Source organism: Podarcis tiliguerta (assembly GCF_965153285.1).
Source record: "Podarcis tiliguerta genome assembly, chromosome: 8".
NCBI lineage: Eukaryota > Metazoa > Chordata > Lepidosauria > Squamata > Lacertidae > Podarcis > Podarcis tiliguerta.
In genome coordinates this window covers 15,504,779-15,624,245 of record NC_139541.1, presented here as the reverse complement: position 1 = coordinate 15,624,245, position 119,467 = coordinate 15,504,779, and the positions used below count along the sequence as shown (strand labels likewise).

Here is a 119,467-nt window from a genome sequence, read left to right as displayed (position 1 = left end):
CAGAGTTATTTTAGGCAAAAAAGAACATAAAAAGCCACAAATGCTCCTCTCTCTGGTGATAAAAATACAACCATAATAAATTAAATAAGACAGCCTCCCTGGCCATGTCAGCGCTGGGCAGCTGGAACATGACAAGCTTCCATTTTAATTTCCCACAATGCTCCAGGCAGTTGCCTCAAGCAGCTACAGTGCTACAGCTCACCAGAGGGCATATTACCAATGACGTCTCAAGGGAAAGGTTGAAGCTCAGTGGTAGAGCATCTGCTTTGCATGCAGAAGGTCCCAGGTTCAATCCTCAGCATCTCCAAGTAGGGCTAGGAATGTATCCTATCTGAAATGCTGGAGAGCTTTAGCAAGTCAGGGTCAAGAATAGACGACCAAGAAGATGCTGTGAAGAAAGCAAGACTCACTTCTGTGCCTAGAAGAACTTGAAATTGTTTGAACTGGCCCAGCTTTTTCGTTCTGGCGTAATGGCTGCAGAATTGCTCCAGGTATGTGATTTCTTTTACTGAGATGAAACCTGTTTGGGGAATCTGGGAGAATTCCAGGAGGTTTTCAGTTAAGCTACCAAGAGAGGAGTTAGGCCAGACCTCTGCATTGGGAGCCTAGTTTCTGGTACTGCCCACCCCATGCGGTCACCAAAGTCCATCCAAGCTAAAAAGTGGAGGGTTGTGTGTGTGTTTGTGTGTGTAGTGTTAGAGGAAGAGGTGGAGGGAATTCCCACTTTCTTAAAAGCAAAGGAATGCAGGCATGGAAAATCCCTCTAACGGCAACAAATTGGAGCTGAAACCACATGAAAAGAAAACAGTTTGTGCTGTTTTAGTAGGCTGCACAGGTTGGAAAATATACATTAAAAAGTTATTCTTGGAGAACTGGTTCCCAGTGGTTGTTCAGCTAGTAGTAGCAAATCCACTCCCGAGGGCCCCAGGACTCAGGAGGGGCCTCTCACTAGTCAAACCTGCCACCCACTCTCATACCCTCCAACATTTCTCCGATGAAAATAGGGACGTCCCATTCTATAATGATAATTTTTCTGGCCAGCTTCCAACTTAATAAAAACATAAAACATTTTAAAAAAACGTCCGTATACAGGATTGCCTTCAGACAGCTCGGGGGGGGAGGGGTCAGATAACTCCATACCCTCCAACATTTCTCCAATGAAAATAGGGACATCCTAAGGAAAAGTGGAACATTGCAGGATCATATCAGAAATTGGGAAAATCAAATCCCTGGAAACTAGGGACCCTTGGAGGGTCTGTACTCTCCACTGGGCCATTCTGAAGCAAGGGTGGGAAGCATGTGGCCCTCCAGATGTCAGTGATCTACAAGCCCCCATAATCTCTGCCAAACATGGCAGATGGTCATTGAAGATGGGAGAAGTATTTCAGTAACATCTGGAGGGCAGGAGCTTCCGTACTCCTTCTGGTCCCCATATAAGAACTTAAGAAAAAAAAGCAGAGCTTGCAGGATCAGGCCAATGGCCCACCTAGACCAGCATCCTTTTCCTCACAGATGCCTGTGGCAGACCCGCAAGCAGGACCCAAGCACAAGAGCACTCTCTTGTCCTGTGGCTTCCAGCAACTGGTATTCAGAAGCAGAGAAGAGGCCATCATTGACAGCCTTATCCTTCATGAGTTTGTCCAAGCCATCTAAGTTGGTGGCCATATAATCCTATCAGCCAACGGTCCCTAGCAGAGAGGGAGTTTTCTGCCTCCCCTACTTCCTGCCTCCACCTTCTCTGCTTCTTTGCTTTCCTGGCCTCTTCTTTCCTTCCTCCAACCTACCCAACTTCCTCCATTTTGCAGATCTCTGCCTCCTCCTCCTCCAACAGCCTCCCCGTGTTGAGAGACCATGGAGGCGTCATTTCGCAGACACGTCGGAGCAAGCTTTGCAGGCTTCCTGTGAAAGGCACGGACAGACGTCTTTGTGGCCCATTGTCACAAAGCCGAGGCAGACGGTGGCTTTGCCGGCAGTGTTGCCCAGATGGTTTTGTGGAGACAGCACAGCTGGCCGCAGTTAATCAGGACCACACTGCAGGTAGATGAAAACCAGAGGAAGCTTTGTCAGGCTCGGCTCTGTCACGAGTCCTGCGGAGACATTGTGGAGAGCGTGTTTGGAGGAGGAGTTGGAAGAAACACGGGAGCTGGAGGAGTCTGATAAGGGGAAGGTCCTAGCGGGCTGAGGTATGATGATCCGGGACCCTGGGAGGAGTCTGGCAAAAACACTTAAGGGAGCTGCAAAGGATGGCGGTGAGGGGTTTGGCTAATGGGGAGGGTGTGATCTGAGGAGAGTAGTGAAAGCCACATAGAGAGGCCTACGTCTGGCCCTCGGACTTGACAGTCTCTGTCCCTAGAGTGCAGTGGCGTAGCGTGGGTTGTCAGCACCCGAGGCAAGGCAAGTAATTTGCACCCCCTAACCCGTGGATTTGCGCCCCCTAACCTGTGGATTTGCGCCCCCGAACCCTAACCCCCAGGTGTTGCGCCCGGTGCTGCCGCCCCCCCCCCCGCACCCCCCACGCTACGCCACTTCTAGAGTGGACAATACTGGCCTAGGTGGACAAACTGACTGACTCACTCAATATAGGATAACTGCATATGTTCCTAAGGAGGGAAAGCTTTTCCTCACTTCCCTTCTATTCCCCCACACTAAAACACACACACACAAAATTTCTCAAGAGGAAAAAAGCTCCCCATCTCCTATAATGTTCCACTTTGCCTCCCTTCCTTCCACCCCTCTAAAATTGCCGCCGGTCTCTTCCCACTTGACTTAGAAGCCACTAGGCCCAATGTGCCTAGGAGTTGCTATGCAACCCCCATGTGCTCTGGCTTCTTGGCACAGGACAAGGCCCTGACCTGTGTTGTTTAAGCAAGGCTCTCTGTGCATGGGAATGGGAGCTGCCCGAGCCAGCCAGAGTCATTTGCCAGATTTATGACACCTTTGCAAAGAGCTTGTACAATCCTGGCATGAAGCGGGGTGGGGAGCAGGCTCGGTGCTGAGGGGCTGGTGTCCATTCCTGGCACTTCCCTCAGGCGTGTCTGGATTTGCTGCTTCCCGACAAGGGCAAAGGGACTTGTTAATTGCTACAGGCACTGATAGCGATCACACTGTACTCATTGCAGCCTACTGGTCTGGCGCTTTCCCCGGTGGCTGATCTCACGGCCTGGTTTGTAGGACAAGGAAGGAGCACTTCAGAGAAGGAAGGAATTTTCTGGAGCCTGAAGTGTCTGAGTGCTTTCCTCCCCCTTCCTTTGAACTCTGCCACTGGCTTTCTGTAAGACCTTGGGCTGGGTGCTATATTTCTATCTAATGATTCTAATCTAAGCTGTTCTATAACAAAAATTTATTTTGTGGAATGTAGGGATGAGCAAATTGGTCCACCTTTTCATGCCTAAGTTCCGTTCCCCACATTTCCATATCAGTTTGCAATTGTTCAATTTATTAGATTGTTTTCAAGGATAATGTGCATTTTTATGCACACTTTACCCTAGTATGTACATTTTTGTGCACATTACTTGGCTGCAGAACTGCACTGCAGAATTCAGAGAAGCACGCATTTCTAAGGAGGGCTGTGTTTCAGTTCAGTCTCTGGTTTTAAGGTTGCAGGATCAATCTGTGGCATCTCCAGGCAGAGCTGGGAAACACTCGCTATCTCTGAAAGTCTGGCGAGCCTCTGCCAGTCGGTGTAGACAATACTGAACTAGATGGGCCAAGAGCCTAGCTTGGTATAGGGCAGTTTCCTACCTTTGTCTATCTGAAGGGAAGGGCTGTATCTCATTGCAAGGGCATCTTCGTTGCCTGCTGAAGGTCTCAGCTTCAATGCCCAGCATCTCCAGGCACTACTGGGAGTGTCCCCTGTCTGAATCTCTGGAGAGCTGCTGCCAGTCAGTGCAGATAGCACTGAACAATTGTGGCAACAGGAAAAGAAAAGAAAATAGTGTGTGGTCATATGTGCGTGCTCTGCCTCCACAACTGGTGGCAGTAATGCTTCTGAATACCAGATGCAGAAAACATGGGAGGGGAGAGTGCTATTGTGTTTGGATTCTGCATGAGGGATTCCCACTGAGACATCTGATTGTCCACTGTGAGAACAGGATGCTGGACTAGGTGAGTCATTGTTATGTTCTTATGCTCTTAAGCACCCTAATAATAATCATAAATAATAAATTTTATTTATACCCCACCCTCCCCAGCCAAGGCCGGGCTCAGGGCGGCTAACCACCAATAATAAAAACAAGTTGAATGAATACAACTTAAAAACAAGATTAAAATACAACATTAAAACATTAAAATGCAGCTTCATCACAGGAGGAGAAAGGAAACTGAGCCTTTTAACTGTGCAAACTTTAATTTCCAGTATGTGCTTTAAACCCTCCCACAAAATAGTTGCAGTATGGATGCACCCTGCTGTATGGGGAGCTGGCTTCAGGCACCAGGCCCATTGGCAGACCAACTCTGTGATACAAAGATGTCTGCAAATGTGACATGAAAGCTGACAACATTAACCCCCACTCTGTGGGAATCCCTTGCCTGGAGACAGACAGACAGGACGTTTAACCATAACAGTGATCAGAGGAAGAAGGACCACAGAAATAAGAAATGGCATAGTACACCTGCATCAGCACAACAGGACACCTTCATCTGCCCTGCCTGCAACAAAACATATCTCCCCTGTATCAGTGTCTATAGCCACAGCAGGCGCTGTAACTCTCCAATGGTTTGACTTCACCCCCTCTAGGTCTACTCCTCCATTGTCTCCCGAGACAGATGGATGCCAACCAGGATGCACCCCAAAATCCTTTAAAAAACCCAGACCCTGGAAATGTTGGGGATCAAACCTAGGACACTTCCTGTATACAAAGGATATTCTCTGCCACTGAGTTGTGGATCCTTCCTGCAAAACACTTAAGTATCAGCCGAGTCAATTAGCCACAAATTGGCCATCATTTCCAGTAAATGCAACCTCAGCGTCTCACACGTTGACTCCGAGACAGACAGACTGACTAACCCAGCCCAACCACAAGCTGCAGCAGCTGTGTGGCAGGCTCTGAAAGGGAAGAAAGAACATCTGCCCTTGGTTTTCTTTGGGGTGGTTGTGTGTGTGTGTGTTTCTCCTGGCTTTTTTCCGCATGTGTGTGCATGTGGTTTCAGCAGAATGGTGCAGGCAGATGGGGCTGGAAGCCTCCTGCCCACAAAGTGACGAGGAAGATGGCTGGCTGCCAAGGTCAACACAACCTGACTCTGACAATGTCATTCTTTAGACTGACTGATGACATTACAAGCACATTATCTTGGGTCAGATTACCAGAGATCTATCTCAGCTTCTCTCCCGTAACCTGGTGCTCTCCAGATGTTTTGGACTACAACTCCCCTCATGCAGTAGTGGTTGGTGCTTGTTGGGAATGGTAGGGCGGAAGGCAGAGAGCCCAAAGACAGGCAAAGCCAGTGACAGGTAGAGGCAACTAAGGGTGTATATGGGGAATATGGCATCAGTTTTCCTGATTATAATGCTGTTGGTTCAGTTAACATCAGTGCACACTATGGCAAATCTTGGCCAGTGAACCAGCATTCATTGAACCTCAGCAAAATTGAACCTTGACTGCGGTCCAATTAATTGGCCGGGATTTGCCACAGTTTGCGCTGACCATGTTGATTGGATCAATAGATTAACAAATGCTAGCCCTTCTGTTCCTTTCATTGTGGAATTATGGAACTGTGGCTTTTTGACCAATATGCTGGCATGTCACCCTAAATTTCATTCACACCAGTGGTTTTGGTGTGGCACAACAATGACCATCACTGAGCAATGTCGCTACCTCCTCCCCCTGCTTTACATGTAGAAGGTTCCAGGTCCTATTTCCGGCATCTCCAGGTTGGGCTGGCTGTGGCCCCTGTCTGATTACCCAGGGAGCTGCTGCCAGTCAGTGTAGACAATATTGAGCTAGATGGACCAATGCCATTTCCTATGTAGCAGTAAGGGAGGACTGTTGCCTTCATGCCCTGCCTGTTGGACACCTGACTGACCACTGTGGGAAACAGGATGCTTGATTAGAGAGACCTTTGGCTTGATCTTGCAGGACTCTTCATGATGTTCTGTCTCCCCTTCTTCTCAGGGTTGTCCCTTCAGTCACAAGCACCAGATAGTCTCCTCTTGTGCTTCCTATGGAATCCTGCCGGACCACTGCAAGAGAAGAAGGGGTCTGGCCTAGGCCATCACCTGGCAGATGTTTGCATTTCTGGACTCAAGGTACAGAGGAAAAGGGTTGCTGAGGAAGGAGGTGGGAAGGGGAAGAGGGCCGCGGAAGAGACGAGAGCCGGGAGGACTTTCGTTTCCTGACTGGAGAACTTTGGCTGACACACCAGCTGTGAGTAACACACACAGACTCAGTGACACCGGCCTGGTGGCCTATTTATAGCTTGCCGGCAAATGATCCCCCTGTTTAATCGCCTAGCGAGCAAGGCTATGGTCAATGTCGCTGGAGCAGACAGGAAAAGAAGGCCTTCCAAGAAGCTGTCCTTTGTTCGCTTAAGGCAAGGCCATCTGACCAGGATCCTTGTTAGAGTGGGGGTGGCCCTCAGCGGGTGAAGAGCACCTGATTTGTAAAATGAGACATGCCAGATGCCCTTGAAAGATCAACCTTGTCTCTTATCCCCACCCCTCAATGAACGAAAGCTTGGTGGGACGCGAAATGTTCTTTGCACGTGCTCAGAGGTAACAGTGGCACCTTTGTAGAATGAGAGGGGTTGAATTGCTCTCCAAGCTAGGATGCCCTTGAAAGTTCATCTCTTATTTCTATCCCCCCAATGCACAAGAGCAGCTCACAGGTACCTTGGTGATATGGGAAATGTTTTTTGCACATGACCAGAGACACAAGGTCTTCATTTGTAAAATAATAGACCTTGGGTTGTTCTCCAAATGAGACATACTGAGATGCTGTTGAAGGATCATCTCTCATTCCTATTTCTCCCGCAGTGTACAAGAACTATTAGAAGAGAGTTGGTAATATGGGGAAATGTCCTTTGCACATGCTCAGAGGCACTAGCAGTGCCCCATTTGTAAAATAGGAGGTGTTGTGCCATTGTTCTCCGGCTTGCCATTTAGGCTGGGGTTGATCCAGGTATGAAGGAAAGGCTCTCTGCACATCCCAGCTCATTCTTCTTGCTGAGATGCTGAGATGGACTCAGATATGTGTTGGGAAGGTTATGCCTCAGAACAAGTAAATTAATTCTGAACCCAGGCAATCAAAATTCTGCAACCTGAAGGTAGAGAAAAAATATTCTGCAACTGTATACATTTTTGCAAAACTGAACTGAGGTAGTATGCATTAGTTATTCTGCAGAGTTTTACTATTCTGCACCCAGTTTCCAGTAATGAAGGATATGGTGGTAGACTCCCTATCACTCACCTGATTTCACAATGCCACCCTTTTTTAAAAAAACAACAACAACCACAGCACTATGCACGAAACCCTGACAATGGTGACTTGCAAAGTGAGTTACAGGCAACATGAAAAGAGGTGCATAAAATTATGCATGGCCTAGAGAAAGTGGAAATAAGTTTTTTTTCCACTCCCTCTCTCATATAGCACTAAAACTTGGGGCTGACGAATGAACCTCCATGTTGGGAGTTTCAGGACAGACGAAAGGAAGGAGTTTTTCACACAGCTGCCTAGCTGAACCTCACTTCCACAAGAGGTAGTGATGGCCACCAACACGGATGGCTCTAAAAGAGGATTAGACAAATTCTTGAAGGCTAAAGCTGTCAATAGCTGCTAACTCGGATTGCGGGGCTCTTCCTCCACAATCAGAGGCTGTATTCTCCTGAATACCAGTTGCTATAAACTTCAAGAGCAGAGAGTGCTCTTGTGCTCAGGTCCTGCTTGCTGATTCCCCATTGGGGGATCTGGTTGGCCCCTGTGAGAACAGGCTGCTGGACTGGGTCTGGTGCAGCAGACTCTTCTCATGTCCTCATGCTTAGGAAGTGAATCCAGAAAGTCAGATTTTCTACAATGCCCAATCCCTTCCTGAGGACTTGCTCAGCTGGCAAGGATGTCAGAGAGTGGCAACTGAGCAGCCTTCCCCAACCTGGGGCCCTCCAGTTGTTTTGGACTACAGCTCCCATCAGCCCTTCCCCTAACTATGCTGGCTGGGACTGGTGGGAATTGTGGTCCAAAACATCTGGAGGGCACCAGGTTGACTAAGGATGGGAAATGAAGCATCCAAGCAGGTGTCTGTTACTCAGGGTTTCCGGAGAAAAGCTTGTGGACTTGAATGCCCAAGTCATAGGGGAAAGAGGATAGACTGGAGCCAACTGTCTGGATGGAAATTTTTGAATAATCAGCACCTGGAGTTTGGCTAGTTCAGCTTTTCCCATCCTCTTCTGTCTGCGTTCCTTAACCCTGTGCAGGCCAAGTCCTTCCTTCAGATGTCTGCCTCCTATAATACAAAGGTCAGGCTATGCCACAAGAGAAGAATTAAACAAACTCACAAGCAACAGGAGGGCAGTGATGGCCACCAGTTTGGATGGCTTTCAAAGAGGACTGACAAATTCATGGAGGATAAAGCTATCAATGGCTACCAGCTATGCTGACACTGCTCTGCCTCCACAGGCAGAGGCAGTAGTGCTTCTGAATACAGTGGTACCTCAGGTTAAGAACTTAATTCGTTCTGGAGGTCTGTTCTTAATCTGAAACTGTTCTTAACCTGAAGCACCACTTTAGCTAATGGGGCCTCCCGCTGCTGCTGCACCACCGCCGCACAATTTCTGTTCTTATCCTGAAGGAAAGTTCTTAACCCGAGGTACTATTTCTGGGTTAGCGGAGTCTGTAACCTGAAGCATATGTAACCTGAAGCGTATGTAACCAGAGGTACCACTGTACCAGTTTCTTTAAGCCACAGGAAAGGAGAGTGCTCTTGTGCTTGGGTCCTGCTTATGGGTTTCCCACAGGCATCTGGTTAGCCACTGTGAGAACAGGATGCTGGATCAGACGGGCCATTGGCCTGATCCAGCAAGCTCTTCATATGTTCACATGAGAGCAGCTGCCAGTCAGTGGATAGTGTACTGAACTAGGCAGACCAATTGTCTGATTCAGAGTACAGTGATAACTCGGTTTAAGAACAGTCCAGTTTAAGAACGGCTTGGTTCACAAACTCCACAAAACCGGAAATAGTGTTCCGGTTTGAGAACTTTACCTCAGTCTAAGAATGGAATAAGGGACGCGGGTGGCGCTGTGGGTAAAAGCCTCAGAGCCTAGGGCTTGCCGATCGAAAGGTCGGCGGTTCGAATCCCCACGGCGGGGTGCGCTCCCGTTGTTCGGTCCCAGCGCCTGCCAACCTAGCAGTTCGAAAGCACCTCCGGGTGCAAGTAGATAAATAGGTACCACTTTATAGCGGGAAGGTAAACGGCGTTTCTGTGTGCAGCTCTGGCTCGCCAGAGCAGCGATGTCACACTGGCCATGTGACCCGGAAGTGTCTCTGGACAGCGCTGGCCCCCGCTTCTTGAGTGAGATGGGCACACAACCCTAGAGTCTGTCAAGACTGGCCCGTACGGGCAGGGGTACCTTTACCTTTTTAAGAATGGAATCTGAACAGTGGAAGGGCACCGGCGGCGGGAGGCCTCATTATGGAAAGCATGCCTCGGTTTAAGAACAGTTTTGGTTTAAGAATGGACTTCCGGAACGGATTAAGTTCGTAAACCGAGGTGCCACTGTATAGGAAGCTACTATATATTCAATGTTCCTGTTTAGTTAACTTTAGATGTCTAACGATATCTAAAAGATCCTTTCAACCCTTATGTCAGAGCTTCCCAAAGTGTGTGTATCGCGACATGTTAGTGTGTCGGCTACAGTGCATAGGACTCCCTGCTCTCCTCCCGGGGCTGGAAAGGGGTTAGTTTAAACTCTGGTTTGCTAGTAAAACTGAATTACTGTGCCGCAAAATGATGCGTGTCTAAAAAGTGTGTCACCAACATGAAAAGTCTGGAAAGCTGTGCCTTATATATTCAGCCGAGGAGGAGGAAGGGAGAGCACACACACACAGAATTTGGGTGGAGTAGGCGGGCGAAAGTTTTGTGTCAAAACCAGGTGTGCATGAAGGAAATGGGTGTGTACCCCTCTTCAAACAGACCTGCCTAAAATGTTATTAATTCTTTACATTAATATCCTATCTTCCCACCAAGTTGCTCAAAGTGTTGCACTTGTTTCTTCTTCCTTCCCATTGTATCCTCCCAGCAACGCTGTGAGGGCTGGTTCAGCTGAGAGTGAGCAACTGGCCCAATGTAAGCTTCTCTTGACTGAATGGGGATTTGAAACCTGGTCTCCCAGGTCTTAGTCAACACTCAACCAAACAGGCTTTGTTTTATGCATGGTTTTATCATTGACATTTCTATTGTTAAATTGCTTGAAGATGCTTCCTAGGAAGCATCAAGAATTCCTAGGAATTCATCAAGAAAATAAACAGACTTTTTTTTGCCGGCGGGGGGAGGCAAAATTATTTGCTTTCCGTTCTTTCTTTGAGTTGTCATGTTTTTGGGAATTGGTGAAAGCAAGATCAAGTAATTTAGGACAATGCCAGGGAATGGTGACTCTGTCAATATTAGTCATTTTTTCAACTTTAAGTTCAGTTCTCCACATTATCACATTGGGTGTTTTGTTTTGTTATTAAAAAATCAAAACATCCTCATCAGCATTTTAGTGCAAATTTCTCCAAATATACTCATTTCTGTATGCAATATATTCCCCTAATAATAATGCATTTTTGTAGGATATTTTCACAAGTATTTTCGGATTTATGCACACCTTAATATAATGCATTTTTATACACATCTCTTGGTTCTTGGAGAACCAAAATGCAAAATTAAGAGAAGTATGTATTTCAGATGATGGCTGTGTTTCACTTTGTGTATTCTTTAAAAAGGTAAACATTAGGTTTGCCTTTCAATGCAAACTGAATCAAATTTTGTCCGCATCCCTAGCTCTCCCTGCCCACTGCTCCTTTTGCTGGTTGGCCCCTGTGAGAACAGGATGCTGGATAAGATGGCCCATAGGCCTGATCCAGCAGGCTCTTCTTATGTTCTTACACACACTGACCAGGATCAAGTGCAACGATTTGTGGAGATACCAGCCCAATCCAGGGTGCAAAGGGAGGCTGAACAGAAAGCAGCACTTCTGTGTCGAAGACACAGGCGAGCAAGGGAGAAATTCCAGAGATTTTTCACGTGCAAACGGATACTTCCTTTGAGAGTCTCTAGACTAAATAACGCTTCTTGTGTCTGGAACTGACGGCTTCTCCTCTCACTAATAAACTCCTACAGCTGTGTGAAGAAGGCAGTAAAAAGAAAAAAGAAAGACAGAGGATGGTGCCTGGGAATGTTGCAGTATCTTCTGTCTCGTCCCAGGCCCATGAATATGAGGGAAGGGTCCTAGCTCAGCGGCAGAACATCTGCCCTTCGCATGCAGAAGATTGCGGAATCTCCAAGTAGGGCTGGGAGACACCACTTTCTGAAACTCTGGAGAACTGCTGCCAGTTAGTGTAGACAATACTGAACCAGATGGACCAATGGTATAACTCGTGGTCTATGTCTTAAAGGAAAGGCTGTAGCTCAGTGGTAAAGCACCTGGTTGGCATGCAGAAGGCCCCAGGTTCCACCCTCAGCATCTCCAGGTAGGACTGTGAGAGAGAGAGATTCCTTTCTGAAACTCTGGAGAGCTGCTGCCAGTCATTGCAGACAATACTGAGCTAAATGGCCAATGGTCTGACTTACTATAAGGCGACTTCCTATGCCTCTCTGAACTTCAACATTTATTGAATGTTAGTATTAGGTGCTGGACATAGTAAGTTGTATTCAACTAAGCCCTGCTTGGAGGACAGCCCTTGAAGTGAACAGATCTAAGTTAATCATGCCCATTCATTTTAGTTGGTCTGCTCTGATTACAACCAATGCTGGATGCAACCTAGTCTCATGCTTTGTATTTAACAGTCCGTCAAAGCAAAGTGAGGTGGCAGATGCGGGGTTCTATTAAGAGTGGCAAAGTTGGGCCACAATCCCCTGGGAATGTTTCTAGCCTTGCTGTTTTCCAGCATCTGTGTTTTGAAGCTAGACTGCTTTTGCAAATGCAGGTTCCACTGAGCGATTGTGGCACCTGGTAGCCATTGATTTACACATATATACAACCTGATACACTGCAAGAAGATCAAACCTATCCATTCTTAAGGAAATCAGCCCTGAGTGCTCACTGGAAGGACAGATCCTGAAGCTGAGGCTCCAATACTTTGGCCACCTCATGAGAAGAGAAGATTCCCTGGAAAAGACCCTGATGTTAGGAAAGATTGAGGGCACAAGCAGAAGGGGACGACAGAGGACGAGATGGTTGGATAGTGTTCTCGAAGCTACAAACATGAGTCTGACCAAACTGCGGGAGGCAGTGGAAGACAGGAGTGCCTGGCGTGCTCTGGACCATGGGGTCACGAAGAGTCGGACAAGACTAAACGACTAAACAACAACAACACAACCTAACACAGTGGTACCTCGGGTTACAGACGCTTCAGGTGACAGACTCCGCTAACCCAGAAATAGTACCTCGGGTTAAGACCTTTGCTTCAGGATGAGAACAGAAATCACGCGGCGGTGGCACGGTGGCAGCAGGAGGCCCCATTAGCTAAAGTGGTACCTCAGGTTAAGAACAGTTTCAGGTTAAGAACGGACCTCCGGAACGAATTAAGTTCTTAACCCAAGGTACCATTGTATATGGGTGAGAGTGGAAGTGTTCTGGAACAAACCCCAAATGGTCAGCAGAGCCATGAAACCTCGTGTCCAATTTCCCTCCCATGATGCTTGTTCCCATCATTAAAAAAAATTTCACCGAGCGTTGCTTCCTGTGTTTGATCTCTACCAGGCACCTAAAAGCAGTGGTGACTGGTGCCCATTGAGACTGTTAGAGCAGAAGGCAGAGAGCCCAAAGCCAATGAGTGGCTGAGCCAGAGCCAATATTAGCCAAAGCCAACTAGTTCTAGTTTTGTCCCCACCCTCCTCTCTGCTGAGTTCTTTAGTGCAGCAGCACTAAGGAGGAGGAGGAGGAATCTGATATGGCCACTCTCTGGACTGGCTATCGATGAGATGGCAGGGCAACTGGAGGGCTGGCTGAGGGCACTAACTGAGGTTGGTGGGGCAGTGGCGCTTTTGCCCTAAGTGGACCAGCCTCCCTTGCCTAAAAGGTTGCTTATCAGCACATTGTAGAAACTCAAAATTTGTGAAGCACATTGCAAACTCTTATCTCATGAGGAGTTTTCCGCAAGTCATTGATCAGAGTGCCATTCTAGTAGCTGCCAACAGAGGGCAATGAATGGTGTGCACATGATACTGAGCATCCGAAGCTGTCACATGCTGAGTCAGGCCATTGGTCCTTCTGAGCCGACTCAGCGCTATCTCCCCTTCCCAGCAGCATCTCTCTTGACTCTCAGGCTCCCATCAGCCCCAGCCAGCATTGCAAATGATCTGGCACAATGGGAGTTGTAGTTCAGCTGTATCTGGAGGGCCACAGTTGTCTTCAATGGGGAATGTGTCCTTTCTGATAATGTTGGATTCTCCTCAACCCCCCCCCCCCCCATGGCCAGCGGTCAGGGAATATGGGAGTTGTTATTACCACAACACCTGGGGATGGGCACAGGTTTGCCACCCGAAATCTACATGCAAAACATGTGCTTTACCACTGAGCTGCAACACTTCCTTGAAATGGGTTGAAGGGGGGCTGGAGTTGTGGAACCGGGAGAGAGACATTTTAGGATTCAGATTTTGTGGCTCTGGGCTGATGCTGCTAGGAACATGGTGCTTGCTTCAGCATCCCCTGCCATATCTGCTTGACCTGGATCAGGGATACAGGGGAGCTCAGTTGCAGAGCACCAGCTTTTCAGGCAGAAGGTCCCAGGTTCAATCTCAGCATTGGGTAGTCTTCTTGTCTCTGAAGCACTGGAGAGCTTCCACCAGTCAGTGTAGACACCACTGAGCCAGGTGGACCAGTGGTCTTATTCAGTATAAGTCATGTTCCTATATACCTGTGCAAAGCCATCGTGCATCTCAAAAGAAAGCTCGCCCTGGAGACCACAAAGCAGCTGGTGGCAAGGATCCTCTGATGTGCAAAGCAAAACTGGAGACCACTAACCAGAGAGCTAGCATGAACAGGGTCTCTCCTTCAATGGAGCATTGAACACACTACAGGAAGGGATTTGGGGTAAGGCATTTCCTCCTGGGCAAGGCGCCTGGCTGCCTTTTGAGGGGCAGAGGATCTCCAGGGTCCCCTTAGCAAAGGATGCCAGTCTCTGTTTCGAAGGAAAAAGAGACATGGAGGGGGCAGAACAGGGGCTAGGTCAATTCTCTCGATCTCACACGTGTCCATAAAGAACCCCCCCCCTTTTTTTTTAGCTTCCTAGTATCAAAAGGTGTGACCATGGCCAAGTTTAGATGCAGTCTAGACACATTCAGTGTATTTATAACCTTGGTGCAAGGAGGGGGTGTGATATGGGAGGTGAATGGCCAGCATTCAGAAAAGGAGCTTTTTTTAGCTTTGGGGTGGTGAACTTAAAGGGTCTCGCTCAGAGTCTGCTGACTCCACTGGGAATCTCGGGAGCCAGCGGGAAGTGAAAGGAGTCCGCTGTTGTCCAGGAATGGCCTGTTATCACAAAAACAGAGGTTGTCTTAGTGCAGAACGTACGCATCTAGGGGAAGTCTGGCTAGCAGTTATTGATGTTGTCTAATGGCCTCCTAGCTGGGCTACTGCAGGGCATTATCCATGGGGCTGCCTTTGAAGGTGGACTCAAATTACATCTAGGAAAAAAATTATTTATTCCATTTCTATCCCACTTTTTCCTGCAATTTGCTCAACGTGGCATACATGGTTCTCCCCCTCCTCAGTCCTTACAACAACCCTGTGAGGTAGCTTAGCCTGAGAGGCAGTGACTGGCCTCTATATCACCCAGTGAGATTCACTGCTGAGTAGAGATTATATAACCTTGGCCTCCCAGGTTTTAGTCCATAGACATACCCATAAAACCCACTTTATAACTGCAATCCTGTACATTGCTTCCTGGCAGTAAGCTCTATCAAACTTGCTGCTCATACTTCCCGCTGCAATGGTTCAGCTTATAGAAGCATGCAGAGCTTTTTACAAAAGGCTTCGAGGCAACTGCAATGCAACCTGAAAGCTTTTTATTTAGAAATGTACCGTAAGTCACCTTGCAAAGGTTTAAACTGCAAGCAGGGACCCCTTCAAAGGACAGAGGATTAAAAAAGGATTATTCACATTCATGGAGGAGAGGGCTATTAGCCATTAGTGTGATGACTATTCTCTGCCTCCACAGTTGGAGGCAGCAATGCTTATGAATACTGGTAGCTGGAAACCACAGGAGAGGAGAGGGCTCTTGTGCTTGGATCCTGCTTGTGGGCTTCCCACAGGCATCTGCTTGGCCACTGTGAGAAGTGGATGCTGGACTAGAGGGGCCAACAGCTTGATTCAAGAGGCTCATTATGGTCTTACATTCAGATGCATCCAACCATTGCTTGATTATTTTCAAACGTAGGACAAGCATTGGTTACAGCTCATGGCTTTTCTGGACAGAGCTGAACTTTTCTGCAGCACAGGATCGGACAGCATGCTATGCCAAACCAAGTTGGACTCTACACACATATAAAAACATTTTGAAAAATATATTTAATTTGCCATAGCTCACCATCGCCATCTAGTGACACATTTGTATATTGCACTTTACAACACACTTAAAACGTTCTATTTGCAGCTGTATAGCTGAGTCCCAAGGCTCAGCCAAATGACTGAGAAGGAACAAAGTGGCCTCAGTCTCCTCTCTGGGAGCCTGTACCTTTGCTCTTCCACGCTAAGCCAGCATGGTTTGGGTTAGTATTACCAGTGGCTGGCCCAAAGTCATCTAGAGAGCTTTATGACACATTGGGGATTTGAACCCTGGTCCCAGGCCTCTGCACCACACCAGCTCTCACTGTGAGTGCGATGTAAGCTGTGCCCCACTGGCGAGTCTTTTGTGTATTCCTCTGGTCTTTTAAGCCAACGCAAGGTAGCAAGGAGTTTTAAGAATCTACCCTTTGCTCCAGTTGTTCAAAGCCAAACACATAACCAACTCAGCCACTGAACAATCTGCCCTTTCTATCTCCTGTTGACATTCTCTTGGACTCTGGAGTATTAGTCATAGCCTGATGAAAAAGCAAAACCAAACCACCACCTTTGTTTCCCCGACTAAAGGCTTGCATTTTGCAATTTTGGACATCCTTGCAAAGGGAGTGAGGCTGATAAATAGAGCTGTTGCAAGGCTGTCGGTAACTATGACCCCCACCTTTTGTAAAATGGCACATTGACTTGGGAGGTTGTAACTAAGTTGAGAATGCCGGAAGACCTGCCCCGTGCATTTTCTCGCTGCCAGGATCAGGCTCCTTGTGTACAGAACATTTGAGTTTCTAGGAAAATATTTATGGGTTTTTTGGGTACACAAAGCAACAACAACCACCCTACTCCATCTCATAAGAAATCCAAGGCAGAAAAAGGCTACATGCACACCATTCATTTAAAGCCATGGCTTTCCCAAAGAATCCAAGGAACTGTAGTTTGTTAAGCATGCTAGAAATTGTTGCTCTGGGAGGGGTAACCTAGAGTTTCCAGGATTCATTGGGGGAAGCCACACAGTGATGGGGGGAAGGTCCTGGCTCAGAAAAAGTGTTTTAAGTTGAGAAGGGACCTTGACGATCATCTAGTCAACCCCTGCTCATTGCAGGGACCTGCAGCTATGGCACCCCTGACCAAGGGTTGACCTTGGTAATATTCCACCCTGTGCGAGGCCAACATTTGATGTCCTCTTTCCAGCCCCTTGTGATGCCGGCCTAAGCACAGGATATGCATTTCCAGGCCTAGTGCCCCCATATCCGCTGCCCTATATCTGCCTGTGCCCTGACAGATGACTGCCCAGTCTCTGCTTCCAAATGCCCTTGGTGGAGGAGAGCACAGCCCCTCTACAGGCAGACAGTTCCACTGTCAAATTGCCTGCAAATTGCCACCCTTTGGTCCTGTCCTCTGGAGCAGCAGCGACCGCCTCTGTGCCAGCTTCTGTGCAAGAGCTCTTTAGATATTTTGCTGCCTGCCATGAGCAGGGCTTGCCTGCCCACAAGGCGGGCTGAAACGGCCACCACAGGTACGGAGGCCCAAGAGGCAAAACAACTTCAGACATCCCATCTGCCCTGCTGCCTCCATTACCAATGGTGAAGCAGCAGTGGTTTCTGGTGACACTCTATCAGACCTCGCTGGAACTCGCTGGATGCCAGTTCACAGGCACCGCCACACAATCCGGGTAAAAGAGGTTTCTGTTGGTGGCGCAGTTCAGTGGCAGCAGAGAGGGGTGACACCTTCCCATTTTGCCTCAGGTGGCAAAATGGGATGGGCTGCCCCTGGTCACGAGCCCCATGGGGACATCTTGGAGGAGCTGGTTGGATTCAGATGAGGGGAGGGAGGAGCTGGCGTCTGATGACTCCAGTGAGGGACCAGCAGGCTGTGTCAAGTGGTGTCTGGGCTTAAGGAACATATGACTAGTCCTGCTGGATCAGGTCAATGGCACATCTTGTCCAGCATCCTGGTCTTGTATTGGCCAACCAGATGTCCCAATGGGAAACCCGCAAGCAGGACCTGAGCATAAGAGAAAACTCCCCACCTGCAGTTTCTAGCAACTCGCATTCAAAAGCACTACTGCCTCCAGCTGTGGAGGCAGAGCAACATGGCTAGTAGCCATTGATAGCCCATGAATCTGCCCCATTCTCATTTAAAGCCATCCAGGCTGGTGGGCATCATTGCTTCCTGTGGGAGTGAGTTCCATAGTTTAACAATGCGCTGCACGAAGAAGGACTTTCTTTTATAGGACATGAATCGTCCAACATTCAGCTTCATTGGATGGCTATGAGTTCTAGTGTTACCAGAAACGAGAGACAGAGAGGTCTCTGAGTTGTCTGGCGATGATGCCACGGGTGCTGAGTCAGGTCCAGGGAAAGGGCCCAGCAGGGAGGGGCACAGTGGGCTGTTAGAGAAGGAGCCCATCCACCTGATGCCTGACACTCACATTCTGCCTCTTACACTCCAACTATCTCCATCGCCACTCACCCCTGTTGGCAAATCCCCAAACACACCCAGCCTCCACAAGGAGGACACATGAAACAAAGGTTTAGTTCTTTATTGGCAAAGCACTCAGATGCATCGGCTCCTAAGGTGCAAGAATCACTTGCACCCCTCCTGCTAAATAGCTAGCTGAGCATCTCCTCCTTCAGACTTGCGCTCTGTCCCAAATGTTGGAGCAACATTGTGCCAAACCTCCTCCAGCGCATTTGAGCCACCTCTTGCAACATGGTGCTCACAAGCAACTGGCAACGTCTACTGAACTGCATCTCCAGCTGCTCCTGTCGCTTTAAGTCGTTCTTTGTCCTTGGAGACAGTGGAGGAGGGCCAGACTCTCTCTCTGGGACTGTCTCTTCCGCCTCTGCACCTTCCTGAACCTCTTTATCCACCTCTGACTGCTCAGACTCTTGCTCTTCCCCCTCTCTCATGGGTGGCACAGAATCCCACAAATCATGGCCCCCTTCCCCTGAATCACCCTCCTGCCCCCTTGCCTCCTCTGCCCCCCCTCTGGAGTCTTGCCACTCCCTAACATCAGAGGCGCCTGAGGGCAACTCAACCCTGGAGTCTCCTCCATACACCCTAGAGGTGGCAGGTGCCAATTGGGACTGGTAGGGCAGAAGGCAGGGAGATCACCAGTAGGTGGCAGCAGCTGGTTCTGGTTTCATGTCCATCTTCCTCTTCCCAGCTGACTTCTACAAGGCGCAACACTGAGACTGAGGAAGGAGGAAGCTGACAGGCTGCGGCACCCCCTAGACTGCTTGTAAATAAGAAGGCAGGCAAGCGGAGGCTGGCCGAGGCTGGTGGGGCAGTGGCATGGTAGCAGGGTGGCCCATGGCTCCTTTGTGCACTTCAAACCCTCTGATGCCTCATGCCAAGCCTAAGGCCCAAACACAACTCTCCCTTTTTTGCAGGCCATGAGTTAAACATGCCACCCTGCTTCCCCGCAGCCCACAGCCCCTTCCATGGCCCCTGCTCAGGCATCTCGGGGTGTTAGCGGCAAGCTGACAGGAATCTGTTTCCTCAGCGCTTGGGCCTCCCCGGCCTGGTCCCAGCAGTCGCGTGAAGCCTTCATGAGGCCCAGGAGGCAAGGTGTGTTTGAGTGGTTGCCTGGGCAACAGCCAAACACTCCCTGCATAGCATAAATGGTGGGATAACTTTGCGCTGAGAGCAGGGGGGAGTGATGGTCGACAGTTGCCCATCGAGACTCAAAGTCCTGGGTTTAAAGCATGTTTTATCCCTTCAATCTATCCAGGGGCCGGCCTTTAAACTATGCCTGAAACCTTGGGCCTTCAGCTGCTGCCAGTCAGTGTAGAGACTACTGAGCTGCTGTGGCAGCAGAAAAAGAGGGGAAATGCTGTAAGGTCCTGACATGTGTGTTGCGGACACACTAAAGTCTGGTGCTGGCCCTGCATTGTGGCTGCGGAAACGGTTTCAGAATGCAAGGTTTTGTAAATATAGGCTGCCTTTAAACAATCAGTCAAGGAGGGGGCCAAGCTGTACAGTGGTACCTCTGGTTAAGAACTTAATTTGTTCCGGAGGTCTGTTCTTAACCTGAAACTGTTCTTAACCTGAGGTACCACTTTACCACTGCTGCCGCGCAGCCGGCACAGGATTTCTGTTCTCATCCTGAAGTAAAGTTCTTAACCCAAGGTACTATTTCTGGGTTAGCAGAGTCTGTAACCTGAAGCGTCTGTAACCTGAGGTACCACTGTATCTGGAAGGAACCTCCTCTGTCACTTCTATCACCCACCATATGTCTGCATCAGTATGAATTTTGGAATAAGCAGGCTCAAACTCTCACTGTGTGATGCTGCCTCAATGTGTGATGCTGCCTCTGAGGCGGAGGCTTTTCCTCATCATCTTGCTACCTAGCTGCTGCCCCAGACACCCTGTTTGTTGAGCATTCATCCTGATTTACTTGCACAAAGCTGACTATGGGCATTTGACTATGCCTTGTCTTTATCGATTGTTAATCAGAATATTTTACAGGGTAGTTATGCAACTATGAGCATTCACCCTGGTTTACTTGTAAGGTGTTTATACGTATTCCCGTTCATTCACCCCACACTTTTCAATGTATTTCTGCATCCTCTAACCCCCAGATATATGATAACCCTGCAATCAGGATGAATGCTCAATGAAGACTGGATAGTAATTACAGTGGTACAGTGGTACAGAGGGCCTTCTCGGTAGTGGCACCCGCCCTGTGGAACGCCCTCCCATCAGATGTCAAAGAGATAAACAATTACCTGACATTCAGAAAACATCTTAAGGCAGCCCTGTTCAGGGAAGTTTTTAACATGTAACGCTGTACTGTTTTTAACACTTGATTGGGAGCCGCCCAGAGTGGCTGGGGAAACTCAGCCAGATGGGTGGGGTATAAATAAATTATTATTATTATTATTATTATTATTATTAATATTATTATTATTATTATTACTACCTCGGGTTAAGAACTTAATTTGTTCCAGAGGTCTGTTCTTAACCTGAAACTGTTCTTAACCTGAAGCACCACTTTAGCTAATGGGCCCTCCCGCTGCTGCCGCGCCGCCGGAGCACGATTTCTGTTCTCATCCTGAAGCAAAGTTCTTAACCTGAGGTACTATTTCTGGTTAGCGGAGTCTGTAACCTGAAGCATCTGTAACCTGAAGCGTATGTAACCCGAGGTACCAGTGTATTTCCAAATCTGAGCTTATGCATATAAATTAGCATATGCCAATTTTATGCAAATCTGTGTCCTTTTTTTGTGTGTGGTGCATTTTACTCCCCCATTTTTTCCCCAGAAGCAGGCAGGCTAATCCCAATAACTGCCCAAACAGTTTTGATTGCTGATGACAGTCTAGGCAGTGGCGTAGCGTGGGTTGTCAGCACCCGGGGCAAGGCAAGTAATTTGCGCCCCCTAACCCGGGGCAAGGCAAGTATTTTGCGCCCCCCCCCCCCCCGCGCTGCACTGTCCCTCCCCCAGATAGTCCCTCGCTCTCTCTCCGCACCGCACCGCACCGCACGCCTGGCACCCTCCCCTCCACAGTGGGCGGCAACCCGGCAGCTCGGATCGGATTCGCACAGCCAGCACTGCAGTGAGAGAGAGTGAGTGAGCCAGGTAGGGGCAGAGAGCTGCGAGTGCGAGCGCCCCCCCCCCAGATGTTGTGCCCGGTGCGGCCGGCCCCCCCTGCACCCCCCACGCTACACCACTGAGTCCAGGGTACCATATACGGGAGGTTGAAAAGTAAGAGCTAGGTACTGTTTTTTTGCTCCGTGGGGCAGGCAGTGAGAATAATTGCTGCAGATCTCTGAATATCCCCACAGTCTATCTGCAAAATACTGGAGTTTATTGCTGTTAAAATGGATTTCAGAAAACCGTCCCTCCCAATCTGGGCCAGCTCAACAGTCCTGCTTGCCCCAGAAGGGTGTACTCCAGCCCTCCCGGCCCCTTGACATGCACACCCCGATCCCCTCCCTTTTTCGCTCCCCGTTTGCAAAATACTTCATCCAGAGCAGCACATTCCTGAATGAGTGCCATATCGCTGGCTCGTGGAGTAACTCTACATCACACCATGTTGCAGAGGGGAAAATACGCATTAGCCCCACAGATGGGTGTGCATGCAAGGGTGGGACTAGCAGCCCGAACTTTCCAAAGGCCTGCCTCCTCTCCCCCCACCCTTGACCACCAAGCCCCTCTTCGGCCCTGAAAAGTTTGTGTTGTGGACAGCACCAGTAGATACTGTACTATCTCTCCAAGGATGTGAAATCCGGCAGCAGACTGTAGGCTTTGGCTGCCCCCTGGTGGCTGCTGAAGTGTGAGCAATTTTTTGCCAACCTTCCAACCTCTACTTCCGGACCGACTGCTGCTCTTGTTACGCTGAACAGCACGACATGCACATTTGCCGCATATAAATCCAGCCTGCATTCTCCAAACATACGTGCATTCCAGGCAGCTGCTATAAATTGTTCCCAATCTGAAGCTGGTCTGCTCATGTGAAGGGAGAATCTTCACCACTCCTTGGTTTATAAGAGGGCCGCAGCTGTTATAACCAGTCAGGCCTGTGCGGAGCTTGTCTGAGGCCTGGGGCAGGATAGAATAAAGTCTTGTTAGAATAAAGTTATAAACTCAAACAATAAAACAGCTCTCTGAGATGCCCAGGGCAAGTGTACCCAGCTGCCCCCACACCTGCACAGGTCTGTTGTGGCTAACATGTGGAACTCACTGCCACAAGATGGCCACCAAGACAGATATCTTTAAAAAGGGATTAGTTAGATTCTTGGAGAATATCAGAGGCGGCTAGTCCTGATAAGACATGGAACTGTTTTATTGCACTTTTTAATTATGTATGGTTTTTGTAATTGATTTTATAGCTGTGACCTCTTAGAAGCCATTTGGACATGTACTGTATTTTTCACCCTATAGTACGCACTGGCCCATAGGACGCACCTCCTTTTTGGGGGGGAATGAATAAATAAAAATTATCCCCCCCCCCAGCTGCGGGGCGGGGGAAGCCCAAGCTTCCCCCGACCCCAGCCCTCAGAACAGGCTGCTATCCGCAACCCTTGCGAGCCCGCGGCAACTCCCGCCAGGCTCGCAAGGCGTGCGGACACCTGCGCGAAGCACAGGGCGCCCTCTGGAGGGCGCCCCGTGCTCCAGGCAGCAGGCTGCTATCCACAGCCTAGGGAGCCCTGCGGGAACTCCCACGGGCTCCCCAGGCTTGCTGATAGCTTCCTGACCCCTCTCGCTCTCCAAGCTTCAGCGAAAGCCTGCATTCGCCCCAAAGGACGCACACAGATTTCCCCTTCATTTTTGGAGGGGAAAAGGTGCGTCCTATGGGGCGAAAAATACGGTAAGTGGTAAATAATAATAATAATAATAATAATAATAATAATAATAATAATAATGTTATTCTACTGATTTATATCCTTTCTTTTCCCCCGATCCGGGATAGATAGATGCTCTCTGTGGCACAAATGGGTCAGGATTCCAGGGGGCCGTACTAGATGACCCTTGAGGGTGTCTTCTAACTCTACAATGCTATAATTCAATGTGGCTTACACAAATTAAAACAACACTGATAAAATGATGATGAGCCTGGCTGTTGGATCATTTTCTCTAGATCCCCAAACTCCACAAACTTAGTCAAGTGGAATCGTTCCAAGCATACATTTTGGAAGGGCCATGGTCCTCCGGGTGTTTTGGACTGGACCTCCTGTAGCTGCAGGTCAGTGCCAGGGCGTCTGCTTTGTATGCGAAGGTCCAAGACTCAGTCACAAAACACATGCACACACTTTAGCTGCAACGCAGCCTCTGAAAGAGGAAGGGGAATGATTAAATGCACCTCAGGGCTTTTCCCCTTCTTTACAGGAAGGGTCGTAGCTCATTGGGAGAGCATCTGCTTTGCAGGTAGAAGCCAGGTTCGATCCGCAGTGGCAACCTGGAAAGGTTGGGAATGTACCCTGCTTGAAAGCCTGGAGGGCACCTGCCAGTCCGTGTAAACAATACTGAGCTAGAGGGGCCAACGGTCTGACTCAATATAAGGCAGCAATCTGTTTCCGTTATATATAATGTATTGAACAGGGTGCATTGGCTGCAGATGCAGCTGGAGGCGATCTGGTTTCTTGGTCACTTGGAGCCACTTGCTGCCTGCCCTGGCTCCCGTTTCCCCCTCCCCTCCAGCAGCCTGAGATGGGTCATCATCCATTTGTCCTCATTCTTCTTTGGTCCGCTGGCTGCTTGCCTGCACGGTAGGATGAGTGTTGCCTGGTTACTGTGCGCCAGACCATGTCAAGAAGATTCTCACATTCAGACCATCGTGACTGCAATACCAAATCAGAAGCAGGCTTTAAAGTGGGTCAAGGAGATCCATTTGGGGGTTCCAAGTAATTGGCCTCGTATAGGGTGTCACATTATGAAAGATTACAAAAGTCCATCCCTGTCATGTGCTAGATGCGTCAATGGTCTCGCTCAATGTGCAGCACCCTCCTATATTCCTGTGCCTTAAGAGAATACGCAGGAGTTCCCAGGTTCAATCCTAAACATCTCCCGGAAGGGACAGGGAAAAGCCTTCCTGTCTGAGATCCTGGACAGCTGCTGCCAGTCAGTATTGACAATGCTGAGCTAGGAGGATCAATTATTTGACTCGGTGTAAGGCACTTCCTGCGTTCCTAATCAATTCCTGACAATGCGCAAACATGCAGAATTATCCTCCTGGGGTTCCTCCCCTCTCCCCCCCCCACCCACGCCCACATCCCCTTTTCTCCATTACATGCCTTTTGTGAATTCTAAGACCGCCCATCGATATGATGTTCCCTGGGGCATCTTACAGGCCCCCCACTTGGCCTCCTCCACCAAGTCACCTTCTCAGACTGAGCTGCAGCAGATCCAATTTCCCTTCTCCAACTTGTTAAAAGGTTATTTGGCAGGCCTGCGGGCTGAGCAAACCAGTTCTGTCCCCAGAGCTGCACGTCGGCTATAAATAATCCTTTGGCAATGTGACGTGCCAGTTGCTTAAGGCTTAGCATTTGCTCCTGATAGGACGTCCCCTTCCCCTGAGCTGATGGGGGAGGCCTGTAGGTGAAAGGAGGGAGACACAGAAAGCACTCTTGAACCACTTTGTACCACTCTACTCCCGAGGAATTCTGGAAACTCTATTTCATCAAGGGTGCTGGGAATTATAGCCCAACTTTCAGCACCTTAAACAAACTACAGTTCCCAGAAGTCTCTGGGGGAAGCCATGACTGTTAACATGGCATGTGTTGTAATATGGTTTTTTAGCCTATCGTCAATTTTAATTGTTTTCGGAATTATTAATATAAGCGTTTTGTTTATTGATAATGCCATTGTTCCCCCTCCCTCTCCAAATCAATTCTCTCTGGCTTCTGAAATTTCAGCAGGCACTACCAATCTGCTTTCAAGAAATCTTTTTCAGTTGTAAAGACTAGAAATTTGTTTAGTTTTGTTTTCAATGGGGATTCTAGGTAGTGGAATTCTGGGCTTTTTAATTTGCTCCAGGACAGGGATCTGTGGCAATTCAATAATTCAAAAGGATTGTTGCTGGAGTATAATAACATCTGATTGTACAAATCAAGTTCCACAGTTGGAGTTGTTGACTGTCACTTCACAGACCTGTTGGTGCTTTTTGTTTTTGGGTTTTTTTTGCCTTCAGTTCAGTATTAGATAATTTCCCGCTCTATTCATCCCACAATCTGATCTTTTTAACTTACTTATATCCTGCTATTCTAAGCAGAAAAACACCACTCAGAATGTCTTGTGATGAAGAACATTACAGTTTCATACAATGATCTGTACAGTTTTAATTTATACAGTTAAACAGGTATTACAGGCTGTAATGTCATTGAGTTCCCCCATTTCACTTCATTGGGCTGCTTCTTACGTGGGTGCGTAAAGCTTAGCGAGCAAAATGACATCATAGCATGTGAGTGGTATTTCTAGATCAGGGGAAATAGAACCTTTTGTCGGACATCCGTCAGCTCCAGCCAGCATGCCCAGTGGTCAGGGATGATGGCAGTTGTGGTCAAGTGATACCTGGAGGGTCACAGGTGCCCTGGCCCTGACCTAAACGAACCAGGTCCCCGCCTCTTACCTCCCGTGACACAACAAGAACTCACTGTCCAGGGAAATTTCTAAATTTGCAAATTAGGAATGCAAAAAATGTTGGGCATGCATTGCCTTGCGGGTAGAGTGTGAAGGCCTGGTATTGTGATACAGTAGTTTTAAACTCAAGGTTTGGGGGAAATGTGCTTGTTGGAACAGGGTTATTGACTTGTCTTTGTGTTTTGTGCATTTTGTGTTCTCATTTTGTATTTTTGTGTTGTGAACTGTTCTGTGATCTCTGGATGAAGGGCAGTGGTATACGAATTTAATAAATAAAATGATAAAGGAAAGATGTTGCAACAGGGAGAAAGGTAAAGGTTAATCACCAGGACAGGGGATTGTTTACCTTCTGCTGGGCCCTCAAAACCCATATAAATCACATGGTTGTTGGGCCACTATGACTGCAAACAAGACGGGGAATGTCTTATCAAGTGTAAACTCTGATGAACTTCCCAGGAGCAAAAGGTCAATACTGAAATTGCATGAAGCAACCAGTTTACACACAAGCACACATACACACACATGGAATAATTAACAGAAGCTATTATTTTAAGCAATATATACAGCAAACTGCTTTCTACCAACTCAGACCACCGACCCATCTCACTCAGTATTCCCTACACTGACTGGCAGTAACTCTCCAAGGTTTCAGAGACAGGGAGTCTTTCTCAGCCCTACCTGGAGATAGGGACCGAATCAGGGACCCTCTGCATGCCAGACACGTGCTCTTTCTTGGAGAGCTGCTACCACTAGGCCATTGAAAACAGCTAGATGGATCAATAATGCAGCCTTGTCCCAGTTCTGAGAGATTCCTGTTGTTTTTTTTTATAAGCAGGCTGCTGGCTGCTGCTGTTTTCTTATCGACCAATTTCCTAGTGCATCGCCTCACGACTTTTTCTTTGGATTGCAAAAGGTTGCAGGTCTTGTTTGTCTATGATCTGTCTCTTTCCATCTGCTGCTTTGAGGGTAAAGTTGAGCGGAAGGCTGGAGGGATGCGGACAATGAAATAAAACAAAGCAAACCAGGAAGGAAAGTCACGCGGCGTGCAGGGGTCATCCACGCCCACCCCCCCGCAGGCAGAAGAAGAAAGCTGTGTATATAATGATGGGTGTTATGGGGTGGGGTTAGATTCAGACAGTTCCCATTGCCTCCCCTGGGCTTGAAAAAGCATCTCATTCTTCTATGAATCAATCATTTCTATTGATTCCCCCCCATACCACTGTCGGATAGGAACATAGGAAGCTGCCTTAGAACAGAGTCAGGCCATTGGTCTATCTAGGTGAATACTATCTACTTACACTGACCAGCAGCAGCTCTCCAGGGTTTCAGAAAGGGGTCTCTCTCCCCCCCCCCCAAGATGCCAAGGAATTATGGGAAGAACACAGCTTACTTGTAGAGCATCTGCTTTGCATGCAGAAGGTCTCAGGTTCAATCCCCAATTGCATCTCCAGGTAGGTTTGGGAAGAAACTGCAGCTTGAAATCCTGCAGAGCTGCTGCCAGTCAGTGCCGGCCCATCTAGCTCAGTATTGTCTACACTGGCCGGCAGCAGCTCTCCAGGGTCTCAAGCAGGGGTTGTCTCTCCAAGCCCTCCCTGGACAGTCCCCTGGGGATTGAACCTAGGACCTTCTGCATGCAAAGCATCTAATGCATCTAATCCCTCAGACCACAGCCTTCTTTCTCCCTCAGCCTCTCGCTTTTCAAATGTAACCCCTTCCAAAATTATCCCAGCGTGTCCTGGGACTGACAGCTGCCTCTTCTGCAAGGCTCCTATGAGAAGGGTGCAAGGAGGGGGGTATGTTTGCTCAGCTTTTCACAAAACAGATCCAGCTTCAGAAGGCTGCCCTCTGGAATCAGAGTCCATGCGCTTGTTGCTTTTTGGAAATACACAGAGGGAGGTTGTGAAGGAGAGTTTCCCAGACAGCAGCAACAATTTAAAAAGTAGGGCTTTGTTCAGTACAGGGGTGGGGAAACTCTTCCAGCCAGAGCATTAACACTCCAGCAGACCTTGCTCTCCCATTAGATTTTTTTTTGGGGGGGGGGTATCACAGAAACATAGGAAGCTACCATATCCCAAGTCTTGGCTCAGTCTTGTCAACACTGGCTGGCAGCAGCTCTCTGCTTATAGGCAGGATCTTTTCCAAGCCCTACCTGGAGTTGCCAGAGACTGAAACTGGGAGCTTCTGCATGTGAAAGAGGTGCTCTACTACTGAGCTATGGCACTTCCCCCAAGTAAAACTCTCTCCAGTTGACCATGAGCCAAGATAAAACTGACCCCTGGGCTATTGCTCTCCTATGCCCACCAATCCTCGCCCCCCCCGTCTCGGGAGGGGGGCATTTCTATGGCAACGCACCTGTACTAAAGACTAACTCTTTAGTCATGCAGAGAGATGCTTAACAGACTTGGCTAGGGCCATGAACTGGACAAGGAGACTGGCTCCACCGCAGGCTTGGAGGAGGCCCAGAATAGCATCCAAAGCAATCTCTGCCCCAATTGTTATTGTTGCTGTTTGTTTTACAGAATTCTATCCCACCCACTTCTCCTGAGAGACTCAAAGTGGCTAACAAACAACAATAAAATGAAAGAAAACAACTGCAATGTCCTTAACTCTCCCTAGATGTACATTCAAATTTATCACTGCCTATTTTTGTCTAGTGCTCTCTTAAAGCCATCTAGGTTGGTAGCCAGCACGGCATCTTGTGGGAGCGAGTGCTGTAGTGTTGTATCTTTTCTTTTCCTCTTGTGCTCTTAAATTACATTGTTTTGATTCAGTGCTGTTTTTCAATAAAAGGTAAAGGTACCCCTGCCCGTACGGGCCAGTCTTGACAGACTCTGGGGTTGTGCGCTCATCTCACTCTATAGGCCGGGAGCCAGCGCTGTCCGCAGACACTTCCAGGTCACGTGGCCAGCGTGATGAAGCTGCTCTGGTGAGCCAGAGCCGCACACGGAACGCCGTTTACCTTCCCGCTAGTAAGCGGTCCCTATTTATCTACTTGCACCCGGAGGTGCTTTCAAACTGCTAGGTTGGCAGGCGCTGGGACCGAACGACGGGAGCACACCCCACCGCGGGGATTCGAACCGCCGACCATGCAATCGGCAAGTCCTAGGCGCTGAGGTTTAACCCACAGCGCCACCCGCGTCCCAATATGTTTTTCAATATGGTAACTTATTAATGAGATTTATAAATATGATTATAACTGATGTGCTTTTTAGCTGTATCAGTTTTTAATTTATGTTGTGAGGTGCCTTTGGAGAAGGGTGGAAAATAAATAATATTCTAAAAAATCGGTAATGCCCCGCCAAGTCCTGCTTAGAGTACATCCATTGAAGAGAATGAACCCTAAGTGAGTTATGACCATTAACTTCAGTGGGTCTACTCTAAATCAAACTAGCCATTGGCAATTAGATATCACTCAATGGGCCTGCATTTGAATAAAACTTAGTTGGAGACAACCCTTTGTTGTGTTTTTACGGCATCGGACTCTGCAGAGTCGCAGACAGATCCTGTGCTTAACCATGAGAGATGGAGGGTGCTTCTTACTCGCAAGTAAACACGCTTAGGACCACAACCTTCAAGCCTTTTACAAACCCCGTCATCGCCCCACCCACCCCTCTCAGAATGCGCCAATCCCCTGCGCCCCCTTCCCTCCGCGCTCCATTCATAAAATTAACATTGAAGCAAACCGTGCGCTGGCCCCACCTCCCTTTCTTAAGTCACCGTGGGCTGAACTCTATTGCGCCGGCCGCCGCGCCCCCTTGCCTGCGTCGCGGGGAGCCTATCGCCGCCTCCGGAACGGGACGACGTCAGAGCCGGCGCCACGCCTACTTTTTTTTTTTTAGTTTTAACCTCGCGGCCGGCCAGGCTGCCTCGCGGTTGGCTCGTTATGCACGTGGAGCTGGCTGCCGGCGTCGCGTGACCTGGCTGGCTGTGTTGGCGCAGGCCCAGTTCTGCCTGGCCGTCCTCGGCATTGGAAGCAGCAGTAGGAACTGCGGGGATTGTGGTGACCGGACGGGGCCGGGCAGGCAGGCAGGCAGTTAGGCAGGCATGGCCGGACCCACGCAGGAGAAGAGCACGCTGCTGCACCTCTTCGCTGGAGGGTGAGTCCTTCTCCCTCATTTCATTCATCCTTCTGGGCTCATCCTTAAAGCGTTTTCTCTCCCCATTCATCCTTCGCCCCCATCCTCATTCATTATCTCCCCTCCCACACTTTATTCATTAATCTCCCCCATCCATCCCCTTCTTCCTCCATTCATCAGTCTTTTGTAAACCGCTTTGAGTTCTATTGTTTTTTTACGATCAAGCGGTGTTTTAATTTTTATGAAATAAATAATAAATAAATTATTTCTCTCACATGCACCCCTTCTTTCCATCCATCTCTTCTTTCTTGATTTCTTCCCCTCCCTTTTGACCACTACCCTTCCTCTTCCTCTCTGAATTTACATTTATTTGTTGTCTCAAATCTTCCTTCTGTCTCTCTTTATATATTACCCTGCTGTTCTTTTATGTCATTATCCTCATCCTACCCATTTTCTCATCCTCCTTTTTCAAGAGGGGTGGGGTGGGGAGAAAATAACGATGTTGATGGCTATGCTGTGCTTCCATGGTCAGAGGCAGTAAAAAGCTAAAGCTTCTGAATATCACTTGCCAGAAACCACAAAAGGGTAGAGGGCTCTTGTGTTCCTGTTTGCAGGCTTCCCATAATGGGCACCTGATTAACCACTGTGAAAATAGGATGATGGACTAGATGGGCCACTGGCCTAATCCAGCAAGGCTTTTCTTATGTTTTCCTCTATTCACCCCTTTCCACATTCTCCTCTTCTTTCTTTCTTCCTACCTTCCCTCTTCTTTGCTTTTCTCTTCCGTGACTTCAAAATGCTACATCCATATACAGGCGCAGCCTACCTCTGAGGTCCTGAAAACGCTTGCTAAGGAGTGCCCAGCAGTGCACATTCTATCGGAAGCAAAATGCTTGGATAAATGAACCTTCCATCCAACCTAGTAGGCCTTGTTTATTTATAAGGAAACACAAACATACACATGTGCTCCCCACACACTTCATAACCCCTTGCTGGCATTCATATAGTGCTTTAGAATGTCAGTTGTGTTTGTACACATGTGGCATAGTGGTTAGGCCAAGGGTGCAGGAGCCTGCAGCCCTCCAGGTGTGTTTGGGTTCCATCTCCCATCATCCAGCACGTTCAGTAGTCAGGGGTCATCTGGAAGCCTGCAGGTTCCCCTTTCTTGGGTTTGAGTGTCAGACTGGAAGCAGGGAGATCTGGGTTTAAATCCCCCAATTGAACCATGAACCTCACCAGGTGCCCTTGAGCCAGTTTGCCCTCCATCAGCTTGATCTACCTCTCAGGATTATTGTAAGGGTAAAATATGCACATGTGTCAATGAGAATCAGCACTGTGTTAAGCTCCTTGAAGGAAAGACAGGCTGCAAATGTAATAAAAATAATAATGCACTTACAGCAGCCCTGTGAGGTAGGCCAGTTTACTTATTCCCTCATGGCTAGTGCCTTAAGTGGCTTTTCAGAAGGTTGGAAATAATTATGCAGGGTGTGCCATTTCATTGCTGTTTGTCATGAGCATCCATGTATAAATGCAGGAGTCTGTCCTTTTTGTGAGCTTTCCAGAAGGTTGTGATTGGACACTGGGTTAGATGGATCTCTGATCCAGCAAGGCCCTTTTAATTTTTTGTCCTTTACTTTCCCAGTGGAGCAAGATCAGACCTGTGCTCAGCCGTCAACTCATTGTGTAGCTTTGAGCAAGCTGCTGGCTCTCTCAGCCACCACCACCCCGTCTGTAAAATGGGACTAACATATCTCAGTGAACAGTAGAGCTTTTCAAGTGCTTTACAAATGAAATGTGGACATTACAAGAGCAATGGTCTAAAGTGGTTTGGGCTACACCTGCACCAGCAGCCACAGCTCACTGGTGGGGTGTCTGCTTTGCATGCAGAAGCCTCCTGGTTCAATCCCCAGTGGAGGTAAGACTGGGAAAGAATTTGTGCCTGAAACCCTGGAGAGCTGCTGCCAGTCAGTGCAGACAATTCAGCGCTAAATGGGACAGTTATATTACTCTGTATAAGGCAGCTTCCTATGGACTACAACTCCCAATGTAGTTGTAGTCTAAGACTTCTGTAGGGCGACACATTGGCAAAATCTGTTTGTTATTTCCCAAGACAGGTTTATTGCATGCATTGCAAGGTTGGGGCAGATCCGTTTCTCTTGCCATCCTGGGCCTAATGGATACCTGAACAGGCATGACCTGAATAGGCAGAAATCTGGGGAGATTTTAGAATGTGTCTGTGGTTTGTTTGGAAGTACCATAGCCTGTCTTTTTTAATTGTCTTGAAAGTGAAAATAAAAGCATTTCTATTATTATTATTTTAAGTCCTTGTTCTGTTCAGGAAGGACTTCCACATTCTGGGGATGTGGGTTTCCCCAGCTCGCTTTTTATAGACAACTAATCTGGGAGTGCAGAGACACTAAATTGTGTGCGATCCGTCCCTCCCTCCCTCCAAAGTCTGCTTCATGCATCTGCTTATTTGTGGTTAGCAAAGTGTAGGGAAATCCTGCTCTCCCCTCCACCACTACTCAAAAAACAAAAACAATACCCAGCTAGCTAGCTTACTCTTGGCTTTCGGCTCCCCCTTTTCTTTTCATTTGTCATGCTTTAGGCAAATACTGCATTATAAATTGTTGCTTCCTGGCTGCAAGTCTCACGCTGCCTTGTCTGCTCTGCACTGGTTCTTGGGCAAAGAGGGATGTTATACGGATATATCTGTCCAAGTGTTGCATCATACCAGGCCAGAGTAGAACTGAGGCAGATTTGTGTTTTGTAAGCAAGAGTGCTGTCTGGGTATCTTTTTTGCGCAGCACGCTGTGTGTGTGGTGTTTTGATCCATGGTGACGGAGGAAGGACCCTGGATCTCAGATCTAGGTCTCTTCTTACATGGGAAGTAAACTCAGCTTTTAAAAATAGAACCGACTTCTAAGTAAGCAGAGCACATTCCCATGCATGTTTTTGAGGAAGGGATGTAGCTCAGAAGGTCCCTGGTTTGATCCTCAGCATCTCCGGGTAGGGCTTGGAGATACCCTGCCTGAAACCCTGGAGAGTGGCTGCCTGTCAGTGTAGGCAGTACTGTACTGCGTTAGATGGGGCAATGGTCTGACTCTGAATAAGGGAACTTTCCTGTGTCTACACAGAAGGAAGTCTACTCTGGGATCATTAGTGCTTTCTCTCATATAGATGCACATAGGATTCCATGCCAGCCTCAATATCATTTGGGGATGGATCTGTGTTGTGTTTTTAGAAAATGTGCCCTCTACAGTGGTACCTCGGGTTAAGTACTTAATTCGTTCCGGAGGTCCGTTCTTAACCTGAAGCACCACTTTAGGTAATGGGGCCTCCCGCTGCTGCTGTGCCGCCGGAGCACGATTTCTGTTCTCATCCGGAAGCAAAGTTCTTAACCCGAGGTAATATTTCTGGGTTAGCGGAGTCTGTAACCTGAAGCGTATGTAACCTGAAGCGTATGTAACCCGAGGTACCACTGTATATGGGGAGGGAATTGCAGACTGATTTGTAATCCCTGAACACTCTCTCTCTCTCTCTCTCTCTCTCTCTGTGTGTAAATGCTTGTTTTCTCTTCTTGTGTGCAATGCCTGTTTTCTTAAAATGGTAACTTTCTTTGTTATTACATCAGTGCCTCAAGAGTTTCAGTGCTGTTACTTGCAGACTGCACCAAGACAGAGGATTATTTCCCTTGACTGGCTTTCTAATGACAGGTTATCTGTCTGTGTCATCAGAAACTGTTTTGTGAATTGCCAGCTTTCAGTACATTCCGTAATTAGCACTTTCAGTAACTTCCAGTGTTTCATCTCCCTCTGACTTCGCTTTTTACGCTCCTCCCACCTGACCAGGTATACACAGTCACATCCATACCATGCAGTCAAAGCTGTGACGTCAACGAACATGGCCTTCTGAAATTCATAGAATCGTAGATTTGTACAGGACCTCAAGGGTCATCTAGTCCAACCCCTTGCAATTCAGGAATCACAGCTAAAGGATTCCTTAGTCATGTTATTCTTTCATATACTGTGTGTGATGCTTTATGAAATGTGGAGCCAGTGCGGCATAGTGTTTAGTTTCTCAAACCTCATCCTCCCTTGCCATTGTTAGCTATGGATGATGGGAGTTGTAGTCCAACAACTTGGAAGCCCAAGTTTGAGAAACCCCGGAGAGTGTCATAGACTAAGACCTGGGGGAGACCAGGGTTCAAATCCCCACTTGGCCTTAGATGTAACCTTCTGCCAGTCACTGTCTCTCAGTCTAGCCTACCTCACAGGATTGTTGTGAGGATAAAATAAGAGGGAGAATTATGTACTTACCCTTGAGGTGGGATATAAATGTAATAAAATATACTGTTACTCAGAGGAGACCCACTGAATTGATGGACTTGTGCTAGCCATGTTCTTTAATTTCAGTGTGTCTACTCAGTGTAGGACGGACATTGGATGCAACCCCCAGAGGTTTGGATTTGGTTTCAGGGGACCCACAGGGACGAAGCCTTTGTCACAAAGACTCTTTTATTTTAGTTTAATCCAAGCCATCATTGCATCCAAGGAGGGTCCATTGAGTTGAGATTCCTGCATTGCAAGGACCCTCAGGTCCGTTCCAGCTGTGCAGTTCTATGATTCTGTGAGTTCGATACACCTTACTTCCTGAGAATTGTGTTTAGGATCACACTTTTGAAATACAGGAGGCACTTTTCTCAGTACTGTATCTGCATTCCTTTGCAAGCTTTTATTTTCCCACTCTCTCCCTCCTTTCCAAATCTGTATAAATAATTACTTAGGGCTTAGATTCTCTCCACCGCAAGATGATGGAATCCAGGATGAAAGGGACTTAATTAGCTTAAGGGCTTCCTGCCTACCTTTATATAAAGCTGTCCCTGCAAGGCGGAATGCCAGTATAGCAGCGCTTTCTCCCAGGTGTGGTCTTGGAAGAAGAAGAAGAAGAGTTTGGATTTGATATCCCGCTTTATCACTACCCGAAGGAGTCTCAAAGCGGCTAACATTCTCCTTTCCCTTCCTCCCCCACAACAAACACTCTGTGAGGTGACTGGGGCTGAGAGACTTCAGAGAAGTGTGACTAGCCCAAGGTCACCCAGCAGCTGCATGTGGAGGAGCAGGGAATCGAACCCGGTTCCCCAGATTACAAGACTACCGCTCTTAACCACTACACCACACTGGCTTGAGATTTGGACCTGCATGTGGAAACCCTTAATAGGGTGTGGTTGTTAAAACAATTAGATCCCCTCCCCATTTGCTATTTTGTAGAATTCTGCTTGCGTATATTTATAGATCTGTGTGTATACAGTATGTATCTTCAGAGCCAGCATTTGAGGGAGTTGTATTGGGTCTGGACCCTGCCCCCAAAATTAAGCATTAGCTCCCGAATATGCAGCTTGGCTCACTGGCTGGCGTGAGTTGCCAAGATCTATTTTGGAAGTGAATCACCCCACCTCAGCAAGGGTGCTGCTTAGTTTGAAAGGTTCGAAAAAGGGCAACCAGAATGATCGAGGCGGTGGAGAAACTCCCTTATGAGAGAAAAGGTTGCAGGATTTGGGGCTTTTTAGTCTAGAGAAAAGGCAAGGCAAGAGGTGACAGGTGTCTAAAGTGATACATGGTCTGGAGAACGTGGATAGAGGAAAAGGTTTTCTCCCTCTCTCATAACACTGGGACCCGTGGGAATCCCATGAAGCTGAATGTTGAACGATTCAGGACAGGTGAGAGAAAGTCTTTGTTCATGCACCACATAGTTAAACTATGGAACTCGCTCCTGCAGGACAAGCCAATGATGGCCACCAGCTTGGGTGGCTATAAAAGAGGATTAAACAAATCTGTGGAGGACATGGCTATCGACAGCTACTAGACATGGTGTCTCTATCCTCCCAGGGCTACAATTCTCAGAATGGTTGGACAATTGGTCCCTCTTCACATGGAAGACTGGGAGCCGCAGCTCTGAGAGCAGGCAGGGGTCTCCTAAGGTACTCCCAGCACCCTGAACAAACTACAGCTTCCATAAATTCTTTGTGGGGAAGCCCTGGCTGTTTAAAGTGGTGACACAGTGCTTTAAGTGTATGGCATGAATGTCACCCTGGTTTTTGTCTTTTGGGGTAGGCTTGGTCGTAATTGCCTCAGTGCAGGGCCTTTTGTTGTGGTGGCTCCTCCTCTCAGAGGTCTGCATCTTTCCTGCATCACCTCTCATTTGTGGGTGAAGACTGTTCCGTTCCATCAAAGCATTTGCAAACCCTCACCATCTTGATCTCTTTTGTGTTTGTTCAGTTATTTTGTGTGGACTTCATGCAGTGTTTTAAAAAATCAGACCATCATAATAATGCTTTCGTGTTGAAAGGCAGTTTCTTAATGTTCTAAATCAGGCATAGGCAAACTCGACCCTCCACATGTTTTGGGACTACAATTCCCATCATCCCTGACCACTGGTCCTGTTAGCTAGGGATGATGGGAGTTGTAGTCCCGAAACATCTGGCGAGTCAAGTTTGCCTATGCCTGTTCTAAATAAATGCTGGAAAGTGTGCCCCTTCCCTGAAGCGATTCCTTCCTTTCTTTAGCCATGGGAATCTGTTGAGGGAATAAAAAAAATAGTTCTCTAGGTGCCAACATTATTTTAAGATGTCTAGGCAACCAGGCACATGGGATTTTCTAGCTCTGCAGTATAGTCAATAATTGCTGTTCCAAGCTAAATGGTTTCTCCTTCACTTAAGCAGAGAAGATCCTTGGGGAAAGTTCCTTAAAGCAGTGTTTGGAACTCAGTTATATTAGCTAATCACCAAATGGCACCTTAAACCTAGGTTACAAGCACCGCAATAGAATGTCTAGGCACCATATTATTATAATTTTTTACAATGAGACTTATTATTCATTTCTATACCACTTTATGTTTTAAAGAAAAAAATTTCAAAGCAGTTGACAACACACTAAAGCATCAAATCAAACAATCCAGAATAAAACAAATTCAAACTTCAAGGAAAACATTTCAGGTCTTTCTCTAAGTGACATTTTGCTTTCCCTATACAGTATATATCTACTTAATTGACATAGTTCCTCCACAGCGGAAGTACTCTAGAAAGCCAGTGTGGTAGAATAGTTAAGAGTGTCAGACTAGGACCTAGGAGATCAGGGTTCAAATCTCCACTCAGTCATGAAGCTCATTGGGTGACCTTGGGCCAGTCACAGCCCCTTAACCTACCTCACAGGGTCGTTGTAGGGATTAACTGAGGAAGCGGGGTGAACCATGTACTCCTTGGAGGAAAAGGTGGTACATACATTCAATAAATAAGCTGTTCTGCTTACGAAAGCTGGAGGGGACAGCCAGATGGAGATGTGAGTTGCCAACCTGGCACCCAGAGACCTCCGCGTGGTTGCGATTGGATCCACACCTGTCACAAAATGCACCTGGCTAATTTCTGACTTTGCCTTAAAGATAGGGTCTATTAATGGTGGGTGGAGGGTATTGTTGTTCCGCCAATCTTTACACACACACACACACACACACACACACACACACCCAACCATCACTTGTACCTGGCCCTTGGGCTAAGCCAGGCTTCCTCTTTTCTCCAGCCCACCACCCTCTTGCCCAGCAGTGGCCCTTCTGATGCAAATGCTTCTTCCCTGCCATTTGTCCTTGGTGCCTAGCATTTAAAGGTAGACTGCCTCTGAGCCAGGGTGATCCATTCAGTTAGCATGACTGCTGATTGTTATGGTACCTCTCCCCTCTCAAAACGCTGTCAAAAGCCAGCAGTCATTTTGCAACACGTTCCATGAGCTGCTTGTGCATTATTTGTGCAAAAAGCTTTGGCTTGTGTCCTGCTAGGTTCTGCTCAGAGGTGGCCCACTGAAATGAACGGGTTAGTCCCACATGGGTGAACTTAGGCTCGCTAATTTCAGTTGGACTACTCGTGAGTAGGAGTAACGTTGGCTGCAGGCCATTGTCTTTGCTAAATTCCTGGCATTGCCTGCATTATAGTGCTGGAGGGAGCTGGTGCTAGCAGTTTCCCTTTGCCTTAATATATATCTGGCAGCAAACAAAGCAGCAGGGAAAAAGTCAGTGGTTTTCCCCCCTTCATGTTGAGCTTGTGGGGCAAGAGGGAGACCTGTCTGGGCCTCCTTTGGCCCAGCTTAAACATTAATCAACCTGAGTGGCAAAGAGTTTGTTTTATTTTACTCTTTATTGTTTTACTGAATGTTTAAAATGGGGGGGGGGTGTCAGCAGGCTCTTTTATCTTCTTGGGAGCCACATTCCTTCATGAGTGATGGACGGGGCCAGAATCATTGGCCCCCTTTTTCATTTCCTTGGGTCACCCCATGTCCTTAATTTTGCTCCCTCCTCTCTCTGGGTCACCCCCTTTTCTTTATCTCTGGCTCACCCCACTTCCTTTTTCTTTTTCCCATCCCACGCAGCAAGCCACTGGGGGCTCGGGAGATCATGGAATCATAGAATTGTAGAGCTGGAAGGCACAGTGAGGGTCATTTAGTCCTGTCTCCCTGCAATGTTGGAATCTCCACTAGTGCATCCATGACAGATGTCCATCCAACCTCTGCTCAAAAGCCTCCAATGAAGGAGAATCCAACACATCTCCTAGGAGACTGTTCCACTGTCAAACAGCTCTTGCTGTCAGAAAGCTCTTCCTGATGTTTAGTCGCAATCTCCTTTCTTGTAACTTGAATCCATTGGTTCCGGTCCTACCCTCTGGAGCAGGACAAAACAAGCTTGCTCCATCCTCCGTTTGATAGCCCTTTAGATATTTGAAGACGGCTGTCATACCTTATCTCTGCATCCTCTTTCCCAGGCTAAACATACCCAACTCCCTAAACCATCCCTCATAAGGCTGGGTCTCGAAACCAAGAGGTCAGAACTGATCGCTTGTGGGTGGCTTTTGAAAGGAGGCTGAGGCCCACAGGCTGCCCACCCTGGTAGTAAAGGCATCCATCCCCTCCAACAACACCTAGGACAAATGGGAACATAGAAAGCTGCCTTACAGCAAGGTGGACTATTGGTCCGTCTAGCTCAGCCTAGATGCCTACTGGTTGGCATCAGCTTTCCAGGGTTTCAGGCAGGGGACAATTCCCAGCCGTACCTAGGAATGGAACCTGGGATGTTTTGTGTGCAAAGCAGATGCTCTACCACTGAGCTACAGCTGTTCCCTTAAAGTATATGAACAAAGGAAGCTGCCTTATACTGATTAGGCCATTGGTCCATGTAGCTCAGTATTGCTTACAGAGATTGTCAGTGGCAAGAGATGTCAGCTTGTGATGGATGTTTCCCCGTACCTGCTGCAAAACTCCTCTTTTTGACACCCCCCCCCCCACTTTTTTGCTTTTCTGAAGTCCTCCTTTGTTCCTCTGCACATCTGAGATGTTTGCCTCTTCTTTGGAATGATGCAAAATGTTTCCCTTGGATCCACAGCAGGCTGCTTTTCAGTAGCTTTCCTGGTTTTGGGGGCAAGAATGTGGAAAAAGGAACAACCCCGCCCCCGGTGCCTGCAGAATGGGTTGCTGCAAAGGATAATTAATTATTCTGCAGAGCCGGTTTGCACCGGCTGTTCCAGGCCTCCAGAGTTGCTCAATGTGCTTTGTTGAAATCCACAGTGACATCTGTGAACCGTTCATGCTGACGATGCAGCTATTAATGCGGCGGCGCATGGGGTTGCAGGTGTACAGCAGAGGGAACGGCTTGTGCGCCCAGGAAAGCTCTTTGATTTAATACATTGGCTACTCCTTGGTTGAGTCAACGGTGTGAGTCTTGGTTGCCAAATTTGTTTGTTTTATTTTTTTAATGGTTCTATTGGGTAGCTCTTAGCTTAATCTAGAAGCATAGTAAGGTGCTTTATAGAGAGGAAAGCCATTGGGTCCATCTAACTGTATTCCCATCACTGCCTGGAGATGCATTTCGGGATTGAGGCTGTAAACTTTGGCGTGCAGAGCTGACACTCTGTTAACTGAGCTGTGGCTACGGGAGGTTTCGTCCAAAACATCTGGAGGGCACCAGGTTGTCAAGGACTGCTTCAAATTGGTCTTGTACTTCTCTTTTGCAAAGCACTTGAAAAGCTTTTGTGTGGTTGCTGAGGTCCACTTGCCCCATTTTACAGATGGGCTAAATTGAGACTGAAAGCCAGCAGCTTGCCCAAAGCCACAATGAGCCACAACCCTTCTTCCCACCTCCCACAGTATGGAAACAGATTTGAGTGCACGAAAAGGTACGCACGGTTTATTGAACTATACCCACGCTTCTTGGAACTTACGTACAGGGGATTGGATTACCCTTAGGACCCCTTCCAACTCTACAATTCTATGATTCTGCGACCAATTTTGCCCAGGATGCAAGCAGACCTCCGAGATGCTTGGGGGCTAAGTCTCTCCCAAACCCTACCACTTTTATCACCTCTACTTGTAGATGCTAGGGATCAAACCTGGCACCTTCTGAATGTACAGCTTATGCTGCTTCCGTTGAACTATGAGGCCATCCATCTGCAATGCTCCCTTTCAATAGATAAGCTAGGCATGGGGAGCAGTCTCTGTGGAGAAGGTTAAAAAGAGTTTGAGCCTGGCAGAAGAGGTAAACAGCTGGTGCTCTGAGGATGCCTGCCAAGTCTTGGAGAGAAGTCGGAATGTTTTGCAAAACATGTGATATCACTCGCAGGGGGCTCGTCGGAGGGCGTGTGGGTGTGCGTGCAATCAAAACATTCTTCGCACTAAATGGGGCGGCTGGAGGAGCATGCCATCATGCCTGGTAACCTTGCGCCTTACTTTTAGAAGGAAGCCCACAGGAGGCCAACTTACTGGTTGGCGCACCATGATACCGTCTCTGTGTGAGCGTGTGTGAATGAGCCGTTGCTGATTTTTGCTGGGGAAGGGTTTGACTTTCTTCCTCTATACATGAAAATGTAAGGCTGTCGTCACTCAGAGGATTTGCAGAGCCGTATCACAAACCGGGAATTGCATGAAGAACAATCCAAGAGGTCAAGAAAAGAAAGCTTAGTGTTTGCATGGGGTGAGCAGGGGACACTCTAGGGAGTGAAGGTTGGGGAATGGCAGTGGGGTTGGCAAATGGAGCAAGTTGGGGCACAGACCCTAGTATGGTGCATACAAATATAAGGCCACAATTTTACTCCTCCTCTGGTCATTTTCAGTTATGGAACTCGTCATCTGCTGTTGCTTCATCTGTCAAAGGTAGCCCTCACTTCCTTCTTGTTTAATATGCCTGATCTCATCTGCACTGGGATTTACCGTATCTGAGTGCTGTGCTTTTGATTGACAGTGTTTCTGCGGAAAGAGGAAGGAAAACGAGTAATGCAATACCTGGAAATATTAGTGTGGGTGTTTACAACAGATGGCTTGAATTGTACAGTAATCAGTGGGTGTTTTCAGTTTGTTTTGTTTTAAGTGCCATCTGATACGCTTGTGTCCTGTCATATGTTTCTGTGTACATAATACATACATACAAAAAACAAGCCATTATAGATCCTACATTGCGGAATTTCAGAATGCTGATTTTTTAAAATATCTATTAAGATGCAGTTCAGCTAGTTTGTGGAAGGTGGGAAGCTTAGCAGCAGGAGCTTATTTGAACAGCTTAGCTTCATGGAGCCTCCATTTACAGAGGAAGTCTATCTTTCAGGGTGCTTAGGATAAATAATGGGGAGACACCTGTTGCTTTCATGCCCTGTCTTGTGGGCTTTTGGGAGCCATCTGGCTTGCTGTCATTTGCTAACCTGCTGCTGGGCTCAGTTTGTTTTGCAATTTATTACTGCATTAATATATACTGTAATGGAAGGGAAGGCTCAGGACAGACAAAAGTTATAGCATTTCTGCAAAACGTCCGTTCAAACAATGGAATCCATTCCTACAAGAGGCATTGAGGGCCACCAGTTGGGATGGCTTTGTCAAAGAGGATTAGACAAGTTCATGGAAAAGCCTTTCAGTGACTACTAGCCACAATGACTATGTTCTGCCTCTATCCTCTGGTCAGCACTGTATGTTTCTGGACAATGCTAGAAACTCAGATATATAAGCTACATGCCAAATGGCTCCTTAAACCAGAGTTAGTCGCCAAAACAGAATGCCTAGCTGCCATTTTGGTGCCAGACAGCTCTAAAATTGTTTTTCAATAAAACTGTTTGGTCCCTGAAATTCATTCTGATTGTGCAGATAAAATATACGGGATAGAATTCTACAGGATGTTTTGCTGGTGTGTGAAAATAGTCAAGAGCCAAGGATCCCCAGGTATGCACCTCCAGGTGGTGGAGACGACAGGTGTCATCATCCTGGCTCCTGGGCATCCTCCCTTGGCTGCAAGTGGCTGATAGCCAGGTGCAAAATGCTAATTTTGAACACTGCTTCTGGATACCAGTTTCTTGGGATTGCTAATGGGGAGAGCAATGTTGCAAAGAGGTCCTGATTCTGAGCTTCCCATTGGGGCATCTGGGTGGCCACTGTGAGAACAGGATGTTGAACAAGATAGGCCTTTGGCCTGATTCAGCAGGGCTCTTTATGTTTTCTGCCTAACTGGAAACTTTTGTATGCAGTAAACCAGGTGTGGCGAACATGTGGCCCTCTGGATCTTGTGTTTATTATTTATTTAGACCAGCCTTTCTCAACCTTGGGTCCCCAGGTGCTGTTGGACTACAACTCCCATCATCCATAGCTACCAGGACCAGTGATCAGGAATGATGGGAGCTGTAGTCCAACAGCATCTGGGGACCCAAGGTTGAGAAAGGCTGATCTAGACCTTTTGCACCTTGCTCTTCAGCCGAAAAGGCTCCTAGCGGGGCTTACACACCATCAAAACAGTCTCTGTCCAGAGGCTTACAATCTTTTTTTTAAACAACCATGACATTTTCCAAGGGGAAAAGGACAGGGAGGGAAAAGTGGGGAAATCAAACTTGTGCACCAGTTGTTAAACTGTTGCTGAACTACAGCTCCTATCACCCCTCTCCATAGTTAAAATTCAGCAACATATGGAGATTCAAATGTTCCCCAGGCCTGCAATAAATGATTGGCAAGGGAGGGCAGGAACAAGAGCAAAGAGGGGTCTCAAAACCTTCACCTGCCAGTCAGTGACTTTGGGGGGGGGGGTTCATCTGGCTGTCAGTCCCCTTCTCTCCCTCTTGGCTTTTCCATATAATTTTCACATGACCCTCTCTTGGTCTCCTTTGGCAGCAGGCGTAGCTGCTAAGAAGCTCTATAAAAAGCCCGCGGAGAAGAAGCTTAGCCACCGATAGCATCTTTGTTCCTTTTCTAAAATTGTATAACTGGGGCACAGTGACGGCACCGTTGGAGGGAGTAGCCCATTTTATACACTGCCTTCATGTTACCTGCTTTTTTTTGAAGGTGCTCCTGTGCCCGCCCAGGACCCCATACCATGGCTTGACATCCATTGGATGCCAGCACCCAGTGATCACTGGATTAAATGGAGTGGCCAGGGGATCAGCCCACTCCTGTCACGCACACAAGGTTTTAATTGTCCTCCTCTGGATTTTTTTGCTGCCGCTTAGCCAAGGTTCTAGTCTCTTTGTTGCACAGAGATGCTTTAGAACACGCAAGCCATGCATAGTGTTATTTCAGTAACCAGCGTTCATTCCTAGGTGGAACATGTTTTCTGTGGGTGTTTGTTTTGTTTTGTTTGTTGCACCTAGTCCCTCCTTCCTTCAGCCAGATGTGTGCCCATCAGTTGCTTGCTGTAGGGCAGTGTTCCCCAACCTTGGGCCTCCAGCTGTTTTTGGACTACAACTCCCATCATCCCTCGCTAGCAAGACCAGTGGTCAAGGATGATGGGAATTGTAGTCCAAAAACAGCTGGAGGCCCAAGGTTGGGGAACACTGCTGTAGGGTATTTGCAAGGTAGTGGGGTGTATGTTGACCGCCAACCTTTGTTTGGGTTTTTGAGGTGCTCCATTTTTAAAATCTTGAAACTCTCGGAACACATTTAGGCTGGTTGCAGTGAACTGTCTCTCCCTCTCCTCATCTCCCCGTTCTGATCCTCTTTTAGGTTCCATGGACATGTGAACAGCACAGGGCTTGTGTACCATGAGGGAGAGGAATGCAACCTGATTGCGTTGGCCGTGGCTGTATTTGCAGAGCTTGAAAGCCAATGTCAAACCTCTGGTTCTGTACACAGAGCAGAGAGAAGCTCAGATAACAGCTGGTCTTCAAAGGCCCCTGCTGTCTGTCATTCAGTGGACTCTGCTCTCCGTCTCTCACACATAGACCTGGTGCCCAGGTTACAGGTGTGACACAGCAGCAGCCAGGGATTGGGAACCTTCAGCTCTCCAGATGTTTCATTATGAGTCCCATTATCCTTCACCATTGGCCATGCTGTCTGTGACTGATGTACGCTGTCGTCCACTTTTGCTGAACTACAACTCCCATCAGCCCCAGCAAGCATGACCAATGGCCAGGGATGGTGGGAGTTGTAGGCAAGGCCAAAGGCTTCCCACACCTGCTTTAGATGCAGGCCTTGCCCTCTCCATGCTTTTTGGAGGTTACCAAATCAGGTAGTTGATTTGTTCAAAATGGGGCTTCCCATTTGGGGCCTTGGCTCTGGGGAACATGCAACAAGTTCCTTTTGGAGCACAAAGGGCAAAATGTTCTTCCCCTCTTTTGTGACCCGACCTGCATGGCTCCTGTCTTGTTTATCTGGAAAGTGGCCCTTTTGATTGTGGAGTGATTTCTGAAGCTGCTTTGCCAGCGGTGGCTGAGTGCCATGGCTCAGAGCAGAGTCACAGGGGCAAGAAAAGCAAGTGATGCTCTAGTTTGGGAATGGGGAACCTGTTGAACTCCAGCTCCCAGCAGCCCCAGCCAACACAGTCAGCGATCAGGGATGATGGGAACTGCAGGCCATCAACATCTGGAGGGCCACAGGGTCCCCACTTGTGGCATAGACAGCACTGAGCTGGATGGACCAATGGTCTGGGTTGGTATACAAGGCAGCTTCCTAGGGCAAGTGGCTGTGATTTGTATTCAGCTGTATAAAGTGCAACTAAATAATTTCTTGCTCCTATCTTTTAAAGAGTTAGTTTAGAAGGGACAGTTTCTTTTTTTCTGTGTCAAGGCCATGGATAAGCAGCTTTTGTTTGATAGTGTAAGCATCAAAGGCTTATTATATGTATGTGGTTTTTTAAAATCTGGGTTTTCAAAAGTTCAGGGGACCTTTTTTCCCCACCCCTCACCAAGAGCGCATCCTCAAATCTATTGTGGAACCTCTTCTTCATTGCCAAGGATTCTGGAGGCACATTATTATTTATTTAACTGAATCTGTATACCACTTAATCGTAAAAACCTCTAACTGGTTTCTATAAAATTGAAAATTGGCAGTGTAATTATTTCATGGGAGTCGGAAGTTAAAAATAAGTTGGCCTACAAAAAAAAAAATCAGTATATAAAATAGAATTGACAGTTGGTAATGCACATTTAGAAAATAAAACTGTGTATTAAATTTTAGGTATCTGGATAGGCTAAACAAAAACGGTTCTTAGGAGGTGCAAAAAAGTGTACAGTGAAAGTGCCTACCTAACAGGCAGGGCGTTCCAGAGAGCAGTTGCTGCCACGCTGAAAGACTGACCGTTAATGCGGCACATGTAAGCATGCCACTGTGGTGGATCACATGCTCAGGACTGAGGTCCGTGTGGTTTCTTCCCTTTCATCTGATGTCTTCTACGTTGTTTTTTTCCAGGTGTGGTGGGACAGTGGGCGCCATCTTCACCTGTCCGCTGGAAGTCATCAAGACGAGGCTCCAGTCTTCGAAACTGGCCTTCCGCACAGTCTACTACCCGCAAGTCCAGCTGGGCACGATCAGTGGCGAAGGAGTGGTCCGTCAGACGTCTGTCTCCCCGGGCCTCATCCGGGTCCTGAAGTGAGTATAATGGGCTTGGCCATCTAGAAATGTTAAGCAGCTCCACACAGTGCTGAATGGGGTCCCCCTCCTTTCACTGCATCCTTGCTCTCTATTCTTAACCCCAGACTTTCCAGATATGTTTTGCTTCATCTTCTCTCCCTTCTCTCACCCCCCCCCCCCAAAACTGCAGATCCATTTTGGAAAAGGAGGGGCCACGGTCGCTGTTTCGTGGGCTGGGGCCCAACCTGGTTGGAGTTGCGCCATCAAGGTACGAATCTATTTATTTCATTCCTATCCTGCCATCTTTCCTGCAAGGAGCTCAAAGTGGCGCATATACTTCTCCTTTTTTTTAATTCTCACAACAACAACAACAACAACAACAACAACAACAACCCTGTGAGTTAGGTTAGGCTGAGTGAGTGACTGGCCCAAGGCTAAGTAGGGACTTGAACCCTGCTCTCCCAGGTCCTAGTCTGGCACTCAAGCCACAGCACCATACCGGTTCTCATCTTGCTTTTTAATCTTTCAGAAGCCTTTAATGTACTTGGCTTATAACTTTGGTCATATAACTCACCAGAGACTTACCTGGTAGCGGCAGCAGGCAACGGCTTCCATTTCCCACAGTCCTTCATAGCATCATTGGCCCAGGAGCACTGTGGGAGAAGTCAGCTTCTCAACAGTCCTGCCAGCAGGTAAATCTACTGCTGAGGATTCTGGGACAGGTGTTGGTAGACCCTGGCAGGGCACAGAGGGCACCTGCCCAAGGTTGCCAGGAGCCAAAACCAGGGCTTTTAAAAATATGCAGTGGATTATTTCATCTGCTCAGGCTTTGCGGGGGGTGTGTGTGTGTGTTGGAAATCGTATTCAAGACAGAGACGTAACCAACATTCACGTTGCTCAGAGAAGACCCATTGAAATTAAGGAAAATGACAAAGTTAGGTCTGTAAATTCTAAGGGGTCTACTGTGAGTAGGGTTAATGTCGGGCACAACCTCTGAAGTGGTATATGTGCACAACAGAGGGAATCTTGGAAAGATTCTGTGCATATTGAGGGCATAAATTTGGGAAAACCTTCTGAGTCCATGCCCTTTCCCAGGGTTTTATATTTATTTTCTTAGATGTATATCCTGCCTTCATTCCATCATGGAACCCCACCATTCATGGGGTTCCCAGGCACAAACCAGACCCAGACCAGTGATTAACACATGTCTCCAGATTGTGTTGATCCTAGATATGAAATTCAGTATCTGCATAGTCTCGGCTCTCTTAAAAAAATATATAAAGCAAGGTTTCTAGTCCTCAAGGTTGCCAAGATAGGCTTGAAAGTGTACATGGAATGTGTAGTGAACATCTCAGCCAGAAGGGAGTCCTGAACAGGATTATCAGCAGTCAGGGTTGGCTGGGGTACTGCTTTAGAATCCTGCATAGCTCCTGAAGCAGGCGAGATTTTGCATAATAGGTGTGCATTTTGCCATGGGTTCTCAGCGTCTTAAAAACGACTTCCCAGTTAATCGTTTTTCTCCTTCTTGTACATTCCCCACTCTGGCAACATCTTGCCGTTTTCCAGCTCACTGGACAAGCTTGCACGCTCTTTTATTCTCCAGTCTGGGGTAATGATTTAATTGGGAAAGGGAATTTCTCCCCTTCTGCTGCAAAGGCTGACGGCTTAGCCCTGGCCAAAGGAGCCTTTCTCCTTGACAACAATACTGAGATCCCAGCTGAAAGATACATTTGTAGGTTTTGTTTCGTTTTTTAAAAAAGCCTTTCGGACGAGAATAGCAGCCTTGTTCTAAAGCTGGAGCGCTTTGCTAATGGCTCTGGCTCTAGGATCCTTCTTTGGGGCCAGAACTGGGGAAAAAGGATAGGAGAGGTGGCTGTCCCTCCACAGAAATAAAACGCTGACCTCCTTCTGTTTGCTTGCAAGGCCCTAAGGCACTGCTGATAATCCAGTCACTATTTATCTAGGCCTAAACCACCTCCAGGCCCAGCCCACTCATGAGGTGGGGTGAAGCCATTGCCTCAGGCGGCAGAAGTCCTCAAGGCCAAGGTGTACCCACAGGCTCCCTGCTGCCTCCAGCGCCAACACTGAAATCTCGCGAGATCTTGAGAAGCATGCGGGATCTCACGAGATTTCTGCAACATCTTGCCAGAAATCGGCACCAGTTCCGACGCCACTTCTCCACCACCAGCGGGACGGGCGGCAGGGTAAGGCGGAACTTCCTGTTTCGCCCTAAGTGGTGAAATGGGACATTCCACCCCTGCCTACCTTGCAGGGTTGTTGTGAGCGCAAAATGGGATTGGAGGCTAAGAACTACCGTATTTTTCGCTCTATAGGACTCACTTTTTCCCCTCCAAAAATGAAGGGGAAATGTGTGTGCGTCCTATGGGGCGAATGCAGGCTTTGGCGGAAGCCTGGAGAGCGAGAGGCGTCGGTGCGCACCGACACCTCTTGATCTCCAGGCTCCAGGAAGCTATCCGCAAGCCTTGCGCACCCGGGGGAAGTCCCCCCGGGTGCGTAAGGCTTGCGGGCGGCAGCCTGCAGCGCGGAGCACGGGGCTTCGCGCAGGTGTCTGCAGCCTGCCGCCCGCCGTGTGGGGCGCCCTGAAGCAGAGCGCCCCTCGCGCCGGACAGACATCGGCCAGCCCCACAAGCTTGGGGGACAGCGGGGAGGCGCAGCGCCGCCATCCCACGGTTCCCCGACCTGGTTTTGGGGGGGAAATAAAGGGGGGGAAAATTTCCTTTATTTCCCCCCCCCCCAAAAAAAAAGTAAGTGCGTCCTATGGGACGGAGCGTCCTATGGAACGAAAAATACGGTATGTATGCTGCCCTAGAGCTCCTTGGAGGAAAAACGAGATGTTAATAAAATACATAAAGTATTAGCTTAGTTTGGATTATTCATGTGTGTGCTGTATAAGAAAAAAGTGGGAGGCATATATTGTCACCCTTTTTTTGGCTAAGAAGGGCACAACAAGTAATCAGAGCAGTGCAAGCCATCTTCCGGATCTGGCGAGTCCAGAACATCTCTGGCTGCGGGTGAAAAGCCTCTTTCCCCCACAATGTACAGCATTTCTCGAAGCTACAGCTGACTCGTTTTATTTTTCTGAGCTGTTGTGGAAAATGCATCCTGTGGGGCTGTTGGGAGTTGTAGTCCCAAACCACAAAGCGAAGTCTGTGCTCATATGATCAGACAAGTGGAAAGTGTTTGAATAATCATTGTTAAATGATCATTCTAACATTCTGCCTACTTTTGTTTGCCATATTATTATTACAGTGGTAGCTCAGGTTAAGAATTTAATTCGTTCTGGAGGTCTGTACCTAACCTAAAACTGTTCTTAATCTGAAGCAGCGCTTTAACTAATGGGGCCTCCTACTGCCGGTGCGCCGCCGGAGCACAATTTCTGTTCTCATCCTGAAACAAAGTTCTTAACCTGAAGCACTATTTCTGGGTTAGCAGGGTCTGTAACCTGAAGCGTGTGTAACCTGAAGCATAGGTAACCCGAGGTACCACTGCATTATTATTAAGACAGGCTGCACAAAGTTTTTGTTTTTAATGGGGTTTAAAAAGGTCAGAGGCCATCGCTTTACAAGGACACCCACTCTCAGTCAACCTGACTTTGCCTCTTCAATTCATGATTAGAACTCAGAGCCCTTTTCCCCACCCCTCCTCTTACCTCTCCCACAGGGCCGTCTATTTTGCCTGCTACTCCAAGGCCAAGCAGCAGTTCAATAACATCTTTGTGCCGAACAGCAACATCGTCCATGTCTGCTCAGCAGGTTCTGCAGGTTTGTAACCCTAATCGAAGGGGATGTGGTTTACCAGCCGGTGCTTTTTATGAAGATGCATTGAGCAAAAGCAACTGTGCCTCTATTGGGGCCAACCAGGCTAAGGGGTTGGCAGCCTGGCAGCCTCAGGGTGTGGGTGGGAAGACCTTTTTTGGCCCAACAGGCTGGATCTTTATCTCCTCCCCCTCCCCGCAACAGGCTAACTTTGACAGGCGGGTGGGACCATCCACCTTGAAATCATCTGACATCAGAATGCTAGCCGAGGCAGGTAGACTTGACTGGCAAGCAGCCTTGGCTGCAAGTCCATTATTATCATTAAATTTATTACTCACTCTTCACCAGCAGATCCCAGGGCAGGTTACACCGATTTAACATTTAAAACAGTTAAAATAGATGACAGTTCACCGGTAAAAGGTGGGCTCTGAAAACTCATGTCTCAGGTGTCAAAAGCCAGGGTAAAGAGGTAGATCTTCAGCATTCGTTGGACGCTGTACAGGAATGAAGCCAGGCACACCTTTAAACCAGGAGTGAATAAACCCAAAGCCAAATTCAAGATATAATTGTAGAGTTGGAAGGGACCACAAGGGTCATCTAGTCTATCCCACTACAATGCAGGAATCTTTTGACTAACATGGGGCTCGAACCCACAACCCTGAGATCAACACAAGTCTCACGCTCTGCCACGGAGCCATGAGATCACGCTTGGTGTTGGTGGGCTGTATATTTCATTTCTTAAATTTATATCCCACCCATCCTCCCAAAGGAGCCCAGGGCGGTAGACACTTGTGTAATGAAAAAATGCAATTAAAAATAAAAGTGTATTTTTTAAAAAGTTAAAACTTTTGAAGCAGATTTATGAACAGATGTAACCAAGTCATATGTCTGGATCGGCCTTTCCAAACAGGAAAGGCGTGCTGAAATGAATGAGGTTAATTTCCCTAGTTATCACATCCAGGTTTGTTTATTTAATGTTTTTAAATAAACTGCTTAAAAAAATAAATCTCTAAGCAGTGTACATTAAATATTGCACCAAGTTTGTCTTTGCCTACTTGAAGCCACATTTCCTAAATTTTGCCTGGTGTGAGAGTGACTTAAGAGAAGCGAAGTCTTGTTTGAACATTATATGTAACAAGTGAAGTCTTGTTTGAACATTTTATGTATGTTTGAACATTGAATGATCAGTCCAGTGGCCCATCTATTCCAGCATCCTGTTCCCAACTAGATGTCTGTGGGAAGCCAGGAAGCAACAGCAGGGTTCTCCCCACATGTGATTCCCAGCTACTGACTTCCTCTTTGCGAAAACAACAGTGTGTGAAAAAGGGAGCAACAAGAATCAAACAAGGAGGACTGCTCAGTTTCCTTCTGTCTCTCAAATAAGGGAGCTGCCTCCCTTCTGAGACCAACTCACCTGTGTGCATTTCCTTTCTTTCTGTCTCCCTTTTTATTTTTTGCATTGAAGTGCCGATCTCCAGGCACAGAGCAGCTGTGTGTGTATTGCAGCCGCTCTCCAGTTACACAAGCTGCTATCCAGCTCGAGCCAGAGCAGAGCTTGAAATAAACCAAGTGTTACATGGGCCGCTTACATAACTTTGGAGACATGTGCCTTTCTGCAGGAAGCTACCGGGAAATGTGGATATGCGTCTCCATTAATTTGATCCGGCCATTTTACCTGCTCAGTTGGTTTTTACATGTTTCTACCGTGTGTATGCAAATTTGCTGTGGCTGATGCAAATAATTGCCTGCCTTCCTGTTAACAGCTGAGGGCTGCGGCTCAGAGGGGGAGCACTTGTTGTACATGCAGGAGGTCCCAGGTTCAATCCCTGGCATCTCCAGGTCAGAAAGGACTTTTTACCTGCGACCCTGGAGAGCCACTGCCAGTCAGTGTAGACAACACTGAACTTTAGGGACCCAGTGGTCTGACTCTGTATAATGCAGCTTCCCATTCAAATCAGTCCTTTATGCAGAACCATGAGGACTAGAATCTTACTTTACTTTTTAGCAGGAGGGCCTTTAGCTCCACTGTGGAACACCTGCATTGCATGCAGAAGGTCCCATTTCCAACTCCCAGCATCTCCAGATAAAGGCTGGGGTACAAGTCCACAGAGCCACTGCCAGCCCGTGTAAAGAGTACTGAGCTAGATGGACTTAAGGGCCTGATTTGGTGTAAGGCACCTTCCTGTCAATCCCTGGGATCTGTCCCCCCCGCCAAAAAAAAAGAGATCAGGTAACAGATGATGGGAGAGATCACTTGTATGAGACTGCAGAAAAACACTAAAGTCGGAGTTGATAATGTTATACCAGGTGGGCCAATGGAGAGAGGTGATCTAAGGTAGTATCACCCACCTTTTTCTTCTGCCCCAAAGCCACCTCTGTTGATCACATCCAGAAGTGGACAGATGACTCAACAATGCCACCTAGAGCTCCTGCATAGCTGGTACACACACTTTCATGCATAGATGTTCTCTGAATTTGTAAGGGCAGCTTGAGATGCTCCACCTGTCCTGGACACAACTGAAACCTGCAGGAAATGCCAATGGGCTCTCTAAAAAAGTGGAAGGGTGGATTTAGATTTGTGTTTCGTGCTGAGCACACACGCACAAAGACATTTGGAGACCTACTTTTAGACTGGTTTTCAGAAACGCTTTTCAGTCAAACTGCCCCCAGCAGAGATGACAGAAACAACATTAAATAAACTATTTTCCATACGAGGACTGCAGGAGATTCTTTGTCTTTGAAAAATGGAAGCTGCTGTCAAGCTGTTGCTCCATCTAGCTCAGTGCTGTCTACACTGGCTTGCAGCACCTCTCCAGGGCTTCAGGCAGGGAGTCTTTCCGAGTCCTACCTGGAGATGTCAGGGATTGAACCTGGGATCTTTTTGCATGCAAAGCAGAGGCTCTGCCACTGAGCTACTGGTAAGTGATGTTCCCCTGGATGTGCAAGAGATGCTTCTCAGGTTTATAGCTGTATATTACCTACAATTTTATTCCGTGCACTGCGTAGAGTGCTTTGTGATTAAGCAGAATAAAAACCTTTCTAAATCTTTGTGGGAGTGGGGCTTATTGGTTTGTTTTGTTCTTACTATGTATTTTGTGTTTTTATCTTGTATTTTTATGCTGTGAACCACACTGAGATCTTTGGATGAAGGGCAGCATCCATATTTAATAAATACATGAAATACAGGAGGGGGATGCACACATCTTGAAAACCAAAACAACGATCTCTTTTCCTTGATGCTTCTTACCCATATGCAAACTTCTTGCAGGTTACAGTGGTGTTGTTAAGATTTGTATACCTCCCTTTATTTGTAGATAAAGCACACAAAATGCATAATAAAAATAAGAACAAAAACAAACCAATAATCCCTCCTCCCACGACACATTTAAAAGGGCATCAGATGTCAATCAGCCCAAGGTCTGATTAAAGAGGACTATTTTCAACTGGCACCTAAAGGACAGGGAGAGATCTTTCCACTTATTGCTAACCAATCTGCTTTAACTGACAATGTGCCCGGGACCTTCTGCAAGCGCCCAAATGTGCCCTGTCACCAGGCTGCCTTTTTCCCGGCTGTCCTTTCCTTTTCTCAGTGCTTTGACGAGCTAACCAATTTCCTTCTCCCTCATCTGTTTCGCAGCCTTTATCACAAACTCGCTGATGAACCCCATATGGATGGTGAAAACCAGGATGCAGCTGGAAAGGAGGTAATCCCAGAGGCTGAGCTGGTGAAACAGTACCTAAGGGAAAGGAAGGTGTCTTTGCAAAGGATGCTCTAGAGGGGGCTGTAACGGGGGCTCTTCCACTTGGGGGCTGCATCCTATTCTGGGCCACTATCTCCCTCAGCTGTGTCACCTCCACCAAGCTGTGTGCCACTCCAGCAGGAGAAGGCTTCTTTCATCACCTCCTTGCTTTGAATGGTCTAAGCTGGTCTTTATGGGAACAACTGTTTAGAACAGGCTTCCTCAAACTTGGCCTTCCAGATGTTGTTGGCCTACAACTCCCATGATCCCTAGCTAGCAGGACCAGTGGTCATGGGTGATGGGAATTGTAGTCTCAAAACATCTGGAGGGTCGAGTTTGAGGAAGCCTGGTTTAGAAAATGGTGTCTGAATTTTGATTTTCCTCTTCCCTCCCTGTCCACTCTCCCTTGTGTGTTGTGTGTGTTTGTCTGTTTTTTAAGATTGTAAGCCTGCAAGTAAGGGGACTGTCTTGTTTCGACGGTGCATCAGCCACCCTGGGAACCGTTTTGACCGAAGAGTAGAGTGCAAATCCTCTACATACATACATGCATAAATAAATAAATAATGCCTTTAAAAATTGGAATAAATTTATGGTTATTCATTTTTGGGTGGTGGGAGAAATTCTGCTAATGCTAGTTCTACAAGAGTAAATTCATGACTGGCTTCAGTAGGTCTCCTCCTGGAGTAGGAGTAGAACAGCATAAGACCACTGGTCATATATGTTGATTCAAGTAAGGTACTGATCACTGTCTCTCTCTACCCCCACCTGCCTTTTTGCATTCCAGAGTCAGGGGTTCAAAGCAAATGAACGCACTGCAATGCGCTCGCTATGTCTACCAGACAGAAGGAGTCCGCGGCTTCTATCGGGGCCTGACTGCCTCCTACGCTGGGATCTCTGAGACCATCATCTGCTTTGCTATTTATGAGAGCCTGAAGAAGCACGTGAGCGAGGTCCGGTTGGCCCCTTCTCCCGCTGGCGGGACAGAGCGGAACTCCACAAGTTTCTTCGGATTGATGGTCGCTGCTGCCATTTCTAAAGGCTGTGCGTCATGCATTGCTTACCCACATGGTACGTGAGCTGCACCCTTGGCTGGGCTGGCTTCCTTCAGTTCAGCTTCCTGAAATTCCCCTAGCTATTTATTTATTCTCATTCATTCATAATCAAGTTGCTAGCCCTCATGGTTGGTTGTACAACAGGGATGAGAAATCTGGTCCAGGCCTGGTGCCGGGGGTGGGGTGGGGTGTCCAAATCTGTCTGCAGGTCCATTTTCCCCAAACCACGCCCATCTGCCTGTCATCTGATGTCGCTCGTGACATCTGGCGGGTGGGAGGGCGGGCAGGGTTGAATCCTGCATTTGCTGTGAACACCCAGAGAGTGGGTGGGCTGGTATCCAAACTGAGCAGGATTTAACCCTACAATTTAAGCAGGATTTAAACCACAGCAGGGAACAGGGACGTGCTGACAAAACTGAGCGGGATTTAAGACCCCCCCACACACTTATTCACTGATTGGGGGGTGGGCCTTAAATCCTTTCTGGTTCGGCTGAATTTCTTGCAAACTCATCCTCATTTGGGAAGTGGCTTGCATGGAACCCCCTCCTAAAAGCAATGGCGGCCAACTCGGTTTTAGCATTGCCTTGAAAGATGCTTTGAAGACCCGTGTTCAGGACTTGAAAGCACCTTGCAGCTGATGTCATTGTGGAATTGCCAGTTTTGATAAGGATCTAGCCCACGGAGCTAAAATGGCTCCCAACCCCTGCTGGGAGGTACGCTTGAAAAGAGGATGGGTGATACCTGGTTGTTTGGCAGGTGTGCCCTTGTCCCCTCTTGCAAACCAAAATTCTGCAAAGCAGCCTATGCAAATGCAGAAAGTTCATATTGTAAAATTATTTCTTGCAAGCAAAACAGGAAATGGGCATTGCAGGGGTTTGGTCTAGATGACCCTAGAGGTCCCTTCCAACTCTACAAATCTATTATTCCAACACCTTTAATTTGTCTCTCTTTCCTACCCTAGAGGTTATACGGACAAGACTACGGGAGGAAGGCACCAAGTACAAGACGTTTGTCCAGACGGCGCGGCTGGTGTTTCGGGAAGAGGGCTACTTGGCCTTCTACAGAGGACTCTTTGCTCAGCTCATGCGGCAGATCCCAAACACGGCTATTGTCCTGTCTACCTACGAGTTAATAGTGTACCTGTTAGAAGACCGAGTTAAGTAGCCGACCAAGACTTGAATTAAAAAACGCACTCAGACAAACAAACAAAAAACTGTTAAAACTTCCACAGGCCAGTTTCTTCGCAAAGAGCCATTTCAAACAGTCGGACAGGACTGGAGAGTTGGAAAAATCATGGATCATGTTGCTTGATAACGTGCTCTCTTTTAAAAAGTTTATTTTCTGCTCTCTTTTTCTTTATTTTCTTCCTTAGGGGATTCATGCTTTCTGAAAGGTGTTGATGTTTAAATGTTAATAGTTAATTATTACCTTTTTTTAACTTAAAAGAGACGAGGTTCAGAAATTAAAAACGACAAAACTAAATTAAAAGCACTATTTAATTTACATAACACACCTTGGGTCTTTCATCTATTACCCCCAACCCAATGAAGCAAAAACCGTTGGATGGGATGTTTGGAAGAATAGTATTTTGTAATCTCAGAAGATAAGAGGCTTCACAAACATAGAAATTGGTGCCTAGTATGATTTCACACGGTGATTCTTGGTTTTGCTTTTTAAAAACAAAAATCAAGTCTCCAGACCCGATGATTAATAAAATTAGCTTTAAGCCAATATGGGGACCTTGGGGCCCTCCAGATATTGCTGGCCTAGACCAGGAACTCCAGGTCATCTCTGGCCATTGTAGTCCAACATTTTGAGCAGAGATGGGGAATCTGTGAGTGTTGCTCCAATACAATTCCCATCATCCCTGACCATTGGCTTTGCTATCTGAGGATTGATGGGATCTGGAATCCTAGAACATCTGGAGGGAACGTTTTATCACGCCATAAGTGTTTGTAATGGCTAGATGGAACCCTCCTACGTTCAGGGTTATTTTCATCATCACTCCCATCTAATAGCAAATTCAGCTGGACTGGATTATAGTCAAAACAGGGCTGGCTAGGAGACATTAGTTTGCAAAAGTCCAAAAAAAAATTGGGGGTGGAGGACTCAAAAGCGTAGAGAAATGGCTCACCGACGACTAAGCGAGCTCAGTGGCCCACCAATCACTTAACAGGTATAATAATATATACCTCTCTGGGTGTCGCAGAACTGAAAATCCCATCATCCTTGCTGGCCAGGGTTGATGGGAGTTGTCACTCAGCAACTCTGGAAGAGCCAAAGGTTCCCCGCACCTAACTTTTTATTCAGTTATTCCAAACTGCATGGAATACCGTATTTTTCGCTCTATAGGACACACTTTTCCCCCTCCAAAAATTAAGGGGAAATGTGTGTGCGTCCTATAGAGCGAATGCAGGCTCCTTGGCTTCAGCGATAGCAACGCGAAGCCTCCAAAACGCAGAGGGAGCGCTCCCTCCACGCTCCGGAGTCTACATGTTGCTTTCGCTGAAGCCTGGAGAGCGAGAGGGGTCGGTGAGCACCAACCCCTCTCGCTCTGCAGGCTTCAGCGAAAGCCACCTGAAGCCTTTGGAGCGCAGCGGGACCTCACGCTGCGCTCCAAAGGCTTCAGGCAGCTATCCCTGAAGCCTGCAGAGCGCAGCAGGAACTCGCGCTGCGCTCCAAAGGCTTCGCAACCTTGCTGCTTCCCCTGCCCCAACCCCGCGGCTAAAAATGAAGCCAAGACCGCGCGCAGCCTCTCCCGGCTGGAGATGTTGCGCGTGGCTAAAGAGGAAGCCAAGACAGCCAGCGGGATGGATCCCGTTCGCTGTCTTGGCTTCTTTGCTCTTTGGGGCTGGGGGGGAGGGGAATCAAGAAAAAAACTAGGTGCGCCTTATGGAGCGAAAAATACTGTATATATTCTGTTTGGGGTTGGGGAGAATGCATAAAATCTTGCCTAAGAGCTTACAGCAGACTGTTGCCTCCATCCCCTTCTTGTGGGTTTTCTAGATGCCTCCCTTGGACGGCTTTGAAAGAAGATTGAATGACTTCATATGGAGGATATCAATGGCTACTCACCCTGGTGGTTGCGTTTCACCTCCACTGCCAGAGGCAGTAAATGCTTCTGAATACCAGTTGAGAACCACAGGTGGGAAGAGTTGTTAGATGGGGTGAGGTCCTGCTTGCAGGGCTTCTCCCAGTGGCCACCCAGATGTGCCACTGGGAACAAGGTGCTAGACAAGGTGGGTCTCTGGGTGGGTGAACAGGTGTACACCCATAGAATCATTCTAGTCCAACCCCCTGCAATGCAGGAATCTCAACTAGATCATATATGACAGATGACCACCCAACCTCTGCTTAAGGAAGGAGAGTCCACCACATCTTGTGGCAGTCTGTTCCACTGTCAAACAGCTCTTACTGTCAGAAAGTTCTTTCTGATGTCCAGTCAGAATCTCTTTTCTTATTACTTGAATCCATTAGTCCAGGTCCTAGCCACACAATCTGAATGAATTACAGTGGTACCTTGGGTTAAGAACTTAATCCGTTCTGGGGGTCTGCTCTTAACCTGAAACAGTTCTTAACCTGAAGCACCACTTTAGTTAATGGGGCCTCCTGCTGCTGCGTACAATTTCTGTTCTCATCTTGAAGCAAAGTTCTTAACCCGAGGTACTATTTCTGGGTTAGCGGAGTCTGTAACCTGAAGCTTATGTAACATGAAGCATATGTAACCTGAGGTACCACTGTAGTCAATTGGGTGGGGGTCAGGTTGTGGCAAGGGCATCTAATTTTTCTTGACCCACCCACCCTCCTCTGTGCAGTTGCTCTACCTCATGCCTGGTGTGCCAGCCCTTGAAAGCTTCCCCATGCAGAAATGCAGCCCCGTTTCAGTTCATTATAAGCAGGAAATATAAAGTAAATATGTACAGTCATACCTCAGGTTGAATATGCTTCATGTTGAGCGCGTTCGAGTTGCGCTCCGTGGCAACCCGGAAGTAAAGGAGCATGTTACTTCCAGGTCTCACTGCTCGCGCATGCGCAGACGCTCAAAATGATGTCATGCGCAGAAGCGGCCAAAAGTGGCAAGCGCAGACGTGCCGTCGCTAGTTACATTTGCTTCTGGATGCGAACAGGGCTCTGGAACGGATCCCGTTCGTATCCAGAGGTACCACTGTATACAAAACGGCCCAGCTAACTTTATCTCAGGGTAGACCCAACGAAATTTGTGAATTTGACCGGTTAGTCCTGTCCTAGCAACCTTTCAGCGAAGCCTTATAAGCCAATGCTAGTCCTACTCAGAGTAGACCCACTAAGGTTAATGCACATGACTAACTTGGGTCCGTTCATTTCAATGGGTCCTCATCTGAGTAGGACTTAGATGGATGCAGCCCACAGCATTTCCGAACTCCTGAGTGTGCGGAGAGCCTACAACCCCTATGAGTCATTCCCACGATCTACTTTTTTCTCTCCTTCCCGGTTGCCTCGACTCCGCGTTACAGCGAGGGAGTCGTGGACTGAAAAGGTGGGAGACTGGTGTTCGTGCTCGCCGCCGCCGCCGCGTGAAAGGCCAGCATCGTGCCAGCCTGCGCGCGTGAATCAGCTTTTGAGAGGAGGGGAGTTTTCAGAGCACGAAAAGCCAGCTTTAAAAACGGGGTCTCGCTTCCTCCAAGGTCTTGCCACAAGCACGGATCAAGCATTTCAAAGGCGTGAGTCGTGACGGATATTTTCGATTTGCCAGCCGGGGGCGTGGAAGTCTCTTGCTTCCTTTTAAAATTTATTAGACTGAGCTGCTCACGCTTAAAAAAAAAAAAAAAAAAAAAAGGATAAAGGGTGATCTGCTTGATTTTTGACGCCACTCTGCGTGAACACACATAAAAGGTTTGCTTATTTTCGTCGTTATTCCACCATGGGGTGAGCAGTGCTTCGGTGTGCACGGCGCTCTGTACCCCGAATCGTTTGGGTGTGCGCGTGTGCAAAGCTCCCACTTCCACAGCCACGTGCTGCGTTCAGCAGCGCTTACTCCCAAAGGGGGAAAGCGTGCGTAAAAGGATCGCCGCCTCGGATTCCTTTTTCCTTCCCCGGGCCGCCTCCAGCCATGCTTACCCACGCCTCGTGCCGGTGATTGGAGGCGAGGCAGCCAGCGGCGGGTATATGCGAGAAGGGGGCGGATCGGTGCCTCCTGGAAGAGGAGGAGCGGCGGCGGCAGTGGAGGGAAGGTCATACCGCTTTATAGAAAGAGGGGAGGAGAAAAGGAACCGCTCCAATTGCCCGCTGTGTCTACTGAACCGCGCGGGGGGTAACGCTCTTGATCAACGCGTTCCGCCTTTGGCGCTTTTTCTGGATTTGCTCTGCCACGCGCGGGCGCGCTTTCTTCTAATTCTTCAAAGCGTTGGAACAGAGGGCGCCGCGGGGGGCGGGGGAGTGAGGCGTGGAGGTGAGAAAGGGAGCCGGGCGCGCGATTGGACACTCCGCGTTCTAAAGAGGCTGCTGGTTACTCAGCGTTCCGAAAGGCTCGGCCGAGCATTCCAATCCGCATCCGGCGCTTCTCTCCTCCTCCTCGCGCTCCGAAAGCTGCAACTGAACGTTCTAAGAACGCTCCCCCTCGACGCGTTCTGAGAGGAGGCGCCGTTCTTTCTTTGCTGAGCGCGCGGAGGAAACAGCCTTTTATTATTTTTTCCCCTCCTCCTCCTCCTTTCGCGACCGCCCCCTCGCACGAGGAATCCGAGCAGCGGTCGTTGCAATTCCGTTTACTCCCCCCCCCCTCCGGCTCCCTTTTCAGTTCCCCTTCCCTCCTCCTCCCTGAGCCTTTTCTCCCGCAGAGCCCAGCGGCCATGGAGGGAGTCGGCGCGCTGCTGGCCGGCTGCCCCACCGCCGGCCTGGCCGGGGGCCTGGGGGTGACTGTGTGCGCCGCTGCCGGCGGAGTCCTGCTGTACAAAATCGCCCGGAGGTAAGCCGTGCTTTATTTTAAATGCCTGCATGTCCCGTCGAATTGCGATCGAGGCAGTAATACAAATGATAATGTAATATAAAAGATCCGCCGCGCGGATTAAGCTGCCTCCAGGAGGCGAGCATGCTTTGGGAGGCCCAGCCAGGCAAGCTGGGCGGGGTTGCCGCCTTAAGCCTTCGGAAGGGGAGCGACCATGCTTGAGACTCGCCTCCCTTCGATTTGAACTGCCGGGATCTTCCTGCGGGAGGGCGAGTCTTTCCTCCCGCCCCTTTGCTTCTCTTGTTTCTTTTTGGCAGAGAGGAATATATTTTTAAATGTCCGGGTTTTTTTCGGGGAGGGGGAGGTGAAGTCCCGCCCCCTTCCGGAGTCACGAACCGCTTGTAGAGAAGCGTGCCATCCGAACGCGTTTCAATGAATACCGAGTTAGCTTTATTAAAAAATGACCACAAAAGTTTTACAGTGATGAAAGGCGAAAGCTGTCTTTTAATTGAGGCGGAACTGACAACCTACCTATCTCAGTGTTGTCAGCACGGACTGGCAGGTGTCTCTCTACGCCCTACCTGGAGAATCCGTTGGGGATTAAACGTGGGATCTTATGCGTGCAAGGCAGATACTCTTACCACTCCGCTCAAGGCCCTCCCCCCAAAACAGAGCAAGATTCTTCGTGGTGCTGCATAAAAGCTGCCTTGAGTCAGACCCTTTGTCCGTCTCGCTCAGTATTCTTCTACTGTGATTCCGAGCAGCTTTCTGGGGTTTCAGCCCTTCCTAGCCATACTGATTGTATATTGAAATTTGCACGGTCCTGTGTTGCTCAGTGGATTTGAACCCGGGTTGTGATCCTGCCCAAATATTGGTGGTTGTGCACAAGAAGTGACCTTACAGAATCCCTGTTCTCCCAGCTTTGTTCCATATCCAGTACAGTGTTAGAAACTCTCATATATAAGCTTGGCTGTGCATCTTGAAAGCCTGCTTAAAAGTTGGGTCTAAACCAGCCTTCTGTGGCCCTTGAGATGCTTGGGACTACAACTCACATCATCCCAGGCTGTTGGCGATGCTGGCTGAGGCTGGAAGCAGTCTTAGAAACTCAAATATATAAGCTAATCGCCAAATAGCACCTTAAACCTGGGTTGTGGTCACCACAATGGAATGTCTGGGCACCTTTTTCCAGTGAATTGTTGTTATTTATTAATTTCATTTCTATGCCGCTAAATCTTTAAAAAAAACAATCTCAAGGTGGTTTACAACACATTAAAACATGAAATCAAACAATCCAGACTAAAACAAATTCAAGCTTTAAAGAAAATATTTCAGATCTTTCTCTAGGTGACATTTTGCTTTCCCCATGTTTACTTACCTACGTAATTTATAGAGCTGTCGCATAGCAGCAGGGCTCTTGGAAGTCAGTGTGGTGTAGTGGTTAGAGTGTCAGAATAGGACCTGAGAGATCAGGTTCAAATCCCTCCTCAGTCATGAACCTCGCTGGGTGACCTTGGGCCACTCATAGCCTCTTAATCTACTTCACAGGGCTGATTTCTAACACTGGAGGGTATCGGGTTGGCGAAGGCCCGGCCCAACCGTTGGATGCTTTGGGTAACATTTTGCTTCTGTGGGTCACTGTGGACATAGGAAACTGCCCAGGTGGACACAAGCTTCCTGATCCCATAAGGACTGCGATTCTCAAACTGTGTGCCTTGAGGAAGAAGTTGATGAGTCTGAAATGAGTAATATGCCCTTGAAAGTTTCCTAAAGAACTTCACATTATGGGGTGACATACAAATGTTGTAAATAAGTAAAACAGTCTAGGGAGCAGCCTGCTTTGAACTCCAGTGAAAGCTGACTTGGTAATTCTGCTGTTTCTGAACTAGATAGGTTTCAGTCAGTCAGTCACTCCCAGTTGCAGAGCTATGGCAAAGTGTCCTTGCTCTCAAGGGTTGTGCTTCTGTATGAGTTGCTGTTCTGGGCTTGCCTCCTTCCAGTCCTAGAATCCCAAGGTGAGCAATGTATACAGATGCATGGGGTGGTAGGGGGAAAGTAGAACATTTTCTCTCACACATACATCCGTAAGTAAGATGTGGCGTAAGATTGAAATGTGCTTTCCAGGTGTAATAGTTCCTTTGCTGCCAGAGGTTTAGGAAGAGTAAGACATTCTCAGTGGAACCAAGTCAGGTTTTGTTTTTTATAGATTGTAGAGTTGGAAGGTGTACCCCAAGGTTCATCTAGGTCAGCCCCTTGCAATGCAGAAATCACAGCTAAAGAATCCATCCAACCTCTGTTTAAAAGCCTCCACTGAAGGAGAGTCCACCACCTTCCAAGGGAGTCTGTTCCACTGATTTGCATTCTCTCTGTGTAAAGGTAAAGGGACCCCTGACCATTTAGGTCTATTTGTGGCCGACACTGGGGTTGCCACGCTCATCTCTCTTTATTGGACAAGGGAGCCAGCATACAGCTTCTGGGTCATGTGGCCAGCATGACTAAACCGCTTCTGGCAAACCAGAGCAGCACACGAAAACGCAGTTTACCTTCCTGCCAGAGTGGTACCTATTTATCTACTTGCACTTTGACATGCTTTCAAATTTCTAGGTTGGCAGGAGCAGGGACCGAGCAACGGGAGCTCACCCGTTGCGGGGATTCGAACCACCAACCTTCTGATCGGCAAGTCCTAGGCTCTGTGGTTTAACCCACAGCGCCACCCGCGTCCCTTCTCTCTCTTTGTGGAAACACATTATTGAAAGCCACGTCCTCTGCTGTTGCATGTTTCTAATTGAATAAAGTGCCCCCTGAGAACAGTTTGGGTCTGTGCGTTTTAAAAATTTTATTGTTGCGAACCTGTGTTGGTTCTGGGCTAATTCAGCTGTCATTGCTTCCCGTGGTGGAGGTGTTGTACAGCCCTGTAAGGCGGGATGGTAGCCTAGGTAGGTTGGAAGCTGAAAGGGAGAGCAGTGACTTTGAATGAGGTTCTCCTTCCGTCTACTCAAAAGGAGGTCCGTTGATTGTTGGGCTGGGCTGTGCCTCCGCAGTCAGAGGTAGCAATGCTTCTGAATACCAGTTGCTGGAAACTTCAGGAGGGGAGAGGGCTCTTGTGCTAGGGTCCTGCTTTTGCTGTTTCTCACAGGCCGCCGTGAGAACATGATGCTGGACTGGCCACCAACCTGGGCTCTCAGAGGCTTGCATGGAAATCTCAAAAAATTCCAGCAAAGCAGAGCTTATTTTGTTTTCAGTCTGAAGCAGATGCTGCAGGTGAGCGTTGACATTCCTGTTGTTTGACTAGGGAGAATGATTAGAGGAGGCAGGCAAAATGAGTGAATAGGTTTTTTTCATCCATTGCAGGCAAAGGATCAGCCTTGAGAATGTCTCTCTGGTGGAATGTGAGGAATGCATTTCGTTTGGGGAGCCGCTTTTCTTCATCTTCCTCCTGGGGTCATGATGACCGGACACTGCCTGAGCAGAACTTGGGAAGAGCATTTTAAAATGTCCATTGCCCTTTTTTTTTGCAAGTTAATAACTGCTGTCTTGCATTGCAACAGTGGCCCCCAAAGTTTTAATCCTTAAAATGCACCTCATCCCCGATTTAAAAAAAACACCACACTTCTAGAATCATGTTACTCTTGCCTCTTAAATCTGGAAAAATATGTTTCTGTGTATTTCTCCATGAATTGTTATTTTGGACACGCAGAGGTGCAGTGGATACTCTTCTCTGAGTGTAGCTGATTCTGGCAAGGAAAGGTTACCCTCCCAACAGCCTTTTCAGGTAGGCTAAGTGACAGCCTGATTTGTCCAAGGACCCCCATTGAGCTTCATGGCTATGTTATTTCCCTTATCCAGGATACATCTGACCTTGTTATTCATCATCTACACCGCCTGCAAGTTTTCGTTGAACTTCTGTGTTCTGGCCCTTAAATTTTGGCTCCCTGCTTGAGCTTTGTGGCCCAGGAATCAGGCCCAGCCTTCGTAGTTTTGAGTAACTTTGGAATGCCGTTTGTGGGGCAAGCAGCTTTCCCCCAGATAAGAGTTTAATGTGTCTTTTATCAGCGCCTTTGCCTTTCTGCAGAGTGTCCTTGAATTGTGATAAAACTCATTGCTTTTCTGGTTATAAAAATGGGTGCGTGTGGCCCTCTGGCTTTTGCATGACTGGAATATAAGCTTACTTTGCAAAGGAAAGAGTCATATCCGTTAAGTGCTCACCTCTGCCTCTGGCATGTGGCCCCCAGAAGGTTACTAACAAGGGAATGTGGCCCTCAGGCTGGAAAAAAGTTTCCCCTTCCCTTCCTTGTTCTAAGATATGTGGTTTGCTGGTGTGTCATTTCATGGGCCAGAGGGGGGCTAACTTCAGCTTTAAAGGAAAAATAATGTGAAGCATCAGTCTATCAATGGCTATTGCTTATATTGATGAAATAGAACCTCCATATACAAAGGCAGCATACCTCAGAACCCCATGTGCTGGTAACAGATGGAGGAGTGTAGTAAACACTATGCAGTGCTCCTGAAATTCTTGCCCTCTCCTAGACACAATGCTTGAGCAGACAGATTTGCAGGGCCTGTGATTTGCCTGATAATCTCCATCTTGTTCAGACCAGCCACCCCCCTTCTGCATTTTCTTGATCTAAAACAGCATTGTTTTTGTCCTTAATGCGTCTGTGGCCCCAGACAGAGTAGGATCACGGAAATGGTGCCGCGAGATTATCGCTTCTTCGTCTGAGAAAGGCACAAGCGGAGAAAATCTTCACGCTGCTCTCAGTTTGTCTGAAACGAAAGGATTGCCATACACCCTTCATTTGAGGAAGCAGAAGGCACAAGAGAGCTCAGTAGGGGCCTCTGGAGCCAGAATGGCTGATAAGGCTTGACCTCGGTGGAAACTCTTGATTGGGCCTGTTTGTTGCTCTCTGCTGCTTGTGAGGAAGAAAAGCCATCTCTCGGACAGCTTTCATGTAGAATCCAGTAAGATTGGCTACCGCTGTCCTGGATTTTGCTGTTACGGTGCCTTCTAGATGTTGTCAGACTCCTTTGCATCAGCCCTGAGCAGTGTTAGAAACTCAGATATATAAGCTAGGCACCAAATGGCTTCTTAAACCAGGGTTACAGTCAACCAAAATGGAACGCCTAGTTGCCATTTTTGGGCCAGGGCTTGAAAGTCATTTTTCCCCCATGCGACTTTGGGGTTCCTGAAATTCATTCTGATTGTGCAGATAAAATGTAATGGATAGAATTCCACAGGATGTGTCTGAAAATGACCATTTTTCATGCTGGCTGGAGCTGATGAGTGTTGGAGTCCAGCAGTGTACAGTGGTACCTCGGGTTAAGAACTTAATTCGTTCTGGAGGTCTGTTCTTAACCTGAGGTACCACTTTAGCTAATGGGGCCTCCCACTGACGCCGCACGATTTCTGTTCTCATCTTGAAGCAAAGTTCTTAACCCGAGGTACTATTTCTGGGTTTGCAGAGTCTGTAACCTGAAGCGTCTGTAACCCGAGGTATCATGAATATATAATATTCATTAAGTGCCCTAAGGTCCCATTTTAAACACAGTGTTAAAAACAGTTAAAAACAACTAGCGATTGCAAAAATAAGGTGGGTCCTAAAAGTGGACATCACGAGTGTCAAAAGCTCAGGGTTAAGAGGTGTGAATATACACACACACACACATATATATATATATATATATATATATACACACATACACTGTTTAGCCTTTCTTAAAATAAGTTTTTTAAATAGTTCAGGTAAATTAAGTTGATTATTGTTACTGATTCTAAAAGGTGCCCTCTTCCGATAGATTTTAAAGAAAAGTCAGGAGACACACACACACACACACAGGTGTTCTCTCCTCTGAGTCTCAGGGAGAGGAGGAAGAATACCTCTTCTAAAACAATGCCTGCTGTGGCAAAAAGGGATCTGTTATTTGTGACTCCTGCATTGCTGGACTAGATGACCCTTGGGATCCCTCCCAACTCTACAATTCTGTGTGCCCTAATGAAAATAGTTTGTTAATTCATTCCAAGAAAGAAGGGTCTGTGACGCCCAAGCCTGCTGGTTGTGGACATGAGCCCAGGCAAGAGGTATTCTTGGCTTGCATTGCAGCAGATGGATGTCCCAAGCGTTCCTTTGGCCCCTGTTTGCATCAGCTGGGCCTTTGTGCTCTGTGGTGCTTCCGACAGCTGTAGTTCAAAGGAGCCCTTGTGCTGAAGTCATGTGGAAACAGATGGCGGAGAGGTGTGTTGGGTAAGGGGAGAGGAATTCCCATCTCGGGCAGCCGTGCTTGGTGGAATTTGAAGTCTTGGCACTATATTATTGCTACTACTGTTGTTGTTGTATTTATTTATATCCCGCTTTCCACCCAGATCGGGACTCAAGGCAACTGACACAGAATAAAACAACATGGAGATGATGATGATGATAATAATAATAATTAATAATAATAATTCTGCACCGCCCTTCATCTGAGGATCACAGGGTGCTTTACAATGTAAAAACACAAAAATATATAACGTAGTAACAAACAATACCATCCCATCCTGCACACACAGTTTAAAAGGCCATAGACTGTTTAATTAGCCAAAGGCCTAGGAGAAAAGGAATGTTTTTGCCTGGCGGCTAAAGAAACGTAGCAAAGATGCCTTGGGGAATACCTTGGCCGCTGACACACTTTGGGTGGGAGCAACTAGATGGCAGCTTTTTAGAAAATGTATTATACTTTAAACACAAGATTATGAACTGATCTGGACCCTGCAGTCGTAATCTGAGGCTTCTCTTCATGAGAGGCCAAAACAGAAAGCTAGAAGCATATAAAAGATAAAAGTAATTGATCTCTAATAAAATTTAAAAAATATATAAAGAAAACAAATCTATTAAAATACAATTAAAACAGCACAGCACTATTAAAAGCCCTTTCCTTAAAAACCAGTCAATTCCCAAAGGCCTTTCGGAATGAGACAGTCTTCACCTGCCAGTCGAAGGACAAAAAGGAGGGAGCCAGTCAAGCTTCTCTAGGAAGGGAGTTCCAGAGTCTGGGAGCAGCCACCAAGAAGGCCCTTTTTCACATCAACACCAAGTCTGCACATAAGGGTGGTGGCACTGAAGATCACACAGCCCAGGCAGGTTCATATGGGAGAATATGGCCGTCTTGATAGACTGGGCCTAAACTGTGTTGGACTTTATAAGTCATTAGCAGCACTTTGCGTTTATAGAGAGGAAAGCTGTGCTCATGGAATAACTAACTGGCATTTGGGTCACCCATAATTTTTATTTTGCACAGCTTGTCTCTGCATATGCACAGACCCAAATACAAAACACATGCCCCCTACTTAAAAGGGGGGGGGGGAGGTAGCTTTCATTCCAGGTCAGGTCTTTGATGGTTAGTTGGTCGTCAGTGGTAGAGTATCTCCTTTGCATGCAAAAAGTCCCCAGGTTCATACCTTGGCGTCTTCAGGTAGGCGTGGTGAAATCCTTGGGAGTTGCTGCCAGTCAGTGCAGACAGTACAGAGCATGTCTGACTCAATGTAATACAATTTCTTGTGCTCCTGTCTGAGATGGCTTGTTCACATGAACAAGTCACCCACTTCTGTAGCTGCTGTGAAATAAAAGACCTTTATCATTATATACACACACAAGCTAGGCTTCTAAGCGCACTTTTCAAGCACCAAGGCACCATGGCCCGAAGTTTAATAAAAGAAATCCCATTAAAACATGAAAATATAAATGCACCTAATTAAAATGAACACTAAAACAGTCCCATCGAAAATATAAACACTCACAGTTAAGATATGCAATTTTAAAAATCCATTATATATATAACAATCCAAGGTAAAATTATGCAGTATAAAAGTCATTTTGAAACAACACAGCAATTAAAACAGGTTGAGTGAGCAAGGGAATGTCTGTGTGAACAAGTCTGTCTTCAAAAGCCTGTTCTTATACTTTTGCTTATCTTTTTTTAAAAAAACAAAGCAAATGACTCTCCCTCTGTCCAAAAGGGTTAAGCCCCAACAGCTGCTCATTTTGATGGCAAGTGTTTCATTCCAGTGCATAGACAGGCAATCCTTTTCTATTGAAGTTCTGCTTTTCACTTGTGGCTTTGCTCATTTACTGTTTACAGCTGCCCCATTAAGCTCTCTGGCTTTGGGCAGCAAATTCTTCCCTTCCCAGAAAAATATGATGGGGAAATCCCAGCCATGGGCCCCAGTCCTCCCTGGATTGGACATCTACGGCTTTTCCATTTTCTGGGTCTCCATCTTATTTTTCCGTTTTGGCGGGAAAGGGGAAAATTTGGTCTGTTGCCTGGTAAAGAGAGGTGGGAGGATCTTGTGGTTGCAGTACTGTCCCGAATTGCTTCCAGGTCAACCTGCAAGCGTTTCTGGGGGTATGCCAAGCAACTGCAAGGTGCTTGCTTCGGTAACCCTAGAAGTTGAGGTCTTCTAACTGCTCGCTGATGCTCAAAGGGATGCCCTTTGTTTGCTGTGTACCACGGTGGAGGTTGAAGCAAATTGAGGTTGCCTAGCAACCACAGGACATGACCTTTGAAAGCCTACAGGAAGTGATTAGAAGGCAGTGTCTTGCGGTTGCTAGACAACCATTATTATTATTATTATTATTATTATTATTATTATTATTAAAAAATCTTTGATCTCACTTTCTTCCCCCACCAGGTAGGCCTAAAGCAATTCCTGCTGTTAAAAAAAAGCAAAATATCAACAGCGTACCTTTGAGCAGGAATTAAAAGCTTGTATCTTAACTTGGTCCTACTCAGAGTAGGCCCTTTTGAAAATAAGGAACCCAAGTTAGTCATGCCTGTTAACTTTAAGATGGGTCTACTCTGAGGAGGACTGGCTTTTGGTTAATGGCCATGAATAACTTTAGGTCCGTTTGAGGAGAATGTAGTTGGATGTGGCCTAATTTGCATATAAAAAGAGTATATCAAACCGTGGGTATTATTATACGATTCTCTAAGCCAGGGGTGGGGAATCTCAGGCCAAGAAGACTATTGTGGCCCTCCAAGCTGCTCTTGCCTGGCCCTCGGAAATCTCTCCACAACCCTCTCTGGCCCTGCTTCATAACTTCCTTGCTATGTTTTTGCCTGACTGGAATGTGTCACATTGGGCCTCCTCCTCCTCCCAGGGCCCAATGTGATGTATACTTTTTTTTTAATGCTGTTCCCCACAGGAAGAAACCCACCCACATGACCGTGAATTGCTGGTTCTGCAACCAGGACACCGTGGTTCCGTATGGGAACCGGAACTGTTGGGATTGCCCCAACTGCGAGCAGTACAATGGCTTCCAAGAGGTATGTTTCAAGAGTGGCACCTCGTAAAGCCTCTATGACGAGATGAAATGGCGGTCAAGGGCCAAAGCAAGCTGGGTTGCCTCCAACAGGCCACATTCACATCATGTGTTCAAAGCGCTATGATACCACTTTAAACTGTCATGGCTTCCCACCCCCAGTTTTTTTATATAGTTTGTTAAATGTGCTGAGAGCTGTTGGGAGGTCTCCTGTTCCCCTCATGGAGCTACAATTCCCAGCATTCTGGGAATTATAACTGTGAGGAAAATAAGGTCTCTTAAGCACCCTTAACAAACGGCAGTTCCTAGGATTTTTATGCCTAGGGGACCATGACTGTTAAAGTGCAGTAATAGCGCTTTAAATATATGGTGTGAATGTGGCCTAGGGTTTGCTCCAGAGTAGACCCATGGAAATTAATGGCCCTAAGTTAGTCATGTCATTGCTTTCAGTGGGTGTGCTCTTGAGTGGGGCTAGCCTTGGGTACGAACCTGGTGCCAACTCACGTGCGTATGTCTGTTCGATATTGGTGTGCATTAATTTATGAATCCCCTTTTACATCTATCTTTCTTATCTATCTATCTATCTATCATTTCATTACATTTATATCCCACCTTTTTTCTCCCGAGAGGAGCTCAAGGTGGTGCACACACACTTCTTCCCGTCTCCGTTTCATCCTCACAGCATCCCTGTGAGGTAGGCAAGGCTGACAGGTAGCGACTGGCACTGAAGATACGCAATACAGTTTGAACACCTTAAGGCAAGAGACCTTTTCACCCAGCTGCAAAAGCTTGTCAAAGCAAAAATGTAATTGGGTTGTTTCTGGGAAGTACAGATTGTGGGTGCCTGCTGTATCGCAGCAGGGCTGCTGTTCCACAGAAACAGGGGCAACCACAACAAAGGCCCTGCTTCCGAGTTGTTATGGTGTGGGCTTCTGATTTTTTGGGTGTATGTCCCCGTTGGTAGAATTTACTGGCAGAGGTCGAGGGTGGGAGCTTAAAAGCAAAAGTTGGTGTAACGAGTGAACCACCTTTGGGATTGAAGGGAGGGGATAGTTTTGGGGTGTGGAATGTTAAGGTAAGTGGGGTAGATTTGGAGTGAGCATTGAATGAGAATCAGATGGCAGTGGGCTTAGTAGGTAACTTAACAGCTTCAGCTCAGTTTACCTGTGAGTTCACCTGACCCCATCCGTATATGCTCGCTCCACCTCTTCATTCTGCAGAATGTTACAAGGCGCCATATAATAGTCATTCTGCATTTATAAAGAATCCATCCTTTAGCATGGCAACACCCACACTTGGGAACTCCCTGCCTATTGAAACCAGGGAGGCGCCTTCACTGCACTCTTTTAGGTGCCTGCTAAAATTGTTTTTGTTTAGACCAGCCTACCCAGATATTTTACCTTCCTAAAATCTAGATTCTAGGTTATTGTTTATTTTAATTATTATTCTTTATTATTCTTTATTGAATTTATATACTTCCCTATTCCCGGGGGGTCTCAGGGTAGTTTACAGAATAAAATCAAGATATAAAGCCACAAAATACATAATAAAAATAAAAACAACAACCGAACAGCCCCTCCCCACAAAAAAACCCAACACATTTTAAAAGGGCATAGGATTTAAATCAGATCAACCAAAGGCCTGGTTAAAAAGGAATGTTTTTGCCTGGTGCCTAAAGGTGTATAATGAAGGCGCCAGGCGAACGTCCCTGGGGAGAGCATTCCACAGATGGGGAGCCACTGCAAAGAAGGCCCATTCTCGTGTTGCCAAACTCCGGACCTCTCAAGGAGGGAGGCACAAGATAATTATTTTTGAAGATTTTAAATAGTTGCTTTTGATGGATCATTTCATTGTCTTATTCATTTTGTAAACCACTTTGAATCTTTCTGGGTGTTTTTTTTTTTTTTACAATCAAGAGGCATAATACACATTTTATGAAATAAAATCCATCTGTACTTCACACTTCACTGTGAATTGGTTCCTCAAATAAACTCTGGTACAATTTTTATCCATCTTCCGTACAAGAGAAGCGGACTGTTGCCCTCTCACTCAGTTCTGCCTTAGTTGGATCTCGACAGTTTTCCCAGAGGTCCTCCGGTTGGCGAGACTCATGAAACCAAATGCCCCAGTTACTCTTATGAATTGACTTTGAAAGATCCCTCCTGGATCATCAGATCAGAAGGCCCATCTAGTCCAGCATCCTCAAAGTGGCCAACCAGGTGCCTATGGAAAGCCCACAAGCAGGGCAGTAGTGCAGTGGTGCACTCCCCACTTGAGAACCACAGCAACTGGTTTTCAGAAGTTTACTGCCTCTAGCCCTGGAGGGTAGTACACAGCTGTCATGGCAAGTAACCACCAATAACCCTAGCACTGAGAGTTGCTAGGACTTTAATTAAGGTTTGTTTTGTGGCATACCACTTGTGGGTTTTCCAAACCACGAGTCTGGGTTTGGCTGTGATGATAAGCCCAACTGTTTCTTGGCTCACACCAGCAAGAGGAGCAAAGCAGAAGGGCGGGTTATAAACTTAAAACCATAATTTGAAATGATAATGAATAACTTCCCCAGGTTGCTTTTGTTGGCCCTTAAAAATTACGAGTATCTCAGGGTGCAGATCTATGGATTTTGCCTCCATTTGGCAGCCATTTGTTACTTATGTGGCTGGCCAATCATGGGAATGACAAGTCCCAATGAAATACAGATTTGTTTTGTATTCATAATATTTTGTATTCTTTTTTTAAACCCCCCCCCCCCAATTATTTTTATTGATTTTCCAATTTTTAACCCACTTATACAGATTTCTGGGTCTTCTTAATATCTTGGTGCCCATGGCAAGGTCCCTAACGGTAGGACAAGAAACTCTGGCCCTCCAGATGTTGTTGGGGCTGGAGTTCCATTTGACAACAGCGAGAAACAGTATCTCCGTCTCAGTATTGTGGAATGCTCTGCCAGTAGAGATTCAGCAGGTGCCTTCTGTCAAAACTTTTAAATGCCTGCCAAAAACTTATTTTCTATTAGGCTTATGCAGGCAGTTAAGAATGCATCTTTTCACTGTAGGTAACGGATTTTTGATTTTAACCCTTTAATATGTTTTTTATTGTATGGTGGTCCACAAAAGGGCCTTCTCTGTGGCAGCCCCTAAACTGTGGAGCTCCCTCCCCACAGAGGAGCATCTGTCACCTTTTGACATTTGAGGTGTAAATTTTTAGGGCCCGCCTTATTTCAGTAACTGTTAAGTTGTTTTAAAGTGTTTGTAATATTGTGCTCTAATGTTGTGTGTTAATGTAAACTGCCCTGGAACCACAGGCTGCAGGTAATAAAAATTAAAAGAGTGTACAATTGTTGTGAATTGCTCCAATTTTTTAAAAAATGAATAGCAGTGTATAGATGGTTTTTATGAATAAAAATGTTGTAGAGCAGCAGGAAGGAGACTGGAGTAACCAATGCCTCTCCTTTTGATCCCTCTTGGCAGAACGGAGATTACAACAAGCCGATCCCAGCTCAGTACATGGAGCATCTGAACCACGTTGTCTCTGGGGCCGGCGCCTTCTACGACCCCACCAAGCCCCAGCAGTGGGTGAGCAGCCAGGTCCTCCTCTGCAGGAAGTGCAACAACCATCAGACCATGAAGATTAAGCAGCTGGCGTCCTTCACACCCAGGGAGGAGGTACGAACTGATCTCGGGACTCAGAGCAGCCCTTCATTTTAAGGTTCTGGTACTTAACCTTCCCTAAGGCCATAAACCCACAGAAGGGGAAGCTCTACCCAGGAGGCAATTGCGACCCTCTGGATCTTAGGAAACAAACCTTTTGTGGTTGTTTACATCGTTCTATTTCATGTCCACATCATACTTTTAAATCTATACACTTAACGTTCCCACCAAAAATCGTGGGAGCTGTAGTTTGTGTGTGATTTCTTTCATGGAAAACTTATAATTCAGCGACCGATTAAAATAAAGAGGAAACAATACAATTTCATTAAAATTACACAAAAAAGGATGCAGCTTTATATTGCTGCATTCACACTCCCTTGGAAAAATAATTATTATTGATATTGGGGTGGAGGCAGAAACATGACCTTTCCTTGCTTTTTTTTCCCCCCCTAAGGATTTGCTTTGTTAAGAACTATCAAGATGTTGTCCTCAATGTCTTACGGTATTCTCACTTCAAGTTGAAAAGTTACAAAGAACGCCAAAGAGTAGCCCATTTCACAGGAGGCTTTTGAATATTGTTATCATTTTGTCTAAAATGAATTCTAGTTTATGAATCTAAACTCTGACTGCATACATCTGCACCATACATTTCAAGCTTCCCCCACCAAAAAAACAATAAAATCTTACGGGAATGTGTTCTTCCTGTCAGAGCTGCAACTCTCCACACACTTGAACTACAGTTCCCAGGACTCTTGGGGAGGGAGAAAGCCATGTTCTTTAAATGCATGATGTGTATACAGCCACAGCCTGAATTTGCAATGCCCTGCTAGTGTCTTCTGCTGCTGCCTTGTCGTCCTACCCCCTTTGTCTTTATTACCTTCCCCCCCTGCTTTCATGTGTTACTGCCTTCCCCACTCCAGGTGGTGACATCTTTGAAAATGCCTGCCCCACTTATTTCTGGTGTCATGGCAACCAGGATAGCAATGGCAAGACACAGGCCGGCTTTCCCCATCCATGACTTAACACAAGACGCTTTTTGTCTGGTTGGAGGGTGCCTTGAGGGAAAGTGAGCTTGCATGGCTAAGCATATGGGGAACCTTTTCCCCCTTAGTTGGGTTTCTGGGGGACGTATGATTGAGAGGGAACTGAATCTAATGCTGGTAGTTCTTAGGCCACGTTCACAAAACACATTTTAAAGCACTATGATAATAATAATATAATTTATTACTTATACCCCGCCCATCTGGCTGGGTTTCCCCAGCCACTCTGGGCGGCTTCCAACCAAATAATAAAAACAATACAGCATCAGACATTAAAAACTTCCCTAAACAGGGCCGCCTTCAGTTGTATTTTAAAAGTAAAATAGTTGTTTATTTCCTTGACATCTGCTGGGAGGGCGTTCCACAGGGTAGGCGCCACTACTGCTTTAAACAGCTGTAGCTTCCCCCAAAGAATCTATTTGTTAAGGGAATTGAGAGTTGTTAGGAGACCCCCGTTCCCCTCACAGAGCAAAAATTCCCAGAGTTCCTCGGGAAGAGGGTTTTATGGTTAAGCCATTCTGGGAATTGTCCCTCTGGGAGGGGAATAGGAGCCTCTTAACAGCACTTAGAACTCTTTCACAAGTAACAGCTCCCATAATTCTTTGGGAGAAACCATGGCTGTTTCAAGTGGTATCATAGTTCTTTAAATGTGTGGTCTGAATGGGGTCATGCTTGTAACTTGGTAGAATGTTGCTCCCTGTGTTGTATACAGTAAGACCCAGCAGAAAAATATTGATCCGTCAGTGAAATTTAAAATGGCCCAGGACAGTGGTTCACAAACTTTTTCTCTGGGCCACACTTTCAGAATAAAAATTTGCTCGTACCACCCTGAATTTTTTTATTGATAAGAAATACATTGGAAAACAAAAAGAAACAACTCCTAGCCCTGATTGATTTATAACATGGAACACAACTACTTCATAACATGACCATGGGACATCCAGAAAATATAAATCAATGCAGCTACATAAGAATATAGATTATTCCCAGAATATAATTATAAACGAGCCTCTTACGTATGTATCATAATAATGTATACATGAAATTCATACTTATTTAGTCATGTTCTGGATCACAACTAGGAATGTCCTCAAGTTTCACTTGATACTCTTGCTTTCTTCTTGAAAAGATAGCTGTCCCTTTTCTGCAAGAAAATAATATTTTCATACTATACCATACTTCACTACACTGAAATATTCAAATGTTTCCTTGAGTGTCTTTGAATCTCTCTGCCACACCAATGTGGTGTGCCACACCTTTTGAGAACCACTGGCCTAGGAGTTTAAAAAGCCTGAGAGGGTGAGGATCAAGGCTTTATTTTCCAGTCAGAACTCACCAGAACTCAGTTCCAGCACCTCCCAGGTGGGCGCCATTGCCATTATAAGAGAACAAGGGAGGCGTTCATGGTGAGGTCTGGCACCTTGTTCTAGAAAAATAGCACTGGTGAGGATGTTTTCTGCCTGGTACCAATGTTCCTCTCTTCTGCTTTGTCTCTAACAATGAAGTAGCAGAGATACTCATGAAACGGGAGCATGTGTCTGGTGCTCTTTTTCTGGTGGGGATTGAAACCGGAAGTGTCTCGGCATGCAGAACTCCTCCTCTCCCGGCTAAGCTTCTGCTCCTTCTTCCGGGCAGGGCAAGTACGACGAGGAGATTGAGGTGTACAAGCATCACCTGGAGCAGACCTACAAGCTCTGCCGCCCTTGCCAGGCCGCAGTGGAGTACTACATCAAGCACCAGAACCGGCAGCTCCGCGCCCTGCTGCTTCGGCACCACTTCAGCCACCGGAAGACAGACAAGACCTACATGCAGGTGAGGGAGAAGGAACAGGAAGGAACAGCTGTTGATTGGGGGTAGGCGGGGCATAGCACTTGGGCAGGAAGTGACAGCTGTTCATTGGGCAGGGCATCCTGTTTGGATGGGCTGTGGGAGCAACAAGTGCTGAACCCAGAAGAGGATGGACACACAGCGATGGTGGAATCTGAATCATGCATTTTATTTTTAGATTGTCATATATTTTCTCTTAAGTAGGGCTTTCCTCTCCAGCACGCTTTTCTCATTCTCTGTTTCTTTACACCAGGCCTTCTCTCTTCTCCCCGTTTTTCTGCCACTGAATTTTCTCTTGTGCTTATTTTGCCACCCATGCAAAAATTGGACCAAGGGCTGCATGAAATTAGGTGTGAGGCTGCAAGTTACCATCCATTACGCTGCATCACAGTTTAGTGTCATATGTGACCTGTTTCCTATGCTATGCCACAGTTTAGTGTTACATGGGTCCTGGGTCATATGCTACATAAGCCCTTCGTGGCCTAGGACCCTCATACCTACAGGACCTCCTCTCCTGATATGCCCCGCGGAGGACCTTATCCGTACATAGCAACACCCTAGAGGTCCTGGGCCCTAAGGAAGTCAGATTAGTCTCAACCAGAGCCAGTGCCTTTTCAACACTGGCTCCGGCCTGGTGGAACGCTCTGTCTCATGAGACCAGGGCCCTGCAGGATCTGATTTCTTTCCGCAAGGCCTGTAAGACAGAGTTGTTTTGCCTGGCCTTTGGCTTGGAGTCAACTTGATCCCCTCCCCGTCTTTCCTTTTTCCTTTCTCCTTCTGTGATGGAACTCCTATTTGGGGACTTCCCTGGCTTTTTTCTGGCCCACGTAGGACCAGTCTGGATAGTTGGCCTTGGTGAAGATTTGATGTTTTCATCCCCTAAAAGTTTTTGATTTGAGTTTCTACTGAAATGAGGCTGCATTTTAATGTTGTACTTTAATCTTGTTTTTAAGTTGTATTTTAATCATTTGTTTTTATACTTGGTGTTAGCCGCCCTGAGCCTGGTCTTGGCTGGGGAGGGCGGGTTATAAATAAAATTTACTATTATTTATTATTATTACATCACAGTTTAGCGTTACATGCAACTTGGGCCACATAACCTTTCCAGTGGTTTAGAAGCCCACCTAGAATGCAAGCATTTCTTGCCTCTTGGCTCAGAAGCTGCCAAGAGAACCAGCTTGATCCCACACAGTTGTGTTCCCTTCCATGTAGGTATAAAGACAACTCACACAGCTGCGCTGTAATCTTGCGATTCTGAAGGTTCTTCTCTTCCCCTGCAGAGTTTTTATGCTGCGGCTTCGTCCACCACCACAGCCACAACCACACCAGCCCAAGTGATTGCTCTCCGGTTCCTGGCCTTCCTCAGCTGCGTTGTTCTCGTCACGATGGCCTTGTACGGGTCGGGCAACCCCTTCTCCCCTGAGCACGCAACTCCTCCTGCTCCAGCAAGCCCTGGGCCAGTGAGGAACGACACTGGCTCATCGCCACCAGCAGTGCCACCACCGGGCAACGGCACTCTCCTGGAAGTCCTCAGCTGGCAGGAAGTGATCCGGCTGTTGCCAGAGCAAGTCGTGGAGACTCTGAGAGTGGCTTGGTCTTACGGGAAGAACCACCAGATTGCGGTGGTCGTCCTTGGTCTTCTGACGTGCTCCTTAGCCATGCTTCTGGCGGGACGAATTAGGTATGGGGGATTTTGGGATGGGTTTTAAATCATTTATTCATGGCATTTATGTATTACTTAATTATAAATTATACACTTTATGAAATAAGATTCCCAGACGTGTAGAATGTTGATGTGTGTTTTAATCTTTTTCTTAAAGTTTATTGCTGGTTTTTATCTTTTTAATATTTTCAAATTGTTGTCTTTACTGATAATTTTACTGCTTTATTCTCTTCGCAAACTGGTTTGACAGTTTTGTAAGCGGTGTGTTTAAACTTTATGAAATAAATAAATTATTAACGTTTCTAAGCATTGTATGTAGAAGCCATACAGAGAAGAAAGCAGCAATAACAAAATCACCATAAAACCATAAAATGCTCACCTTTTAAAATCCCTGCTGGAGTCAGACAGTCACATACCTGAAGTTCCTTCTTAACTTTTTAAAATGGAAACAGGTTTTGTTTTCTTCTCTGCATTGTAGCTGGTGCAGTCCTTTTTTACTAGATTTTCTACCTGGCTGTGTGTCTTTGCAGCTGCAGTCAAAACTGACTTTTGCAAAGTTAGTTGGCGTGTTACGTACGTTCAAAAGAGGAAACCCATCTGTAAATCAAACAATGGGGATTTAGAACGCGAAAGAAAGGGGGCTACTGGTTAAAGGAACCCTTCACCTATCCTTCCCCCACCGTGGGAATTGGGAGACCAGCAACATCTGGGGGGCACAGGTTTCCCACCCCACTTCTAATAGGATGGTGGAGTCTTAGGATTGTGGCCAGCACTATACCTACTCAGAGTGGACCTACTGAAATGCATGGACCTTAGCAACAGCCGTTGATTTCAGTGGGTCTTTGAGTAGGACTAGTGTTGGATACAACCCAGCACCTCCCTGTGAGTGTTTCTGTTCAATATATGTATGTATTATAGAATGTATTAATTTACGTGTTGCCTTTCACATATGTTTCAAGTTGACAAACCAAAAACAGCTAAAGGAACAGCTAAAAAAAACCAGCTTGGGTACGAAACTCAGATATATAAGCTAGGCGCCAAATAGCTCCTTAAACTATGGTTACATTTGCCAGAATGGAATGTCTAGTTTCCATTTTGGGGCAAGACAGCTCTGAAGTCTTATTTTTCAAACGATGAACTGACTGTGACTGATTCTCAGTTAAACATCTGGCTAGTTCAGATGGCAACATTGAGCTAGATTAAGAGCTTTGAGAACTTAAATAAAAGTCACTTGATCCAGGGACAGCCCACATATATACTCGCCTGTTCCAACCTTTTCTTCTTAATGGTGACTGCTCCTGCTCAGGCTGCACAGAAAATGCATTTTGGTTCCAGAAATTCATTCTGATTGTACAGATAAAATATAACTGGTAGAATTCTACAGGATGGGGCATTAGTGTGTGAAAACAGTCCAGATCCAATGATCCCCAGACATGCACCTCCAGATAGTGGAGATTTCAGGCGCCGTCCTGGCACCCAGTCATCTTCAAGTGGTCAAATGCCAGGTGCAAAATGTGCTTGGCTCTTGGCTAATTTTGAACACTGCATGCAGCTGGAAAGGCTTGTTGTTATTGTTTCTGGGAAGTACAAATAAGGGGGTGCCTGCTGTATCTCATAAGAGGTGCTGTCCCACAGATTGGGGCAGCCACCCAGAAGGCCCTGCTCCGAGTTGCTATGGAGCAGGCCTGAATGGTCTCTTCCCCCTCCTTCCAACATTGGTTCTTACTGCACGGTGTAGCCAACAGAGGCTGGTATTTAACTCTTCCCCCCCCACCCCCCATGTTTCAGGCTTCGCCGGATCGACGCCTTCGCCTCTGTCCTGTGGCTCCTGGTGATGGGCTTCCACTTGGTGGAGCGCTACCTGCAGGCAGACACCCCCAGCTGGCTCGACACAGCCAAGTTCGGCACCACCTCGCTGTGCTGCCTGGTGGGCTTTGCGGCTGCTGTGGCCACCCGGAAACCAACGGGCCAGCGGAGACCCCGGCCCCGAAGGTCAGAGCCAGAACAGTGACTGTCGGGGGCGGGACAAATACCCTGAAAAATCCAAGCCTTCAAATTCACTGCCGCTGGCGCTTCTCTTTTCTCTCCCTTCCTCTCTCTTCCTCCCTGCCCCCTTTTAATTTTGTTTTAGGTTGCTTCCCTCCCACGCACACTTTCTTCCCTCCTTTCTTATTATACCTTTAAGAAACTGTGAAGCATCTTCCTTCTCCCAGCTGGCTGTAGCACAATTGCAGACCTCTCCCAGTTGCTCCAGTACTCCTTCATCCTCCTCCATCTAAACCCCAGACGCTTCCAAAACAAATCACACTCCGTGAATGGCTCCTCTCTGTGTGAATTGCCATATAACACATCGTCCATCTTGGTTTTTGTTTGGCGGTGGGAAGGCTCTCTTTCCCCCCCTTTTTTAGTGGTGTGTGTGCCACCAGTTATCCACAGTGAGAATCCCCGTGTGTTATCTCAACTTGCCGTCGATGCTGCAGACTCTAAACCAGTTTGAAATGGGTTTCGCTGTCGCGTCTTCCCTCAGTACTCCCAAGAATTTTGTGTGCACGTGCATTTTCTTTTTAAAGGTTTTGCGAGTGTTGAGAATCAGTAGTTGGCGACCTTTTAGAACCTGTATTTCCCAGGATTCCTTCTTTAGTTGGGAGCTGTGATGGTTCCAACTTGATTGAAACTAGTTTAAATGTATAGTGTAGGAGTGCTTTGAGGGATTAGGTCTGCTTACATTTTGTGTGTGTGTGTGTGTGTTCTGGAGTTTCTAATTTTTATACTGCCGTACATTTTTTTATAACAATACTACATAAATAGTGGAGTGGACTTGAAGTGGCTCTAAGCTGGACTCCCCCTAACTTCCTTATTCTCAGTTTATCCTCTGTTAACAGCATGTTGCTGCTTGTGTCTTTTAAATTTCTGAAATAATAGGGGGGGGTTGACTTAATTAGCAACAGCAAAAAACACCCTCACTTGATTTCAGTTCAAGTTGTGTTGTGCTAACCTTTGTTTAATGTATGGCCACTTTAGCCTTCCCCCCCCCGCCTCCCCCCCCCCCCCGAAATCCCCGCCCTTAAACCTTAGTTCCAGCCATCCTGGGATCCAAAGTGGATCAGGATGCTTGTCGTTCCATCAAAGATAGTGACATCAGCCACACTCTGATGCTGATTTTTAAAAGGGGAAAGGGCACAGTGATGTTGGCAGCTTCCTGTACGCTGAGCCAGCCGAAATGAGCCAAGAACCCTTCCTTTCTGCTTCTCAGTCCCGTCTATAATGATGTCTGCCAAGAATTCAGTGCTCAAACAATAGGGCGCCTGGCCGAGTCTCTTCCATTCACTGGAAGCCCTATCAGTCTCAGCTCTCCCCCTGCGTCTCTTTATTGAACATATCTTTGCATTATTTGCTGGTATGGGGTTGTACGTCATTCTTTTTTAAAATATATATATTTTTATTTCATAACATACACTGCTTGATTGTAAAAAAATAAAAAGTCTCAATACAGTTTACAAAAAGGTAAAACTATTTAAAACCTCCTATGAAATAATCCGTTTCCATGTGCTGCGCTGGTGCCTGCTCGCTGGAGCAGCTTCGTCACGCTGGCCACGTGACCTGGAAGTGTCTGCGGATAGCGCTGGCTCCCAGCCTCTAGAGTGAGATGAGCGCACAACCCTAGAGTCTGGCAAGACTGGCCCGTACGGGCAGGGGTACCTTTACCTTTATGAAATAATCAGTGATAAGCTAAAAACAGATTAAACACCTGTCAGCAATCTACATGTCTAGGTAGGCTTCTCTAAACAGAAACGTGTTTAGCAAGTGCTGAAAAGACTGCAGCGAAGGCATCTGTTTGGTGTCAGTAGGCAAGGAATTCCAAAGTGGGTGCTGCTACACTAAAAGATGAGTTTCTTGCAAATACGGAACGGGTATTATGTGGTACCTGGAGCAGTGCCGGTTCTGCACTGGCATTTTTAAACATAACCTTGCTTTTTAAAAAAACTATACTTTGCAGCACACATCACACACAAACCCCCAGGGGCAGAGGAGTCCCTGTGGCACCCACCCAATCCTAGGGCTTGATCAGCCCTCTGCTGTTTGCCTTTAGCAAAGCTACATCATTGAGCACTCCTGTGACCCTCTGAGTTGTCTCTTGGCCGCTTTTCCTGCTAAAGCAGTGATGTTCCTAATCCTGTAAGACAATGGAGAAGGATCGCTGGGGCTGTTTATTATCATTGTTATTTGATTTCTTCACCGTAAGGTCCCAGGTGGTGTTAAAACAGTTTTTTTTTAAAAAAAAAGAAGATTGAAATTGGTTGAAATAATTCACAGTTGGAAAGATAGTGTGGACCTTAAATATATATTTGTTGCAGCAACTAACAGAAGTTTTAAATTCTTACAGCAGACTATTTCAGCGTCCTCCTTCCCATCAGTTGCTCTGATAAGTGATGCTATTCCCAAAGGCAGTGGCTACAGAGCTTTGAGGATAGAATGCTCAGAAGGCCTTCATTTGTTATTAGAACGTAAGGTTTCTGGTTTGTTCTGTCACTATAATAGATGTGTAGTTTCAGTGACTAGCTGCATCCCACCAGGGCAAACTTGTCTGAAGTGCCATTTGATGCTTCAATTGCTATATTTCTTCTAAATAGTGTCTGATGTCAGAGGCCAGGGTGAAGAGGGGCATCGTCGGCCTATGCTGAAAGCTAGGAAGGTGCCCATTGCAACTCTGTGTGAAGTTGCTGCAGTGCTTGTTCCGAAAACCTTCCAGGGTTCTTATTTTTAATTGCGGACCGGCTGTTGCCTTTGCCCACGCCCTCAATAGACCTTTAATGTCGTATTCGTGATTATTTATTACCAGATTGGTTCACAGCTTGAGTGGGAAGGCTCTGCACACCTTTTATAGTCTTTCTATTTATAATCTTTTAGCTTTCTCCCTTGAAGGAACACTCACACAGCTTTCCCCTTTTTATCTGCCACAGAACTCAGCTGTGTTGTTTACCTGCCACAGAACACGCTTAAGGCAGAGATTTCCAGACTTGTTCCAAATCTGAAATTTGTCTTCTGAGCAATCTCGTTTGTCTGTGGCTGGCTGCGGGGGATTATAGAAAATATTCTGCGATATACGCACACCATTCATTGAGGCAGGAGACGGTTAGGGCTTCTTCACGCCAGCTGTGCTGTGATTGCATGAGACCTAACACCATTCTCCATGGCTTCATGTTGCAAGGGAAGAAGGGGTAATAGGTTGGAGTGGCCATCCTAGAGGGAAGCTTGTCTTCCGCTATTGAAAAACAATAATCAAAATACATCAGAACACTTTTAGAACCATGCACTAAAATCTAGTTTGCCCTGACAGCAGCATAGAGCTCAGCATCCTCTGCACTTAGCCTCGAAAGGAAGGTCTTAGCCTGACAGCAGAAGGATAACAAAGGAACCAGGCTAACCTCTCTTGGGAGGGAATTCCGCATTGTGGAAGCAGCCACAGAAAAGGCTCCCCCCCCCCCCTTCTGATGCTGATGGGTCTGAGAGAAGGCGCTCACCTGAGTATCTTAGCACTGGGCAGGTTTGTGTAGGGAAATAGATCTTTCAGGTAGCCTGAATAGCTCAAGCTATTATCCCTAGCATGATGAATTTTATTCTTTATTGCTGTTCACTAAACCTTTGCATGTTCCTCTTTTTTCATGTCTGTGGTTGGGGTGGGAGCTGCTATACTTTACCCTAAACACGTTATCCTCTATCTCTACCCTCTTTCTCTCCCTTCTTTCCAAAAGTGTGTCTGTGTGGCTCAATGGACTGATGGTGCTTCCCTTTGCTTTTTAAAAACTGCTTTAACTTTGGTTGTTGTCGGGGTTTTTTTTTAATAGCCTGCTTTTGCAAACACGAAACATTTTTTTATTTCTTTTGCCATTGCATGAAGGCTGGCGATTGAATTTAGCCTCATTAGCCAACGTGATTATTTATTCTCTAATATTATTATATTAAAAGCATATTTAACAGGCAAATAGCTTCCTTCCTTTTAAAAGCTGTTTTTTAAAGTCAGAAAAATAGAAGGTAGGTTAAAGGGGAATAGGGGGGGCATGTCATATTAACAGTTTTTCCTTCTGTGCGTACTACTTACGGTAAGGAAAAGTGTAGCCATTATTGCCTTGTTCCCCCTGAAAAAAATTATGCTTGATAAAACCTGCCTTTGAAGGAACAGTGTCTAGTTCTGAAGGGTGTATATGTGTGAATATCAATCTGTCTTCTGTGAAATTTGCTAGGTTCTATGATGGACGCGGGTGGCGCCGTGGTCTAAATCACAGAGCCTAGGACTTGCTGATCAGAAGGTCGGCAGTTCAAATCCCCACGGTGGGGTGAGCTCCCATTGCTCGGTCCCTGCTCCTGCCAACCTAGCAGTTCAAAAGCACGTCAAAGTGCAAGTAGATAAATAGGTACCGCTTCGGCGGGAAGGTAAACGGTGTTTCCGTGCACTGCTCTGGCTTGCCAGAAGTGGCTTAGTCATTCTGGCCACATGACCCGGAAGCTGTACGGCGGCTGCCTAGGCCAGTAAAGCGAGATGAGCACCGCAACCCCAGTCGTCTGCGACTGGACCTAACGGTCTGGAGTCCCTTTACTTTTATGATGGAATGGGGACCCTGGTGTTTGCATTTTTATTTCAGTAATTGCAAAGGAAGCTGCCTTATACAGAGTCAGACCCTTGATCCATCTTGCTTGGTTTTGTCTACACTGACTGGCAGCAGCTCTCCAGGGTTTCAGGCAGAGAACCTTCCCAGCCTTGCCAGGGATTGAACACGGGACGTTCTGCATGCAAAGCAGATTCTCTACCACTGAGCTGCGGCAAATCACGGTTTGCAGTTCTGGGCTGTCAGGACATTGCAAAGTGTCCATTCAGAGTCCTGCTAAACCATCAGCAAGCTCCCTGGCCCATGACTGGCACAGTGCCCAAACTGATCCTACAAAGAGCACCCTGCAACCCATCACTAAGATGAAAAGACCTAAGGCTGAAAATGGCATGCTAGCCACATGCTCTGTGTGGTCTTAATGTGTTCTTGCTGCTGAACATGGATTGCGGGGGGTTGGACTAGATGACCCTTGGGGATTCCCCCCAACTCTACAATTCTGTCACTTTCCTAAAGAGAGGAGGGGATCCTTGAATGGGTTGCCTCTCCCACTTGCTCCACTGGGCAGGTCCTTATGCAAATTAGGTGTCATCGCCTCACGTAGGACAGCAACATCCCTCCAGCTCCTTCCTGCCTGGCTCCCCAGTGCAGGTTGAGTGACAGAAGGCACCTGTCATCCTTGTATTTTGAGGATATATTTACAGGAGCATATGCATTCAGAAAAATGGCTCTGCCTTGTTTGGAGGACTGCTAGCCCTATCACTCAGAACACTATCAAAGCAATACCAAAGGACAACCTTGTGGTGGATATGTGTGAATGCATCCCAGTCTCTTTCGAAATTCCTTTCCGGTAGGCAAGTGGGGTTCTGATACAGACCTGGGGCTGTGGCACAGAGTGTGGAAGCTATTTCTCTGTCCCTCAGCCTTACCCCACACCAAAGAAAGACACTCCGCAGTAGCAAAGACATAAATGTGCCTTTGTTACCAGGGCGAGCAGCAGCTGGGGAGGGGGCAGCAGAGGGTTTCATCAGGAGAACAGCACAAGGAGGAAAAATTAATACTCTCCTCCTCCTGTGCCACATGATTCTGGATTGGAGCCCCTCACTGACGTGATCAGGTTCTCTTTTTAAAAATGAGAATGTATCCATGAACCTCTGCTGCAATGTGGTGTTTGACCCTAAAGGAGGTTATGAGAAAGCTGTAGACCGGGTGTTGTTGGACTTCAGCTCCCATCGCTTTCAACCATTGGCCATGCTTGCTGGGGCTAATGGGAGTTTGAGTTCAACAACATCAAGAGAGCCACAGGTTCCCCATCCCTAAAACCTCTGTGTGTGTGCGCGCGCACGTGCATTAAAAGTTGCTCTTTAATACATTGTGGATGTTGCAGGAAAACAACTGAAAAGCAGGCTTCCTTGAGTTATAGTCGCCAAGTGGATCTGAGCCATCGCACTGGAAGGTTCTGATTTCCTGGTGGCTGCTGGGAAGGGCATGGCAACCTGCTGCATGGTGGCCCTGACCAAGAAGGTGGCAGCATTCAAACAATCCATATCTCAGCTTATTAAGTCAAGATATGCCAAAGCTTTTTGACCAGGTTCTCTTCCTCTTCACTTCTCTCTTTTGCTGCAAAACCTCAGTTGGAAGCCTCTTACTAGCCACAGTTTCCTGGTTTGCTTTTTCCTTTCGAACCAGGAAACCGTGGTTACCTGCTTCAACACAAGCCAAGGGTATTTTAAGCCATGGCTTGAAGTTGTTTTTCACAGCTTGGTTTGCTTCAAAGGTACGTAGTTATCTCTCCCAGATAACTATGGGCAAAGGTCAGGTGTGGGGTTTTCCCCTTAGGCCCTCCAGATGTAGCTGGACTCCCAACTCCCCATCAGCTGCACCAGCAAGTATGGTCAGTGGCCTGGAAGAATGGGGAGTTGTAGTTCCTAACTACATCTGTAGCCACAACAATATCTGGAGGACCAAAGGTTCTGCACACCTGACTGATCAAATCGTGGCTTGCACAAAGAGAAGAGTGAGCAGGCTTGCACATGAGAAAATGTATAATGGACACACTCCGTGTTAGACCAGTGACTTAATGAAGACACCGCGTGAGTGGTATTGGAGTTTTCCTGCGTCACCTGTGATCCAGAGACATGTTTTGCATGATTTGGAATGGGGAGATAAACTCACAGTACTTCCATTCATCCAAAGTTTCCACACCTCGGTCAGGTGCTGGGGGTGGTCTTTCTCTTCTTCCTTCCCCTTTCTCAATTTGGTCCGGATTCCCTTTGGGTGAAAAAGGTGCGATTCTGCTGCCCCACACTGATTTGTGCCTCAAGGTGCATGTGTCCCCTTCAGTGTGAGTTTAGCTCTCCTTTTCTCCCCTTCCTCTGCAAACCCAGAAGATTTGTGAGCACATAGCATATACCTCAGCACTGTACACTGTCCCATGATCAACTTGATGTGTCTTTATTTTTATTATTATTATTATTATTATTATTATTATTATTATTATTATTATTAAGCTTTTTAAAAAAATCTCATATTTTATGTAGCATAACTGTGCCTCGTTGTTTAGTAACACACTTATCATTGTTGTAAACACTACTTGAACTGCCAAGTTTTGAAAAATAAAGGGCTCCTTAGCCGTACACCTTTTCAAAAAGCGCTTTTGACTCCACATCCTTCTTTTTTTGTTTGTTGACTTACTTTCACTGCTCCCACTCCTTGGCAGTTTTGCGTTGCTGAGTTCAAGCATGCTTTAAAGGGGTTCTTTCCCATTTCTCTTGGCTGCAGTACTTCAGGTGGGGCAATTTGTTCTAATCGCCAACAGAGGAATTGTAGTAGAAAATCAATAAATCTCGAAACCCGGCCCCAAATGCAACCATGAGGACTAGTAACAGAGAGCAAGCCAAACAATAGGAAGCCAGCGTAATCTGCGTCAAGGTAAATTATGCTGGTCTATTTTATGCCTGTTCCAAACTCTGTTCAGGAGTGGAGCTCCTGGCCCAAGCCTGGCAAAAGGGTGGGGGGAAGCTCTTAAAACAAAGTTTGACTTCTTCCACCTTTTTTTTCTGGTGTGACTTCTGTGTTGCTAGGTCACATGACTGAGCTTGAAGGGAGTTTGGAACGGGTACAACTCTCACTTCCACAAAACATCAGTCTTTTGGATTTGCCCCAGCTGTCCTAGGATAGAGGACTTAAGTCCAGTGAAGCCAAAGATTTGCCTCTTTCCATCTCTGCTCATTCCATCTGATCTCGGGTTTGAATGTCTCCCCAACTTGTTCCAAAGTTGGAATTTGAAAGGAGTCTTTTTTGACCAAGAAGCCTGAGGGATCCCTCAACCCCCTCAGAGGCTACCCAAGACCACTTCCTTTTTGTATATTCATAGAACCGTAGAATTGTGAAGTTTTAAGGGACCCTGAGGATTATCTTGTCCAACCCCCTGCAGTGCAGGAATATGCAGTTGTGCCATACGGGGATCGAAACTGCAACCTTGGCATTATCAGCACCACGCTCTAACCAGCTGAGCTATCCAGCTCCATCCTTCAGACAAGAATTAGCATCTGCATTACTGATGATTTGGCTTATTTCCCCCCCGTTTTAGTGGTATACTTCAATTTGCTCCTTAAAACTTATGCTTTGTTAAAAGTCTTTTCTTGGTACTAGATATTCCACCCTTTAAAAGAACAAACTGTTGTATCCAGAAACAACCTCCCAGGCCCAAAAGCTCAAGATTCCCCCGAGAGATCCATTTACCTAGCAATGAATCTGAGACCTGCTTCAACCAAATGTCTGTAGCTCTGTCGCTGAGCCCACAGCCTTCTGTGGGTCACTGCAACATGTGCTTTGGCTAGTCCTTGCCTCTTATTCCACCCACCTTGCCCTTCTTGTGGTATTCTGCCTTCTCAAGCACCCCTCCCAAGCTTAGCTGCTGTTACAGATTCCTGGCTGGTGGAAGAGCTGACGCTTGCATCTTTAAAAATGTTTGTATACTGTCTTCTCTGCCCTTCAAAGCATCCTGCACACAGCATGTTAAACAAGGAGGACTGTGGTTCTGCTGCAATCCTTCGCCTACCTTCTGGATGCTTTGGACTACAACTCCCATCAGCCACCTGTGGCTGATGGGAGCTGTAGTACCCAAACATCCGGAGGGCCCCTGGATTGCAGAGGCTGTTCTGCAGCGCCTCATGGATGAGACACAGAAAGAGGAGCTTTCATTGCAAAACCTAGGTCTGGCAAAGGGTGAGTGTTTTTGTGTGCAAGAGAAGGGCCATGATCCTGCCAACCGAATCATAGAATTGAAGAGTTGGAAGGGACCCCAAGGGTCATCTAGTCCAACCCGCTGCAATGCTGGAATCCCAACTAAAGCATCCTCCCACAGCCCAATATCCATGGCTGGCATTAACAAACACTTCACTTTCGCCTTCTTTGAATGAGAATCTCACAGAATCTGAGAATCTTGGGGTGTTTTTTGCAGTTCTTTCAAGGCCAGAGAGAAAATCTTCTGCACACTTAATTTACTTTTTCCCAGCCTCCATGATCCAAATTCTCTCCTGTGAAATCCCAACAGGCGATGGCTTCCACAACCATGGTTCTCCATGCCTCAAGATTTATAAGGTCTCTTCTGCATTCTGGAAAGGGGGGGGGGGGAATCCACCTCTATTATTGCCATAGAAGTTTCTGTTCTGCATCCAGCAGCAGGAGAAAAGTCTGGGCTGCTTTCTGTGTTCTAAAGCTTTGAATGGCGCCCCCCCTGCCCTCCCCTCCAGGATCTTCTTAGCCAATGGCTGCGAGGCATGCAGATGAGCCCTGATAACTGGCCTATCCATGATGCCGGAATTGGAATGCAAAGCAGGTCATAAGAGTCTTGCAAGTTGGCGAGTGGGGTGGAGAAGGAGAGCATTTTGCAGCATTTAAAAGTGCATTTGTTAAAAATATATGAGGCAGCTCTCATCTCTCTTTTTAAAGTCCTGATAAGATCGAGCTACCATCCGCACTGGACCTGATGTCAAGTACGCACAAATAGAGGCAACCCAGTTCTGTTTAGGTTTTCTGGTAAGCAAATCCTATTGAATTCAGCGTGACTGACTTCAAAGTAAATGGGCATTTGCTTGTAGTTTTCAGCAGCATGTTAACTTTACTGTCACCATCTATTTGCAGAGGTGCACCCATCTATAAGTCACGTATGTGAAGTCAAATGCTTTTCATGCATGAAAAGACCCCTTGGGTTTTGTTGGGGGGGGGGGAATCAATAAAATTACTTTAAGTCCTCTTTGGCACACATCCTTTTGATATGTAGCGGCAGGTAATGGCTTTATTTCTGAAGCCATTCTGATGAAATTCCCCAACTGCTTTTCAGTCCCCATGGTTCAGTCCTATAAATGGTGGTTCTTCTGCCGCACCTCTCCATTTTATCTTCCCAACAGCTGTGCAAGGTAGGAAGGATGCAATGAGCCTAAGATCACCCAGTGAGCTTCATGGCAGAGTGGAGTTTTTCCTGGGTTTTGGCTTCCAACATCTGCAACGTTTCTAGCTAAGAATCTTCTCCTGCAAGTTCCCAGAGTAGTTCATTATATCCTAAAACTTTTGCTCGATGTCTTTGTTCAGCTGTGGGATTTTTGACTAGGTTTTAACACATTTTTAGCTGCTGCTGACACAGCTGAGACAAAATCGGTGCCTAGGCTCCCTTTCTTTCCTCTTCACACCTAGGTCGCTTTTCCTTTTGTGCCATGTCTTTTGTGAGCCTGAGGGGCACAAGGGCTGTCTCGTCGTGGGTATTTGGGAGCCTTTTTCAGCTGAAGAGCACAACAAAAAGGCCTTGTCGTCATAGCCATTTTGCCTTGTAACCACGATGCTTTAATTAATGGGAAGGGGGAATCTTATGATGAGCGGCCACGACCCACCAAGATTTTAGGAGGAACTGTGGCATGAGAAATGCACACCCTGCAAGATATGATTGAGATCCCCAAAGACAAGGTAGGTGATGGAGGACTTTCAGTTACCTGTATCAACCCTTTGCAAATGATGTAGCTTGTTTTTATACCGCATGCACATGTATAAGAACATAGGAAACTGCCTTATACTAAGTCAGAGCATCAGTCCATTGCTAGCTCAGTAACGTCTTCATGGACCGCTATCTACTCTCCAGGGTTTTAGGCAGGAGTTTGTGCAGGAGACTGAACCTAGTACCTTCTGAAGGCAAAGCAAGTTTTCTACCCCTGAGCTGTGGAACTTCCCTGAAGGCGTAGGGACACAGGAAATCACCTTACTTTGATTCCATCTAGCTCAGTATTGTCCTCACAGACTGGAAGTAGCTCTCCAGGGTTTCTGCCAGAGCATCTCTCCCAAGCCAGAAATTGAACCCGGAGCCCATTGCATGTGCTGCACTTGCAGAGCCCTATATAGATGGCAGGGTACTTTGAGAACATAAGAGGAGCCTGGTTGCTGGATCAGGCCAGTGGCCCAAATGGGAAGCCTGAAAGCAGGTCCTGAGTGCAACAGGGTCACTTCCCCACTTGTGATTCCCAGCAACTGATATCCAGGGGCACACTGACATTGGAGGCAGGGCAATAGCCATTGTTTCTACTTGTTGACTGTCCTGTGTAGAATTGGGGGGGGGGTGCACATTCTTAGATTCGTTGGCACAGGCTCAGTTCCCAAAATATTAATAGGCAAATAATCTCACCTGCAACAATGCCTCCTCTGTGTGATTTTGCTGAATTTCGACCCCGCTATGGCAACTTTTCCCTTTCCACCCCAGCTAGAACTTTGTCTCAGGTGCTGTTGGCCTCTTGAAATCAATAGGGATAATTTTCTCTTCCAACCCTGTTGTGGAGCAACCATTATACCCCATCCCACCCCCAGGATTGCAAGTAGCTGCTCTCCCAGTTATTTAACCACTTTTTGATCAGGGCAAAAGGAGGAGGAATTGTCCTGTCGTTCACTGTGGGGATGTATGTGTGTAGGGGCAAGAACTTTAAAAGCTTTGGGACTAGAAGCTTGTGTGTGTGTGTGTGTGTGTGCGTGTATGTGCATATTAATAAGTTAGCCTTCTGGAAGTTAGGGCCTCTATAATAAATCTGTATTAGGAAAAACATGCAACATGTTCCTCTCTCTTAAAAGAATGCAAGGTAGAGATTTTTGAGTCATCTCAGACTAGAATCAGGCAGCTTTTCTGTTGATATTTTCAGCAGCGTGGAGAGTGTTGACATTTCGACCTCTTTCTCCCAATCTCTAGTTGTTGCCAAACCATTCAACGCAGCTGGGGCAAGTCTTAACAGGGGCATTGATCTTAACATAGGAGTAGGGCATGCATGGTGCAACACAGGTAAATATCCCAATAGGTTTTACCCTCTAAGTGTGTTGAGTTGGTTTCTTCAAATGAAATTTCCAGATCCCAGTATTGGGAACATTGTCTTCTACACCTTTACAAACCATTTTCATAAGTGTGTGACAGCACAGCGGGATAGCTGCTGGTAAGAAAATGAGACTCTAATCTCAAGGTCGTGGGTTTGAGCCACGTTGGGTGAAAGATTTCTACATTGCAGGGGGTTGGAATAGATGACTCTCACGGTTCCTTCCATCTCCCATGATTCTTTGTGGTCTGGTGTTGCTAAATGCTTGAGTTGTGAATCAGGAAATCTCTTGTTAGAATTAACAAGGTGGTCTTGGGCAAGCCATTGATCATCTCAGCTTCTCATCAGACCTACCACCCAGCATTGTCATAACAATTTACGAAAGGTCACTCTGACGAGCTTTTGAAACCCTTTACGATTAAAAGACTTAATGAAGGTGGTGAAAACCATCTAAAGGACATCAGCCCCAGCCTCACAGGCTCTCCATCCTTGGATTAAAGGGTCCTAGGAGCTGAAAGCACCACCCAAAAAAGAGGCTCCCTGTTGTGTCTCTGCATGAGTGTTTGATCTGACTTCTATTACTCTGTAGAACTACAGTAACGAGGGTTGAAGCTTCCTGAAGAGCTCCCATTGTCGTTGATGGACTTGTAGGCTATGCTCCACCCATACTGTGTTCAAACCATACATTTAAAGCATCATGTTACCACTTTAAACAGTCCTGGCTTCTCCCAAAGAATTCTGGGAGCTACCGTTAGTTGTGTGTGCTGAGAGTTGGTAAGTGACAGCTTAACAAACTACAGCTCCCAGGATTCTTTTGGGGGAAGCCACGGCTGTTTAAAGTGGTGCCATGCAGCTTTAAATAGTATGCTGTGAGTGTGTCCCTACTCAAGAGTAGACCCAATGAAGTCAATAGGCATAGCTGACTTCAGTTCATCAGTTTCATTGAACCTGCGCCGGGGATACCTTTGTTGGATTATGACCCTAGTTCTTCAGAATACAGTCATACCTTGGGATGAATAAGCTTCAGCTTAAATATTTCCAGGTTGCACTTTACTTCCGGGTTTCGCCGCTTGCGCATGTGCAGACGCTCAAAATGACGTCATGCACGGAAGCGGCAAAATGCGACCCGTGCAGACGCGTCTTACGTTTGCTTCAGGATGTGAACGGGGCTCCAGAAAGGATCCCGTTCGCATCCAGATGTACCACTGTACTGTCTCTGTGGGCTGATAATACACTGAAATGGCAGTAATTTCAACTGTGTGCTAAACTGCTCTGTGAACATGGTTTTGCAGTGGGCTGAGCCTACCAAGTGAATTGCCCTTTCGGGTCTCTCGTCCACAGGTACCTCTCTGGGGATGGTTTCTCTCCGTTTCCGTACGGCGTTGATCTTGGCTTTCCATCGCCTCCTTCTTCTCCCTCCATCTTCATCCCGACTCCTCCCAGCATGCTTCCGCTGACCAGCCAGACACTGTTCCGCTCACCGCGCCGGACTTCCTCTTCCTCTCTCCCTGGGAGGCTGAACCGGGCCCTCTCCCTGGGCACCATCCCTTCTCTGGCCCGAACCGGTAAGATCATAAAAGAGGCAAGGCAATAGCCACAATACCAAAGCATTTCTTTGTTTGATTTCGCACTTGCACCCCACTTTTCCAGCCATGGAAGTTTAGCCCAGGGCGGCCCTCGCAGATCATTAACATCAGCTTCAAAAATGAGTAAAACATTGCCAAAAAAATCTTTAAAAGCCAGATGCAAACCGGGAAAGATCTTCCACCTTAAAAACCTTCCTGGAAGAAGAGGAAGGTTTTTCCTAGGCGCCAAGAGATGCCACTTGCCTAATATTCAAGGGGAGGGGATTCCAGATGGCAGCAGCCTCCACACTAAAGGTCTGCTTCCTTCTTTGTGCAGAACAGGACTCCTCATAAGGTGGTATCTTCAGGATGCCCTCGCCTGCAGAGTTCTGTCATCGGCTAGGCATATACAGTGGTGCCTCGGGTTACATACGCTTCAGGTTACAGGCTCCGCTAACCCAGAAATAGTACCTCGGGTTAAGAACTTTGCTTCAGGATGAGAACAGAAATCGTGCTCCGGCGGTGTGGCGGCAGCAGGAGGCCCCATTAGCTAAAGTGGTGCTTCAGGTTAAGAATTGTTTCAGGTTAAGAACGGACCTCCAGGACGAATTAAGTACTTAACCCGAGGTACCACTGTAAAGGCGTGAAAGGATCTTTCAGGTATCCTGGTCCTGAGCTGTATAAGGGGTTACCAGCACCTTGAACTTGCCCTGCTAGCTAAGTGATAACTTAGTGCTCTGTAAGGCCAGTTAGGCCACTGACTACAGAGGCCTTGTTGCCACAGGACTGATCCAGCTGCAGACGTGTGTCAGAAGACATCTGCTCAGTGCAAGACAGTACAGATGCAGATCCATAAAGGGATGAGCACCTTCGACATGCTCTTTAGCTGTGGTTCCTGCATTGAAAGGGACTGGACCAGATGAGCCCAGTGGTCCCTTCCAACTTTTAACATTCTATAATTCTGTGACATTTTCCGGGCATCTTGGGACAAGCTTCGGGGTTGCGAGTCGGAGAAGGAAAACAGAAGGATCCTTTGAGCAAAAGGGATTTAGGTGAAAGATGGTAGGAGGGGGCTGGGGGTGGACCGAGGGAGAAATGCAAGAGGGATATGGAACGAGAGGCGCTCCCAACGCTTTTCGGAAACTGGTGGCTTGATGGGATTCCTTTTCGTGGCTGCTCTGTTTAACTTTATTCCTCCTGGCTTGACGCAACATCTTCTCTCAATATGTACCGTATTTTTTGCTCTATAAGACTCACTTTTTCCCTCCTAAAAAGTAAGGGGAAATGTGTGTGCGTCTTAAGGAGCGAATGCAGGCTGCGCAGCTATCCCAGAAGCCAAAACAGCAAGAGGGATTGTTGCTTTCACTGCGCAGTGATCCCTCTTGCTGTTCTGGCTTCTGAGATTCAGAATTTTTTTTTTCTTGTTTTCCTCCTCCAAAAACTAGGTGCGTCTTGTGGTCTGGTGCGTCTTATAGAGCGAAAAATACGGTATATATATTTAAAATGCTCAACCACCCTCTGCAGAAAGCCTCTCTGGAGAAAATTGATACGGTCATCTCATCCCTGTCTGGAAAGCCCCAACTTCATTGGGTGGGGTCTGCAGAACAACTATGTCATCTAAGTTGAACTTCCATTTTCAGGCGCAGTCTACCTCGGCACTAGGAACTGGGGAGACAAAGTGTCAGGTGCCTTCCTACCCTGATTTGGGGCTTTTCTGGCCATGCGGGAGATGGGATCCTAGACTTAGATGGGCTTTTGAGCCAGCACTATCAAGACTCTTACTTTCCTTTAGTGGGAAGGGGCATAGGCAGTACAGTGGGAACTGTACTGTTGAGAATGTATTAAGTTATGGTCTGTGTGTGTGGTTTGGGAGCTGCACAGTCAGGGGAAAAACAATGTCCAGGCTTTTAAAGACTGCGGAGAGAATAATTGGGTGCACTCTCCCTACCTTAGATCAAATCTGTGCTTCCAGGTGCCATAAGAAAGCTGCAGGATAGTGCGCACCCTGGAAATTATCTCTTTCAGCTTCTGCCTTCTGGAAGAAGGTACAGGGTTATAAAAACTAGGACTAGCCGCCTGAGAAGCTGTTTCTATTCAAATGCGATTTTGGTTTTAATCGCAGTATAAGATAGTCTCTATGGGAGTATATTGTATTTAATTATGGGGTATCAGAGTTTTAACCAGGCTGGGATAGCAGGCTTGCTGGTTTCTGAATGTCTAAAGTAGATTTTCAATTTCGTTGTTCTGTATGGGACAATGGCAATAAAGATTATCGTATCGAAGGGCATCTGCTTTGCATGCAAAAGGCTGCAGGTTCAATCCCTGGCATCTGCACTTGGGCCTGGACAGAACCTTCCCTGAAATCCCAGAGAGCTGCTGCCCGTCAGTGTAGACAATATTGAGCAAGGTGGACCATGGAAGTAACTTGAATTATAAAGCAGCTTCCTTATTATTTTAGCAGAGGGTATAATTCTCACGACAGCCTTGGGCCTCCAGACCCTCAGAGATGCATTATTTGACACTTATCATTCATTTAGCATTCTCCTATGTCGTTGGTGATTGCTGTAGCTGCATGTAATTTCATTTCGTTTTTATTTTTTTTAGATTCTGGCTACCTCTTCAGCGGAAGCCGGCCGCCATCCCAGACCTCTCACTCCAAAGAGTCTCCTACATCAGGTGAGAAGAGCCCAGGCATTGTTCTGGGGTGCTTGAACTTGCCAGGAGGTTCCAGAAAGAGCGGAGATACCGTTCTCTTTTTTGACCAAATCACACACACAAAAGAGAGAGAAACACCTTTGTGGTCCTAAATTGCACCAGTGTTTCCAAATTAGGCAGGTCGCAGTAGCTTGCTCACACCGGTGACCTGTCTGTCACCCTTCCGAACCCTGTCTGGGTCTCTCACCCACCTTGGATACAAAGTAATCCATGCAGGAGTGACCCAAGGAACAGATCTGCACTGGTTCTAAACTGGTTTTGCAATCGCATCTTCAGATAGCACACACAGAACAACATTCTGAGCAGCGTGGCTGAAGGGTGCCAAGATTTCTATTACTAGCAGCACCATATCCACCCCATCCCAGAAAATCCTGGGAACCACAGTTCCCCCTTGCAGGGTTAGCACCCTTAACAAACTACAGTTCCCAGGATTCTTTGGGGGAAGTCATGTGCTTTCAAGGTGCAATGTAGATGTGACCAGAATTACACTTTAATACGCTTTAAAGCAGCTTATCATGTATTATTATCATTTATGATTAAATTTATTACCCATGTTTCACTAGCAAATCCTAGCGCAGGTTGCAACAAGTTTAAAATTCAGAATTAAAAACTCTTTAAAAATTATAGCAGCAGGGCCCCAGGGTGGGTTACAACAAAAAAGTTCCTTTTTGATCTGACCTTTATGTCTGTCGCTGTTTCCCATTTATTATATATTACATTACCCTTGATACTGTTTTGTTGTAAGCCACACAGGGAATAATTATTAAAGGGCATCTATCTAGATTTACTACTACTGATAATAATATCATAAATAACGGCTGCATACATGCCTTTACATTCAAAGCACACGGCTTCACCTAATGAAACCTGGGAACTGTGGTTTACTCCTTGCAGAGCTACAATTCCCAGTGCCGTTTAACAAACTGCAGTTCCCAGGGTTTCTTTCTTTTCAGGGGAAGGGAACCTTCTTCAGGTGTCCTTCCACAGTGGTTTATCGCTGCTTGCTTTCAAATTCTTTGCTCTCGAATTTGCTTTTAATTGCTTCATGCATGTTTTTCATCTTTTTAATGTAAACCACTTCAATATATATTTTTATGACTTCACTATATATAAACACATTTTTAAAAAAAACAGTTTGGCGCATACGCAGCCAAAATCCCCATTTCCTGATTTCTACATATACTGAAACGCTGTTCCTCCCTCCTTCTCTCTCTGCTTCCTGCTCCCATTTCCCCTCTCAGAATATTTTTCCCTCCTCTCGGGGAGCTGCGTCTCTTCCCCTGTGCCTTCGCCGGCACCATCCGTGGCCGGCTCCGTGGCTTCCAGCTCTGGCTCCCTGCGTTACCGACGGCCCCTCATCAGCCCTGCCCGGCTCAACCTGAAGGGCCAGCGGCTGATGCTGTTCTCGGCCCACAGCGAGGCCCAGCAGCAGGACGACCTGGCCCACTCAGAGAGCAACGTTTTCGCCACGGAGCTGCCCACCTTCCCGAAAAGGAACCTAAGCGAGCGGGGACTGCATGGTACGTACCCATCCGGGAGGTGGGACTTGAATCGTCTGTGCCAAGGTTGCGGTTTATCCTAGTTGAGGCTCCGGTGGCTGTGCCTGGAAACCTGAGCAGTCCAATAATAATAATAATAATAATAATAATAATAATAATAATAATAATACAGTGGTATACCTCGGGTTAAGTACTTAATTCGTTCCGGAGGTCCGTTCTTAACCTGAAACTGTTCTTAACCTGAAGCACCACTTTAGCTAATGGGGCCTCTGCTGCCGCCGCGCCGCTGGAGCACAATTTCTGTTCTCAGAACAGAACAGAATCTCTGTTCTGTTCTTTACCTGAAGCACTATTTCTGGGTTAGCGGAGTCTGTAACCTGAAGTGTATGTAACCTGAAGTGTACGTAACCTGAGGTACCACTGTAAATTTACTTAATATCCCGCCCTCCCCAGCCGAAGCTAAAAACAGTAAAAATAACACAGTTTACATAAAATCACAATCATTTAATTGAAATACATTCTAAAATCAATTGATTCTAAAATCAATTCAGAGTCAAATTAGTGGGAACCATTGGGCTAGAGTTCAACGGTGGCTGCCGTGAGGGGCTGGCAGTGCCAAATCAGGCCAAAGGCCCGCCTAGTCCAGCATCCTGTCCACACAGTGGCCAACCAGGTGCAGGCAGGGCCTGAGCACAACAGTGCCCTAGTACCTTGGGTAAAGCTAGCGTCGAGTAAAACTCCCAGGAGCTATTGGCAGAGTGCCGCTGGTTCCAGCCAACTCTGTTCGTTTTTCAGCAGAGGAAGAGCCTGCTGGATCAGGCCAGGGGGGTCGCATCTAAGTCCAGCATGCTGTGCTCACAGTGGCCACCCAGATCCCACAAGCAGGCGCTGAGCGCAAGAGGTTTCCAGCCAGTGGCATTCAGAAATGCTAATGCCTCAGTCCATGGGTAGCTTTAAAAGAGGATTAGACAAATGCCTGGAGGAAAAGGCTAGCAGGGTGGCTGTGCTCTGCCCAAGGACGTACGAAGGGGGGTGCGGGGGTGCAGTTCACCCCGGGTGTCATCTTGACCAGAGGTGACAAAATGGCGGGCGGCACTTGTCACCGCGGGGCCTGCAGTGCACATGAGCCACACGTCCCAGCGCCTGCAAGCTCCATGCTGTCTGCCCACTGCTTCTGCCCCAGCTGTAGGGTGGCTGAGGCCTCACTGCGCACCAGTCTCTATGGGCACCGTGGTGTGCCCCGTGCCATCCCTATTGGCATTGCGTGCCCTGCCCCTATGGGTGGTTCGCCCCGCCCCTGGGCACATCGCCCCAGGTGCCCATGAGCCTTCCTCTGCCGCTGTCTCTGCCTCCACACTTCGAGGCAGCAATGCTTCTGATCTGGTGTGATCCAGCAGGCCACTCTTATGTAGAAGAAGAGGTCCTAAACGGCCTCAGCCCTGCATACCTGAAGGATCGTCTCCACCTACATCGTTTAGCCCGGACACTGAGGTCCAGCTCCGAGGGCCTTCTGGCGGTTCCCTCACTGCGGGAAGTGAAGTTACAGAGAAACCAGGCAGAGGGCCTTCTTGGTAGTGGCACCCGCCCTGTGGAACACCCTCCCATCAGACGTCAAGGAAATAAACAACTATCTTTTAAAAGACATCTGAAGGCAGTCCTGTTAGGAACTGCCCAATGTGGCTAGGGCAACAAGATGGGATGCATATAAATAATACTATTAATTGTCCTCATTTTTTAAGATATGAGAGCCATAACAGAAGCTGGGAGCATCTGCAGCGACGGAACCGTCAAGAAAGGGGAGAACTCATCGCACTCGTCGAGCTGCGTGGTGGACACCACGACGAAAGGGGAGGAACTAACAGGCTGGAGGGGTGAGTGTTGCGCAGGGTTTGGGTTGTGGTTTTTTTTACTTAAAACATGGTTTGCTGTGGCAAGAAAGTGTCTAATAAATATAATTAATAATAATTAAAATATGAAAGCAATTAAAAAACATTACCTAGATAATAGATAAAAACAAAAACAGACATGCAAAAAAAAACCAGCATAAAAAAGAAACAAATATTTTATTTTTAAAAAATAAACTACATTAAAACATCCCTCCCCCCCCCCCAAAAAAAATATTAAAAGCCATCGTTAAAAGTCGAAGACCTGCTTAGAAAGGAACCTTTTTGCCTGGCACCTGATTAATGTAACAATGACGCCAGGCGAGCCTCCCTGGGGAAAACATTCCACAAGCAGGGTGTCACCACCGAAAAGTCCCTGCTCTTGTTGCCACACTCCTGGGGGGGGGCACCTGGAAGACAGGCCTGTCACAGATAATAATGAGCAGACTGGTTGGTTCACACTGCTAATCTTCCTTCTCCGGTCTCCTTTCATTTTCCAATCAGGCCGTTTTGGCAACTCGGCGCTCCGAGGTCTCCTTGCCGTGAGCCTGACCGTCAACGCCATCTTCACGTCAGCCTACCTCTACCAAAACCTGCGCTGAGCCACGTTGCTGGGGACTGATGGCCAAACCACCACCGCCACTTCCTCTTTGTCCTCTCCTAAAGTGTCACCACACTTCTTCCAAAGAGACAGAAGGGGGGAGGCTGATTCTAGGACGATGAGGACCCAACCACTGTGCAGCCCTTCCTTCGTCATATCTGCCTCTTGGCCAGCTGCAAACTGCTGACCGCAAGAGAACACACATACCCCCAATCCATCGCCACTGACCTCGCCTAGAAACAGAACACTTTCTCTTTTTCGGGAACTTTTGTGACCCATGCTGGGCGATGGTGGGGCTGTTTCAGCCAGTGTTGGGCTTCTCCAGTTACTTTGCACCTTTTTTTGAACCGGTTTATCGGGATGAGCTCAGAGATGCTGGCCAAGGGACTTTCTTCCTCCCCTTGTTTAATGATGAAACGTTAGCGTTGCTGACGTCTTGTTTGCAAAAGGACCCGAGAAACATGCCATTTTGGTCTCCGGTAGTTCCATGCCATTTCGTTGCTTCGTTGGCCTCGTTATCCCTAACAAGACTTTCTCTCTCAGTTTTTCCCTCTCTCTAGTGAGAGAAGGAGAGGGAGGGCCAGCACATAAACTCAGTTGCTCTGTGGCGTTCTTTTTCACCCTGGTTCCTTAACCACTTGCCACTCAGCTGCAGTTCGTTTAATGGTGCTGCCATCGTATCTGTTTGTACTTGTTTGCAATGTTTTGCGGATTGGTGGATTGTGGGGGTTTTGTTTTTTTAAAGTCAGTATCCAGTATCGTAACTCCATTTTTGCCTCACGTACAGGCACCACTTCTACTGTAACAAGACGTTCTGATGTCACTGATACACACTCTGGGTCTCGACAGCCAGGGTGTTCGCTGGGTGTTTCAGAGTTGGATTTTCGAGAAATTTGCTCTCAACGTGGTGTACAAGAAATGCCAGAATTGGGGGGCAAGGGGGTGTAGAAACAGGCCACTGTTTGCATCTTCAGAGGTCTGTCTCCTGCTGCATCCATGACGTGTGGATATCTTCGTTCAAAACTTCTAAATATAGCCAAAAGCTGAAGTAGGTCAGGTTAAGAAATTCTGCCTTGTGCTGCAAAACTCAAAAATGAAATTGGTGCTTGCTATATCAGTTGGACTGTGTTTGGATTGCACGCATACAATCCAACCCGTTAGGTGGAACGGGTTACGTGACTGTACCTCTGAGCAACAAATAAGTAAATCCCTGCACTTAAAAAGCTAGCAAGTTGGGGAAGTTTGAACTGACACTCTAGTTATCTGTGTGCAGGGATTTTATTTTATTTTAATTTTATATATATATATCAATCAGGTATTATGTTGCCACCTGCTGTCTGGTGGTAGAGTCTAGACACATGTCAACCTCCTGCTTGTCATCTGTTTTAGAGAACCAGATCACAGGTGCTAGGTCCAAAAACTTACCCCTCTCCTAAAAGTAATTCCAAAACGTCTCGCTTCACAGGCATCCAGTCCTACATTCTACATGCTGTATTTTTTGGTGGGCATCCAAGCACTGCCAGTTAACATGGGCAGAAACTCGAATTTTAATTCCTCCCAAGAAATTGCTCCTCTTTCCTTGGGGTATTCCCAAAAGTTAAATGCCGCCAACCAGGAAAATGTGCCCATTGCCAAATAGCTCAGCTTTTTTTGTTGCACTTACAGAAAATATTTCAGACTTTAGGTGTGTAATTCCGTGCCGCTGCGTGACTGCTCGCCAGCAGTGAAATTAAGCCTGTGATTTTACACCTTACCTGGTGGGGAGGTTTGTTTGTAAGCAGGCTGTATTTCTTTGTAGTATTCTATTCCAGCAACATCTGAAGGGAAGGCCACAGGTTACCCACCACATTGTAAATATCTTTCCATCTTTCAAACCGCCTTTGGCTCTCTGTGGGGCAGGTGGGGAGCGATCACTCTGCCCTCTCTGCCTAAGAAGGGAGGAGGGAGACAGAATCCTTTGCATATGGTGCTAAAACACACTCGGTCGCAATCACTCCGGTGCAGATTCTTCAGATCACAGCGCGCCCAAGTAAAATGGGGTAAAGGTGTCTTGAAAGCACCACGTCTGTGTCTTAATTCCTTTCCGCCTTAATGCAATTGATGTGTTTCTTTGTCTTGCTATTGTCCTTTCCCCTCGCACAAAGTGTGTGGGGAAACAGCTTGATGATGCCAATTTTTATTTATTTATGTATATATATATTGCCCTGTCATTTGGAAGCAAACAACAACAACCCACCATTTTACTCTCTTCTTGAACTTGAATGCAGCACTGCGTTTAAATAACTATCAATTCTCAACTAAGAACCTGGGTTTAAGTGGCCAATTCCTTTATGGGAGCAAAGGGTGGGGAATACCAATTGTTTGCCCATCAGCCTTCCGTGTTCAAGAAAACATTTAAAAACACACATGTACACTGTTCACAACAGACAGAGAGGGGGTTGGCCACTGATACCCTTTTTCTGATGGGGTTACAGGCACGTGGTGATTGTTCTGTACATATAGAATGCATCCTTTGAGCAGCTTGTCCGGAAGCCTCATGAGGGCTAGTTCCCTGACGAATGTAAAAACAACTGCCTTCAGGAGTTAACTCTTACTATCGAAATACACTGTGTTCCTGAGAGGCTTGAATTTTGGGGGTCGGGTGGGGATTTGGTGGGTGGGAGTCTTAAGAGAAGAAAAATGGCAGAGTCCTGTTTTTGATGTTCCTCCGCTGGGAAAAGTTGTACATTTTGTACTTAAAATGACTGTGGGGTGGGGTTAACTTTGTACAGTTTGGTTAGAAATTTGTGTCTTTAGTTTGGATGCGAGGGGTTTTGTTCTTTTCCCTCTCCCTGCCATTCCTCCAGGGAGTTTATGTTCTGTGTTTGAGAGATTATTTTTCATTATAAAAGTGGGGAATAAAAATGAAATTGAATCTTGAGCATCTTGTCCCATCACTTTCCTAAACGGGGAGGGGAAATTGCAAACGCGGTGTGGCTTTTATGTTCAATTTCAAACCGACTCACCCCTCTGATCATTTTGCAGACAGCATAGGTCAAGACAAGGCTTTCTATTCCTTTCATAAATTAGACGGGTAGGCAAGGGAGGAAATTATATTCTATCCCGTCCAAGTAGCTCATGGTCGACACGTTATCCTCACAAAACAACCCTGCAAATTACTGTATTTTTTGCTCTATAAGACGCACCAGACCACAAGACGCACCTAGTTTTTGGAGGAGGAAAACAAGAAAAAAAATATTCTGAATCTCAGAAGCCAGAACAACAAGAGGGATCGCTGCGCAGCGAAAGCAGCAATCCCTCTTGCTGTTCTGGCTTCTGGGATAGCTGCGCAGCCTGCATTCGCTCCATAAGACGCACACACATTTCCCCTTACTTTTTAGGAGGGAAAAAGTGAGTCATAGAGCAAAAAATACGGTAGATTAAACGGAGCAGTCCAAATGGGGATTTGAACCCAGATCTCTCTTGTCTCAGGCTAATGTTTGGTGCAGGTTCGAGATGTAATTTTATTTATTGTTTATTGAATTTATATACCACCCTTTATCCCCCAATCAAACAGGGCGACAAACACCTGTACAATTTAAAAGCGAAAGCATTCTAAAACAGACTGAAGCCTAAAAACAATTACAGTTGAAAACTTTGCAAAAGCAGTTTCAGTTAAAAAAAACCAACAACATTGCAAAAGCAGCTGCAAATTAAAAAAATAATTCCATCCAGTGATCTCAGGGTTGCCAGGAACAAGATTCTTCCGCCACCAAATGGCAGGGTAAACAGGTAAGAAGATTAATTAGGATGGAAGACTGGCACACCTCACTGTTTACAAGCAATATTAAAAGTATCAATAAAAAAACATGTAAAGGCAAGTAATTAAAAATATATTTTAAAATAATAAAACTTAAGACTAGAAAGAGGTTAAAACACGTTGCCATCTTATGTTTCTGGTTAGGTTTGCCTAAAATAAAAATGTTTTCAGCAGATGCCAAAAAGAATGCAACCAAGGCGCCTGCCTAATAATAATAATAATAATAATAATTTATTTATATCCCGCCCTCCCCAGCCGAAGCCGGGCTCAGAGTGGCTAACCACAATAAAAGTAACACAGTTTACGTAAAATCACAATCAATTGATTGAAATGCATTCTAAAACCAATTCATTCTAAAATCAAATCAAAATCAAATTAATGGCAACCATTGGGCTAGAGTTTTGTGAGGATTACCAAAAGAGGGGGTCAGACTGTGCCTTGGCCAAAAAAAACCCCTAGCTTAATAAACCATGGTTTGATGTTATGTTCAAACTAGCATCTGTGCAAGAAGATTTCTCAGCATACTGTGTTGAAGAGTATTGCTTTAACAGGTCATGGGACCCTGCCTGCAGCTTGTCACAGATTTACCACCTTTGTGGATGTTCAGCCTGAACTAAACCAGCTCTGGTTTGGGCGCCAAGAATCCTTTGGCCTGGCACATTAGTCTCATTTTGTATCGGCCAGGGTGATGCAAGTAAGCTTTGCAGGATCCACCTTCAACTTCTACACATCCATACAGGTTCTGCTTCTTAGGTTGTGTGGTTGTGTCAGACCTCCTTTCTGTTGATAGATGCCACAGATAACAATTTGTTTATTGTTCCATAAGGTGTGTTGAGGATGCAGCTGCCCAAGCTCTTTTGATCATCCTTGCCACGTAAGCTCATGGTGATGTGTGTTGGATGTTTATTGCTGTTCTAACCCCTCCTATTGTGTAATTTTTTAAATTTAAAAACGTGGTTCAAAGGGTGAAAATGGAATCTGTATGGAGCTGGAACAAAGAAGCTGCCTTAGACCAAATTGTTTATATAGGCCAATATTGTCTACTCTGACCGGCAGCAGTTCTCCAGAGTCTGAAGCATGAAAATCTTTACTCTCAACTGTGACCTGCAGGGCCACATATCAAGTGCTTGAACAGAGTATAGAAACAAAATAAGGTACCTTCGGTCAGGGCCATGCTGAGCATGACGCGTGTTCCCCAACCCTGGGAATCAGAAGCCCCATTCAGGAAGGAGGCTCCCTGTTGCAACTCCGCATGAGTGGCTGCTCTGGCTTTTGTTAAGACAGATTGGAAACAGGTGGGAGAACCTTTGACCCTCCCATCAGCCTCGGTCATGGATAATGGGGCTTGTAGTCCCAGCAGTATTTGTTTTTTTTTTTTTTAAATATAATTTTTATTCAGTTTACAAATAAAACAAATTAATACAGTTCATACAATTTTTTAAAACCATTCTCTCATTTTTTGACTTCCCTCAACTTGGCTGGTACTCCTTCCCTTCTCAATTTTCCACACATTTCTTAGTTCTCATCTACTTTGTAAATGAAGTCCAATTTCCCTCCAAATTTTATCTTTCATTTTTACAAAGCTTCGTTGAACGTTACAAGCGTTATTTGTTTATCACTTAAATTATGCATATATTCTGAAAATTTTTCCCATTCTTCAGTAGATCTCTGATCTCGTCGATTTCTAATTCTTCCTGTCATTCTATCCAGTTCCGCAAAGTCCATCATCTTCATTCTCCATTCTTCCAGTGTTGGTAGTTCTTCTTGCTTCCATTTCTGGGCTATCAATATTCTCGCTGCTGTTACTGCGTACAAAAATAGTTTATCTTTCTTGGTCCCAGCAGTATTTGGAGGCAGGAGCACAAGTTCCCTATTCCCGCTGCTGTAATATCTGCTAACAGACAGCACTCTTGGCTTTTCAGAACGCCTCCAGAAATGTACCAAGCAGAAAAGGTGCTTAGGAGAGGCAAACTTGTTGGACAGCCTCCTCCCACTGTTCTACGTGCTCTTAATTACCCATTTGAACTAATACCCGCTTTGGTAGTGGCCTAATCCTGCCAGTGCTTGAAAGAGAGATTTTGTATGGTAGGCAAAGCTTGTACGTACTCTGTGCTCCTAACAAATAAAAGCCAAAATCTATGCCAAAAAAAATAAAAGCTGAATTGTCATCTGCATGCAGCTTGCATTTGTAAAGTGATCCTGCTTGCTTGTTTGTTTTACGTACTTTATAACTTTTTAGTTTAATTCTGCTAGGCGCAGGTATGGCCATCTGATTTATTCAATTGTTTTGGTTACAGTGGTACCTCGGGTTAAGAACTTAATTCGTTCTGGAAGTCCGTTCATAACCTGAAACTGTTCTTAACCTGAAGCACCACTTTAGCTAATGGGGCCTCCTGCTGCCGCCACACCGCTGGAGCACGATTTCTGTTCTCATCCTGAAGCAAAGTTCTTAACCTGAGGTACTATTTCTGGGTAAGCGGAGTCTGTAACCTGAAGCGTCTGTAACCTGAAGCGTCTGTAACCTGAGGTACCACTGTATATCCTTTATCCTGCGTTCAAGGTGGCCACATGCAAACTTCTCTCCATTTGCATCCTCACAACAACCCTTTGAGGTAGTTTAGGCTGAGAGATGGTGACTGGCTGAAAGTCACCTAGGGGGCTTCACGGCTGAGTGGGGACTTAAATATGAGTCTCCCAGGTCCAGCACTCTAACCACTGCTCTACACTGGTTCTTTGATGTTAAAGGTGGGCATTTACTCATATTGTGGAAATCATAAGGGCTAAAAACTTGGGGGTTTTTTATCTCCAAATTTAGAAGCGGAGGTTCACAAAGCTCCCTTATGCTCCTAGCATCACATTCCTTCAGGATACAGGGGCAGGGGGAGCAATTTCTCCCCCCACCCCACTACCTCCAACACACAAAACCATCTCTGGCCCTCAGTGGTAGGTGACAGAAAGGCATTATTCACATACAAAATATAGTAATGGAAATGGCAATGAAAACAAGCCTGCTGTTCTGAAGAGCCTGTCCAAGCCTAGGGCAGGGGAATTAATGTGAATCTTTAATATTTTGACCAAAGTTTGCACTCCCTCTAATCTGAACTTTGCCCCTTTCCTTGTCTTCTGTCTCCCCCACCCAGATATAGAGACATAGGATGCTGCCTTATGCTAAGTCAGACCACTGGTCCATCTAGCTTAGTATTGTCTGCACTGACTGGCAGCAGCTCTCCAGGACAACAGGTAGGAAGTCTCTCCCAGCCCTACCTGGAGATGCTGGGGGTTGAACCTAGGACCTTCTGCATGCCAAGCAGGTGCTCTCCCACTGAACTATGGCCCTTCCCCATAGCATTTTCAGATGCCACCGCTGCCTGACTGCTAGGCTGCAAGCACAACTGCAAATGAATGCACCTGCCTATTTTGAGTTACTTGGGTCAAATTGTATGCCATGTGTTGGTCCTCTTTGTACAGATGGAGATGCATTTACCGGTATTTATTTTAAAACTACAGTAATTGTAACAAGAGAAAAGGATGAAGCCGCATTTTTTATGTTCCATGTTTTTATTGATGGCAGTTCTGTTCACTGAAAGGGCTGTCACACAGAAGACAGAGCAAGCTTGTTTTCTTATGCTCCAGAGGGTAAGATTTGAACCAGTGCCTTCAAGTTACAAGAAAGGAGATTCTGATTAACATCAGGAATAACTTTCTGACAGTAAGAGCTGTTGACTGTGGAATGGGTCTCCTATGGAATGTGGTGGGTTCTCCTTTAAAGCCCTATGCGGCCTAGGACCCACGTACCTATGGGACCGCCTCTCCTGGTATGCCCCACGGAGGACCTTAAGGTCCACAAATGACAACATTTTGGAGGTCCCAGGTCGCAAGGTGGCTAGATTGGTTAGATTGGTCACAACTAGGGCCAGGGCCTTTTCAGTACTGGCCCCGACTTGGTGGAACGTTCTGTCACAAGAGACTAGGGCCCCGTGGGACTTGACATCTTTCCGCATGGCCTGCAAGACAGAGCTGTTCCGCCTGGCCTTTGGTTTGGACTCAGTCTGACCCTTATGTTTCCCTCCCCTTATGGTTTTGATGAGGCTGCATTTTAAATTGCATTTTAACCTGTATTTTAAATTGTCCCCCCCCCCATTATGTTTTTACTGTAATCTTTTACTGTTGTTAGATGCCGTATAAATAAATGCCGTATAAATGGGGTATAAATAAAATTATTATTATTATTATTATTATTATTATTATTATTATTATTAATCAAAGATTGTTGAGCAGAGGCTGGAAGGCCATCTGACATATATGATCTAGTTGAGATTCCTGCATTGCAGGGGGCTGGACTAGGTCAAAGGGAACACACTCTCTGCACATGTTCTCTTGATTATTGCTTTGCATTCCTCAGGCTGAAACCGCTGCTCAGGGGGCAGAGAGCCTGAAGCAAAGAGTTGCAGCCCATCATTCATAACTCTGAGCAGCAGTAGACCCATTGAAATGAATGGGCATGGCTAACTTAGCTCCACTCACTTCAAGGGCTCTACTCTGAGTAGAACTTGGATGGAAACAACCCTAGGCTCAGCTCCGGGTTCTAATCAAGTTCTGCCGTTTTGCCTTTGTTTCACGTGCGCTGGGACAAAAGTTTAAAAGCTTTTCCACAAAGTGAATTGCCAGCGGAGCAGGGAAATAAATTAGGATCCAAGCCATAGAAGTAATGGGTAAAATTTTATTTTGGGCGGAGAGTCAGGATCCTTGGCACTTTGGGGCAAAGCAAGGTCATAAAATAAATCCATTAAAAATAGGATCATTTCAATTAAACTCTTGCTAACTGGAGAGCATCAGCAAATCACAATTCATGGGAGTATTGGAATTATTTCCTCCCCCTCGCTCCTCTTCACTCCTGGGTTTTTGGCTCCGCGCAAGAAAATGGGTCTGTTCGCCAAAACTGGCACAGCGCCAAGGTGCACCCAAGTTCAGGGCAGCCGTGACCTCCCTCTTCGGGGTTCACACGCAGGTCACAAAAAATTGTAGCACATTTCAAAGATCCAACTCCCGTCTCCAATCAAAACAAAAAGAGAATGAACTCAAACATTTGGTCTTACAAAAGTGTTTGCGAAACTCCCGTTTGCTTTTTGCCCGCTAAACTTGGGCGCAATTTTGGTATTCCGAGGGAGACGGAAAGAATTACGCACGGAGCTCCAGGCGCGCTTTTGGAGAGGTAAGGAAAGCGCACCGGCAACCTGGAGAAAGGGAGGACCGGGGCGCACTCAGCGCTTGGCGGATTGGGGGTGGCAACCGGGGGTGGGGGAATGGGACTTTCGAAAGGGCTCGATCCACCGCCACCACCTCTGTCCTTCAGGCAGAAGCTCCATGGAGGAAGCTGCGAGCGCCGCAGCCGTCGAGGCGACCTCGGGGACGAAGAAGGAGCAGCTCGCAGACGGAGAGGGTAACGCTGCCGCGCCGCCTGCTCCTCTCCAAAAGCCCCCGTATTCCTACATCGCTCTGATCACCATGGCCATTCGAGACAGCCCGGGACAGCGCTTGCCCCTGCGCGACATTTACCGGTACATCTCCCAGCGGTTCCCTTACTACAAATTGAACCAGAAGAGCTGGCAGAACAGCATCCGGCACAACCTCAGCCTCAACGAGTGTTTCCTGAAGGTATCCCGGGGGGGAGCCGGGCGCAAGGGCAACGACTGGATGCTGGATCCGGCCTTCGAAGGCATGTTCGAGCGGGGGAATTACCTGCGCCGGAGGCGCACCCGGAGGCGCTCGCGGGATCCCGCCCCTGCGCCTCCGCCGACGGCGCCTTGTTTCACCTGCCCGGAGACACCTGCGCCCGCTTACTGCTCTTATCACCCATATCCTCAGAGTCCGCTTCCGCCTCCTGCCTATCTTTTGGCCGGATCAGGTGTGGCGCAGCCCTCCCAGCCTTACCCGGTGAGCGGCTGCTTCCCGGCTATGGGGCCCGTCGGCGGCTACGGACCCTACCCCAGATTCCTGCTTCCCGGCGGGGCGGCCCAGCAGCCGCCGAGCCCGGTTGCAGGGGGGCCCGTCGCTCCTTTCCAGTCGCCCCCCGACCTGTCCCTTTTGCGCGGTTGGAATTGGCAAGAGAGGATCTCCTGCGCCCGCACGGACTTCTAAAGAGAGGACGACTTGATTGGGAGCAGCACCTAATGGACAGCCTCGGTTGTGACTCAAGGTTCTAGTCCTGCTTAAGGAAACTACCCGCTACCTCTTAAGGTCTCAGCGCTTGTGGGGGGGGGCAGGATTGGGGGTGGAGAGCTAGGCATTTGAAAAGCAACGGGGCACGATTATTTCAAATCTGGGAAGAGAGCTGACGACATGTTTACACCAGGTCTGCTCCAGTGGTTTTCAACCACACCTGGTGTAATGCGGGGCGGGGGACGTAGTTGCCGATTTCTGCAGCTGAATGTTTTGTTGAAAGCGCAGGAGCAGGTAACTGTCTGGTCAGCTGGCAACTGTGCTTGGACTCAGTTTGCCAAACCTGGAAAGGATATTTTGATGTTGAACTGGGCAATCTTGCTTTAGAAGAAAGCCTGGGTGAGAGATATCAGGTCCCTTCCCCTCCACCACCCGCGTGAAGAACCCAGCCATTTTTATTTTATTGGCTGGGTTTTGAGGGAGCTTGGGAGGAGTTCCCAAGGCAGTTGCCAACTTCTCAACCAGCCCCTGCTGCTTGTGCCTCAAAGAATGGTCTGATGTGCAGGGATTAGAAGATGCCGGGTGCTTTTTTCCTACTCTATGAACAATCTCATTTGTCAATACCTGGCAATCAGGCTACTCTTCAAGGCACAGCACTGGGGACAGGCTGAAAAGTTGGCAACCCTTGTCTAGAGGAGGTTAAAAATCTCCCCTGTCGAATTGAAAGTAACAAAATTGATGTTTCCATTACAGTGATTTTTTTCTTTTTTTAAAAAAAAAAAGCTGCCCAACAGATAGATGGTCTGTAAAGTGCCTGTTGCAGAGCTGCAACTTTGTTAAGTTCACCTGTTGACTTACAGCTTTTTTAATTGCTCCTTAGATGCAAGCGAGCTACAAGTGTGGCAGGCAGGCAGAAATGGCCATTATATTAAGTATAGTTTGGAAGTAAGTTCCATTTAGCGTATTGGGACTTGCGCTCACCTAGACATGGTCATTGTCATTTGTAATCAACTGGAAGTTGTTACAGGTGAAATGTTGCATTTAAAATTGGTGTCAAGCACTGCTCGGTGCTCAGGGCCAAAGTACCACCCAGTTTGACTAAAGTGTGGAGATTTTCAGCTGTGAAACAGAATAAGGATCTTGTTTTTTTGTTTCTGGTTGGGAGTTGTGTAATGATTTCAAGTGTTCGAATTAGCTGTTTCCAAAGGTAGCATAAATAGCCTGGCAGTGGAAATTGACAAGATATTGCATGTGTTTAAAATGTTTGGGAGGAGAAATCTTGAAACTCCTCCCTAGGTTACTTTTCAAGTAGGATACTCCAGATTTAGTTCGTTACACACACACCACTCAGGGAAGTTCAGTTAACTTGAATAAAATTACTTTAGAGTAAATGATTTTGGATTTAAAAGTGTCTTTGGTTCCTTTATCTTAACAATGGCTCTATTTATTTCCACAAAGCATGGTAACCACTTTCCCTCCTAAAATAGCTGAGTTCTAGCAAATGTTTAATCTACGCAGAGTAGAGCCATTGAAATTAATTTCAATATGTTTACTCTGAGTAGCACCTAAAATCTGCCAAGAGTATTCACTTATTTTAGGTGGGGCGGGGACCAGCATTTGGAAGTTTAGATTCTTAATTTGAAAGGGATTATTATTATTATTACTATTTTATTATAAGGCATGTGTCATTTGTGGCTTTGAGGGATGATTGAAGTGTCTTCTCCCCCCCCCCCCCATTTTGTGCCAGGGTTCCTGGGTCATTGGTGAGTAGAAAGCATTTCACCTGGTTACATTTAGGACTTACTGATCCTTGCTGCAATGTTGGAAAGTGAAGGACAGAGCCTAAAGAACTGATTTTTCCAGTCTGGACATGTCTGAAAAATGCAAGGCAAGGGAGACTAATTTGCTTTTGAAAAAGGGGTTGCCAACATCTTGTGCTGGCTCCTGCTCCTCTATCTTTAACAAAAGGTTGAACCTGCAAACATTGTCTTGGTGGGATCATGATAATCTCCATCCTGTTATAAAAAGGCCCCCTTTGCTTATTTCTGCAGCTCAGATTGTTGAATTAATTCTGCCTGTAAAACTAAATTGTGCGAAAGTTTAAAAAGTTGTTTTATGTCACTTCAAACAGTATTTGAAATGCAACAAGTGTTGTAAATAATATTTTCCTGGGAAGAATTAAGTGTTTGTTGGAGTAGGGATGTGAATGGACCTCCATTTTGTGTTTAAGTTTTCTGGTTTGGTTTCGCTGGAACTATTGGTTTTTTAATGGTTACTGGACAATAAATGTTTTTTATAGCAAGTGATGTCCTTTTAATGCAGGGCTGGGCTGCTATTTTTCTGTCGGAGGGCCACATTCCATCAGAGGAAATCACTTGAGGGCCACTTGCCAGTAGGGGGTGGAGCCTGATTGCACTGAGTTAACCAACCAGGGAAAAATATTAAGCTGCTTCAGTTTTCACCATTGCCACCTCAGATCAGAACTCCCGCACTGGATTTTGATGGGCTTACTCTTAATTGAGACAGCTTTGAAACTGGTTCCCATTTCTGGTATCAAAGAGCCCATGTACTGAGCAACTGGGAATAGTAAGTAGAACCATCTTCCGGGATTCTCCATTCCATTCCTCAGTCCCCCCTTGTCCTGCCCCTCTGTTAGCATTCTCTGCGCATTTAGCATGGAATCATGGAATTGTAAGCATCTTAAAAAGCAGAGACATCACCTTGCCAACAAAGGTCCATGTAGTTAAAGCTATGGTTTTCCCAGTAGTGATGTATGGAAGTGAGAGCTGGACCATAAAGAAGGCTGATCGCCAAAGAATTGATGCTTTTGAATTATGGTGCTGGAGGAGACTCTTGAGAGTCCCATGGACTGCAAGATGATCAAACCTATCCATTCTTAAGGAAATCAGCCCTGAGTGCTCATTGGAAGGACAGATCCTGAAGCTGAGGCTCCAGTACTTTGGCCACCTCGTGAGAAGAGAAGACTCCCTGGAAAAGACCCTGATGCTGGGAAAGATGGAGGGCACAAGGAGAAGGGGACGACAGAGGATGAGATGGTTGGACAGTGTTCTCGAAGCTACGAACATAAGTCTGCCCAAACTGCGGGAGGCAGTGGAAGACAGAAGTGCCTGGCGTGCTCTGGTCCATGGCGTCATGAAGAGTCGGACATGACTAAACAACATTATTATTATTAATATTATAATTATAATTCCCCGTTCACTGATTTCTGCAAGGTATTCAAGGTAGCGTACATGATTCTTCTCATGTAATCCTCACAACAACCCTGGGAGGTAGGTTCAGCTGAGAGGCAGTGTCTCCCCCAAGGTCATTTAGTGAGTTTTCTGGATGTGAGTGGTGTTTGAGCCATGGCATTCCAGGTCCTAGTCCGAGTCTACTCTACAACGAATTAAAATTCAATATTTAAAATATTTAAAGCAAATCACTGTCACGCGGATTAGGGTGCGTTATGAAAAAGATATCAGTTCACTGTTAGGAACGCCACCCTCTTTGAGAACCCCTACATTAATGTATCTTTGCTCATTTTGCCTTCTGTCGCCACCGGGTGGCGCCAACGAATCACCCAGGGTTGGATTCCTAAATCAAAGCCATTTATTCCTCCTTGTGGTCAGTCTCCCGTGAAACATTGGCCACTTGGAAATTGTCACATCCGTGCCACGCCGCCCCCCCCCCAATAGCTCCTGGAAGCTATACCCTGCAAGGCAGCGGAAGTTTAGGATCAAGAGTTTTCCCTCCTGGCTGCCTTCTTGGGTTGACAAGCCCCACCTGCCCCTCAATTGCAGAAATCACCTTCTTGACCGTTGAAACCACTATTGGTCTCATCTACTCAATCCATTGCACAGCCTGTCTTTGCATGCCCCTTTGGAGAGGGGAAAAATCCCAGTGTTTGATCTGAGATCAAGCGATTTTACTACACTCAAGTTGTAGTTCTTGGGCAATGAATTTGTACGTGTGTGGATCAGCTCACAGGAACACTTTTGCAAAAGCCTTTAAATCACAATAGTTGCACCACATATTCTTTCATTGCATAGATGACCCTTTGGGTCCCTTCCAAATCTACAGTTCTATGATTCTCTCCATTCCAAGTGCAATTTGCTTCCAGTGCCAGAGAACGTGTGCATTAAAGCACATTTTCCCCCTTCAACGAGTCATAGGAACTATATAGCTTGCCCTTCAAAGCATTTGTGTTCCCAGCATCCTTAGCAAACTACAGTTCCCAAGATCCTGGTGTGTGTGCTTTAAATGTACGGTGTTGTGCATGTACTTATTTAGCCAAGGTTAAATTAAATGTAAGGAAATTACCGTATTTTTCGCCCTATAGGACACACTTTTCCCCCTCCAAAAATGAAGGGGAAATGTGTGTGCGTCCTATGGGGCGAATGCAGGCTTTTGCTGAAGCCTGGAGAGTGAGAGGGGTTGGTGCGCACCGACCCCTCTCGCTCTCCAGACTTCAGGAGAGCCCCAGCGCCAGCCCCACAAGGTCGGGGGACAGCGGGGAGGCGGAATGCTGCTATCCCGCTGTCTCCCGATGTGGTTTGGAGGCTGACGGCGGGGAGACGTGCGCTTCTCCCCGCTGCCTGCCCCGCAAGCTCCGGGGACAGCTGGGAGGCGCAGCGCGTCTTCCCGCTATCCCCGGACCTGATCTGAAGGCGGGCGGCGGGGAGAAGAGCACTTCTCCCCGCTGCCGGCCCCACAAGCACCTGGGGGGGAAATAAAAATTATTTTCTTTATTTCCCCCCCAAAAAAACTTGGTGCGTCCTATGGGCCGGTGCGTCCTATGGGGCGAAAAATATGGTAAATATAAGAAGGGCTGTCAGATGGGAAATGGTGCAAAGATGTTTTCTGATGCTCCAGAGGGTAGGATTTGAATCAGATTTTAGGAGATTCTGGGCATCTGTCAGGAGTTCTTTAGCAGAGATTCCTGCATTGCAGGGGGTTGGACTAGATGACCCTTGGATCCCTTCCAACTCTATACAGTGGTACCTCGGGTTACATACACTTCAGGTTACATACGCTACAGGTTACAGACTCTGCTAATCCAGAAATAGTACCTCAGGTTAAGAACAGAAATTGTGCTCCGGCGGCGTGACGGCAGCAGGAGGCCCCATTAGCTAAAGTGGTGCTTCAGGTTAAGAACAGTTTCAGGTTAAGAACAGACATCCGGAACAAATTAAGTACTTAACCCGAGGTACCACTGTAATTCTATATTAAAGAAATACATTGATTGGCCAACCCAATTTTTACAAGTAGTGGGCAATTTTAGGCGTTCCTCAAATGTCTTCATCCGGCATGGTGGGAGAGGAAGAAAAATGGACTAATGTTGGGGACATGGATAGCATCAAGGGCGGTGTATACAATTTCATTGACTCCTCATCCATTGCGCTCCCACCGGTTTGAAGGTTTGAAGCCGAGTGGCGCTGTGGGTTAAACCACAGAGCCTAGGACTTGCTGATCAGAAGGTCAGCAGTTCGAATCCCCGCGATGGGGTGAGCTCCCGTTGCTCAGTCCCTGCCCCTGCCAACCTAGCAGTTCGAAAGCACGTCAAAGTGCAAGTAGATAAATAAGTACTACTCTGGCGGGAAGGTAAACGGAGTTTCCATGCTCTGCTTTGGTTCACCAGAAGCGGCTCAGTCATGCTGGCCACATGACCCGGAAGCTGTATGCCAGCTCCCTCGGCCAATAAAGCGAGATGAGCACTGCAACCCCAGAGTCGGCGACAACTGGACCTAATGGTCAGAGGTCCCTTTACCTTTACCTTTACATGTGATGCTGGTCACAGTCTGTAGGTCTCCTGCAGCTTATTGAGAAATGTTGCTGTTTGTCACACAATAGGTTGTTCAGCACCAGGGAAATGCGCATCAGGTGAACAAATGTGATTTGGAACGCAGTGTGGAGTGAAATGACTTCACTGCTCATACAGTCACAAATTGGTCCATAGCTTAAGAAATGAAAGTTTCTTAGATTTGCAAATGAATCCCAAGAGGTTGGGGACTCCTGGTCTATGCCTTATTTTCACTCAATTTCCCGTGTGTTTTCAGCCTTCACGTCTAGCAATTGTTTTCATTTCATTTTATTTTTAATTTGCAGACTAGCAACCTTTTTAAAAAAAGTTTCTTATATTTTTAAAAGCTGAGATTCTCACACCATTGTGATTGCCAGCTGATAAGTAGCATAACACCTCACTGCATTTCAAGCTTCTAATGCGTACATAGGGAGCCAGTGTGGAGTAATGGTTTGAGTTGTAGACTAAGACATCGGGAGTCCTGGGTTCAAATCACCTCTCAGCCATGAAACTCGCTGGGTGACTTTGTCCCAGTCACCGTATCTCAGCCTAACCTACCTCACAAGGTTGTTGTCAGGATAAATTGGAGAGGGAGAGAAGTGTGTTTGCCACCTTGAATTCTTTGGGGGAAAGTTGAGATATACCGTATTTTTCGCCCTATAGGAACCAATTTTCCCCCTCCCAAAATGAAGGGGAAATGTGTGTGCGTCCTATGGGGCGAATGCAGGCTTTCGTTGAAGCTTGGAGAGCAAGAGGGGTCGGTGCGCACCGACCCCTCTCGCTCTCCAGGCTTCAGGAAGCTATCAGCAAGCCTGGGGAGCCCGCGGGAGTTCCCGCAGGGCTCCCTAGGCTGCAGATAGCAGCCTGTCGCCCGGTGCGTGGGGCGCCCTGAAGCAGAGCGCCCCGCGCTTCGGGCAGACATTGGGCAGCCCCACATGCTTGGGGGAAAGCTGGGAGGCGCAGCGCCGCCATCCCGCTGTTCCCCGACCTGGTTTGGATTCCCCAACTTGGTTTTGGGGGGGGAAATAAAGGGGGGGAAATTCCTTTATTTCCCCCCCAAAAAACCTAGGTGCGTCCTATGGGCGGGTGCGTCCTATGGGACGAAAAATACGGTAAGTGTATAATAATAAAAAATGAAATAAAATAGCCCATGAAGTAAAAGTTTATTAGGTTAGTTGCTGGGTAGCTCATTTGGTAGAGCAGGAGTCTCTTAATCTCATGGTTGTGAGTTTGAGCCGCACGTTCAGCAAAGGATTCCTGCATTGATGGGGGTTGGACTAGATGACCTGGATGGTCCCTTGCCTTCTCTACAATTCTATGATTCCAGTTATGTCCCCTGCCCACAAAAAAAGGTTGGGGACTACTTTCTTTAAGTAGTGCATTTTCAGCCCTGAGGACTTGCAATTTATTTTTTAAATGTTTTTTTTTAATGCCTTGAGGACTAGTAAGCTTTTTTTCTTTGTAAGAAATGGCTGAGATTCTCAGAGCGTTGCGATTGCTGTGTGATTGCATAGCATGATATGGGGAGTGTAGCCCTGACCTCAAAGGCCCTGTGGCACCCGCTTTGACTTGTTTATCATGCTGAAAACTCAGAACAAAACCCTGAAACCTCGTTTCCTCTCAAGCTGCTGGTTTCCCTCTCTTTTGGGGTTTCTTTGGCGGACTGTTTCCCAGCAGGGCTGGTTAATTTCTCTCTCCCCGGCCCCCAGAGGCTTGCGGTAATATGTGGGGAGGGGGAGATGCTATTTTTTCTCTCTCTTCCTCACTTGTCTGACTTCCTTTTAGTTTTATTTTATGCTTCTAAAAAGGAGGGGGGGGGGACTCATCAGCTCTGTGTCTCCAAATCGACAAGAAGGCAGAGCAAAGCAGAGATAAAGGCAGCTCTCGTCGCTATACCCAGGCTGATCAGTTGCAAAGGAAGTGGGTGGGCGAAGATGTCTTCCTCTCACCAGGCCTGCAGGAGAATTTGCATCTGAACATTTCCCCTTGCGCATCAGGATTAAATTGCCCCCCCCCCCCCGCTCAACTGGTTATTTTGCATCCACTTAGCCAGGGTTCCTTATTTGCCTCTTCACTTCTTAACTTCAATTTCCTCCTTGGCAAAAAAGTGTGCCACTGCCTTGTGGCAGGCAGAGGTTCACCTGGTAAAGCGTCTGCTCCATAGGGATAGCCACACACCTGCTGTCCTCAGGCCACACTCATCACTGACTTTTCTTTGCCTGGCTGGAATATGTCCAAGATTGTCTCTTGCTGGCCTGGATGGTGTGAAGGGGCAGATTCTTCTCTGGTCAGCTGTGCACCAGGTCGAGAAAATTGTCTGCGGTGGGGGGTGGGCAGGGGTCCCAGCGACTTTGGTGAGGAAGCTCAGGCAGGGGCCTAATTCCAAACCTTCCAACTTTTCTCGAATGAAAATAGGGATGTCCTACTCCATAATAATAAATTTATTATTATAGTGGTACCTCAGGTTACATACGCTTCAGGTTACATACGCTTCAGGTTACAGACTCTGCTACCTGGGTATAATGATTCAGCTCATACAGAAGTGTTCGGATGTAAAACAAACATACAAAACCAAAAGAACAATGCAGATTATTCTGTTAGCAAAGACAAGAACAGAACTTCTGTTTGGGGCTGGCAGGCAACTTCCTTCCAAATTTATCAAGACAAGATTCTAGTCCTTATGCTTCTATTAAAGTTTTCCATCCAGGTACACAAGCTGTATCCAATGCTAGTCCTACTCAGAGGACACACACTGAAAAGAATGGGCATGACTAACTTCAGTTCATTCATTTCAGTGGGTTGACTCAGAGTTGGGCGCAGGTCCAAGGTCTGCTTGAAGGCGAATACAGTGGTACCTCGGGTTACATACGCTTCAGGTTACATACTCCGGTAACCCAGAAATAGTACCTCAGGTTAAGAACTTTGCTTCAGGATGAGAACAGAAATCGTGCTCTGGCGGTGTGGCGGCAGCGGGAGGCCCCATTAGCTAAAGTGGTGCTTCAGGTTAAGAACAGTTTCGGGTTAAGTACAGACCTCCGAAACAAATTAAGTACTTAACCCGACGTACCACTGTATTATTATTATTATTATTATTATTATTATTAATGCCCCACCCATCCGACTGGCTTGCCCCAGCTGCTCTGAATGGCTTCCAACACATATGAAAACATAATAAAACTATACAGGGCTGCATTCAGATGTCTTCTAAAGGTTATATCGTTCTTTATTTGCTTGGCTTTGGCGTCGCATAACTCCATACCGTCTAATATTTCTCCGATGAAAATAGGGACGTCCTAAGGAAAAGTGGGACATTCCAGGGTCAAATCAGAAACTGGGATGGCTTCTATAATTACGGGACTGTCCCTGGAAAATAGGGACACTTGAAGGGACTGTAATTATAACTCCCTAGGCCTCTGGTAAACCTTCCTGAGGTTCTCTCACCCCTCCTCTCAGGACCCTTCGTTGCATGCTTTTGAGTGGCTGACAGGTGTCCTTTTGAACAATGGTAACACCTCTTGCTTTCCTAGGTGGATGTGCATAAAAACAAACAAACACAACCCTCTGATAGTTGCAGGTCTGACCCCTACTGCACTGACCTAAAGATCACATCATTTGTACCAGCCACTTTTGAATGTGAGGGAATGTGGATCTTGGATGGAAGAAAAAGGTTGTCGTTCCCCCCCCCCCGCCCACTTTTAGGCTGTGCACACACTGTAACTTTAGATGATATTTGGAGCACATTCTTTCCCTCAAAGAATTCTGGGAACTGTAGTTTAAGGGTAATGTGAAATTGGAACTCTTTCTCAGCTGGAACTTGCCGGAACTCTGTTCCGGCACCTCTCAGGTGGGTGC

At 46.8% G+C, this 119,467-nt stretch overlaps 2 protein-coding genes and 2 long non-coding RNA genes across 6 annotated transcripts; 2 read left to right on the top strand and 2 right to left on the bottom strand.

Moving 5' to 3' along the window:
• Positions 1-23,736: 23,736 nt before the first annotated feature.
• Positions 23,737-29,522, bottom strand: LOC310684027. The gene is made up of 3 exons (XR_014514665.1): positions 29,467-29,522; positions 26,446-26,751; positions 23,737-23,969 (listed from the first exon to the last, which is right to left on the bottom strand). It is a non-coding gene; the product is annotated as an uncharacterized lncRNA (long non-coding RNA).
• An 85-nt stretch (positions 29,523-29,607) lies between these two features.
• Positions 29,608-55,769, top strand: SLC25A33 (solute carrier family 25 member 33). 2 transcript variants are annotated; one of them, XM_083454191.1, is made up of 7 exons: positions 29,608-29,864; positions 45,530-45,709; positions 45,882-45,959; positions 49,373-49,473; positions 53,105-53,171; positions 53,992-54,275; positions 55,221-55,769. In XM_083454191.1, exons 1-7 carry the CDS (start codon positions 29,812-29,814, stop codon positions 55,421-55,423), a joined length of 966 nt encoding a protein of 321 aa, XP_083310317.1. In that variant the 5' UTR covers positions 29,608-29,811; the 3' UTR covers positions 55,424-55,769. The 2 variants fall into 2 exon arrangements, with proteins under 2 accessions (XP_083310317.1, XP_083310316.1); XM_083454190.1 differs by lacking the exon at positions 29,608-29,864 and adding an exon at positions 40,453-40,589.
• Positions 55,770-59,234: 3,465 nt separating this feature from the next.
• Positions 59,235-102,777, top strand: TMEM201 (transmembrane protein 201). 2 transcript variants are annotated; one of them, XM_083453954.1, is made up of 12 exons: positions 59,236-60,200; positions 64,845-65,135; positions 69,353-69,473; positions 72,940-73,134; positions 75,795-75,971; positions 77,267-77,667; positions 79,438-79,641; positions 92,936-93,159; positions 95,764-95,835; positions 97,116-97,394; positions 99,113-99,244; positions 99,761-102,777. In XM_083453954.1, exons 3-12 carry the CDS (start codon positions 69,369-69,371, stop codon positions 99,856-99,858), a joined length of 1,887 nt encoding a protein of 628 aa, XP_083310080.1. In that variant the 5' UTR covers positions 59,236-60,200; positions 64,845-65,135; positions 69,353-69,368; the 3' UTR covers positions 99,859-102,777. The 2 variants fall into 2 exon arrangements, with proteins under 2 accessions (XP_083310079.1, XP_083310080.1); XM_083453953.1 differs by lacking the exon at positions 64,845-65,135 and having other exon boundaries at positions 59,235-60,200.
• Positions 67,432-70,917, bottom strand: LOC310683971. The gene is made up of 2 exons (XR_014514606.1): positions 70,082-70,917; positions 67,432-67,763 (listed from the first exon to the last, which is right to left on the bottom strand). It is a non-coding gene; the product is annotated as an uncharacterized lncRNA (long non-coding RNA).
• Positions 102,778-119,467: the final 16,690 nt, after the last annotated feature.

Coding starts and splice junctions, on each gene's coding strand:
- SLC25A33 (XM_083454190.1), top strand. CDS start 40,468: ATGTTTTGCAAAACATGTGATATCACTCGCAGGGGGCTCGTCGGAGGG. Junction 40,590..45,529: donor GGAGCATGCCATCATGCCTG/GTAACCTTGCGC, acceptor GTTTTTTTCCAG/GTGTGGTGGGACAGTGGGCG. Junction 45,960..49,372: donor GTTGGAGTTGCGCCATCAAG/GTACGAATCTAT, acceptor CCTCTCCCACAG/GGCCGTCTATTTTGCCTGCT.
- TMEM201 (XM_083453953.1), top strand. CDS start 60,085: ATGGAGGGAGTCGGCGCGCTGCTGGCCGGCTGCCCCACCGCCGGCCTG. Junction 97,395..99,112: donor AAGCGAGCGGGGACTGCATG/GTACGTACCCAT, acceptor TCATTTTTTAAG/ATATGAGAGCCATAACAGAA. Junction 99,245..99,760: donor GGAACTAACAGGCTGGAGGG/GTGAGTGTTGCG, acceptor TTTTCCAATCAG/GCCGTTTTGGCAACTCGGCG.